The sequence below is a fragment of the Poeciliopsis prolifica genome, unplaced genomic scaffold (assembly GCF_027474105.1).
Source record: "Poeciliopsis prolifica strain line A6 unplaced genomic scaffold, Auburn_PproV2 SCAFFOLD031, whole genome shotgun sequence".
Classification (NCBI taxonomy): Eukaryota; Metazoa; Chordata; class Actinopteri; order Cyprinodontiformes; family Poeciliidae; genus Poeciliopsis; species Poeciliopsis prolifica.
In genome coordinates this window covers 887,761-1,025,570 of record NW_026562406.1, presented here as the reverse complement: position 1 = coordinate 1,025,570, position 137,810 = coordinate 887,761, and the positions used below count along the sequence as shown (strand labels likewise).

At 41.9% G+C, this 137,810-nt stretch overlaps 14 protein-coding genes, 1 long non-coding RNA gene and 1 other non-coding gene across 29 annotated transcripts; 9 read left to right on the top strand and 7 right to left on the bottom strand.

Annotated features, from left to right (window-relative positions):
• Nucleotides 1-17,619: 17,619 nt before the first annotated feature.
• LOC129372995 (cytotoxic granule associated RNA binding protein TIA1-like) lies at nt 17,620-29,081 on the bottom strand. Of its 3 annotated transcripts, none has more exons than XM_055050663.1 (12): nt 28,847-29,081; nt 28,016-28,112; nt 26,774-26,872; nt 26,362-26,416; nt 26,153-26,240; nt 24,369-24,444; nt 23,695-23,803; nt 23,521-23,616; nt 22,505-22,589; nt 22,095-22,233; nt 20,774-20,922; nt 17,620-19,083 (listed from the first exon to the last, which is right to left on the bottom strand). In XM_055050663.1, exons 1-12 carry the CDS (start codon nt 28,870-28,872, stop codon nt 18,945-18,947), a joined length of 1,158 nt encoding a protein of 385 aa, XP_054906638.1. In that variant the 5' UTR covers nt 28,873-29,081; the 3' UTR covers nt 17,620-18,944. The 3 variants fall into 3 exon arrangements, with proteins under 3 accessions (XP_054906638.1, XP_054906637.1, XP_054906639.1); XM_055050662.1 differs by having other exon boundaries at nt 20,774-20,925; nt 28,847-29,079; XM_055050664.1 differs by lacking the exon at nt 28,847-29,081 and having other exon boundaries at nt 20,774-20,925; nt 26,779-26,872.
• A 326-nt stretch (nt 29,082-29,407) lies between these two features.
• Nucleotides 29,408-29,478, bottom strand: trnag-ccc (transfer RNA glycine (anticodon CCC)). The gene has a single exon. It is a non-coding gene; the product is annotated as a tRNA-Gly (tRNA).
• Nucleotides 29,479-30,449: 971 nt separating this feature from the next.
• On the top strand, nt 30,450-36,654 carry rchy1 (ring finger and CHY zinc finger domain containing 1). Its single transcript, XM_055050665.1, has 9 exons — nt 30,450-30,563; nt 32,054-32,173; nt 33,255-33,370; nt 33,676-33,754; nt 33,831-33,875; nt 33,989-34,047; nt 34,209-34,238; nt 34,534-34,654; nt 35,671-36,654. Exons 1-9 carry the CDS (start codon nt 30,513-30,515, stop codon nt 35,968-35,970), a joined length of 921 nt encoding a protein of 306 aa, XP_054906640.1. The 5' UTR covers nt 30,450-30,512; the 3' UTR covers nt 35,971-36,654.
• A 4,173-nt stretch (nt 36,655-40,827) lies between these two features.
• Nucleotides 40,828-46,809, bottom strand: lrp13 (low-density lipoprotein receptor related-protein 13). Its single transcript, XM_055050788.1, has 19 exons — nt 46,730-46,809; nt 46,510-46,656; nt 45,823-46,038; nt 45,519-45,748; nt 45,307-45,436; nt 44,957-45,141; nt 44,690-44,876; nt 44,270-44,482; nt 44,014-44,197; nt 43,734-43,935; nt 43,478-43,642; nt 43,132-43,332; nt 42,263-42,806; nt 42,073-42,189; nt 41,874-41,978; nt 41,573-41,800; nt 41,149-41,503; nt 40,964-41,072; nt 40,828-40,893 (listed from the first exon to the last, which is right to left on the bottom strand). The coding sequence occupies exons 1-19, from the start codon at nt 46,779-46,781 to the stop codon at nt 40,870-40,872; spliced, it is 3,594 nt and encodes a 1,197-aa protein (XP_054906763.1). The 5' UTR covers nt 46,782-46,809; the 3' UTR covers nt 40,828-40,869.
• Nucleotides 46,810-47,854: 1,045 nt separating this feature from the next.
• On the top strand, nt 47,855-59,640 carry LOC129373108 (mothers against decapentaplegic homolog 2). 3 transcript variants are annotated; one of them, XM_055050863.1, is made up of 11 exons: nt 47,855-48,032; nt 49,944-50,367; nt 51,527-51,616; nt 51,707-51,900; nt 52,822-52,956; nt 53,058-53,120; nt 54,262-54,315; nt 55,403-55,615; nt 55,840-55,977; nt 56,251-56,395; nt 57,308-59,640. In XM_055050863.1, the coding sequence occupies exons 2-11, from the start codon at nt 50,132-50,134 to the stop codon at nt 57,429-57,431; spliced, it is 1,392 nt and encodes a 463-aa protein (XP_054906838.1). In that variant the 5' UTR covers nt 47,855-48,032; nt 49,944-50,131; the 3' UTR covers nt 57,432-59,640. The 3 variants fall into 3 exon arrangements, with proteins under 3 accessions (XP_054906838.1, XP_054906836.1, XP_054906837.1); XM_055050861.1 differs by having other exon boundaries at nt 53,058-53,132; XM_055050862.1 differs by lacking the exon at nt 47,855-48,032 and adding an exon at nt 48,084-48,228 and having other exon boundaries at nt 53,058-53,132.
• A 736-nt stretch (nt 59,641-60,376) lies between these two features.
• LOC129373107 (immediate early response 3-interacting protein 1-like) lies at nt 60,377-62,186 on the top strand. Its single transcript, XM_055050860.1, has 3 exons — nt 60,377-60,543; nt 60,703-60,804; nt 61,634-62,186. The coding sequence occupies exons 1-3, from the start codon at nt 60,453-60,455 to the stop codon at nt 61,687-61,689; spliced, it is 249 nt and encodes an 82-aa protein (XP_054906835.1). The 5' UTR covers nt 60,377-60,452; the 3' UTR covers nt 61,690-62,186.
• A 5,594-nt stretch (nt 62,187-67,780) lies between these two features.
• On the top strand, nt 67,781-71,181 carry si:ch211-12e13.1 (uncharacterized). The gene is made up of 5 exons (XM_055050857.1): nt 67,781-67,862; nt 67,958-68,121; nt 69,136-69,372; nt 70,042-70,239; nt 70,323-71,181. Exons 2-5 carry the CDS (start codon nt 68,076-68,078, stop codon nt 70,517-70,519), a joined length of 678 nt encoding a protein of 225 aa, XP_054906832.1. The 5' UTR covers nt 67,781-67,862; nt 67,958-68,075; the 3' UTR covers nt 70,520-71,181.
• si:ch211-12e13.12 (paralemmin-2) lies at nt 70,546-75,017 on the top strand. The gene is made up of 2 exons (XM_055050859.1): nt 70,546-72,565; nt 73,715-75,017. Exon 2 carries the CDS (start codon nt 73,818-73,820, stop codon nt 74,397-74,399), a length of 582 nt encoding a protein of 193 aa, XP_054906834.1. The 5' UTR covers nt 70,546-72,565; nt 73,715-73,817; the 3' UTR covers nt 74,400-75,017.
• A 1,720-nt stretch (nt 75,018-76,737) lies between these two features.
• On the top strand, nt 76,738-92,888 carry susd1 (sushi domain containing 1). 4 transcript variants are annotated; one of them, XM_055050853.1, is made up of 18 exons: nt 76,738-77,007; nt 77,135-77,278; nt 78,152-78,307; nt 78,379-78,531; nt 78,742-78,921; nt 81,231-81,410; nt 82,439-82,618; nt 82,716-82,895; nt 83,655-83,834; nt 84,191-84,370; nt 84,703-84,867; nt 85,022-85,116; nt 85,193-85,379; nt 85,482-85,575; nt 86,115-86,370; nt 86,467-86,506; nt 86,588-86,681; nt 92,546-92,888. In XM_055050853.1, exons 1-18 carry the CDS (start codon nt 76,950-76,952, stop codon nt 92,562-92,564), a joined length of 2,541 nt encoding a protein of 846 aa, XP_054906828.1. In that variant the 5' UTR covers nt 76,738-76,949; the 3' UTR covers nt 92,565-92,888. The 4 variants fall into 4 exon arrangements, with proteins under 4 accessions (XP_054906828.1, XP_054906829.1, XP_054906827.1 ...); XM_055050854.1 differs by having other exon boundaries at nt 84,191-84,274; nt 86,467-86,681; XM_055050852.1 differs by having other exon boundaries at nt 86,467-86,681.
• Nucleotides 78,832-97,772, bottom strand: LOC129373104 (uncharacterized). Its single transcript, XR_008607314.1, has 3 exons — nt 97,166-97,772; nt 83,741-83,891; nt 78,832-78,913 (listed from the first exon to the last, which is right to left on the bottom strand). It is a non-coding gene; the product is annotated as an uncharacterized LOC129373104 (long non-coding RNA).
• On the top strand, nt 93,056-98,807 carry zbtb26 (zinc finger and BTB domain containing 26). The gene is made up of 2 exons (XM_055050856.1): nt 93,056-93,212; nt 94,924-98,807. The coding sequence occupies exon 2, from the start codon at nt 94,955-94,957 to the stop codon at nt 96,284-96,286; it is 1,332 nt and encodes a 443-aa protein (XP_054906831.1). The 5' UTR covers nt 93,056-93,212; nt 94,924-94,954; the 3' UTR covers nt 96,287-98,807.
• Nucleotides 98,808-105,578: 6,771 nt separating this feature from the next.
• p2rx4b (purinergic receptor P2X, ligand-gated ion channel, 4b) lies at nt 105,579-109,550 on the top strand. The gene is made up of 12 exons (XM_055050774.1): nt 105,579-105,721; nt 105,808-105,955; nt 106,036-106,107; nt 106,891-106,963; nt 107,047-107,143; nt 107,231-107,311; nt 107,406-107,547; nt 108,166-108,302; nt 108,396-108,489; nt 108,569-108,634; nt 108,712-108,816; nt 109,372-109,550. The coding sequence occupies exons 1-12, from the start codon at nt 105,579-105,581 to the stop codon at nt 109,402-109,404; spliced, it is 1,191 nt and encodes a 396-aa protein (XP_054906749.1). The 3' UTR covers nt 109,405-109,550.
• A 955-nt stretch (nt 109,551-110,505) lies between these two features.
• Nucleotides 110,506-114,140, top strand: gucd1 (guanylyl cyclase domain containing 1). Its single transcript, XM_055050802.1, has 6 exons — nt 110,506-110,836; nt 110,974-111,058; nt 111,221-111,386; nt 111,467-111,558; nt 112,147-112,388; nt 112,978-114,140. The coding sequence occupies exons 1-6, from the start codon at nt 110,830-110,832 to the stop codon at nt 113,067-113,069; spliced, it is 684 nt and encodes a 227-aa protein (XP_054906777.1). The 5' UTR covers nt 110,506-110,829; the 3' UTR covers nt 113,070-114,140.
• Nucleotides 114,141-114,381: 241 nt separating this feature from the next.
• upb1 (ureidopropionase, beta) lies at nt 114,382-120,019 on the bottom strand. The gene is made up of 10 exons (XM_055050801.1): nt 119,812-120,019; nt 118,248-118,419; nt 118,036-118,123; nt 117,451-117,545; nt 117,214-117,372; nt 116,967-117,136; nt 116,638-116,719; nt 116,519-116,561; nt 115,976-116,130; nt 114,382-114,627 (listed from the first exon to the last, which is right to left on the bottom strand). The coding sequence occupies exons 1-10, from the start codon at nt 119,913-119,915 to the stop codon at nt 114,544-114,546; spliced, it is 1,152 nt and encodes a 383-aa protein (XP_054906776.1). The 5' UTR covers nt 119,916-120,019; the 3' UTR covers nt 114,382-114,543.
• A 115-nt stretch (nt 120,020-120,134) lies between these two features.
• Nucleotides 120,135-122,583, bottom strand: LOC129373075 (uncharacterized protein C22orf15). Of its 4 annotated transcripts, none has more exons than XM_055050805.1 (5): nt 122,469-122,583; nt 122,289-122,387; nt 121,264-121,386; nt 121,099-121,173; nt 120,135-120,996 (listed from the first exon to the last, which is right to left on the bottom strand). In XM_055050805.1, exons 1-5 carry the CDS (start codon nt 122,491-122,493, stop codon nt 120,884-120,886), a joined length of 435 nt encoding a protein of 144 aa, XP_054906780.1. In that variant the 5' UTR covers nt 122,494-122,583; the 3' UTR covers nt 120,135-120,883. The 4 variants fall into 4 exon arrangements, with proteins under 4 accessions (XP_054906780.1, XP_054906781.1, XP_054906778.1 ...); XM_055050806.1 differs by having other exon boundaries at nt 122,301-122,387; XM_055050803.1 differs by having other exon boundaries at nt 122,289-122,583.
• Nucleotides 122,584-124,231: 1,648 nt separating this feature from the next.
• On the bottom strand, nt 124,232-137,456 carry adora2aa (adenosine A2a receptor a). 4 transcript variants are annotated; one of them, XM_055050483.1, is made up of 4 exons: nt 137,281-137,456; nt 133,770-133,898; nt 130,265-130,921; nt 124,232-126,021 (listed from the first exon to the last, which is right to left on the bottom strand). In XM_055050483.1, exons 3-4 carry the CDS (start codon nt 130,594-130,596, stop codon nt 124,989-124,991), a joined length of 1,365 nt encoding a protein of 454 aa, XP_054906458.1. In that variant the 5' UTR covers nt 130,597-130,921; nt 133,770-133,898; nt 137,281-137,456; the 3' UTR covers nt 124,232-124,988. The 4 variants fall into 4 exon arrangements, with proteins under 4 accessions (XP_054906458.1, XP_054906457.1, XP_054906456.1 ...); XM_055050482.1 differs by having other exon boundaries at nt 130,265-130,918; XM_055050481.1 differs by lacking the exon at nt 133,770-133,898.
• Between the last annotated feature and the right edge of the window lie 354 nt (nt 137,457-137,810).

Here is a 137,810-nt window from a genome sequence, read left to right as displayed (position 1 = left end):
TTGACTTGCGATAAATTGCACAATATTCCGAAAGGCTCATTTGCTTAGCACTACATTAGGGGGCCGATGATTGCTACACAAAGCCATGTAAATGAGTTCTGAGAGGGGCCCCATCACTCAACATGTCATGTAGCCGTTCCCATTATTATTTATGACTGGAGCTGGGCCATGTTTCCTCAGAGGCCAGGGGAGACTCATATGTGCGCAGTGACAGCTCTGCTCGGCTTCTGTCTGTCTGCGTGCGTGCACGTGTGTGTGCGTGCGCGTGTGTGTGTGAGGGAGAGACAGAGAGTGATACAGGCCGTATCTATAAACTGAGCAGGAAGGAGCCAGGCTGTCTGTTTTTTATCTGCTTCAGGGTGAAGATTAGAAGATGCTGCTGATTGTAGACTTGGAAAGATGAATGGATGATGGCTAACTTAATCATTTTTTCCACCCCAGTTTGTGCTCTCTTTTGTTTCCTATATGGTTTCTCAACACACAAATACACACACGCACACACATACAGGGGCATCCACACGCACACTCATCAAACCAAGGGCATCCCTGAACAAAAGACTCTTTAGTGCATCAACAATGAAGGAGATTATTTCAGTTCTTTGTGTTTAATCAGCTCTTATCTCTGTCATGTCAGGGCCGGTGTGAAGAAAATCCCAGAACCAGGGGCCCCCGCACTACTTTCTGCCTTTTTCACGGCCGCTCAGTCGTGTCATAACAGTGCTACTTACATTCACTGCTGTCAAACACGTCAGCTCTCCAAACCATAACAAAGATAACAGAGGCCCTGCTTTCAAATCCATCTCTCGGCAAGTGGAAATCCGAGTGTGTGCGTGTTGACATTGCAGCTGAGCTGTTATTTGATCAGAACGGTGATCTAAGTGTCTGTGGTGATTAGCTGTAATCTGCTTTCCAGGGCTGTGATCTCATGATCTGCAGCCAGAGATGACACGGGTACGTGTCTCTGTGTGTTGTTCACGTGCATGTGATAGAGCAAGACACATTATATAAGAATTGAAAACTAGTTAGTAGCTACTGATAAGGAGACGCTCTGCATGTGGAGGGCTGGGAAAAAAAGGAGTAAATTTCCACCCAAAAATATCCAGGAAAAATGTTCCAAAATAAAATTTCTGAGTTTGAACAGTGAGATTTGTGAGAAAAGAAAATCAGAAATGTTATTGAAAAAAATGTTTAAATTGTGTCAGTCTGAAAAGTTCATTATTTGCTATCAGATTTTATTTGCTTATTTATTTTTGGAAGAATCTCTAAGCTTTTCGTTCTTTATAATGTGTTTCGCTCTGACACTTGGACACACTCACAAAGACATATGAAACATATAAGTGCTACAAAACAGCAAAAATATAATAAACTGTAAGAATTCAATGGATTTTCCATAGTAACTTTTCATAAAAAGTTGTCGTAAGCACAGAGCTGTTGGTTGAACCATGCAGCAGGGTTGCATCAAACTCCTGGTTTGAAAAGATGTTTGCCTCCTTCCTGGTTTCCTATTTTTTGTATGTCTTGCTCCATGAAGGCTCTTTTTTTTTTGTTTGTTTGTTTGTTCAACATTGCATTCAGATCACTGACAAGTTTACGTTTGTCATTAGAGAAGCATCACACTGTCCTTGTGGGGATGATGCTGACTAAACAGAAGTCTATATAGTCCTGTATTACACACTCAGTCGTGACACTGGTGTTCTCTCCATGTGGCTGGCAAAGAGCGATTCGATCTGTGGCCTGAAAACAAACCTGCGGTCACAAGGCACTCCTTAAGCTTCGCTTTCACACATTTCCCTTCATTACGAGTTGCCTTTATACAAAGGGTTGATATCATATCATCAACATGTGTGAATGAGTGACTGAGTGAACATAGCATGCAGTATTTTGGGGTCCTATACAGGTACAGGCAATTTTACCATTTATATTCTAAGCAAAGAAAACCGGTGATCTGATTTAGGGGAAGTCTTGCTTTGGAGATGAATGAGTCCTTGACATGAGAGTAAACAAATCTAATGTCTTGTTTTCTCTGGCAGAGCATGACAAACTGTTGAAACGCTCACAGTGTAGAGAAGTCTGATTAAAATCAGCAGATATTGCCTTAAAGGCATTGGAATGTTGAGTCTGTATCTTAGCAACAGTGGAACTGATGACATCACACGCATTATTGTCAACAAGTGGGGGTGGAATGTAAGCGGTTGCCAAAATAACACCGGAGAACACTTTTGGTAGATAATGTGGATGCCGGAAACTTGTTAAGAGTCCAATATCTAGACTGCAGAGACAAAACGTCAAAGTAACAAGTCCTGAGGGACAAGCACTCCTGACCCACCTGTCCCTCCCCGCTCCTCTGTAGATCTGAGGCTGTCTGCTCAGATTGTCAGGAAGTTTGGCAGAGAGACGCTGGCATTGAGGATGTGATCCTGCAGCCATGTTCTGACTTCCTCATAACAGAGCTACTTCAACATGCTGACATCTTGAGTGGGGAAATATAGACATCTGTAATTAATGAAAAATTGTAAACAAAAAATGTGTCACAAAATATTGGATTTCCCCTTTTCACGCTGACCTGTTAGCTATGGACGGACGATATGGACTTCAATGTTTTATGATGATATGTTGTGGTAATATCGTGATAATGAAAAAAGGTAACCGTGAGAACTTTTCATCTCTTATTTATTATGGTTTTGACTACATAATACATCAATTACAGCCTCACAAACACACACACTACACTTGAAACACATCCACACATTTGTAATTAGGGCTCCAACATATTTTAGGAATCGATTATTCTATCAATTATTCTGACGATTAAAGACAATTGGCACATTCTGAAGATTTTTCACTTAACCAAGTATATATATAAGTGTGTGTGTGTGTGTGTGTGTGTGTGTGTGTGTGTGTGTGTGTGTGTGTGTGTGTGTGTGTGTGTGTGTGTGTGTGTGTGTGTGTGTGTGTGTGTGTGTAATACCAGAAATACTGTGAAATGTAAATAAAGAATTCAACTCCTTCTTTACATGAGAAAATAAAGCATTCTAATATTGACCTAGAACCGGGTGAAGCCAATTGTGGAGTTTTGTGTAAAATGTATTGGCAAACATGTTGATTTTTAATGCAAAATATACATATAATTTGTAGATTTGCCTTAATTACTGCTCTGAATGTGTTGTTTTTTTGAGCCATGGTCTTTTTCGAGTCGCTCATTAACTTGATTTCAATGCTTTTTGACGAATATTGCAATAATCTATTCATCAAGATTAATCCGATTAATCACTTTAACCTTATTTGTGATGCACTTTTATAGGACAGCAGCGGCATAAAAATGAGTGTTTTGTGTCACAAAAATCCACACACTAACACGTTTAACCATGTTTTCAAATGTAAGGAGGTGTGTTGTTAGCCTCTCGGAAAAAAATAGTAAAAAAATAAGAATCCCAACATCAAGAACAGTTTTATGGGGTTTTAAACGTCATTTATTAGAATTCATTGTGACAACAATAAATCAAAATCTCATCATGATAAGAAGTTTATTACAATAATGATACTATAAATGCAGAGGCCTAGAGTTAGCTAATCTGAAGTTAAAGGTCACACATCCACTATGTTTGCAGTAGGGATCAGCATCGCCCTGGAGGCAGGAACATGTACGGAAGAGCCGACGTGTGCAGCTGTTCTCTTTCAGCAGTCCCTTCTCCCCGCATCCACATCAGGAGGAAACTCGAGACGAAAATGGCCGCCCACGCCGCCGGCGACTGACGCTTGCTTCTGCGCATTGATGTGGCTCGTGACTGAGCGCCACGTCGACGGCGGCGCCACCGGTGACGCGTGGTCATTACAGTCGAAACGTTACTTAGGTGTGCTGAGTGTCGCCACAGGGACACGCGTTAAGAGCAATTTGCTGACAACAAAAACCATCCATCTTTCAACTTCCACTTTAGTAGCTTGAAAGCTAAGAAAAGTGACATTTTGAGCAGTGCAGTGCTTTAACATGCCACTCCATTTGCCTGACAGATGAGCGGTTTTAAAAAAAGGTCCCAAATGAGTAAGTCTGCACATTTCCTCTGGTGTCTCTCTTGGTTTTCGCTTTTGCTTGCTTACCTTCCTGTTCTTCGATAGCTCTCTCCATCAACTCCTCCCCCTTCCTTTCAACTGGAGCCTTTTTTTGGGATTGGGGGACAGTAAGGGGGGTAACTAACGGATGAGTTATTGACTTAAGCAGGGCCAATTAATCAAGATGTAATGGGGCACCGGGGAGGCCCAGGGAGGCCATGCATCATGAGCCAGAGATGAGCTCTGTCAGCCCGCTCACACAGCCCTCCTCAATCACTCCCACATTTAACGCCAGGCAAAGATGATGACGAGGAGGAGGAGGAGGAGGAAAGGGAAGAGGGGGCAGGAAAGGAGACACACACAGGAGGAAACGGGAGTATGAAGTGACACACGTGGAGCGATGTGTGCCGTGTTGCGGCGGACCACACATATGCTGGAGCTCTGTGCGCGCCACCCAATAGCCTCAGCCCAGTTGTTTATGGCAGCTGTGTGTCCAAGTGTGTGTGATGACGAGGAGGATGGTGTTGTGTCTGGGTCAGATCGGATCAAACACTTGACTGCATTTCACACCCAAACACAGCATGCCAGAGATCCTGCCCCTGTCGAAACACAAACAACACACACACACACACACACACACACACACACACGTACACGCATGCAAAACAGTCATAATATGGAGTCACAGATATGCAGGATGATGGATGACTTTTTTTTCCCCCGTAAGAAATAAATGCATAGTTATTAGTTTACCAAAGTTTCTTCATTTGAATTTTTTTCAACCTACAATTAGACTTTGTAATTGGAATTTATTTCATGTCTAATGCTTAAGACTGTTTATCTGTTGCCATGTCAGATTATTCACACCGCCTGAACTTTTGACGTGTTGCACCAATCCACCATTTTCACTTCTGATGCCGATACATCATTTTTCCCACCTTGCTCAGTGTTCTGGAGTCCAGCATGTCCCCCATGTTCCCTCATCTCCTGAGCTGGGCACACAGCTCACCGCTGCACCTAGTGGTCAGGAAAGTGTAACGCACCGGCGTTGACCAGAGTCCCAGAATCCCAATTTGCAGTTTTGTCCCAGCTGTTCTCCAACACCCTCCATCCTGCCCACAGGCAGCAGCAGTATCGCGACGGAGGGTTCATGTAAAATTCATAGCTGACAATGTCAGAAACATGTTGTTTAGCTCAGCCTGATTGACTTATCTGTCACTCGATGGGAGAGTCTTAAACAAGTATCACTGGCATTTGTCAGTCAGTGGTTTTAGGCCCACCAAGCAGCTCTGTGTCATATTATAATCCTCCCAGTATCAGCACAGTCACACCAGTGTAAAATATCCACTTAACATGCCGTCCATCACATTTATCTTTCTTCAGCAAGTGCTCTTTTTCTTCTCCGTCTGTCAGACTGTCATGACGGAAGCTGAAACGTTCCTTTAGAGTGTTACTTTTTTCTTCAAAGTCAAAGAAACAGAAAGTCAATGGATAGAAAGGTGGAAATTAATCAGTCTTTCTTCAGAAGGTTGACCTCTGTCCTGCCCATTGAGCACTGCACCGTTTCAGCAACCGAAACATAGAAGTCTGCTTTTACTCATCTCACCCAAATGTGACCCAGTTCCACAACATTTCCACTTTTTGATTTCTATTCCAAGCATTAAAAAAAAAAAAAGAAAAAAAAAACGTCCCTGGGCCCTTTTTATGAGAACCGTCAGCCAAGAGCAGAATGCTGATGTGTGCAAGTGCTGTCTCAGGAGCCAAAGCTGAAGATCAGCTCAGCATAAAGAAAACACAGAACAGCCTCATCCTCCCTCTCCCCGAAGAGGAGGAAATCTGGCGTATCAAGACCTCTGCGACGTTTTCCGCCTCTGGAGGGTGGAGGTGTCTTGCCAAGCCAAACCTGAGAGAGAGCGCTGACGCTGACAGAGCGAGCAGCTCAGATAATACATGCTTGTCATGCACTCCACAGTTTTTGACCTCATCCTATTACTGTCTGCTGGCTTGTATCTGCTGGCAGATCAGTTCGCAGAAAATCAGTTCGTAGTTTGAAAGCAAAACGAAAGATCAATTTTGGGATTTAACTTCAGATTCAGAATGACATTTCGTTGACAAATACAACGAATGAGCTTACTGCTCATCTTCCCTGAGGTTACTACCAGAATATTCCCAGCACTCTTCGGCGTGGACACGCACCTCTTCAGAAGTGGTCGACTTAGAACATCGGTGAGATGTTCAAAACGTTAGCGCAGAGATTAGAGAAGCTAATTAAAGAGAAGCTAATTAAAGGGATGTTAAAAGGAAGGGAAAACCACAATAACATAATTCCTCCAGTTTTTTCAAAGGAAACCTGCTGCTGCTCATTCAGACACACCCAACCAACCACTCAGAGTGCAAATCAGTGATTTTGCTAAGCAAAAGTTACTTTGCTGAGCACCATGAGGAGGATGACTATCTCTACTGATGTCAGGTCTTCATGTTGACTGACACTGAACACATAACACTGGAACGGGTCATGCTGCTTTGTGCATGTGTGACAGTCCCTTTTCTTGTCAACAAATATGCATAAGCGTTTTTATTTGTGCGCGTTTTTCATGACTGAAAGCAACGGTAGATAGTGGGCCTTAGAGAGCCGATTGTACCGTCGACTGAATGACACAAAAGAATGGGGGTGTCTGGATATTTGGGAAATGTGGGCTGTTGTTGTTGTTGCGTCTTGGTGAAGACAGAAAAACTTGTTTGGACATGTGGCCCCTTTACTCCCAAAGTCCCAGCTTTGTCTCAACACAAAGACCTGCTGGATCTCTGAGTTTATCTGTCAAAGGAAACTCTCAACAAGATATCGTCTCATCTACAATCTTGGCAGAGAAATTCTCTTCTTCATTCTGTGCTTTCTTTACTTGAAAAATCACTCATACAAGTAATTTTTTCTTTTTTCTTGTTTTTACAACCAACAACTGTTTTGGTGTTATCATTAGCGTTGTTTACAAAAACATTATAATGAGCCATATAACTGGTGGGAGTTTTTTGGGGGGACTTTGAAATCCATTATTATATATTTTTTAGATGATCTAAATCAGCTCCTGCAGATAACTGAACACATTACAGCCACATTAAATAAATAAGAACATGTGTCTCATTTGTCAGACTGAAAATATCAAACATTTAAGTAGGAACTAAAGATACTTTTTATCAAGTCCAAATTTCTATTTTTATAAATAGTGATTTGTATTGGTCTGACATTATATTCTAAATCAAAATGTTATGATTTTATTGACTGCAAGTTAAAAATCTTCATAATTACCATAATAAAACATCCATCTGTATGTAACTTGTCATGAAGTGGGGTGTAGATGGTGAGTAAACACAGAGGAAAATGAAGGCAAAGATGTATTACTGACAAAAATTCTCAACAATCCAGACAGCACAGGTGAGCAGAAGCAACGACTCACACTGGTAGAAACCGGACTCAACTTGAAGACAACAGGCGGAGCAGACAAGGACCTGACAGCAAACAGGAAACAGAGGTGGGCATACATACACAGCAGGTAATCAAGGGAACAAGACAGTGCTAAAACCAACCTCCTGCCTCTGATTGGTTGTTTCTAGAGAGTCCCGGAAGCAGGAAAAGGAGTTAAATAATGCTGCTTTGTCATGGATACACATCATACCAACTGCCCAAAACTAAAAGAAAAAGAGCAAAAAACGTCCAACTGTATGTCATCCAAAACCAGAGGGGACAACTGTCCTAAGATGCAATGCAAAGATAACAAAAATAATCATGAACAAAAGTTTACAGAAAGAATCAATCAGAGCCTCCATGACACTATATAACCATCCCAACCCCAATATGGAGGACAGGAAGGTGAGGAGAAGGATGATGGGGGAGGTTGGTTGGTCAGTGTGGTAGATTCCTCAAACACTCACATCATCATCATTCCAGAGATGAAGGAAAACTGTGATGTCACAACTAGAGCCATGCTTGTGATGTCATCATCACTGTATGTATGTAACAAACTTCTACATTCTGGTCATTGCTTGCTGCACTACTGACAAGTTCAGACGTTTGGAAAACGCTTTCAAAGTTGAACATGGAGATTGTTTGTGGATCAAAACTGATTTTAACAAACATGTTGAACCAAAGGACACATTCGTCCAACGGTGAGATGAGACCCCAGCATGGAGCCTGGAGAGCTGGACAAAATGCAAGGCTGGATTGAGAACAGAACGCCTCCCATTGAGTTACAGAGAGACATCCAGAGACTTGGCTCTCTTTTGGAAAAGGACAGAGCAAGATGGTTTGAGGAGAACCAAAAGCTGCTCAACGTGCAAAGAGGACTGGAGAAAACAAAATCTGAGTTAAAGGACAGAAAAGACTCAAGGAGATGAAGAGAGAACTACTGACAGGAGAAGAGTTTTCTGATTCAGAGTCTCTCAGACGAGCTATAATCACTTCCAGGAAGCACAGAGACATAAAACACAAGATGAAAAGGCTGCTGCAGAAGGAATTTGAGTTCATATTGTTGGTGAGGAAGCATTCAGGACACAAATCCAGGCAGAGAAAGAGAAAAGTGACGCCATCCAACAAGAGCTGGACCAAATCAAGACTCACTACGAGGAGCTTCAATCAAAATATGAAGCTGCAGGTGAGGAGAACCTGCAGGTCGACATGCAAATGTTTTATGAAAAATCAATGAGCAAAAGCTCCTTGAAAACCTGAGAGCTGAGAAGGACGATCTCCAAGAAAAAATGTCCAAGGAGATTGACGGCCTGCAGTAAAATAAAACGCAAAATCTATTTGTACTTTCCAATCTTGTGAAACAAAAAAAAGACATCAAATTAACATCATTAACTTTCACTTGTGTTTTTAACACTAGGTTACATGTGGCTTTAAGGAGCTCTGACTTTGTGTTGTTGTCAGTCAGCACAAATAAGGAACAGCGTCTTCTTCTCTCTTTTCTTCTTGCTATAGTGACTAATTTATTTCCCATAATGCAGCAGGAAAGGGGGGTTCTCGGTTGGTTCTAGCCCCCAGGCTGAGTGGCCCAGCGTTTTACACAAACTAGATCCAAGCAGCATAAGAAGGAAAACTGATAATCAAAGATAAATCGTTTCATTAGTCATTCTGCCTCACACACATATCGGCTCCTCCCTCCAACCTCCCGCTCTCTTTAGTGGTGCTTTATGGGTAATGTCGAGTGACACATTTAAGCAGTAGCTGTCAACTCTGTGTATGTACTGCTGAGTGGCAGGACCACTGAACGCTGGCGACAGACACACACACACACACACGCAAACCCTCCATTACTCTGGCACCCAAAGACTGCAGAGGCCTCGATCCAATTTGCTTCACATCCAGTGACTTTCAGAAGTATTCATACCTTTGAATGTTCTCCAGTTTTTTCCACAGATGTCTGTATTTTCACTGGGATTTATGTGACAGATGAATACCAAAGAGGAAGGAAAAAGACAGGAGGTTTCCAATTTCTTTTTAATAAATGGATGCATTTGTACAAGTTAGGGGGTATGAACCCCCTTTACTCTGATGCACTAATATAATATAATATCCTCCATAATGTGCCTTCGTTGTGACCCAACTTGAGACGTAAACTTAAAAAATTGTTGTTCAACGAGGCTGTCAAAAACTATATATATATATATATATATATATAGATAGATATAGATATATATATATATCTATCTATATATATATATATATATATATATATATATATATATAGATATATATATATATATATATCTATCTATATATATATATATATATATAGATAGATATATATATATAAAAGCATTTCATGTCAGTCGATATTGGTAATTATTGATTAGGTTTTTGTTTTAGATATTTGAAATACTGCCAAACTAGTGACATGACCTTTCTACTTTCACAGGTTTTACTCCACGCTGTAGTTTTTTTAATTATTATAATTTTTAAGCAGTTGAGGCTGGATGGTGAAACCTGAAACCGCTGCTGCGCACGTTACTCAACAAATTGTTGCAAGGCAACCTTAGCAACAAGCTGAAAATGAAGAGAAATTGTGTTTTCTGTATCACAATCAGTCCAGTCAAAAAGTTTTAGAAAGGGCTAACCAAAGTAAAGAACTGAATCTGTGAGGATACAGAACGCTTCATGATCCTTCAAATCCCAAAGAAGGAGATCGAGGTTCGTGTCTCTAACCTCAAAACAAGTGAAAACGATTTTTGCACATGCACCAGTAGGTGACTTGACCTGGGCTGCTTGCTAACATCTGCAGTCGTGCGTGTGTTCGTGTGGCTTCAGCAAAGGCCTCCCGATGCCTCCCCTCCATCTCTTTCTATGAATCGCACTTGGATCTCTCCTCCGCTGTCTGCGGGCCATGAAGCTGTCAGCGGCGCGACCAGCGGGCCAAATGTGTTGAGTAAAAAGGAGGAAAATCTGGAACGCCGAGCTCGGCGCTGTCAGAAAGCTCCTCTTCTTCACCGACATTTGGATTTACACTTCTCATTTTCCTGAGTGACAAAGTACATAAACACATGCTTCAAGTGCAGGGGCTTGGCAGGGCTTTCTGTTCCAACACACACACACACACCCATCCACTCACACTGCCTTCAGTCTGTCTTTTCGGATGAATTTAAGGAAAGGGAGGGGAGATCTGACATCTCCTCTTTGATCCATGGAGCTCTCTTCTACACTCTCTGTGCTGGTGATGAGCGATGAGTCAAGTCAGATGGGGGAATTTATATATATATATATATATATATATATATATATATATATATATATATATATATATATATATATATATTTTTTTTTTTTTTTTTTTTTTTACTGATATTTTTGAGTGCCACAGATATTCTTAATGGGGATAGAAGAGGGGAGTTAGCCGCAGGCTGTCTTTGTCCTATATAAGGCTCCTCCAAGACACCCACTACTAAACCGAGCGAGCGCAGGAAGCGACCCGGCCAGAGGAGCGCCAGCCAGCCGCTGTCCTTCGCTGGCGTCTCGCCTCCTCTGCCTGCTCGTTGGCGGCGCTGACAGCTTGAATGATGAGGTGACACACACCTGTCAGCGCCGAGCCTGTCACGCCCTGACACACACACACACACACACACAGCAGCGAACAGCTCGCACATGTACAAACAAGAGGGAAAAAAATCAAGCGCGAGGAGCCGACACAAACATGGCTACGTTTGACGTGGGCTTCCGAACGCGCGAGCGCTCCTCTGACCAGTATCCCAGCATTCAGAGGGACTGGGACGCCAACAAGCAATGGCGGAAGCAGAATGAATCGTAGTCGAGAACGTGCTGGGGCTGCGTTTTCATTCTCGTTTGAGTCGCTTGTTGATGACGTGGGGCCAAGGACTGAGACGCATCACAGAACGTTCCTTGAGGCGAAAAGAAACAAAACAACACAAAACAAAACATGTTGTAGGAACGGTAAAAAAAAAAAAAAAAGCGTTTCAACAGTAAGTGACGTCAGTCTATCAAGAGGAGGCTTGTGAATATTCAGGGTAGCTTAAGTAAACGACAGGTCACTGTCGTCTTGCCATTACATGTATGTTTTTTGGTGCTACTACGTGTTGCTACAGGAAGGACTGAGCTACAGCCCAGCCCGTACAGTGGCGGTGTGTTATATGTGTTTACACTGCGAGCACAGATTCATCTTTATTTGCTAGTCGGAGTATTCAGACGGAGCTTGCCGCAGTAACGATAAATCAGTCATGACTGTCTTTGCGAGGACCCTGACAGCCACAAAATCACCTCAAAGTCTATTTACGAATGCCAGGAATGCGACTTGCTGCTCAGGCTGTATACTACGCGCATAATAAAGCTGTCAAAGTTATAAACAGGGAAGCAAAGATACGAAAAAGAGAGAGGTAGAAAAGGGTCAGCACATAGAGCTAGTGTAGTATCAGCTGTTTGCTCAATTGTCAGGCCAGTGTTGGCATTTTTTTTGTGTGTGTGGAAGATGATATCCGCAACCAATTTGATGTATTGAATGTTGTTTGGTTAATCTGTGGTTAAAGGGCTAGCTCACTCAAAACCAACACAGCTCTGAGCTTTCTGAATAAAAGACGAGGCAAGCAGGAATTTATTTCTGCACGTAAATATTTCAAACGATCCACAGGAAGACGACCGTACAAGCGCACACTGTTCGGTATCTCCTAGGCCATGTTGCAGGTTCAGATGAGAAGTACGCAGATCAGGCATTGCATTAAGACCACTTAGAGGTGAGGAATCGACATCATGGTTTTGATGAGTTTGCTGTGTTTGGTGAGGTTCAGACATGGGTGGGAAAGTGGACAAAACACGGATTTAAGCAAGTTTTGCAAAGGGTCAGATTGGAATCATAATGTGTAAAGCTGCAGCTGTTGCGATGGTTTAATGTTTACTAAAAGGAACGCAAGAAAACAGCAGTAGTGAACTGGTGATAGGTTAATGGCCAAAGCTGATTGATGAACTGTCGGGCTGAAGCTGAGCCGTCGATTCCACAAACAAGCCTCTGTAGCTAAAACTGTTGGCGGTTGTGATGCTGGTTTTAAGAGAAACTTATCAGGAAACCCAAGCCGTGTTTCCACCAGTGTTTTTTATGTGCATTTTGTAGCTTCATATGCAAGAAGGTTGATGGAAACAGCAAAATTTTACTTTTTCTCAATTGTAAGTGTAAAAACGTTTTCACTCTTTCTTGATGTGTTTTTTGGCTTTTCCCAAAAAGAGTTAACGCGCTAAAGAAGAGATGGAAACACATTTGCCGAGGTAAAGTAGCAAATTTTTCCCAGTTCAGACTTCCAGCATGGAGGGGAGGACAGTCAGCTTGACGTGGCCAGTAAGAGGCAGTCCAGGCTGGGATGGAAGTGGCGGAACGCTTCCCATCCACCGGTGGGTCCTTGCCACACCAGAGGCACAAAACTCTGAAATATTTGGCTGTTTGTCTTTTGGACACAATGAAATATGTGGGTTTATTTGAGTCCATCAAGACCACAGCCTTGAGGTTTTCCAATTGCTGAGTCACCACAGCTCCTGTGTGCTCACCACCCACCCACATTCCCACATTCCTTTCTATATCCACACCCACAATAGTGAGTTGGTCTTCCAATGAAGATAGACCTAACTTGTCTAGAACCGGACCATACTTCAACCAGTAAGTGACATCTTGACAATGAAGACGTGGCTCTAGATCAGGGGTCGCGTTAACGGAATATTTTTCCGTATTTTTTTTTTAAACTACTGAAAAATGAGAAGGCTACTGAAAGAAGATTGTAACTTATTTGGTAAATGACTTCCACTACATGGAAATATAAGTGGGAGACATTCAAAACAACTGCTAACATACCCAGCCTTGGCAGGTTGCCTTCCTGCCAAGGCTTGAAGGCAACACCCAAGATGCTAAAGCTCAAAACACTCCCAAGGAAGAAACATTTGCTTTTCAAGAAAAAAACCCCCCACAAAGACCAACCTAGATCAAAGAGCAGGTCTTTGGGAATAATATTTGTTGGACTGATGAGCCTAAAACCGAATTATCTGGACACCAGAGAAAGGGACATGTTTAGTATAAACCAAATAAGAAATGGAAAGGATTGAGCTGAGTCACAGCCCATATCCTCTATAGATTCACAGAACCCCAAATGTGTAAGAAGCGGAAATTGAGCAGTGGGGCAAACATTTGTAACACAGATGTCAAAGGTCTGAGGACAGTGCCTAGCAGAACACCTGTTATCTTGTCACAGGTGTTTTTGTTATTGCTGCATCTACTAAGTCATTAAAAAAAAACTTTATCAGAGAATCAAATATTGATGTACTTCTTCAAAATCACCATCATAAAATCTGGTTTTTGCTCTTTTCTTTTCTAACCCTGCCTAAAGACTCGTCCCATTAAGGAATAGGTGCCGTTCAATGCGCCTTCAAGATTGTCGGTCCTTAATATTTTGCCACAGTAGTTAGACATACGTGATTACATCACTGACAACGTGGTTTTTGCTAAAAATAAAAGCATCTTTGAGGAAAAGAAACACGACGTCTGAGTTCGACGTGAACAAGTCTTTCCAACACACACTCGTCAGCGTTCTCTGACAGAGGGTGTGGTGTGACAGAATGCCTTAATTATGGATTAATTGTGTCATTAGCAGGTTTCTGCTGTTGGCACCACATTGGGCCTGTCAAGGTTAATTACTGGAACATGTTTATTTGCTGTCAGGCGCTGCAGCAAGCTGTCACTTGCATGGAAACACAGACAAACACGCAGGTTCGCTCAAACAATTCACAGGATACCCGGCGTCCCTCAAGACCCCAATGTTTTCCACTAACTCGTTTTTGTTTTGCTACTTTAACACACCTTCTGCCAGCCACAGCCAGTCGATGACATGCAAAGGAGAAGTAACGCTGGTGGTTCAGGTTATTCTCTGCATGTGGTCATCGTGCCTTTTCAACAGCTGGAACAATTTGATTACATTTTAAAAACTTTAAAGGAAAAATGTAGGTGGACATAGGAGTAGCTTAAAGACACAGACTCCTGTTAGAATGTTTAGTAGAGATGTAACTGTATTCACTTTTGGACTGGAAATATGTGGCATAGCCCTGTCGGTTCGGTACATGTCGCCAACAGAAACAGCTTTCTTTTATGCAGTTCAGTCCAAACGTTGACATGTGCTGAATGGAAAGACGCGTGCACATTTTATCAGGAGGGGAGTTGTGCTGCAGCTCCAGTCTGCGGCACAATTGACTGATGCTTGATGCTGCCGCCTTCCTCTGTTCAGACAATTATAAGCAAGTGTAGACATGATGGGAATGTCCAACCATCATAATAACCATGGATAACCAATAACCATGGATAACCAATAATGCTCTGGAAGGAGATTCATTCTGTGTCCCATAGAGGAATGCGGTTTTACTTTGGTCCAAAATTTGTAAATCAAACCCAGAAATATGTGGAAATATCGAAGCAACATCTAAAGACATCAACCAGAAAGTAAAAGCTTGGGTCACGGATCGATCATACAAATGGACAATAAACCAAAGAGATACAACGTGGCTTGTTAGTACAACATTTTTGAGTTTTGCATTGTAATGTTATTACCTCATCACAAACATTCATGGAGTGTTGCCTTGATTCTTTCATGCATCTTTGAGAAATCCTTTAATTGCCATGGCAACCATTCAGCTGTGCACGTCGTCTGGATGGACCTAGCTTCTTCTTTGAGATTCAGCTCCTCAGACACCAGCCCTCTGCCACAAATCCCCAACTCAGCTCCTTCAGACTAGCCAGCAGCAATTAGCAAACACCTGGTGGAACTGAACGCCAGCTGAGTTTATTATACGAGCTACTTCGCAGGGAAACGCTGGTAAAAACATCGCTAACGGATTAATAGAGGAGCCATGTTGTGATGACTTCCTGAAGGCGGAGTTTCAAAAAGAACAGATTTTAAAGTCAAATGTCTCTTAAGTTATGTTTGATATATAAAGCATTTTTGAAACATCTGAAGGTAACAAAGTCATTTGATTGTGCTATAAAACAGCACACATTATACTGTCCCTTCAAGGACAACAGTGTTTTCTACCACGAGGTCCTGATCTATAGAGCAGATCCATCTGAAAAGGAGTGTTGCAGGAACACCTGCAAAGCCATTTTAAGATTACCCTTTTCTTATTATTTGCAAAATTATTACTGTAGCTTATTTGTTCATTCATATTACAGTGCCTATTAAAAGTGTTCAACTCCTGGGATGTTTTACCCTTTTGTTTTTTTGTAAATCAATAGAGATCAACAAAATTGGACCCCCTTTCAAAAATGCAAATATATAAATATAGAGAGAGAGTGAGAGAGAGAGAGAGAGAGGAGATTTTAGTGGAGCTGTGGGTTAGATCCAAGAAGATGAAAAGAAAAAAAAAAGATAAAAAGCAAGCAAGCTGGGTTCTTTTGATTGATTACAGCTGTAATCTGCTCACTAAGTCATCTCCTGACATTTCTCTCTCTCTCTTTCTTTCTCTCTCCATCCCTAACAGACTCTGCGTCCATTAAAGTCCAGTCAGGAAGACACAAACCATTTATCAGCCTGTCAGCTCTTGCTGCCGGTGTTTTTTCAGACAGTTAAGATTTACTCAAACCGTGGAGAGCTGGCACTGCTCTCTGATAGGCCGCCATACATCTGCTCCACACACAGGGCAGTGTGACCCTCGGAGTAAAAATTTATAAATATATATATATATAAAAACAATGACATGAAATAGTTTTGGGGTTTCTGTTTGGGTGAGCTCACAGCTTCATGTCTCTGCTGCCTAAAGCATACACTGGTGAAACTCCTCTGTTCAACCTGCTCGGAAATGTGGACTGATGGCGCCATCTAGTGGACAAGCATGGAGTCTGCTTTTTTTCTCATCAGGCATACTGTAAAAACAATATATATAATATATTAAAAAAATGAGTTATCCAAATACATACATAGTAAAACAAACCCTTAAGCGTTAGAAGATGAACACAGGTTATATTTGAGAAGAACTCAGTAGATCAAGCATGAAATGCAACATTTGCACAATAACTTTATTTAAATCAAATAAAAATATGGTCGTTTTTAAAGCTGTGTAAAGAGTTTGTTTTTTTAAATATTATGTCTAAATGCTCTAACTGGCAGCACTTAAATTTATTCAAAAAGTACAAACTGTTTTTCATTACTACAATGAACATCCGCACTTTTACAGTCTCTTAAAACTAAGTTGTAATTTACATAAATGAAGTACAGCTCATCTTGGAGTGTTTGTCACTTTTGGTACAACAAACCATTTTAAGATCAGATCTCTTGTTGATTGCATTTTTTTCTTAATCAAACTTTATAACTTTAACCTTTCGTACCTCTCTTGTACTGACCGAATACCAACGGTACTTGAAGGTTTCCACAGGAACACGAAGGCAAACTTTCAGTCTTTCAAGAGTTGAGTTTCATTGTTTTTAAATCCATGATCTGCGAGATCACAGGTGACAAAAACAGAGGAGAAAAAGAAAGCCGTGTCTTTGCCCTGACAAAAAATGTTTTCTAAAATAACCACCAAATAATTTTATGTCAGTCCTACACTCTTTTACTAGTCAAGTGATTTCTGAAAGCAACTGGTATTTTTAGGGGCTAGAAATACAACTATCCAGCACTTGTAATGAATAATTTATTTATTTTTTTACCATTTTACTTTCTCCATCCAACATGGATGAGCTTAAGCCGTTTTGCAAAACAATGGGGTATAAACACTACCCCCAAAAATATTTGGCTATTACTGGAGAAGAAAAAAAAGTTGCTCCACTTTTGGGTTCTATTTGTAAATCACCACTTGCTTTTCACTGCATATTTCTGAATGAGCTCGCGCTCGTCTGTCACAGAACATCCCAGCGAAGTTTGGTTTGGACAAATGACGCGATGTAAAGGTTTCAAACGCTTTTGAGTCTTCTGTTTTGAACTTTGAACGGCGTTGGGTGCCGCTCGTCTGCTCATTCGGTTAAAAAGGTGGAGAAGTGGGGAAAAGAGGTGCAAATTGATTTTTGTTCAGCGAGGATAATCATTCTCTTGGAAAAAAACAAACAAAGCAAACAGTGGTATGTGCATTAGCATTTTAATTGGACAAAGCAAAGAAGAAAAAAAGAAAACATTGATTACAGTAGCAGAGTCAACAGTCAACAACTTTCTGAACAAAAAAAAAAAAAGAAATATATAGATATATATATATAGGGCTTGAAAACGTCTGTAGGCACTGCCTAATTAAAAAGTGTTTCGTCAGCTAAAAGAAACCAGCTCTATAAGGCAACAGTTACGATGTAGGCCTCCCCGATCCTCTGGCAAAATGAGCGAGAGTAAAGGTTGAATCCACTCAGTTTCAATATAAAACACTGGCGTTTCAATAGATATTAAAAATAATAATAATCAGCTTCAAACATAGTATTCACCTTTTAACATTTGAGCTCTGTGAGATTTAAGTATGCACTGCATGGCAATGCCGTCTTATCCCTGCCAGAAAGAACCGTGTCCACTGCACCAGTGTCACGTTTAAATAGCGCCACTCTGCTACGTTCAATGTTGCCGTCGTTAACTGTTGAATTATCAAAACCGAACTGAAAGCAAAGCACCCACAGTTAACAGTAGCAATTTTTTTGTGGTTGTCCTTTTTTCTTTTTTTATATATATACATAGTTTCCAAATAAATCAATAGATGGTTATTTACACATGGGGAGAAGGATTTGAGGCTCAGAAAAAAAGAAGAAAAAAAAAAGGAGGAAAATGAATGCAGAAAGAAAACGCTCCTTGAAAGCGAATGTGTTTGCCGAGTACGAGAGAGGGGGAAAAAAAAATCCCCAACAAAACCTGTGCAATATTTACCTGCCCTTCGGAGAAACAGCAGTGGCAACAATCCCTGCAATTGATTTTTAGCCAATAATAAAAAAAATAAAAAATAAAAAAAATCTCAAATAAGTCAGTTCACAAATTAGAGTGGGTTGATTCCAACGCAAGAAGAAGAAAAAAATTTCATCTTTCAGTGGCCGTCAAAGAAAAGATGTGAAATGGGAGAATTTGTTGAACTCGGAGGGACGGCGAAAACTTTCAAAAGTTTCTTCTGTACATTTTTGTACTCATTTACAGTTAACTTAAAAAGGTAAAGAGTCCTGGCCAGTTTTTCCCCACCACAAGTGGGCGCTCCCCGCCTCACATCACCCCCCTCACTGGCCCAGTTCCCCCCAAATGACAATCCATTTACATTTCACAGATGTCCACCTTTCCCCTGTTAGGTTCCACATCCCATTAAGAGTCTTTAAGTCCTGCTGGAAACCGGGAAGGCTGAGTCTAAACATCCCCCGCACACACACGGGGCGCCGTGCAGCCAATCAAACGGGCATCATCGCTGACAAACCTCCCGCCCTGCCCACCTATCAGTGCGTGGGGTATCCTGTGGCTCCCATACCGGGCTGGTTGGCTAGCATACTCCCATTCAATCCCTGTGTGGGCTCCATTACCCCACCGTTACTGATGGCGCTCATGCCAGTCCACCCAGCACTGGCCGGTAAGTGACTGCAAAAGAAGAGGAACAGAGACAGAGAGAGAGGCAGAGAAAGACAAAATGCCGGCAGGTTAGAAGAGACGAGGCGAAAAAGAGCTAAAAGGACGCTGTGGACAGGAGTTACTGGAATTTAAAACGGGCTGGAGACAGGAAAGAGAAGGTGAGGTGGCTGGATTAATGAAAAAGAAAAAAAGCTTGCAAAAAAAAATTAAATAGAAGTACAGAAAGAGAAGGTTTCATTGGATGTGGACAAGCAGACAAAAAGCTGTAAAATGTAACCCTTATAAGAAATAATTTATGTTTTTGAAACTGTTGATTTGTTGTGACAATATGGTATGAGATAGTCTTTAAAAAAAAAATTTTTTTTATATATATTATCAGTTTTATCAATTTTCTATATATATATATATATAGATAGAGAGAGAGAGAGAGAGAGAGAGAGAGAGATAGATATATATATATAAAAGCTTCTCTACTTTCTCCCAGAATCAACTACGAACATCCAATCAGAAGCAGGAGGCGGGTCTTAGCACTGTCAATCACTTTCCATGTAGCATGAGAGTGGTTAAATTGTTTTCCAACAGCTAAGTTGTTTGTCCACCAATAGCACATTCAGGAGTGGATACATTAGGATGATTAACAGCACCAAGACCCTTGGCTCTGATTGGTTGTTTTTGGTCGAGAGCAGGGCATTTATAGCTCTGGGAGGAGGTGGAGGAGACATTTTCTTTCCACAGATGATCCTTTTCATATTATACTGTCACAACGCTTTGACGGTTTTAATAAATGCATAAACATTTTTACAGAAGTTACAAACTACAGCTTTAAAACGCCAAGCAAAATAATCCATTCCATCGCCGCCATCCTGACAAACATGCCCTCTTATCACACCATGAGGAAGTAAGTCTTCAGCTGGCGCGCCTCACTCAAACAAGATCAGATTAAATCCCTTCCACCGGAAAGTAAAGCCATTATTAAACGTTCAAGAGATTTTCACTTCAAGTTTCAAGTGGAAACAGATTTTCACAGGAACTTAAATATTTCTATTCTCCTTCGAATGGGATCAATTAATACAAGCTTAGACTTTCAGCTTCTCCTTTATTTTTGTCGAGTGCACATGGCACTGCACATAGGACATCTAAAAACACAAAACTCCATGACATTCATATTCAGACCAAGTCAGGGAAAGAAAAAACAAAAACAAAAAACAGCAATGAAATAAAGAAATGAATGGTATGAATGGACATAAACAACAACAGCTTTAAAGGACAGTCCTGACTAACAAGAATTATTTTAAACTCTCGTCAAGTTGCATGATAAATCATTTTTTCATTTCTATTTTTAAGCTGCTTTCTTAGAATTTAGTTGTGGGGACGAAGGGGGGCAAAAATGGAACTGATAAACTTATTGAAAGAGAAAGTGATGATCTGTCCACAGGGAGCAGGGCTACAACACGGACGTGTTCAGGTGGGTTAGATCTCAGTTCAGACGGGGGTCGAGGTTTGTGCTCGTTTCTTAATCTTCTAAAAAAAAAAAAAAAAAAGGTGAGGAAGGGAAGTCAAGAGGGAGCAGGGGAGGTGTCAGGTGACACTGCTCCCTCTTGTGGCCAGGGCTGGTTCTTGCTTGAAGGTGAAGTCCTGTGGTTGCTGAAGTAGGAGAAGGCGGTGAAGAGCAGCCCCCGCTGCCCACCGTGCTACTTACTTAAAGCCCTGCTGGTTCCAGGCCTGGCCGTAGACGCCGTAGGTGGGGACCTGCCACCCGTTGGGGACGTACTGGCTGATCTGGGGCCCGTTGCCATACCACTGGCCCCACTGGTTGTAGGGCTGGGCTGCGGCGAAGCCAATCTTGTTCTGCTTCAGGGGTTAAAAGCAGACAAGGATGTCTTGAGTACAGATTCCTGCAAACATCCACACAGCAGGGTTTCTGCCAACTCAAGTTAAAATCTCTTTAAGGAATTAATGAATGGACATTAAGACACATACCACCACAGAAATATACAAACTTTGTCCAGACACCTGGAAATACATTTGCATTTCTCCTTGATAGATACAGAAACAGTTACATGTAACTTCAATAACCCACAAGAAAAATTGGAAAAACAACCAACAAGCATGTTTTTAATAAAAAACACTGATATATACGAACTACTTCTCAGCTCAAAGCTGGGAAGTAGCTCATATAATATCAGCTGATGTGCAGTTCCACCAGGTGTTTGCTAATTGCTGCAGGCTAGTCTGAAGGAATTGAGTGGGAGAGCTGAATGGTTGCTTATGGCAGATTCAAGAGTTTCCCAAACAAGACAACACTCTGTAGATATGTTTTTGATGAAGGAATATCATAACATGACATTAAGCGGAAAAAAGTCTATTTTACATGACACTTGCCCTTTAAATTTGATACAACCACAGACTTGACTTGAACCTGAGAGAAACTGTGGAGGGAGTTAAAGCCTCTGGTGCTGAAAAACAGCAACAATGAAGCCATGATGGTTTATTTAGTCTTTTTTTTTCTTTTCACTCTGTTTCTCTGAAATGTCCAATGTACACTGAAGAAGGTAACGAGAAACAAGAAACAAAGTCGGACTGCAATTGCTGTGAAGAATCTTCAGAATTAAACGTTTGAACTTTTGATGATAATGCTGATACTGCCACCTCCTGGTGTGATGTGGAAATTACAGTGTCCTGCAAACTGTAGGTGCTGTTTTTTTGCTCGTTTCTTTTTAAACCCTCAGAAAAAAAAAATCAGTTTGTACAAATATAAAAGTGCTGAACTTGTATGCTGATATCAAATCGTGTAACAAGATAAACTGACAGGAAAATATGGAGTGGATAAAACCAGAGCCAGTTTAACACCACAACAGCACGGCTCATACTTGCTAGTCCTGTCTCTGTAAATACTAGCTTGTGTCCGACATCACAATAATACAATAATCGCTGCCTACGCCAAAGAAACAAGGTAGATTTAGACCGTCAGTCCTATAAACCGTCCACTAACAGACGCTGCCCCTCTGCAGCAGCCTTACCTGGGGCATCGACACCTGCTGCATGGAGTTCATCATGTCTGGCGTCTCTTTACCCCAGTAGCACTTTACTATGTGGCCCTCGATTGAAGAACCATTGACGGAGACGATGGCATGGGCCGCTGATTCATGGGAGTTAAACCTAAACACAAAACAGTTGGACAAATGGGCCTTGGAAAAGCTGTTTGGATAAGTGCTTGTTCACTAAGGGTGTAAAAAATGTTTTAAAAAGATCAGAAAGGCTAAATGCTCTCAGTCGGAACAGAGATGCTGCTTTGTATACAACTAAATCGGTCCAAGTTGCAGTAGAGACCTGAAAAACCTGTTCTAGTTCTCATTTGGAAAAGCTGTAATAAAGCATTGACTCTCCAAGCCCGTCTGGCACGACGGTGAAACGGTTTAACGCCACATACCTCACAAATGAATAGCCTTTATCTGGAAAAACTCTGACTTCCATGATCTGTCCGAATGGGGAGAAGGTCTGTCTCATCAGTTGCTCTGGAAACGAAGCAGAAAGGAGCGTTAATGACTCATATCTGGGGGTCAAAGGGTCACGAAATAATCACCAACAGGGGTCTCGATAAACTGTATTCATTGGTTTTAGTTTCAAGATGCTCCCAAAAATGTCAGTGATGTCATTTCCTCTGAAATGTTTAACTTGACATTTTCAAGGTTTATTTTTATATTCTTGTTATATTCAGTATTTTGTCAGGATGAGCTGATTCTATTTTATTTTTTTAATAATGAATTTGATTAAACTAGTTTTTAATCGGGGATTGCAGCTCTAATGAAATGTTTCAACTCATTAATTCAAGATTGTTCAAAGTCTTACTGTAAATGGTGAAAGCTGTGGGAAGGAAAGATCTCCTGTAGCAGTCTGTACTACAACAAATTTGAAAAGGCCTCTAACTAAAGACATTGTTTTTCTAAAAAAGTCTCATAAGAGACTGAAAAAGGCCCCTTATTTAAAATAAAACATAAGAAAGGAAAAACTAAGTATTTTTAAATACCTCTGGACTTTAGGTGTCCACAGAGGTATTTTTCTTACAAATTACCAACAGGAAAATCAAACAAATCTTATTTTAAGAGAAACTGCTGCACCGATTAGCTCTGCATGTTACTAAGAATCAGGATGAAGTCACAGAATTTTGTGTTATTATGATCACAGCTGATGCACCACAAATATACAACTTATTGGCATTTCATAAGAGATAGTGCGTAGCAGAGCTTCATTTTCACCAGTATCAATTTACAAAAACTCAATCTGATGAGTCTTGCTTGTCGAAGCTCTTCAAAAACGTGAACAAGAATGATTAAAACATCGTCTAAAAGCAAAAACTATGGAGATTACATCCACGACTTTACTCCCAGTGTGAATTGCTACTAAAAAGAAAGAACTGCAGTGACATGAACTGTGGCGTTTGCCCACCTGTGAGTCCTGTGCTGACCCCACCGCAATACACGGTGCAGTTACTGGGGCTGGACTGGCTCATGACGTCATCAAAGGACAGGTGCTTGGAGTTATCTGGCGGGGCGAATGTCACACGTTACTGATAATCCGTCGGTTCAGGTGATCCAAAACGGAACGACAAAATGCACTAACTCTCGTAGGTGGCCTTGGGAGCAGGGGGCTTTCTTGTGGCCCAGTTGGTCCGTATCTGTCTGCCCCCTAACCACTGACCCCCCATGTGCTGAATGGCATTCTCTGCATCCTGGAGGAACAACAATCAGGTTATCCACTAGAGTTGCAACCAACACAAATCCAGGGTTCGTGCAAGTTTCAGAAAGTCATATTTAAGAATTTTTAGTACCAGCCTGAATGAAATTTAAGGCCAAAGAAAAGCTATGACTACAGGGGATGATTGGAGGCTCTTATGGGCGATAAATGTTCAATTCTAATCAACATTTAACACTAGAACTGGAAGACATTACCCAAATAAAGTAAACAGAAACAACAAATAAAATGAACTATGAAACTTCTAAACAAAATCGTCCTTCAAAAAAAAAAAAAAAAAAAAAAGGACAATTTTGTCCAAAGCACTTTGAGACCAAAGCACCAGACTCAGAACTTCAACCAAACAGTTTTTGGTAAAAAGAGAGAAAAACTATAAATCATGCAAACGGAAATAGAGCTCGTTTTAATTTATCAATTGATCTACTGCGACAGGCCTAACCCTGCTTACCACAGACTTTTGTACAACAGCTTTGCTCAGCTACATTTTATTAGTTTAACAACGATGCTGACAATCTACAGCGGTAACAGTGGTGATTTCTTACCCATTTATTGAAGAAAGACACAAAGCCGTAGCCTTTAGATTTTCCTGTAGCCATATCTTTCACGACGCGAGCATCCCTGTGGACAAAGAACACAACCGCTTAACAAACCTGGAGCAGGCACTTCACATCACTGTTACACACACATAAACTAAAAAAAATAACAAAAAAGACAAAACTGTATGTGGAACATTACTTCTTTGTTGTAACAACGCTTCTTGGCAATAAAAGCTCATTTTCAGCAAATGGTGCAGCATTAGTGGGTGGAGCAGCAGACTGCGCCGGTTCCAAACCTCCACGGCTCAATCTGCTCCCGACTTTTCTTGAATTTTATTTGCTGGGTTAGATTGAAGTTTGAAGGGGCAGTGTCGTGTGTTTTCCACATAATGCAGAAAATTAGACATCATGGTGTCATAAGTACCCATGCAACATTTTACTTCCCTTAATTTGTTATAAAAATGCTGTACACATCAAATATAACTTAAAAGAAACTGTACTTCCTATTTTAACTTTGTCTCTTTAAGAAGCTTCGCCTTCAGGAAGTCATTACAACATAAGTCCTCTATTAATCCTTTAACAATGTTTGTACCAGCGTTGCACTGAGAAGTGATGCACTCAGTAGATTTCCAGTTCCTCCAGATATTTGCTCATTTTTCCTGGCTAGTCTGAAGGGGCTGATTGGGGAAAGGCTGATCTGGAAGGTCATTCCAGCCTCTTTGGTCCCAAATTATGGAGATAATCTCTGATAAAACTCCCTCTGTGAGTCACTTTGGTCCCTGAGAGCGGAGATAAACGATTGGCACTGCCTACAAAATCTCATTCCTGTGTCTCTCAGCACTGAGATTTCCTCTAATGATGACCGACCTTCTTGTTTTTCCAGTTAGGCAGATGCTAATCTACATCATCACACTGCCTACGTTATGAGACGTTGGTCTTATAATGTAGGTTTTTAATTGGAACAAAGCACATTCTGAATTCCTTTCCCTTACAAGTGTGACACAAGTTAGTGGTGGAATAAACTGGCTTTCCAAAGGTTACAAGGTTTATCACAAACCCAACCAATTTATATGAAATCCCCAAATCTACCAAGAAGAGTGATCAAACATATAAAGATAAGTGCTCAAGGTGCAACCAGCTGACCAACAGTTATTCCAGTATTTGTGAGGGTGGATGTATAAATTTGAGTATAGGCCTGTCGTGATTACGAATCCAAAAAATTATTTTGATAACTGACAATATTGTTGTTTTGAGGCCATTTTTAAGTAATGTAATAATAATGGTACAACAAAAGGTTTGCCCTCTCAAAGATTAATAAACTTTAATTTTGTAAACATTTAACACTGGAACTGGAAGATATTTTCTGTATTTTTAAAAAATACAGAAAACAGAAATAAAAACCACACACAACCAAAACCAGAAATTAAGTAGATTGTAAAGTCTCTAAGCAAAATTTTTTGTTTTAAAAATAAAACATATTAAAAATCTTTTTTTAAATAGACTCCTTCTAGTTCATCTATTTAATTGTAATTTATTGAAACAGGTTTATTTGAATATATCCAAATTATACATACTTCTTAAGCATGCATGTGTAATTCGGTCTCTGCCTGGGTTTAAATAAAAAAATAAAATAAATTCAGAATTGTGTGGGAGGTTTTTTTTTTTTATCTCAAATACAAATAAGTTATTTTATCCTGGAAGGAATAAATGCTGTGCTGCTTTCTGACGTTAGAGGAGTCTGTCCCTCATTTACAGTCCATTTCTATAAAACCCACAATCTCCGTACTTACGATATCCTGCCGAAAGGGGCGAAGGCAGCTTTGACGTCTTCTGTTGTTATTTCTGGACTGAGGTCTCCGACGAAGACATGAAAGTGATCTGGAAGGGCAAAACGGTTGAGAGGTCGGTCCTTCTAACGTCCATACAGATCAAGTTTCTCCGCAGAACATAAATACTAGATAATCTGGTCACAACAAAACAAATGCTTTGTACTACTTACTACTTGTGTCTTTTTTCTGGCTGGATGGTGTTGTGGCCCAGTTAACTTTGACCTCCTGCAGACAGCAGAGAGCACAAGGCGGGGCGTGTTTAAATAAAATAAAATCAAAATAAATGACATTACATTAAAGGTGGACAAAAAACAATTTTATTTGAACACGCCTAGGAACTTTAAGAAGCTCTTTGCAGAATAAAATGTTAACCGTCTACTTAACAACTCGTATTACACCAAATTACATCAAAATCATTTCAGGATGGATCCAACCTGACAGGTTCGGATGCAGCACTCATCATTCAAACAAACAGAGCAGATTCACACGTTCTGCATGACGCATCTAGATTTCATTTCTCTTTTGGAAAGCCCACAGACCCGACTCCCCATCCCCACTCACCCTGTAGATACGATAGCTTACCTTACCCAATATTTTCCTTCCATTCATGGCCGCCAATGAGGCAGCAGCATGCCTGTGATCATAGAACTCCACAAAGCAGTACGGATCATTTCCAGCAGTCTGTCAATAGTAAAATAATACTAATCATAAGTTAACAGTTTAATTATGCGTGAAGCACACCACCAAACAGCTGCCTGGTGTGTCAGTGATGAGTTCATACTAGAGATGCACCAAGAAATCAGTCGCTGACAGAAAACTATCAATTTGACCCTGAATGGTGATCAACCCATCAGAACTTTTTTTTTAATCCTTATTGTTTTTACAAGCAGTAAATGCACCACACCAACGCTGCACTGATAACTCTACTCAGTGTAGAAGTTTTCACTGTGAGAGATTAATTATTTTCAGTGTCAGCAGCTGCGTTTTTTCCGTTAAACTTAAAATTGTAGCATTTGACGTTTGGAAAACGAATTTGCTTCACGGAAACGCGGCAATTCAAGACAAACTCACATTTCTCAATATAAAGTTTTGGTGTTAGAATGAGGTGGGTGGTGTTTTTTTGTTGTTGTTTGGTTGGGTTTTTTTACGTAAACTGTTTAAAGGAAACACTGAAATTGCGAAATTGTGGGTTTTTATATGACTTTAGGAGAATATCAACAAGGTTCAGCAAACATTTGGAATGGCAACCAAGCTGGTGATTTATTTGAATTGGAGGGAGATAGCAGCTGATAAAAGGAAACGGGAACGTGCTGCAACACAGGTGCTCCGTTTTATCAATTTGAAAGAAACAGTCCCGTTTGTCACGAAACAAATAGCATTCGGGATCTTGGCAGTGTTTTGGAAACCTCACGACTGAGCGTCCACCAGCTCTATAGGAAACACACACTGAGAATTAAGCTTACAGTCAGCGAGGCTAACCACGGCTATAAGAAATTAAATGGAGAGCTGTGTGACACCAGCACACATCGGGTGATTGTTGCCTCTGCTCCACATACCGGTAATGACTCATTGCTGAAATCAGTAATAGTTGAAGTTTATGTGTGTGATAGCCTGAACGGTTTTCCTGTATTTTGATACGCAGAGTCAGTTTTGTACTTGTATAAAAGAATGATTTATTTCCTAATAAGCATTGTGTAATTGTTAAGTCTTAACTTAAATCGGCCTCAGGTGCACCTCTAGTATTTGATGTTTTATGGGCATCATGTGAGCAACACTTTGGACAGGAGATCTCAACACACGGGAGGGGGGGGAAAAGTCACTTACATCATTGATCATTTTACAGCTCTTACAAGGTCCTATCTGTTGGAAGACCTGTAGAATGAGGGGCTCGGTGACATCCCTGGACAGATTTCCTACGTACCTACAAGCAAAAACAGAGAGATGGGCGAACTGAGTCCCTGTCAAACAGGAAGTGGCACGCAAACAAAGGCTAGTTCGCCGGGGTAGCCACAGACACGGCAATTTCTGATACATAAAAAAAAGAACAGTAACAAAAAAAAATGGAGCGATATTAAACTGAACATTAGTCGATGTTTCCGCAAGAGACTGGTGAAACGGTCACCCCGGCAGTCGGGGGTGTCCGGTGCGGTCTGTGAGCGCGTTGACGTGGCTCGTCTGCCAGCTAGCTAGGCTAAAGATCTGGCTAACCGGTTCCAACAGGCCTCGGGTTAAGTTGAGGCTCAAACTACACTTTCTAAAATCTCCGTACAGTCCACACACGTCTTATATGCCCTCTCCAGGCACCACGGTGGATGTAAACATTGATATGTTTTAAATAACTAAAATTAAACGATGTCCCATCTCCAGCTAATCGCAGCAGTACCTAGCTAGCGACTCAGTTTCGATTTAAAGTGAGTTGCCGCTCCGTTTATTTACACTTGAAAATGAAATCTTAATTGTGTGCGCCGAAAAACTGTAGTTTGCGACATTTTGTATGGCATGCCTGATGTGAGATAATACACAAAGTAAAAGAAGATATTGCCAGTCGAATGACAAAGGTTTACAGCTTCCTAATTGTAACAACGTGGAAACATTTTGCAGTAACTAGACGAAGCCTGAGCATTCCAGGACATAGACAAGGCCACAGTTACTCACAGGGTTCTGGGTTGTTCGTCGTCCATCGTCGGGGTTCAGTGGTCGAGTCCTCGGAGGGGGCTTTATTCCAATGACATACAACAGGTCTGGACCGAACCCGAGAGACCAGGAGCACCGGGGCTATACCTTCCGTTCGATGAGAAATCCGTCTCCGACTCAGATCTCCCACACGCAGCATACAGCCCCCTCTCGGTTTGAGGCAAACAATAGGAAGTTGAAGATGGCGGAGAAACGGCGTCAGCGGCGTCAGCCCGGCAGCGCGCTGAAATGAAGCTAAAATCAAACGCTCCTTCACTTACACAAAGATGCGCCTTCCCTCCTCATCTGTTCTGCGGGCACTGTAATTTATCACCCTTTTACCACTCACATTAATTGTTTCCCATGATTTACGGTGATTTATTTTTCATATGTACATACAAAAAAGGCGCTTTCAAGTCACGGTTGTTGGATTTGTGTGTCCTATGCATATTTTTCAAAATGAATGGTTTCCTGCAACACAGCAAAACCAGGATTCTAACTAAAACAAAAATTAAAAAAAAAAAAGAAAGAAAGAAAAACACGTGCGCCGCCCGGGAATCGAACCCGGGTCGCAAGAATGGGAATCTTGCATGATACCACTACACCAGCGGCGCCGTCTGCTCCATCTTCGCCACAGAGAGTATCCATCCTCAACATCCGGATCACTGTTCAATTTCATTATATAGTTGATACATTACAACTTTTTTAATTTTAACAAAAATTTTGGAAAAATATTCATCTAGTACAGTTATTAAAATAACCCAATAGCTGTCCGCATTGTTCTTGATTGATCAACTTGTTTTCGTGTGTATAGAGGGCATGTTTGCCAGGATTATTATGGAGAGTCCTGTAATTTTAGGAACTCTATCAATTGTAATTGATAACAGAACATTATTATATGATAACGTATATGAGTTAAGATCATGTCTATCTTTGCAGAAGAAATATAATCAACCTTGCTCCATGATAATACCACTGAAACCAGTGCAGTGTTTGCAGTGTGCATGTATTTCCCCCCACACACAATGCTTTGCATGATAGGCCAAAACATGTGGTTTCATCTAATCTTAGAATATTCTTCCACATGTTTGCTGTAGTACTTTTATGGAAAACCTTCAATGGTTTCTTTCTGAAAGGCTAAATTACAGGGTGCATGGCTGATTGTTATTCTGTCAGATAAAAATATATTTTGTGTAGGTTACATTGTAAACGGGTTATGAACAACTTGGACAAGTAATCTTTCTGAAATTCAAAATTAAGTAGTTGCTTTAGGAGATGGATTGATATCCTGAGTCGATGCATATATCATTATAAACAAACCTCGACTGCGTCCTTTTAGCAGTGAGAAAAGTCCATTCACTGAGATGAAAACATGAAAAAATTTTATGTTAGAAAACAGAAATTTGAAAACAAATGTGCAAATAATTGCACATATGTTTTGCGAAATAATTACTATTTCCCGAAAAGCAATTATTCGTTGTGGTGACTTTTTTTTTTTTCTGTCCAGCAGATGGCGGTAACGCGCCTTCCGGTCAGTTTGTCAGGTGCACCTCGCCCCATGCAGGGTGGGGAAATAAAAGTCAAGAAGAAGAAAGGGGCTTGGGAATAGAAAGCACGCGAAGAAGAGCCAGGCGTTGGAGTTGTAAACATGGCTTCTTCCATCGGCTGTCAGCATTATGTACGCAGTTGCCTCTTGAAAGTGAGTACATTTTAGAGAAAAAATATTTCTGTTACGCGGAGCAAGAGAGAAATCTCTCGAGTGGAAACTTGGTTGTCTAGTTATTTTCTGTTCGGACATCTCAGCGCTCTCCTGTCAGTCATTCCAACGTTGCTGGACTGTAACAGTGTTATTACATAACGTTTTAGTGACGTTATCAGTTATTAAATTGTTTACGATGCCATAAAGTTTCACTGCAAGCAAAGACCTTTAAAGAAGTCATTCATTGTCTCATAAGCATACTGGTGCTAACACAGCTACATTAGCTTAGCAGCCATGTGTGCCTCTCCTGTTTTTTTACCCAGCTTTACCATTGGATTGTATTTATTTTTGGACACTTTGTTTCAAACAGCTAGCTTGCACCCAGATGCATTATACAAGTAAATATGACGTAGTAACTAGAATAGATTAACTGTACAAAATCAGTAAACAAGCTGTCAAAATGTGTGTATCCAACTCAATCAGAGCAGATAAATTGCTTTAAGGAAGTTGTGTTTTCTGAAGATTTGTTAAGTTCATTTCCCTCTTCCTGGGTATATTTCAGACTGTTCTGGAAATTCATATGTTTCAGTCTGTACTTTGATACTTGTAAACATTGTTGGTTGATAAGACCTGCGAGATGCAGTATTACCATCCACGAGGACTCTTTTAAACTGATAACATTTTCATGTTCAATTCTAAAATAAAGAAAATACAAGGAGGCTAAAATGGCCATGCTGTTTCGTTGTGGTAACAAGGTGAGTGGGAGAAATTTAAAGCTGAGACGGATCCAGTCCAAATGAACACATTTATTCTAAATCTATGGAATTTGATCTGAGTACTTTCATTCATTCATCCATTCATTGATCCATCCATCAGTTTTCCCAACCATCCTTACATTATCTGTTTTTAGAAGTTCCATATCGTCATCTGCCTAAAATAATCGCGTAAGTCATTTTTTGCCAAAAGTTGTTTTCTTTTTGCCTTTTTTTTTGTCAGGAAAGATGCGGTGAATTTTTTTTGTTTTTTGCAAAAATCACTTTTACAAAAAAGAAAAATAAAAGACATTATTTTAGGACAGTGATGATGTTAAAGCCCGATATCACAAACTGCTTTTCTACAAAGATAGACTGTAGAAATTTTTATATTTATGCTTAAAATTGGATAATAGAACTGATAACTCTGGAAATTTAAGAGTGGGAAATTTCATAAAATTTGACCTGAATATTGTTGGAATCCTCTCCATAGACTTATTTGAGTCATAAATAACTCTAGCAAAAGCAAGGTTTTTGACTAATGGACAGAAGAAACAACCGAAAAGACCAACATTAATATTTTAGCCACTCAAGACATCCACAATTGAAAATTCTTCTTGTTTTCCATTCAAGACGGTATGTCTTTAACTGAACTTAATCAGAGCTTTTAGCTCGTACGGGCAAATCAGCCGGCAAATCCTTAGTGTAGTAACAGGTTGATGTGTCTCCGTTCCGCAGGCTCCATGCTGTGGGAAACTCTACGTGTGTCGGCTCTGCCACGATGCAGAGGAGAACCACCAGATGGACCGCTTCAAAGTCCGGGAGGTTCTGTGTTCGGAGTGTGAAACCCTGCAGAAGGTAACAGGGATAATTAAAAAAACAAGTTAAAAAGATGAGGCGCAGGCATGGCTGTGGCAAAGTGTTTCAGCTGTGAGGCTAGGAAGGAAGTTGAGAGTTTCTAATAATAATGATGATGAGATGTTTAGTTGCTTTTGATGTTATGTTTTTGACAGCAATTATCTCGACAAAAGCAAAACAGTTCCCTCGAAATAAAAGTAGTCCATATGTACATTGGGCTTGTCAGAGGTTTATTATCACTTATTATCAGTATGAATGCTATTATATTTTTCTTTTAATGATGAATTCAATCTAAGTCGATTCCAGGTTTGGGAAATAGTACAGCCATCATGGAGGATCACAGCAGGGCTAAGAAAGAAAAAACATAATCATGAGAATCAAGTTATACTTTTGCAAAACGAAGTCCTGATGATAAGACAGTGAAGTCGTATGACAATGAGGTTGAAAATACGAGAATAAACTTGTAAAAAAGTAGTAGTAATACAAGAAAAAAAAGCAGTGTGGGGGGGAAAAAGTTGTAACACTATGAGAATAAAGTCAGAACGGTACCAGAGTAAAGTAGTAATGTCAGGAGAATGAATGCATAATTTTTTAAAACTCCTACACAAAAAACAACAAACAAAATAAAATGTGGAAATCTTGTGAAGTTATACTTTGGTATCGGTTTTACAAATGGGACATACTAAATCTTTTAATCAGCAACAAATTGTTATTATCAGTAGCAGGACTTTAAAATGATCGAAACGGGGGTGGGGGGGAACAAAAAACAGACAACTTTACAGAACTTTAAAGCATTTGGCCGAACTGGTAGTGGAACAAAACAAACAAAAAAAAAAAAAACAGGTGGGAAGGATCTTGAAATTGGTTGAGGCCTTTTTTGAATTCCACCCCAGAAGCAACACAGGAGGGCAAAGAGACTGCTCTTTTACTTAAACATGCAGCGGTTTTACTTTAAGTCAGACGTCTTCATACACCGATTTGTTTCCTGTGACTCAAGGAAATAGATTTGTATCACAATTAGCTCAAGTCATAACATAAAAGGGGGGGAAAAAAGGTAATATGTTGGTTTCTGCTCCTCCAGGCTCAGAAGAACTGTCAGCAGTGTCATGTGCAGTTTGGGGAGTATTACTGTGATATCTGTCACCTCTTTGACAAGGACAAGAAGCAGTACCACTGTCAGCCTTGTGGGATATGCAGGTGAGTCTTTGTGGAAACAGGCAGGAACTCTGATGGATTTGGAAACACTCAACAGAAATACAGAATCACTATAATCTTAATGGATTTGTGACAAACAGGACACTTACATTTATTGCGAGATCATAATCCCACCATATTGTGGTATTATTGTAACACTTTAGCTATTTTTCTTTCCACATGATAGGTTACGGAGGTAAAAAGATACAGTAAAATCTGTCAAAAACATTCAACTTAAAGTTGTGATGCAGGCGCTTCAGAAACTCCGGACTTTCAGAGACAAACACTTTGTCTTTTTTCTTTTGCAGGATTGGGCCCAAAGAGAAATACTTTCACTGTCAGAAGTGCAATTTGTGCTTAGCCCAGGACCTGCAAGGAAATCACAAGGTGATTGTTATGAATCTGCAGCTTCGCATTTCCTCCCCTGGTTGCTTTGATTTACGGCTTATCCTCCTCATTTCAGTGTGTCGAGAACGTATCAAGGCAGAACTGCCCAGTGTGTATGGAGGTAATCACACACACTCACCCGTCTAGTTTAATGTATATTTTTGTTTACATTATTTTATTTATTTATTTTTAGATTCACTCTTTGCATCTGAAATATTTTATTTGATTGATCAGGATATTCACACATCCCGGATTGGTGCTCACGTTCTTCCTTGCGGCCATCTTTTACACAAGTAAGCCTGGCTTTTAGCGCGCGTTTCGCCAGCCCTCCTTTTATCAGAGCGAGCAGAGAATGCGTCACTACAATGGAAACATCTGTATTGCTGTTTATGTTCACATTCTGTGATTGCGAATCTGTCATGATCTGTCATTTGGCTTTTGGCTTTTTTCACAGGACCTGCTTTGATGCCATGCTCAGTAAACGGTGAGTGGAATGAATCCTTTTTGTTTTTGGTGACATTAGTTAGATGAAATGAAATGCTCTTAAGTTACTGCTGTCTACATTCAGCTGTTAATTTAATATCATCAGCAGTTTTTTTTATTATTCTGGATAATCAGGGAGCAATTTTTCCCCTTCACTTCTGTCTAAAGTTAAACTGACAAACATTGTTGTCTGTTTTGGCTTCAGTAAAATATCAGACCTGTGAGTGTGTACGTACAGATCTACTGAAGTGTTACAGTGTGCTGAATGCCTGTGTGTGTGTGTGTGTTTGTTTCAGCACGTACCGCTGTCCTCTCTGCATGCATTCCGCCTTGAACATGGACGAACACTGGGAAATGATGGACAAAGAGATCGCTCAGACACCAATGCCCGCTGAGTACAAGGATGCCAGAGTCAAAGTAAGACCTCACTAACTGCATTCAAAGAAGTTTTAGAAAAATGTATCAATCACGACAGAAAATTATATTTGTTGTCCGGTCTGCCATCTCACAAAGAAACACCGTGAAATGGTGCTCTCTAACAAGACTCTTTCAAATTTTCCCCGCGTCCGGATAAGTGTTGGACAAGGTGTCTGCCCACCCTCAAGACATCTTAAATTCATAAATTAAAGCCTTAATTTAATTAAAGTCAAAAATTCATTTTTTGAAAAGTAAGTCGGTCTCTAAATACATTCATCAAAGGACTGGCTAATCTACTTTATTCTCTTGCGAGACTTTTCTGTCAGGCAAAAGTTTGAGACATATTTATTGTGTTCTATTACTCAAGGAGGTTGAAGCTACCGGTAACTAGCTGCTAATATACCCATAGCTAGCCAAGTAGCTATTATGTGTAAGTCCAAATTCATCACCACTTGGCTGTGTGATGTTTGTATGTAAGATGTAGGTCTTAAATTTGTCTTTGAAAGATCTTCAAAAGTCTTAAATCTGAATTGGCATTTAAACTTCCAAGCTTCCATCTCACAGAGCAGCCCTCCGCCGTGAGTCACCCACTCAGCTACTTCAGACTAGCCAGCAGCAATTAGCAAACACCTGGTGGAACTGAGCATCAGCTGATCTCATTATATGAGCTCCTGCTCAGTGAAACGCTGGTAAAAACTTTGTTAAAGGGTGAATAGAGAAACCATGTTGAGATGACTTCCTGAAGGCACAGTTCCAGAAAGAGACAGAGGCCCAATCTCAAGGTGTTAAATTACAAAGTCAAATTTCTCATGTTTGATATATATATGGCATTTTCATAACAAGTGAAGGTAACATAGTTATTTAATTGTTCTATAAAACAACCAGTATGTGCCTCTAAACGACCTAATACTGCCCCTTTAATAGTCATAACATGACAAAATTGGGTCGAATTCTAAGTGTCTCAAAAACAGACAGATATGAAAGTGGTTTAACCCCGGTCCTTTTTTTTCCTCCAGGTTATTTGTAACGACTGCCAGGCCCACTGCACCGTGCCTTTCCATGTGTTGGGGATGAAATGCGCTGAATGTGGCTCCTACAACACAGCGCAGGATGGAGGACTCATGCAGCAGCAGCATCAGGAGCCGCAGCAGCAGCAGCAAGAGGAGCCGCAGCAGCAGCAGCAGCAAGAGGAGCAGCAGCAGCATCCGGAGCCGCAGCAGCAGCAAGAGGAGCAGCAGCAGCAGCAGCAGCATCCGGAGCCGCAGCCCTCAGACCTGCACACAGAGAACGAGCCGGAGCCGCAGATGCCACATTAAAACCCAGGAGTCAGTGACTTTCCCACATTTGACATTTGATCAATGAACTTTATATTAATATAAAAACAAGTGAACCCATTCATTTCCCTCAACAAGAAAGGTGAAGGAGGAGTTGTGGAATCTCTCATTGACACTGACAGACGGTTTGCAGTCACAGACCTGAATGCTTTTAAACTGTAGTAAACTGGGGCTTAACACAGCTGCCTGAAAACAGTTGATTTTGTGCCATATCCCCTGGTTAAAAATTAAAAAAAAACAGACCTGTAATTTGTATAGTGCATGTCATGTGAAATTTTTCAGAAGATCTGGAGTTTTGGAAAATGCCTAATAAAAACAGAAATGGGTATGCAGCACGTTGTTGCTTTATCATAGGGGCTCATTAAAAATATATTTGCTGTTTTCATCTTTTTGTTCTTGCAGGCATTATTAAAAAGCTTGGCTTAAAGCGTCGTTAATTCTGTCTAAAAATGCATTTTTATGAAGATAAAACTCATCTTTGAAAAAAAAAGTAATCTCGACAAGTAGCTTCATTTTGTTATTGTCTTTTAGTGGGTTGTATGAAGTACACATGAGAAGTCATTATCTTACCAGGAAACAGTGATCAGGTCACTGTGTTTACCAAAACACTCAGTCGGTGTGTGACTGTCATAGTGCGATGATCTTGAATAAAATTGTTAGACTTTTTGTTTATTGACACAGAAATGTGCGACAGTACCCAACAGCTTTTATTCACAGGAAAGAAGAACAAAATTACATAGGAGCCGTTTTGCAGCCGGCTGGTCAGCAGTGTGCAGCAACAGGTGAGGGAGATGGGGAAAACATTTGTTACTACAAAACAACATATGGCATTAAATGGTTTTTAAATCCCAAGCAGAAAGTGAAAAATGAATGCAATTCAAACCAGGGCAATGTTGAAACCTGAGTTCTGAAAGCAACTCTGACCAAATGCCTCATGATGTGAATAATTATATGTCTAAAAATATTAAACAAATTGGCCAGGAGTCTCATTTCCACATGTTGAACACCCCCCACAAAAAATACAGTCTAAAGGAATACTTTAGATAGTGACCATCAACCATTCAGCATTTATTTAGTAGTTATTGTGTCTATTCGTAATTGTCTAAGTAAGAAAATATGGGCACAAAGTGTAAAAAACAATTCAGATTTTCTTCCATGTTTTCAGAAATATTTGAGAATTCTTTGGCTTTCCAGTGAGAACTCGTTTTTCAACACAACCCCGCTGAAATCCTTTAAACCCGTGCTGGACTTCAAGGTTATTCGTGTTAATGAATGGGGAATCAGTTCTGGTCTCGATGTGCTAATGGATTGTTCATAAATTCCCACTGGTTAAATCAGACACAACATTCATAAACAAGGATGCGATACCTCATAGGGGTATCATTTATTGTATCATTTATCAGTTATCGCGGTAAGATTCTTGATTTTTCTCCTAAAACTAAAATCGATCAATTTTATTATGCGTCTGATGCCCTGAAGCCCAACAGAGGAGTCTGTTTTTCAAGCGACCTATTTATGTTGGTGGGATTATGTCATTCCTTCAAATGAAATAATAAATATTTCCTAATGTCGCCTTCATTGTTATCGCGGTAATACTGCAAAAAATATCGTGATAACACTTCAAGTGCACGTGGCCTCATTCTTCATATGCTGTCTCCTCTAGGTGGCGCCGGCTCAGCTGTGACGGGCCGGACAGTGAAACAATCCAAACTGGCAGCAGGGGTGTCTGCGGGGATGGTGGAGGGCGTGTCCGTGGAAACCGACAGAGGTGTGGGTGTGAAAGAAGCGCGTGGGTTGGCTCCCCGCTGGAGGCCCTCGTGCGCTTCGGCGCCTTTTGGGTTTGTCGTGATTATCGCCATGCCAGCGTCCGGAGCTGCGCCGAGAGCGCTGTCTGTGTGGAGAGCAGTCTGACCCTGCATAGGGTCTATGTCTGTGGAGGTCTGTGGGTCCTCGGGCGCCGCCGGTGCTCCCGAGTCGGTGGTGGACGGAGAAAGACTGGAGTCCAGCGGCTCCGCCTGCAGGCCTGGGTCTGTTAGCGCCGGTTGTGAGGGTCCGAGCTGGACGTCGGTCTCCTCCGACGACATCGACTCACTGGACTCTGATGATTTTGAGGAATTGTCTTCCACATGTAGGCAAACCTGTAAAAAAAAAAAAAAAAAAAAAAAAAAAAAAAAGGAGGGGGAGGGTTGTGTGTGTGGGGGGTGGGGGGGCCGGAGGTGATGCTGTGAATAATTATATGTCCTTGAGCTTCTAAAAATATTAAACAAATTAATATAAATAATGTATATTTATATTAATTTGTAATGTTATTAATATGATAACATAAGACCATTAAAGCTGCAGTATGTAACTTTTATTTTAAAAAACACACAAAAAAACCCAATATATATAATGTCATATAGTGTCGTAAAAAAAAACCTTGACACTCCTTAACCTTCTGCCAGTGCTCCTGATGCTGCCTAGAAACAACCAATCAGAGGCAGAAGGCGGGTCTTCGTGCTGCCAATCACCCTGCTCCTGTCTTGTGCTCCGTGTTCATAAATGCTGGGCTAGTTAGCATAGCCATCAATGAGACTGAACTGTTTTCCTGTAACTGTAAGTTATTTCTCAACCATTTGCAGATACACAAGATTGATTGACAGCACTAAGACCCTCGGCATGGCTCCGATTGATTGTTTTTGACCAGTAGCAGTGTATTTTTGCAGACTTTTATAGCATATGTAGGAGCTTGATTTATTTTTGATTTTTTTTTTTTTTTTTTTTTTTAGATTACCTGCATCATACTGCACTGCCACGACAAGGTGACGGTTTGAATAAATATGGTGGAGAAAAAACTTTTTGGTTTTTAAATATAAAAGTTACATACTGCACCTTTAAGTAGTAAAAAGAAGTCAGAGAAGTGGAGCTACTCACCGGTTTAGCTGTCACCAACGTCACCATAAGGGCTGCCCAAAATGTGGCCCCTGTAACTTTCATTGTCCCCTCTGCTATATTTGAAGAACAGGTAGAATGTAAGTGGGTGGATGCAGGTCATCAGTTTACAGCTCATCAACTACATTCATCTCATTTTATTTCCAGGCTCTTGACAGATTTGAACCGTTCACATTTCAGGATGAAGAGGTTCCCAACATATAGACTGTTTGTTCACAAGCTTCCAGCTTTTAACAGGTTCAAAATGTTGATGGGTTTTTGGGATGTTCTTGAACATTCTGACTAATTTCCTTTCATTTGGTTTCAACTTGTACACAAAACTGGTTTTGGAATTCTTCAGCCATATTTGTTTACCTGGGAAAAAAGAACTATTTGAGCAAATCATTCAAATCCCTCAAAGTAAAGTCCGACGAGGAATGCATATCTCCTGATACACGTTGCACCGTGTCATACTAAAGGTAATCCTCTTTTCAGGCTTACCTCAGCAGTACCTCCAAGATGATGTGTGCCTCTTCTAAGTCCAGAATGAACGAAATATTTGAGATGGGCCTGTTTTTATACAGCTGTTTACATGTGTGGGGGCTACGCAGGAGCGATCCATCATCTGGGGGGAGAAAAAAAGCCCTTATTGTAGATAAACTCTCAAACTACAAAAGCTGAATCATTTAACACCTACACATGAGCTGAAATTAAAGCATTTAAAATTCTTACTGGAAAATGAGAGAATGAGCGCACCAGAAGTGGCCTCACAGCCAAAGTAAACACGATTTGTGGTTTTTGTGTAAACAATAGGAAGAATTTGGTCCAGACTTTAAATAACATCTAGATTCTGGGCTGAACAATACACTGGGGTGCCATGGAGATGATGTTTGCAACAAAAATACATGCACAGCGTTCAAACAACCTCTCTGTGGAACACACAAAGCTTCCCAAGAAGCAGTTTCATCTGACTAACCATCAGAATCTGCTACCATCATAACTTCAGCTTTCCTCCAGTAGAGTTGGAGGATGTTGTGCTTAAATTTTAAAAGCCGTTAGCTTCTGAGTCTTCAGATGGCGAGTACCTTGTACCCACTACTAGGTACACCTTGAACCACCTTTTATGGCATTCATTTAGGGCAAACGTAGGTCCACACTGACATGCAGTTCCTGCTCAATGTTCATGATTTGGTAGAGTGCTGGCTTTGAAAGCTAGTTGGATATGTTCCAAGCTTTATGACATGGATCTTTTCCTTACTGTAGCCAAGAAGACTGAAACTTTGCCAAAGGGATAAACAATGTTATTTAAGCAGGGTGTGGCATAAGGGGGCCAAAAAAAAAAAAACCTTACCCTGTGAAGTATGCTTATGCAGAATTGTCAGACCAAATTATCTTCCAGTTATCAAATCTGGCTTTGCTTCCTTTTAGCTGACAGCTTTCAGTGTGACTGTCTGCTCCTCAGGTTCAAGGTTTGACAAGAGCAGTTTCAGCTTGTAAAATGTCAGCAAGTACTGCACCCCAGTTCTCTGTGTTTTTGAAGTAAACAGTAGATGTGAAGCTTTGGTTCACTTGAAATTAAAGTGAAATCTTAGGCAGGTTGGTGCTGTGTTTGACTGCAGAGATTCTAGCCCTCGTTCCACATTTCAGAGCTTCTTAGGTCACAGAAGTCACTTGTGGGGTTCTCCACATGTGTTTAAGGACTTTAGAACAGCAACACTTTAGTATGACAATTTACCTTTTCACAAATTGAAATTCATATTTTAAGTAACCAAAGCCCTTGGAAAACCCTCATAATTTACCGAGTTGCCAATTGCACCACATCCTCGTGCACAGCTGAGCAGCAGAGACATTGCCAAATAATTGGGTGTCTATTTTTACATTTTTTTTTTGCACAAAGTGTTTTAAATATCAAAGACACCTCAAGCCAACTGAAAATGCAAACTCTTTATTAAAAAAAAAAATTGTTATGAATTAATCCACAGAAGATCCCGGTTCCTGCAAGAGATAACAGGACATTAGATCAGCTAAAAATAGGCATAAACAGATTCCATGTTCATCATGTCACCTCTTGCTTCTCTGAAGTTGCCTGAGCATTCTGTGCACAAGTTGTGGTTTCCACTTTTTTCTCCAGTTCAGACATGCTGGTTTCCACTGTTGCATCTGGTCTCCTTCCTCTGAATCAAGAGGGATACCATTAAATTGGTGGCACCAAGAATATGTACACTTTAAATTTAGAATAAGTGTAGAAACCTTGAGCCAGCATTCTTTCTGAGGATCACCACTATCACAGTAATGACCACTATGCCACAGAGACCTGCAGCACCATAGATGATGTGGCCCTGAATGCCTTTTGCTGCAGTGTCTTGACAAGATGCCCCACTGTAGCCCTTTGAACATTTGCATGTAGTGACCTCGTCAATTTTCACACAGCGCCCATTCCCACTGCAACGACTCTTGCTGCACTCTGCCGCCTCAAGGTTTGGGTCCCCACCGGTTTTCTGTATGGCATTGCCCAAGTTCATCTTTGGGGATGGAATGTGAGGATTCGGCATAGTCTGATTTGGAGTAGAGACCTTTGTTTCTGACTTTTGCTCGGCATCAGCACCTTAACGAAAACCAGTTTAGTGGAATTTGAAGCCAGCTGTACAGCTTACCCATTTTAAAGGTTACATACAGTTTTTGTCCGAGTGATCGGCGCAGGCAGCTTGCTCGTCGCAGGATTTTTCTTCTGGCAGGCAGGTTTGGTCCAGACATTTTCTACCACCAGCTGAGCAGTTTTGATCAGGGATGCAGTTTGTGCCTTTTGCATTGAAGCCATGATCACATTTGCACATTCGTCCTGTTGGGGTGGTGAGACACAGGTGCTCACAGTTGCCATTGTTTGCTGCACACTGGTTGGAACCTGAAGAGAATAAGATTTGACCTTAGAATTTTAAAGCAGCACCAAATTCCCTTTGAATTTAGTAGTCACTGACCTGACTGAGTAGACTTGCTATAGGCTTTCAAGTCAAGTACTGTTGCATCAACCTCAAACCATAGTTTCTGCTGCTGATCTTCTCTGTACCAGAGTCTTGTCATATCTGAGGGTAATTGACAGGCATGCCAATTAGAAATATACCATTTAAGTTTTAAATGGTCAAGGTAGCACATGCCCTCCAGCAGTGTTCACATTACCACTGACAGTCATCCAGATTGGCATGTCACCAAGAGCTACAGCAGTCAGCCCATCACCAGCCTCTAGTTCCTTGTACCCAGAGCCATCAGTCTTGACGGAACTGATTTTCCCCATTCCTATGAAACATTTGGGTCATTTAAAAAATAAAAATAAAAAAAAAGAAAAAACTTTACTTTGATGTACTTGTACCTGTGTTAGCCCAGTAGATTGTGTCCCCAGTACTGGAAAAGACTAAAGATGTGGGTTGAACTGCATCTTTCCACACAACTTTTCGGTCTCCGCCATCCATGTGAGCACATTCTACTGTGGCCTTGCTGCCAGAATCTTTCAGATTTAGGTTGGTAAAGCAAACTTGTCCACTTCTAGGATGAAGGGCAATGGAACTCACACCAGCAATCCCATCTTTTATTAGCATGGCTGTGTATGCGCCGGTTTTTGATGTAACCTGCAGTCGGGATTGTTTGTTGCTGCTCCAGTATACATTAAGGGTCACCCAGTCAAGGGCCATAGCAGTGATTTGGTCATCTAGCAGTTTGAGAACCTGATCTTGAGCAACCAAGACCAAGTCTCTCAGCTTGAAGGACTTTACTGACGTTGCGTTGGCATTCATCAAGACCAGAGTGTCTTCATGTTCACTGTAGTCCAGGATCTTTGCATCACTCACACCAGGGATTATTGCCTTCTTCTCAGGCCAGCCTTTCAACTCTGTTGCCTTTTGGGCTTGAAAATAGATCTGCAGAAATACATTAGTTATGCAGGTCATTAAAGAATTTTAAAGTTCCATTGGTTCAATAGTCAATTCGTCTTTAGCCAAGATTTCTTTGACACGACGTTCGCCTTTAATGCCAAGGTCTTGAGAGAGCTGCCAACTGAGTTTGCAGGACCAGAACTGATTATTCCCTTGGTCCTATAGAAGACTAAATAGTGCTTGTGTTCCAGCTTACAAGACAACCTAGTCACCATGCTTTTCTGCATTCTCCTTCCCACTTTTAGAGCTAGCCAGAGAATATATAAAGTCTGAATTTAAAGCAACTACCCAACTGACATGTAGAGCAAACCTTTGTGACATTAGGCGGCGACAACAGCAGCAGGAATGTTGATTTGGGAAGACTAGAACAGAGCAGACCATCTCCAGCTAGAGATAGGCCACTGGGACACTTGCACACAGCCTTGCGTCTTGGTGCCAAAACACACATATGGGAACAAGCCATCTTCTTGCATGGGCTCTCAGTGTCCATCTGCATTATTGGATGTACAATCTAAAAAAAAAAACAGGGAAATCAGAAACTGGTTTTCAGCAAGCCAAGGTTTGCACTTGACAGTGGAAGACATTGCAGCAAGATACCACTGTAGAAAGTTAGGATTGTCTTGATCTGGTTCAGTTCTAAATTAGACAAAACTCACCTTAATAGCAAATGGTTGACCAGGTCTCTTCAGGATAACCTGCCTGTTCTTGCCAGAGAGTTTATCAACAGCTTGCACCACTCTCCTCTTTGCATCAGACCAGTAAAGCAAGTCATCGAATACAGCAACAGAAAAGGGATAGGTAGTTTCCTTTAGCTGGAAAATCTGAAAGATGATTAAGTGCTTTAAACTGATGAACTTTGATGGCTTACTTTCAAAGCCAGTTAATCTCGAGAAAACTTTTGGCTTCATTTACCTTCACATTGTCACCGTCTAGCGTGGAAGAACCAATTGCATTCATTCGTTCATCTGTCCAGAAAACCCTGTCTGAAAGGACATCTACTGTAATGCCACCTGGCCAGCCCAAACTGCTGTTCACAATCGCCTTCCTCTCAGACCCATCCATGCCAGCTCGTTCAATCTTAACCACGTTGCCAATTTCTGTCCAAAACATCAGCCTAAGAGAGGGATGAGTATGAATGTCAGCTCAGTAGAGTTTTTAATTTTAATGTGTTTTAAAATTGTTTGTTGCCAACCCTTTTTGTGGTAGTAGGGCCAGAGAGCGAGGCTGGTCCAACTCTTCATCCAGGATGATGCTTTGGTCCAGTGACTTGACAGATGCTTTTGCGAGGCTGACGGCAACAATCTGACTATTTACACCATCAATCCAGTACAGGTTCCTTGCAAGCCAATCGACTGCTACAGAGTCTGCCCGGACACCTTTAACAGGAGAATTTAGATTATGCTTTAAACTGATTCAGATGTTGGTAAACGTTTTTTGCTATCCCCAACCTTTAGTGAGAATTCCTGTAGTCTTCTGGTCCATAGAAGACCACCTGATTGTTTCAGTGTCCACACCAACCCAGAAAACCTTCTGGTCTCGCCAGTCATAGTCTATAGACAAGATTGCCCTTTTGGCAGATGAAGACAAGGCATCTAGGCTTCCAGTGCGCAAACCATACATGTACAACTCTGTCTGGACAGATGCCAACAGGAACGGTTCACCTATGAAGAGATTGCAACAATAGACAAGGTATAAGGTGCAAATTACAATGTGTAAATTTGATGAACATACACAAGGTGTTGAAAGAACATTTGGGACAAACGCCTCTTGTAGCATTTAAGAGTTCAGGATACAGCAACTGTTGCGAAAACAGTTCAAGTGTCACAGTTCACCTTATTCCTCTCCCCCCAAATGTTTGGATGCTTTACCTGCGATTTTGCATCGGTATTCATCTGCCTCCATTATAAAACCGGGATGGCACTCACACTGGTATGACCCAGGTTGATTTATGCACAGATGACTGCACGCACTTTGTGCCTGGTCATCACACTCGTCTACATCGGCACACGTTTGACCATCTTCCAGCATCCTGTACCCTGCTGTGCAGCGACAGCGCTATAAATAGAAGACTTGCATAAAGTCAATCCACTACTGTAAAGTTTTAATGTCTTTTCACATTTTAAGTGGCCTCTCACCGGTCCCTGGGGTGTGCTGTGGCAGCTCTGTGTACAGCGGTCAGTTGTAGCACAGGCCGTCTGACAGCTGCCCCCCTCATCTGAACCATCTGCACAGTTGGTAATGCCATTACAGACGAGGACTGGATCCAGACACTCTTGGCTGCCACACTGGAACTCATGAGGGAGACATGTTCCCATTCCACCTGGGAAGTTTAAGTTTTACAACCAAAAAAAAAAAAAAAGAGAAAAGTGAATTCTAGGAACTAAAAAGCACAGCAATCATTTACAGTCTCTGAACACTCATTCATTATTTCAAGCAAACGAATTATAAACATTTTTCAAGTACAGTTAAATATGCATATACTCACATTCTGTCTCGTCACTACCATCATCACAGTCTTTAATCTTATCACATTTCCAGACTGTAGGAATACACTGGGTGTTTGATTTACAAGACCACTGGAAGGCACCACAGCTGACTGGTACTGCGGGGCAATCCTGCAGTAGAAGAGATACAACGCTAGAATTCTAGTGCAACTCCAAAGAAAAGGACGGAAAAAAAAAGTGCATAAATGAGCACCTTTTCATCCGAGCCATCTTTGCAGTCCTGGTCTCCATCACAGAGCCACTCCTGCACCAAGCACTCCTTGCTGTGAGGACAGCGATGTTTGGTTGTGCAGACCGGTGGCGTGGTGCAGCCGTCCTCATCAGAGCGATCCCAGCAGTCGGGGTGACCGTCACAACGCACGGAGGCCAAAACACACTGGCCACTGAGGCACTTAAACTCTGTAGAGCTGCACTGCACATTGGCTACAGGAGGGCCATAGTATGTTAGAGCACTGCGAAGGAGCAGCGACACAAATTGTGAAGTCAGGCAAGCATACCACAGGTCGCCTCGTCACTGCCGTCGCTACAATCCCGCTCTCCGTCACACAGGAAACTGCTGGGGACGCAGCGGCTGTTTTCGTCACACAGATGAGCGCAACCCTCCATGTGCTTGGCACAGCCAATTTCGTCAGAGTGGTCCTGGCATTGTGGTACGCCATCGCACACTTTACTTCTCTCAATACATTTTCTTCCATGGGCGCATTGGAACTGGTCTGCAGCAGGATTATAAAGTCACTCAGCTAAAAGAGTACCAAAATATGAATGCTATGGTGTAGCAGTCACCACTAGAAGATGCCTTTTTATCCTCCAAACTAACCGACTGAGTCGAGTAAAGTTGTTCAATACAGGTAACGTTAGCTAAATGATTATCTAACACCAATGCAGCACCTTAAGCTTGTTAACAAGTAGCCTGTAGGTTACTGATGTTTATGTGCAAAAACAAACCAAAACCAAAACAAACCAGATGCCCCCGTTAAACTCGCCTGGAGTTTAATTCAAGATGTTTAGGTTGTGAGCTCGGAATACAAGTTAATGTTAATCTGAGCTCAATTTATGGGTTATGCTCTCAAACTTGTGCCCAGCTCTACATGTCAAATTCCGCTGAGCAAGTTTTTTTGCCTTGTGTAAAAAAAAACAAAAGAACTATAAAAGCCTATGTTCCCAGTTAACCCTTTGGGTCATACCAGCACTGCATCCCGATTCACAGTTCTGTTCATCAGAACCGTCCTTGCAGTCCTCCTCTCCATCACACACATGGTTATAAGAGATGCATTCTAAGCCATCCTTGCAAAGACTATACCCCATTCTGCAACGATTAAGACAGCTTCCAGCTGGGGAAGAGAAAAAACACCAAGTCATGAACATATAAAAACACACCAAAACTGTTGGGGGGAGGATGCTTACCTTGTAAAAATAATGCTAAAAAGCTCACACAAAGCCATAACTGACCACCCATTGCCACAGGCAAGTCAAAACGAACCAGATGCCAGCACGTTCTGGGGGAGGCAGGTTATAAAGGCAACAGATTCAGCCAATTGAGCCTGATTGCACACCTAAGTAAGGGAGGAGCTGCTGGAGATGTTAGGAGCAGCTGTATGGAGGGCCACAAAAATGCTACAATTCACAAAAATAAATAGCCAAATATTAAGAATTATGTGTGTGCTAATTTATTTAAACTAGATGTAAATTAATGTGAAGAAACATTTTGTGTTTTTTTAAGTAAAAAATTCATTGTTAAAGTAACATCAAATTATTTTAGTATTTATTTCAAAATTTCAGAGCCCATGTAACCTGAATTAATGAACTGTGATTAATAATTGACATCATAATAAAGTGAGGCCTCTGAACAGGGGCGCCGCCAGGAATCTCAGTTTCCTCTGACAAAATATTTAATTGGGGCCCCCAAGATCCCCAAGGAAGTGCTGTCACAATTTCTTGAGTCTATCTGACCCATCAAAAGTGTCACAATTTGAAAGGCTGCAATTGCCTTGCTTTCTTTGGTCCAATATTGATAACTAGCACAATATTTACTGCTCGTAAATTTTACATGCAACATTCCACATACAGTAGCTACATAAGGAGGTTGCTTAAATTAAATCTATTAGTTTTAGATTACCGAAATGTCTCTCCCCAAAAGCAACAGTCATAGGCAACATGCAAAATATACATGAAGCAATCCAGACTACTCAAAAAATGCTATGTAGTTGCATTTTATTCAAGGTGCAGTATAGAACTTTAATAAATAAAAAAAATTTTCTCCATATTTGTTAAAGCTGTATCTGTGTCGTGACAGTTTGTTATGAGACAAATAATCTGTGAAAACGATCAATCAGAACTTTCTTTCTTTTTTTCTTTCTTCCTTGGTTTCATATCCATTAATCTTGATGTAGAATTAATGCTATTTGGTCAAATTACTGTGACCACTGTTGGGTTTTTTTTCGACTCACTCCCGAAAATCACAGAACGAACACATTCCTGTGTCCAATCAGGAAGGGATTAAGAGTTCTTGCGTCACTGTGACGTTTGTAGTCTGTTCCGGTGTAGCTAACGCGGCTAACGAGCAACTGTAGCGCTGGTAGCAACTTGAGAGGAGCCCACTGTATGATTTGGCTGCTGAATTGTACTCAGAAAATACTTTTATGAGTGTTTTTCTCGGCTTCCGGGCGGCAGCTGCTGTTGAAGCGGAGCCTTGGACCGCAAAGCCGGGGTAACTATTGAAAGGCTTCTCGTTGCTGTTGTAGGCTTGGGAGTGTGTTGTTTTGAAGCTGCGGTTGGTGTTGCTCCGTTAGCCACCGGGAGCCTCAACTCAGTTTGGAAGAGTTCGTCCAAGATGCTAGCGCACCTAGGTGCGGATTTCTCCGGAAAAAGATGCGCTGCTGCGCTGAAATGAAGAACCGCTGCATGTACGTCCCCAAACAGTTCATTTGAAAAACAATAACGATAAAACACTCGGCCTGAATCAGATGGGTTATAACCGCTCGGTGCCGAAGTCGCCCCACTTGACTGTTGCGCACAGGAGGGTTTTCCGCGGATCACAACAAAAGGATTTTTGATAACAAGTCGACTGCTAGCTCCGTGAAGCTAACGTCAGCTCCTTTAGCTCGCATTTGCATCAGGAACTAATCTAGCTTGCGTCTCTAAAATGTATCTGCTTTTCTTTGCCACCTGTTATTTTAACAAGTGTCCTTTGGAGATGTGGGAAGCTAGCGCTAGTCATTGTGGTTGGAGCCCAGCAGGCCCCCCTCCAGGCAGCTAACAGTTGGCCCTCCCAGGGCAACCAGGTTCTTGTCGCTCGGCTAGTCTTGTCGCAAGATACACCACCCGATTTCAGTCATTTGGCAGCATTCTTTCAGCTGCTTGTCGGGCTCGTAAATTAGTTTTGCTCGGAAACGAAAGTCCTGCAGTGATGTTAGCCAGTTAGCTCGGACGCCTGTGACGGGCTCATGGTAGATGGACAGTTCTGATCACCAAATCTCTTGTTGAGCATCAGATTGTAGTGACTCTGTTTCAGTTTTTGGGAATTTTTTTGTTGCTCAGAGACCACAGTGGACACCAGAATGGAGCACTTCGTTTTGTACAATAGGTTGAATTTAGCTCTCATAGTTTATAATTTGAGATGAGCCTCTAATTTCTTTTGATCGTTGAGATCTGACCTAATGACTTTGGTTTGTTTTTATTTAATATGGGTCTGCTGCAGTTTATCGTTAAAACTGTGTCATTATTTCCAGACTAACATGTCTAAATATAGTGATACTCCGATTTTCATCCAAATCCCCCGATTTTACTTGGATTGGAGCTGACTGCTGAAAAGATTTGAGTTGGATTTCCTGTTTGTGAAGTAAATCAGTGCACCTGTTTGAATGGTGTGTTTTGGGTTTGTTAAAGATCAGATGAAGGTTATGAACATGTGCTTTGTAGCTATTAACCCCCCCAAAACATCTTACTGCCTTCAGGAAACATACAGGACACATCTATTGCATGTCCTTAATATTAAAGTTTGGTTGTGACACAGCTCAGTATAAGAGTGGCAACTAACAATTACTCCAGTAATCCTTTGTGGCACAATGAATAATCAACTTGATTATTCCGATGATTAATCAATTTCAAAGTATTTTAAAAAAATGAGCCATTCAACTGGTTTTTCTTTTAACCACTTAACCCTTTCTCTCTTTTTTAAATGCAACATTAGAAATACTTTAAAAGTATTTCTAATGTTGAAATAAACAAATAATTCAATTTTCCTTTTTTTAAAATGATAAAATAAAATTTCATTGCTTTACAGTGCATCTGAACCGGGTGAAGCAAAAACTTGAGGAAATACATGCAAAACAAATGTATATATTTTTTGTACTGTTTTGGCTTAATTACTGCTGGGAATACGTTTTTTTTTTTTTTTTTTTTTTTTGAGTCTATGCTCCAGTTAGCAATTAATTGATTACCAAATTAGTTGGCAATTGTTTCAGTAATCAATTAATTAATTGATTGAGCCTCACTCGGTACTGTTGCATTTCCCCTTAAATTTTTGTCTGATCATATTCACGGTGTTTGAAAACAACGTTTATCTTGCTGATTTTGTGACTTATAATACTTTTGATTTTTTTTTTTTTCCTCCTGCAAGGTGTCCAAATCTTTCGAGTGACTTCTAGTGTTGGTTTCCACCCTGTGACTTACTCATTGACAGAGGGGCCCCTCAGAGCAAGGGCCCGAAGCTGTAGCTCCAAGTTTGCCCTCCCCCCTGTGCGCCCCCACCTCACCGGTAAGAGAGAGCTCACACCAAAACCTCCTCTAGGCTCTCGGCGGGTCGAGATGTCGTCCATCTTGCCGTTCACCCCTCCCGTGGTGAAGAGGCTCCTGACGCTGAAGAAGACGTCGACCGGGTCGGGTTTAGCGGGAGGCGGCGAGCAGAACGGGCAAGAGGAGAAGTGGTGCGAGAAAGCGGTGAAAAGCCTGGTGAAGAAGCTGAAGAAGACGGGTCAGCTGGATGAACTGGAGAAGGCCATCACCTCCCAGAACTGCAACACAAAGTGTGTCACCATCCCGAGGTGAGCTTCCTCCTCGTGTTAATGGTTGGGAACTGTTTTTCCTGTTTCTCTCCCTAACTTGACTTTGTTTCCAAAGACGTATTTGTGTGTCGGGTTCAGCTGATTATTACGGTTTGCCTCCCGCTGTGCCAACAGCTCCTGCAGGGTTTGTTAAAGGTCAGGAGAAGACATTCCTTTATGACCTTGATGACCTAGACCAAAGCTCTGCAGGAACGTTTTTGGGAAAGATTTGTTTCCAGGAATTCCTAGGTGTTTGTGTGTTTTAAGCAATGGCTCATTTGTCAACTTTCCCTTTTGGACACTTTTTGTAAATCTTTTAAGAATTTCTGAATTTAGTTTTTATTATTATTATTATTAAAATTATGATTTTGACAAACTTCCCTCCTCTCATTTCCTCTGTTTTGTGCCTTTGAAAACAGAGGACACCCCACCCCAACAAGTCTGGATTTGTTGGGGTGGGCACTTATCGTATCGTTTCTCATTTATTGGGATAATTTTGTCAGCATGATAAGAGTTTTGGTTTATCGTTGTCACAATAAATTCCAATTGATAATGTTCATAACGTCCCCAAAACTTCCCACATTGATGGGTTTGGTACTTTTACTATTTTCTCCAGAAACATAAATGAATGCCAATAAAGGCTGAGTCTGCATGCTTGCAGTCAACAACAGTCACCTCACTGTTGCCAATTCAGTGGCTTTCTCGCTACATTTACCAACATTTCAGACAGAAAAAATTGCCCTGGGCTAAATCGGCAGGTCAGACTTTTCAAGATGGGTAATCAGCGATTGGTCAGAAAATTGCGGTTTGTGCACCCCCAGTTCTTACTGTCGCTTTTGTTATCATCACAAGTCCTAAAACGTATCACCCCCAACCCCAAAAACTCCATATTATGTTTGATTGTCTCCACATAAGTTCTGAGATATTTATCTGTGGAAAAGGTATTTTTAATCAAAACAAAGCCACAACACAGAGAACGGCTTTTTAACGTCACTGTCTTTATTTTTCCTTAATTCCTTAAAAAGGCTTCTTTTGCTTGAAGTTCATTTCCACAGCTGAATCTGGCGGCTTTATTTCGCCACAGAACTCCAATAAGAGGTCCTCTCCAAAAACTACTAATGTTTCTTTTTCTCTGGTTGTGTTTCTTCTCTGTACACAGCAATTGCTCTGAAATATGGGGACTGAGTACGCCAAATACGATAGAACAGTGGGACACGTCAGGCCTGTACAGCTACCCCGACCAAACCAGGTGAATATCCTTAAATTGCATTTGGTGTTTCACAGTGTTTTTAAGACAAGACGTCAAAAACATCCTTGTTGCTGTCCGCCGTCCAATAAGATCCCTAGATGGCCGCCAGCAAGTCTCGCACAGGAAGGGCCTTCCTCACGTCATCTACTGCCGCCTGTGGCGGTGGCCGGACCTTCACAGCCACCACCAGCTGCGTGCCATCGAGGCCTGCGAGTACGCCTTCCACCTCAAGAAGGACGAGGTGTGCATCAACCCCTACCACTACCAGAGGGTGGAGACCCCAGGTGAGAGCAACGCTTGTCGGCCAAATCGCACCCGTCTGGTAGCAGTGCTGCAGAGAGAGCAGCCCAAGAGGCAGTCGTCAAAGCTTTTAAGACGCTCGACGCAAAGTAAAGCTGGAGCTTTTTGTCTGAACGCAGCGAACAGAAACCGAACGCCGCTTAAATGTGTTAGGAGGCAAATTATTAAACAAGTCACCAGAAGAGAAAGTAAACATTCTAACAAACCCTGTTTGAAACGTTCTTGGTTAAACACCAAGTCACTTTTAATTGAATTATTTAGAGCAGGCCCTGGCCCTGCAGTCCTGGAGGGCCAGTGGCATGCACCTTTAAGATGTGCCTCTGCTGCACCACACTTGAACAGAATAATTAAGTAATTAGCAAGGCTCTGGAGAACCTACCTACACAACTCCGAAATGGTTGGAGGTAATTAAGCCACTTCATTCCAGTGTTTCATAGCACATCTAAAAACTGCAGGACAGTGACCCTGGAAGACTGGAGTTTGTGATTTAGAGAATCAATCGCATGTTGGCCTGACGGACAGTGTGTAGAGACAGGAGCTTCAAAAATGATCGTGGAGATGCTGGCCTTTAGTTTGGACCATTTAGCAAGTAAAGCAAAGAAAGTAGGAGCAGCTGAACAGACACTGCAGAGGACCGACCAGAGGAACAAACAAACAACCGACTGAGACAACTACAATTTGAAACAAAACATCTCACAGTTCGATTTCCTGTTTCGAGTAAAACTCTTCCTGTTAGTCAATAAATTCTTAATGTAATTAGCTGATATTCCCAAGTAAGTCTTGTAATCTTTATGAAGTAATCATTCATTTGTTTCCTATGAAATCTATTAGATCTGGTTTTAAGTCAAAAAACATGTTGCAACACAGTGAGCTCACGTCTTCCTGCGTTTCATCCACCACCGTAGTGCTGCCTCCCGTTCTTGTGCCAAGACACTCAGAAATCCTGTCCGAGCTGCCACCTCTGGACGACTACACTCATTCCATACCCGAAAACACAAACTTCCCTGCAGGAATCGAACCTCCAAACAACTACATACCAGGTAGAACCGTCTGGATTTGACTGCCGCCATCGTTTGACAAAGAGTTTTTGTCTAGAGCTCCGATTCAGCATCGTCTGACTTTCTTCCGTTTTTCTCAATAGAGACGCCTCCACCGGGTTACATCAGTGAGGATGGAGAGGCCAGCGACCAGCAGATGAATCAAAGTATGGACACAGGTACCCTAGTTTAGCACGACCTTCTCCTTTGGTGCTGATTAGATGGACGGTATAGTTTGGAAATTAGGTTCTGGTATTATCAGAATCGCCTGTTTAGAGCTGCACAATCTGAGGAAAAGATGTGAATATTGGTGGGAACTGCAATAAGGACATGAGTTGCTGTAAACAAACAAACGCTGACAATGTGAATTTCCTTAAAGTTAACATGGGCTACATTCACACAGCAGGCAAGTGAAACACAAATCCAACTCCTGTTACCCCAAATGCAACTAAAATAAAAAATTTTCCCCCCAAACTGAACTTTTTTTTATGTTGCTCTCCCTATCCTTTCTCCCAATTGCAACCCAATCCAATTTTCTTCTGTTTTATTAATCCAAATTCAACACAATTCCAACTTTCCCCCCTTTTTTTCCACCAAATGTGACACAAATCCGACCTTTTCACTGTAAAACGTCCCAATCCCACCACTCGTAGCTCTGACTTGGATCCAAGAGTTCTTAGTCAGAGAAAAGAGAAAGAGAGCTGTGCTTTCTTTCTATTAGCTTCCTTCATCTTGTTATGGTCTTGTGACGATCATGTCTGCTCCTATTGCTGCATAACTTTAAAATCGATCCAAATACGGCAGCAAGCATTCCTAGGTGGTCCGTTGCACACTGGTGGCTGTTCTTCTGTGCACGTTTTGAGTCATACTGTACATCTGACTGTAGTCCAGTTTAATTTCTGGCCTGAACAACCACACACACACACACACACACACACAGACACGCACACACACAAAATGAACTCCTGCTCTGTAAACGTTGCCGTAGAGAGCAGACGATGAGTACATCTTCTGGAGTAAATGAAATGATTATCTTATCTCGGTTTTACTGAGAAACTTGATTTTTTTTAATGACTCTTTACCTCCTAACATCTTGTATGTTGCTTTAAACGACAAGTTTCACCAAACATACTACAGATGTAGAGGCCGAATGCTATACACTTAAACACCGAGGGGTTCTTAGTGATATGTTTATTCCAGAGGATATCGCTATCAATATCGATACTGTGATGATGATGATGATAAATGAATACGGCAGTCATAATGACGACCTGCTGTAAAACTGTGTTGGTGCTGTTTTTGCTTCAGGTTCTCCACAAGAACTCTCTCCCAGCACTCTGTCTCCAGTCAACCACAGCATGGGTACGATGTGAACCACCTGCTTTATCACTGTTCAATATCATATCGATTTGTTTAGGTGACAACGCATTTGGCGATATTGTGAACTACTACAATGTGATTTCTATTCGGTTCAAGTCACAAATGTGCGATAAATATGACGTGATATCATCATATTTACATCAATCTGTGTCAATACACACACACAAAAAAAAGCAACTAAAATATGACTCTGCCATTTTCTTTCCAAGCTCTTACAGGCACTGAGATAAAAAAGTTGAAATTCTGAAATTGCATATATTTTATACTTGATGATATACTGTAGGTCAATGTTTACTTTTTATATCCATGTAATTAAGTCATTAGTCATTGAATCAATATGATTATATGATCATATTGTTCATTTATACGATAATTTCATATAGAGCCTTATTATTGAGGGAAATATACGGCAATTTACAAATAAATGCCATTGGGGCTGAAAAGATTAATTGTGATGAATCAGTTTTTGACATAATTGTGAACTAATCTAGTATTTGGTTAATAGGAGAACATAGACTCAAAGAAAAAGGTCATTTGCTCAAAGAGCAGCACATGCAGAGCTGCAATGAAGCCAAAGCTGAACAAAAATGGAAACATTTTGCATTTAAGAGTCAATAAAACGTCTACATCTGTAAACGTGGTCCAGCAAGAAGTCAGATGGTTATAGTTTTAGCTTCACCTGGTTCAAATAACAAAGAATCTTGTTAAGCACCTTTTGTGCTTTACTAATTAGAGTTACTAATAATTTAATAATTTCTTTTTTAGCTGTAGATATGCAGCCTTTGCTACAAATGATCCCGTATTCACTAAGGGAATGCTGTGTTGCATTTTAGGCAATTAAATGTTTTTAATAAAAAAAAAAGAATCATTTGTTTATTTACATTATTTAATTTATTTTTAATATTGTTAAAATAAAAAAAGAAAAAAAATCTGCAGAATGCACCAATATTTCTTGTGTGTTTTTAATCCGATCAACCGTCCGCTCGTGTGACCGGTCTGGTTTGGGATGGCATTTGTGTTACCATGATGACTGTAGCTAACTCCCGATGCGGTGTCTCCCGTCCCGCAGACCTGCAGCCGGTGACCTACTCGGAACCGGCCTTCTGGTGCTCCATAGCGTACTACGAGCTCAACCAGCGCGTGGGCGAGACGTTCCACGCCTCTCAGCCTTCGCTGACGGTGGACGGATTCACGGACCCGTCCAACTCGGAGCGCTTCTGCCTCGGCCTGCTGTCTAACGTCAACAGGAACGCCACTGTGGAGATGACTCGGCGGCACATAGGTACGGCACCGATGAGCGTTTGTTTTAGCAGAATATTTGTTTCATTTCTTTACTTCACAATTATTCTATAGATATCATTGAGATAATTAAGCTTATCTCAATGATATCTAAGTAAGAAAGAAGTTTGGACATTAGTTCTTGGTTTTTGGGGCAAATATTCACAAAGTTTTCCCATTTGTAAGGCATGATTAATTGGATTTTTTTTAACATTTTTTTTTTCACAGGAAGAGGAGTTAGACTTTACTACATTGGAGGAGAGGTATTTGCAGAGTGCTTGAGTGATAGTGCCATCTTTGTCCAGAGTCCAAATTGCAACCAGCGGTACGGCTGGCATCCGGCGACAGTGTGTAAAATTCCTCCAGGTAAGAGGCTGAAAGTGGCAGCATGTAGGAACCTCAGAGACTGTTTAGTCAGATTATACTGAACAGTTCTGATAATGAACCTCCTTTTAACATTTATTTCTAATTTAAGTAAGTTCAGCACTTCTTTATTGTTTTATATTCACAAACTGTCACAAAAGCCTCAAAAAGCTGAACAGTAGTTGTCACGTTTCTTTCAAAATAAGCCTTTTTTTTTTTTTCTTTTGTGCGTCACTCCTAAAATGCCCGCTCCGGTTCACGGCTTTCTTCCTCCAGGTTGTAATCTAAAAATCTTCAACAACCAGGAGTTTGCAGCCCTGCTGGCTCAGTCGGTCAACCAGGGCTTTGAAGCCGTCTATCAGCTCACCAGGATGTGCACCATCAGGATGAGCTTCGTCAAAGGCTGGGGAGCAGAGTACAGGTGAGCACCGACACGACTCGCGTTCACTACTGCTGTGTGCGCTTAAGTTTTCAGTTAATTTGCAAGACATCAGTTTGTCTGCACATCATCAGAAAGTCTTCAATTCATGTATCTTAAATTAAGGCCTTAACATAGCTTAAATTTGTTTGTAAGAAAGCCCGGTGGCCTTAAATTCGTTAATCACAGGTCTTAAAATTTTCTCATGGCAGGACTATTTAATCTTTTGTGTATTATTATTATTTTTTTTTTTTACCCTTTGCTGGACCTTTCTGTCATGCACAGACATATTTATTGTGCTTGGTAACTAGCAGCTATTAAACCTTCGCTAGCCAGTAGGGCTAATACCAGAGTAAGTGCAAATGATTTAAATATATGGCACAAAAAGGTTTATTTAAGTCTACAAGTTTTATGTGAATTTAACCTGGGATGCTAGCTAGAGACTTGGACTATAAATAATCTTTACAAAAGGCTAAACAGAATAAATGTCATGATTGCTTTGGAAGAATCTTTAGCCAATGGTATCCTGCTGCAGGCCGCTGCCACCTCTGGCCTCACCACTCCCAGTACCTTTTCCTTTCCATAAATTATTTACTTTAGGACCCAGAACCTTAAATGTACCTCTGTTCATAACACTGTTCTTTTCCAAAGTGTTTAAATGATGCGTTATTCATTGTCTTTGTCACAGATGCTAACTGAAATCCTGTCCAGTTTATGCAAGATGATGTTTAGTTTTTGCTAGCTGACAAACTACGAGACTTTTTCTAAAAGACTACCTAATGTCCTTAAAATGCTGTTACACACATGTGGGTATGGGAAAGTAATTAGCACACTAAATGTTTAAAGCATTAGCAGATGGAATGTTGGAACAACTCGAGACCAAAACTGCTTTTTTAAAATTTATTTATTTTCCAGGCGACAAACCGTCACAAGCACTCCATGCTGGATCGAGCTGCACCTGAACGGCCCGCTGCAGTGGCTGGACAAAGTTCTCACCCAGATGGGCACCCCGAACGCACGCTGCTCCAGTATGTCCTAAACCGCGAAGGAAACGCCCGAAATAACCCTGATACAAAGATGGCTACACTCCAAACCGGGGGGGGGGGGGAGACAGGAAAAAAAAAGTCATAACAAAATTTGTTTTTGTAACATTCTCCGTAGTATTTGTGGTTCGGCTCCACATCCCTGTTTTAACTTCACACACACACACAGACAGAAGAAGAAGAACAACAACACATAGTTCAATTCACATATACTCACATACAGACATTGTTTTTTTTATGGAAAACTTTAAAAAAATAATAAAAAAAAGAGATTGGCACTTTGTTACCCATCTATGTCATGCACCTTGTTGAATTGCTTTGCCCCAAATCCTTAATATTAGATCTATTTGTGGTACAAATAAAAAAAAATGTATATTGGTTGTTGTCTGGGAAGTAGAGGAAATACCAAAAATATCTGTGAATAGGTTCTCAGTGTTGAAGATTGCTTGAATGCTGAAGTGATATATATATTTTTCGTTGTTCCATCCCACCACATCCATTGTTCTGAACCTAAGTTTACTTTTCTCTGGGAGACTTCTCTGTTGTCAACGGGAGGCGTCTTATTGAAGAAACGATGGCCTTGGTGGCTGTTTTTCTCCTGAAGGAAATACCACAATGTGTTTATGAAATTTGATTCAATTGCCTCTGCCACAATGGCGCCCAATTTATTTCTTTTTTTCTTTCTTTTTTTAAACTAACAGTGTGTCGTTCTAAGACATGTCTTCAAGATAGTCATATAGGAATGTTAGTAAAATAAATATTTCCACAGCTCTAAAGAAACTGCACTATCAGACTGGCTGTAGTTTTTATTGTAGTTGGTATTGTTTTATTTAAATTTTTTATTTTTTTTTGTCGACATTTGGCATCCTTCGTTCTTTTTAGCTGATTTGCATCCGGTCCGATTCGCCTGATTTTCTAGATTCCAGCCAGGTTTTGCAGGGCACGCTGGGCAGGGACCAGAACATATATCAAAAACAGAATTTCTTTTTGGACATTTTTGTGTTTTTTTTTTTTTTTTTTTTTTCTCTTCAACACTGGGACTGCTTGAGCTCTGGAAAACGCCTCGTCAGGAGATCTTTGAAGGCATCAGTAAATTTTGCTTCTTTTTTTTGTATTTGTGTGTGTGTGTATATGTGCACACACATAAATAAAAATAAAAATTGTATTTTCCGTCATTCATTTTTTATTTTCAACACCTCAGTGATTTCTTAAACAAGAGAGAGAGTCGATCATTCCTACATTTTACCCCCAAATTGTAGGTGGCATATTTTTTGTCTCAGTGGTGGGGAAATAGAGAAAGTAATCACTGCCCTTACATATGTAGCTTATATCTAGCCTTTGTATTTGTTTTCCAAAGAAATTTGCTGCGTTTAAAGCTAAACCCCCCACACCCAGATTTGACTGAAAGTTTGAATCCAGTTTCTTAAAATTATAGTTTTTGTAGATGTTTAAAAAAATTTGTTTTGCCCATTTTTTAAATTTTTATATTTTGTGCGTGTGTATAATTATTGTCCAAGCACATTTGACCTTTTTTTTTATGTGCTTTGTCGAGCAAGTTAACTACACTCAATTGGCTTTTAAAATGTTACAGCTAAACTGGATGGGAGTGAATGTGCCTGCACACTGGGACATTACGTGTTGATGTGCGTATTGTGTTTGTTCAGTCTTTAAAGGACAGCTTGTACAACGAGACTTACTACCTTAAACTCATTACTTGGTTGTTGCAAGTTTAAATATGTCCCCAGTCCCACCCGTTGATGTACATGTGTTTACCATATGACACTAGAGATTGTACTTGAAGTGCAACTAGTGAATTATGATTTTTTTTTTTTGGGGGGGGGGGGAGTTGAGGGGAGGAACTGAACCATGTGTTTGGGTCCAGTGTGACATTGTTCTTATCTTTGGCCTACAACATATGAATGTGAAAAAAAAAAAACAAGAAAAATACAATACAAAAACTGACGTGGACCAGATGTGCGTATGCATAAAAGTAGTACATTATGTGTGTATAACAGTAATCTTTTTTTTGCAAACCAGTCAGTACTGTAGACGTCGCAGTTGTTTTACCAAAAGAGGGCGGTATTGATAGAGCAGGTTTTTTTTCTTCTGTTTTTTTCTTTTTGTTTCTTGACCATGAGCTTCTCAGGCGTGTGGCATATTATGCAGACTTCATAAAACACTAATAAAGATTTTTATTCTCATGAACCTGCCTGTTTTTGTTAAAAAAAATAATAAAAAATTGCAATATGCAAAGGGTTTTGTGCATGTTCTAGGGCACATAGTCCCGTTTTATAGCACAATGGAGTATGTTAACTTCAGTTGTGATATCAAATATTACTTCAAAGAAATTCAACTTTGTAATTTAGCTCCTTGAAATTGGGCCTCTGTCTCTTTAAGAAACTCCTGCACCTTCTGAAAATCTGCTTGGGGCTTGCTAATTGTTGCTGGCTAGTCTGAAGGCGCTCAGTGGGGGAGTGGCTATGTGAGGCCGAAGCTCAGAAGCTTGGAAACAGCAACGCGGAGGAGGAGCTGCGCCTTAAAGGCGGAGCTAGGTCCAACCAGGTGTTTTCCACAGCTGAATGGTTACCATGGAGATTAAAGGAGTTCTCAAAAATGCTTGAAAGAATCAAAGCAACACTGCAGGTATGTTTTTTGTTGATGAGGGAATAACATAACGTGATGTAAAGCTTTTAAAAAATGTAAAAGCTTTACAGTGTGGCAGTTGCTACGGCACAGGGAATGAGAGGAGTCGCAGAATGTACAAGACATATGTTAATTTTACACCTTTAATGGTGCACTACATCACACAAAATGAAATATGAGTATTTCTGAGAAGTATTGTAATTACACGGAGCCTTTATTTTAACAGAATATGAACGACGCTCGATTCTGTGTATTATTTAAAAAAAAAAGTGTGGACTTCGACCAGTCGGACAGTTTTCCATCCTCGGCCACCGTACTCCACGTCATATGTAAATAGCTCCAGCTAGCCTGCAGTTAGCTGTCTCAGACTTATAATGGCGTTTACGCTGTACTCTCTAATTCAAGCAGCTATCCTGTGTGTAAACGCTGTCGCTGTGTTACACGAAGAAAGGTTCCTCAGTAAAAGTAAGTAGCTCGGTTGTAAATTCCTCGAGGCATTGGACAGAACTACTGAATGTGGGCGACTTGTTAGCTTATGCTAGCGTCCTAATGAGTATACCAGGATGTAGCGGAATTATTACATGTTGTTTCGGTGTTTGTTTGTTTGTTTTCGCTCTCGGTTAGTCGGCTGGGGAGTGGACCAAAGCGTCGGAGGGTTTGGTGATGAACCAGGCATCAAAGTTCAGCTGATGAACCTGATCCGCTCTGTGAGGACAGTGATGAGAGGTGCCTGTTTCTCCTTCCTTACACTTCACACGGAACATAGCTTCAAAATAAATATTACATAACTTTTGACCAGTTTGTCTATGTTTTTGACCGGGGTCCTGGTCATATATTAAGAAGTTTTCAATAGAAAATATGAAATTGTCAACCACATTACATCTAACCACAAACCTAGAAGTTTTGTGTGTGTGCGCGTGCGCGCATGTATGTGTGTGATGGCGTGTTAGGGTCAGTAGAGATAGAAAAGAACATTTCTTCCAAAAAAAAACGTAAATTTTTTTAGATAATCTGAGAACATTTCTAGAAAAAAACATGTAATTTTCTGAATTTGCAAAATAGAAAATAGTATTACAGTATCTGATGTATTGAATACACTAGAAAGTGTGTTTAATACTTGCGTAGTTATTTCTATTAGACAAGACCAAAAATGCATATTCTAATTTATTTAATATGACTTTACATGGAAAAATACTTCTTTTAATTCAAAAACTGTTGGGTGGGATATTTTTGAATCACCTCATTTATACGTGAAAGATTGAGTAACATGTTGACCTTAATGTATTTTAAGGTTTTGTGTACCATGTAATGTAAAATACCAAACTGATAAGCTCCACTGAAAGCACAATTTATAGCCTCATAGCTACAAAATGTAGGCATGCATTATAAGATCTCAGCATTTATTTTCATTTTTGCTTAAAAAAAACATTTTTGGGAAATATAAAGTTAATATAAAATATTTTGTCATTTACATCAACACAGCCAAAGTTGTGCAAAAAGTGAGTGAAGATAATGTCAATGTGTTAAATGTTTCTTGGTGTGTGTCGTCCTGCAGTGCCGCTTATAGGCGTGAATTCGGTCTGCATTGTGCTGCTGCTTCTGTTCGGATGAAGAACAGTCGACCCAGTCCGGGTGAATCAGCCCACTGCCACAGGTCCGTCTGCTCGGGAACCACTCGGAAGAACCGGCTTCATAACAACCCCATGGCGAAGACCTGAATCTGAATGTTTCTTTCAACAACAAATAAAGTCAGAACTCTGATGACCCTTCCCCCAAAGAGTTGATCAGCTAAATACAAGTTTTACAAATCACCATCAGAGATTTTGACTCTTAAAAGAACTCGCAAGAAATTTGAATCGGTTGTTGAAAATATTGTTTTTGTCCGAATGCTCAGGAATAAAGAGCTTTTCAGATCACTCCGTCTTACAAAGTGTCACTGGAGAAATTCCTGGAGGAATTTGTTATGTACTGTAAAAGTTAAAGGATTCTTCTGGTTTTATTTGTCATTTTTAAAGAATGCTAACTCATTTTGTGCTGTGGAACTTCCTTTTGCTGTAATAACATAACCCATGAAATCCTTAAGTTTTAAATAATTTCCATGCCTGTTAGTTTGATTTCCAATTTATTCCCTTCCTGATGTTTTGAAGTTGTGAATGTTGGGGGTGAATGTTTTTAACGCCTCAACTGCCATTTCAACATATAGGACTGAGTTAAGTTTCTTATTTTGAAGGGTATCCATGAGTTTTAATCTAAAAGACCAATAGAATCACGTTTTCCATTTGTCGTAAGACCAACATTGCCCATCAATACTATGGAACCTACTCTTATTTTGAAGGCCATCTGAAAACTTTATTTTGAATGATAATAATTACTAACCTTATGGGTCCGGGAGTGTGCCTATTGGGAATGTGTGACCTATTCTACTCATAAAGACTTGAGTTTATTATTTTGAGAAGTATGTTTGTTCTACTGTGAACATTTAAACGAACCTTTTAATGGTTGCAGTCCTGACCAGTAAAGAGTCGAGCCTACTCTTTCAGTTGCAGGTTTTAACAATTTAAAACCTTCTCTTGAAATTATCCAACATATACTGGAATAATTTTGAAGAACATTGTTTTGTTCAGAATAAGGGAGTGCTTTGAGTTAATTATTTTTTCAGTCGTTTTTTGTGTGTGTGTAAATAATCGAGCACGTTTGTCTCATGACGCTTGCCGTCGAACTCCACAGCGTCTCGCGCCCTTTGACCTACATCAGAGTTGAAAACAAAGTGACTAGCATGGGAAACGCTCGCAGCTGTGTTGTGGCCTCGCTCTCTATATGCTCGGTGTGTTTAGGCTACATGTACATTCGTCGCTGTCGTAAGCTGCTGCGGCAAAATGCGCTGAATAGCGACAAACTTGGGAGCTTTGTGTATCTTTACCTGAAATATCTGAGCAGAGCTGCGACGCACCTACGTGAAGCTGACACCCCACCTACGTCATAAAATCCAGCAGATAGTCAGATTGGTTAGTGCTCCGTTAGTGCAGGTTTGTGCCGTTAAAATTTTCGTTTGTGCAGCTTTGGTTTCCGAGATATTAAAAATTATTTTTTTAGGTCATCAGAGTTCACCATCCCCCCATATAGCTCCAAAACAAACCAAAGTGGGCTGGTTCGTTGGTGCTCCGTTAGTGCAGGTTTGTGCCGTTAAAATTGTCGTTTGTGCAGCTTTCGTTGTTGAGATATTAAAAGTTATAATTTTGGCCGATTACGTAACCATCCCCCCATATAGCTCCAAAACAAACCAAAGTGGGCTACTTTTTTAGTGCTCGGTTAGTGCAGGTTTGTGCCGTTAAAATTGTCGTTTGTGCAGCTTTCATTGTTGAGATATTAAAAGTTATAATTTTGGCCGATGACGTCACCATCCCCCCATACAGCTCCAAAACAAACCAAAGTGGGCTACTTTTTTAGTGCTCGGTTAGTGCAGGTTTGTGCCGTAAAAATTTTCGTTTGTGCGGCTTTTATTGTTGAGATATTAAAAGTTATAATTTTGGCCGATTACGTAACCATCCCCCCATTACGCACCAAAACAGACCAAAGTGGGCTGGTTTGTTAGTGCTCGGTTAGTGCAGGTTTGTGCCGTTAAAATTTTTGTTTGTGCAGCTTTCGTTGTTGAGATATTACCAGTTATAATTTTGGCTGATGACGTCACCAGCCCCCCATATTGCTCCAAAACAAAGTGCTAGGTTTTGCCGCTGTCCCTTGTGAGATATTACATAATTTTGTTTTAGACAACTGACTACACCTCAATTGATGACTGTGGCCTTCGCTGGACATAACCACAAAGCAAGCAGTGATAAATTTTGTCATTATGTAAGTTAAGTTCTGCAGATTTTCAACTGTTGTACAATGTACCTTCCTTTGTTTTGAACGTCAATAAAAATTTAGAAAAAGAACAAATGTCTCATTTTAAGAAATTTTTTTAGATAGTAATTTTTTTCACCAGTAGCTATAGCTCTCTACACAATAATTGAATCCTGTCAATAGAGGACATGCAGCCATGACCATTATGTAATGTGTATAAGTTGTATGACTGTTCAACTGTGCTTTGGTTTCAGACGTGATCTGAACAATTATATTGACATTGTTGATGTCTGCTGATTATGCATTTAAAAAAGATTTTTTAAAAATCTATAGCTAACATGCTAGTTGCTTGAGCAAATGAATTTTTATGCCTCGTAAAACTGGAAGTGCATGGCAGCTTCATTGGTTCAACAAAGTTCATCCAAGTAATGTACTTAATATTTAGTAAATATATTTTAAATCCCACAAGTTTCATTTAATACAATTTCTGACATAAAATGTATGCATGGGCAGCCATGCCATAGACAGAGTCTGTTTTTGCAGTTCTCTGCAAGTCAAAAGAGGCTATCCTCAAAAACAGTAATATAGCCACTTCAGCTGCCGCTGTCTGGACAGAGCTAAGTCAGCAGTTGGAAAATAAAATGTCTGCAAAAGGCCTACACACTATTGTAAAAATGAACAGACACAACATCTGGGCAAGATTGGAAATAAATGCTCAAGAAAGTGATACTGAAAGCTCTGTGGACACAGAGTTTGACTCTGGCACCACTTCTTCTGGACAACTTTCAGATTTAAGTTCCATTTGAAGAATGGGTTAAATTTATACCTGAAACAGTTGAATACAACAAGTTTTCAACATCTGGCAAAAGGAACTACACAATTTTAAAACCTGGCACTTGGACTCATATCAATGATCTGGTGTGGAAAAAATTCAAACACACATGTACTTTTGTATTCCAAAGAGCAAAGTTTATCCAACTGTCACTAATAAGTACATTGATATCAAAGACTTCTGTAAAGAGTGTCAAGGCCATGTTACAATGACATGCGACAGAGAGCCAACAGACAACAGAATGCTCCAGTGTTCCATCGAAGGTGCTGACATCTCCCTGCACACTGGCCAGCCCAAAAGATGCATGTCAGGAACCCTTTGTGCACAAATTTCAAAGGAGTTGTGTGAGGATAGGATGGAGCCAGCTGTATGGAGGTCAGCAAAGGCATCAGAGTTGATGGATTTCCAGACTGACCTACGAGACTGGGTGTCAAACATTTGTGAGGAGAGCAGGACACACTCTGCATCTAATGGGGATAGGGATAACATCAATTTCCTCCCTGAGATTATGCCACACATTATAAGACTTGCAAGTTACTTACCACTGTGAACAGTAATCATGGTTCCCCTCTTCAAAAGTACCTGCCTCACAGCAAGCTCAGCCAATGTTGAAGCATAATTCAAAAATGTAAAACATGGCCTCTTCAAACATGAGAACTTACCCATTCGAGTTGATCACTTCATTTCTCGGCATTTTTCCTTCATCGAAGGAAATATGCGGATTTACTCTGAAAAAGCAAAACAGGAGGAGGGACAAGTTGCATCAGCAGAAGTTACAGAAGCTAGCCCTGCATTCATAATTACCCGCAATGCTGAAGGTAGCAGAAACATGGATTCTAGTGATGTAATGGAATCGGAAGCCACCAGAAACCTTTCCACCGCAGATGAAAATGCGGTTGAAAACTGGAGAGGACAACTTCTTCCACCCAAAAAGAGGAATAGGACTTCATACCCGAGTTCCTGCACTGAATGGTTCCATGCAGATTCATCATCTGGGGCCAAAAGAGTGAAAATAGGACTATTGAAAAATGGAAACATGCATCAGCCTGTTAAAGTTGGGATATTGTCACTCTCTGTGTTAAACACCTGCTCCTTTGATGCCTTTTGTAAGTGCTTATGCTGTACTTTCTGTGACAGCTCTGCATTTCAAAATGTTGTCATGAATGACAGTGACAACCCACTGTTGCAGCTGGTGAAATCCATAGCTATAGATGGTGTGACCCCGAAGAAATACTTGCATAGGGTAGATCTACTTAGTTCAATGTTTACAAAAACACAGTTGAGGTCTGGCGCCCACCAAATCGATGCACAGTGCAATAGTTCACTGTCAAAACACTGCTCTTCACAATACTGCCACCTAAACAAAGGAATGAACAGGGAAGTACCATTTGTTTTACCAGACATTTCTGTTCCGAAGATTTCTGGCATGGGTTACACAGCAAATTTGTGAGAGAAAAATTTTGGGGAGAAAGTTTGAAGACTAGGCTAAAGGAAAATAGTGTCATGCTACATGGACTCCACTCCGGGTCGCTCCTGGAACATCCTGTCATTCTGATCAGTTTTTTTTTTTTGCAAGTTTTCTATTCAAGACAGGATAAATTAATTTCCAATTGTCAATACACTGTTTGTTGTTGTTTCAATTGTTAAAGTTCATTGTTCAAATCAACACAGTTTCTTATTTGACTGTCAACTTATATTGCATTTTAAAACCAGCCACTTCCATGGTTCACTACTTCTCAATTGCCTCACAATGCAGATATTTGGGTGGGTAAAAAGCAAACCATAACACACATGTATGCAAGTTCATGCATAACAAAAATATAATAAATTACCAGAGATATTTTTCTTCTGCAACTGTATTGATTATGCATGATTTCTTGCAAACAGTACCTTTCTATAATAATTAATAACCTCAATTGCATAAAAACGACACCGAAAACAAAACTTACCACAGACAGGAATTTGCTGGAAGACAACTGGCGAGGAAATGAAACAGGGAGTACAGCATGCAGCAGGTGAAATTAATTGTCCCCTAATTAGGGAATGTACTCAGTGAATATACACTCTGAAACCACCAAATAAAGTAAAATAAGATTTCGTTGGTTTATTTAGAAAAAGTAAGAATAACAATAATAGTGTCATCTCAAATTCTCATTTGCATAATATAATCTTTGGTGACATTGTGGTCCACACAACATTCCAGTTACAAACCTGTACAAACGGAGCACTAAGGAAGTAGCCCACTTTGGTAGGTTTTTGTACCGGAGCTATATGGGGGGATGGTTACGTAATCGGCCAAAATTATAACTTTTAATATCTCAACAATGAAAGCTGCACAAACGAAAATTTAACAGCACAAACCTGCACTAACCGAGCACTAACGAAGTAGCGCACTTTGGTTTGTTTTGGTGCGTAATGGGGGTATGGTTACGTAATCGGCCAAAATTATACTTTTAATATCTCAACAATAAAAGCCGCACAAACGAAAATTTTTACGCACAAACCTGCACTAACCGAGCACTAAAAAAGTAGCCCACTTTGGTTTGTTTTGGAGCTATATGGGGGGATGGTGAACTCTGATGACCTAAAAAATAACTTTTAATATCTCAACAATGAAAGCTGCACAAACGACAATTTTAACGGCACAAACCTGCACTAACCGAGCACTAAAAAAGTAGCCCACTTTGGTTTGTTTTGGAGCTGTATGGGGGGATGGTGACGTAATCGGCCAAAATTATAACTTTTAATATCTCAACAACGAAAGCTGCACAAACGACAATTTTTAACGGCACAAAACCTGCACTAACGAAGCACTAACGAACCAGCCCACTTTGGTTTGTTTTGGAGCTTATATGGGGGGATGGTGAACTCTGATGACCTAAAAAAAATAATTTTTAATATCTCGGAAACCAAAGCTGCACAAACGAAAATTTTAACGGCACAAACCTGCACTAACGGAGCACTAACCAATCAGACTATCTGCTGGATTTTATGACGTAGGTGGGGTGTCAGCTTCACGTAGGTCTGCGACGCGGAGAGCGGGTCACCTGTACGCAGCGCGCGCCGCCGGCGGAGCGCGCGCTGCTGTTGTTTACACGGCGCTCGACTGCAGGTGAGTGAGTGAGTTAGCGGTGTGACAATAAAACACTTCATACACAAGCCGGACTGCCCTCGTTTTGAGCCGGCGTGTCTGTGCTGCTCTGTGAGGCTGGACGGAACTTTGCTGGGGAGCTTCTGCGGAGCGGCGGGATATGGACGGGATTATCCGGACGCTGAATTCAGAGACGTCCCGCTGTGCTTCCCGGAGGTTCTCTGCTCCAGACTGATGCTCATGTTGTTAACAGACCACAACTTCAGACTCAGCCCGGCAGGTACCACAACAAAAACACCAACAAACGCACGTCCCTGCAAAGGTGTTCATGACTTTCGGCGTGGTTAAGCCACATTACAATTAAACATCTGGTTTCTGTTGAGACTTGAGAGGAATAAACTCAAAAGGAGAATGATGCCTGGTTTTCTAATATTTGCTCTATGTAATATTTACAAAGAGTAAATATTTAAATCCTTTTTGTAAGTTTGATGACTTATAATGTCAACCAAAAATTGAGTGTCTCCGAATATTAGATTGTGAAAAAAAATTAAATATTGGAAACTCAATAGAGTTGTACTCGACGAATTAGGGACTTGTGGATGGGAAGAAGAAGAAGTGCATTTCAGCCCAAAAACCCAATTTTCTAGAAAACGCAAAGGGCATTTCTGAGATCCAAAAGCAGAACATTTACTAGAAACAAACTCAGACATTTTGAAGAAGATAAACATGGACATTTCTGAGTTTGAAAAGTTAAAGAATTGCTAGAAAAACACTTAGTTAGTCTCAGAAATGCTCTAGGAAATATGGACATTTATGCGTTTCAAAGGTGAAAACGTTTGACTTTTGAAAGTCGGAAATGTACTCTCACTTTTTTCTTTTCTGTCTTCAGTGACCCTAATATCTCTTTGTACCAATAAGCTGAATAACTCTAAACACCTGTAAAGATTTTCATCTAAATGTTCATACTACCACTTTGTTATTATTCAGATATTTAAATAATAAAAATACAACTAATCAATAATAATTGATATCAACTGAGATGAAACCCTTTTATATTATGATACATTTTCAGTCCCCTTTTTTTAATTAAAATTATATCTTTAGCTTACAATTTAATTAAAATTCTCCATTACTTTGTGTTGGATAATTATGTTAAAATCCAACTGAATCAAATGAATTGTGTGATCGTGTCATAATAAAGGGGGAGTGACTACTTTTGTAAGGAACTGTTAATGCTGAAGTTTTCAGCAGACCCACGTCAGCAGTTTCACCGAAACGGACTTTCTGTCGTCAGGTCTGGTCCGTGTGCGACAGAGCCTGAGAACCCTTCAGCCAATCGATGAGCTGAAGAAGGGTCCCTTCACGCTGCAGGCCGCGGTGGAGGGATACCAGCAGACGGATGCAGGGGTGGAGGTGGACATCTGTTTGTCCGCCACGTCTCGTTCCGGATGTCCGGTGTGGACAAGCGTCCTAACGCTGCTGTCACGGAGCCGGCGCCACGAGCCCAGCAGAGCCCTGCTGAGGAACGAAGGCGAGTGTGAAAACTGCTGTGGTGATTTCTGCTCAGGAACGTTCGTACCTTACATTTAGAAGCAAACAAACAACGCTCAGCCTGGTGGGAAGTGTTGTTATCCCACCAGGCTAACAACGCCAACCAAGCGTAGCCTGGTGGCCCTCCAGGCTTGTCGTACTCTGGGGGGAACTCTGCATTTACTCCGTTACATTTAAAAATGTACTGTAGGAGTATTTTTACTGTGCTCTACTATTTGCTCGTTGAGGCAGAAGCTTGGAAACTGCAGCTCTGAGTACGATCGACGTCCAGCCAGGCCTTCTGCACAGCTGAATGGTTGCCTTGGAGATTAAAGTATTTCTCAAACATGCAGGAAAGAGTCAAGGCAACAAGTATATCTTTGATGAGCGAATAACATTATAACGTGATGTAAAGCTCAAAACAACTCTGTTCTACATAATGAATCGTCTTTAAAGTGCCAACATTTTCTCATAACTTTATAATTTGGTCCTTCTGATATCATTTTTAAATGTTATGATTTGATCAATTGCTCAGTATTTGAGTAACCGTTTTTACTCTTACTTTATTTCTTGAATGGCTACTTTTTATTTTTACTTAAGTAAACATACATTGAAGTGCTGCAATGTTTTTGCACTTTTCCTTTCATACATGTGAATTTTACTCTTTTAGAGGAGGAGCCAGATGATGTGAAGCAGGTGGAGGTCAGAGTTCCCATGACTACCGGCCATCAGTGTGTTTGGCCCTTCACTGACTACTCCCCCCATCGCCTCCTCTCTCTGCCGGCTGTGATCTGCGGCCTGAAGTCTCGAATGGCGCCAGGTTTCTGGATGCTGTCCGTCTGCTTGGCCGAAATAGAAAAGCGCAGAGGTAGGAAGGCGGCCGACTAGCGACCACAGATTTTTTTTCTGCAGCCGGGCGAATGATGCGACACGTCTCTGTTGTGCCTCCAGGTGTCGCAATCATCACAGCTCCCGTCAGCGTCACGGCCCACTTTAAGGAGACTTCGCCAGCGGGAGAAACCGTGACGATCAGGTTCTGGGGCACGAGGAAAAACGAGGGTCGGTCTGCCGATGAAGACCTGAGTTTCCAGGTGCAGCTGCAGGGACAAAGCTCCTCCCACATGGTGGGACTGATTTCTAGAACCTAATTAACAGACAGGAGTGACGGTTCTGCTCAGACACTGTGAAGCGCTTACGTTTTGATTCATTAGGTTTGCTCAGTTTCAGTGTCAACAACACTTGACACTGAAACAACACCATGTTTTTTGGAAGTCCACGTCTCTTTTGACCCACCTTCATTTGCAAAGTTGCTGCTACTTTTTCTCCTAAATCCTTTTGGAACAAGCAAAGTTGGACCAACGTGTTCCATCAGAGGGTTTACAAAGTGAAAATGATATGAAAAGTACACAGCAGGTTGTGGTTTTGTTCTTGTGTTATTACGTCTTTTTTATGGTATTATTCCAACTCTATCGCTGTAATATTCTGAGCTTATTCTCCTATTATTTCAACTTGTTGTACCATGTAAATTTTTTTTCTTAGCCTCGCCCTAATACTCCGTTCATAGGATGGAGAGCGTCTGTCAACAAAAATGTTGACGTACTGATTTTCTGATCAACTTTGACGAGGCCATTCATAAACAGAATCTAATTGAAACCGTTGGCTCTATGTTTAGAGTCATCATCAATAGCTGGCTCATTTTTTGCTTGTTTTAAAATATCTGTTGGAAAAAATCTGTGTTCATTTCATTTATCACCAGAATGATCCTCACTTTGTTGCAGTAATAATAAATGTTTTATCTGGTTTCTCTTCAGCAGGGTCCAGTCAGATTGAGGTTCCGGTTTTCGCCCGACGTTTTGTAGACCTGCTGAACACTTTGTCGGTGCCGTGTCTCCCCACTGACCGCATTGGGTCAAAGAAAACATTACTCCTGCTGTGACTGAACGTTTTTCAATATTTTATCACTCCAGCGTTTCCGTTTGCAGCTTCCATGTGTGTGAGAGTCTGTCTTCTTCATTTATTTATACGCCGCCCTGTAGTGTGCGGCACAGAGAGGAGTGGCTCTTCATGCATCGCTGCACAGCTGAAAGGTCTCACTTTAAAAAATTTGGTTGTTTTGAAAAGCTTTTTGGGGTCAAACAAAATGGGCTTGGAGGGTTTGATTACAGTGGAAATGCAATTTACTAGGTGTTTTCTAATAATCACATTTTTGTTTTATGTTGGGTTTTTTTTTAGGATTTGGATGAATGGATTTTTCTTCTAAGATTATGAAATAATTATGACCTCCTCTGTCTTCTGGTTGAAAATGACTTACAATGCATGTGTGAGGATAGCTTTACAAAGAACTGGACCCTTTGTGAGAATGTAGTTCAATTTTTAAATCGGCCCTAAAATGTGTTAAAATTTTGCGCTGTCAATCACTCTCGTGTAGCCTCGCCCAAATGTTCAGGTTAGCTAGTGTGACCACCGATGACGGCAGATAAACAGTTTCTCTAGATCGGTAAGTTGTTTCTCTACTATTAGCACATTGTTATAATAGTGTTAAATTCACAAACGTAATTGATGGCGCTAAGACCTCCTCTTACCTCTGATTGGTTGTTTCTGACCGGGAGCTGTGTTTTTCTCCATGGAGGAGCTTCATTTTTTTTTTCCCATAGATCAGGAGTGTCAAACTCCAGTCCTCACGGGCCGCTGTCCTGCAGTTTTTAGATGAAATGGCTTAATGACCTCCTCCTTGTTCTCCAGAGCCTTGCTAATCACCTATTATTCTATTCAGGTGTGGTGCAGCAGAGGCACATCTAAAAGTTGCAGGTCACCGGCCCTTGAGGACTGGAGTTTGACACCCCTGCCATAGATCATCTGTCTGATAGCATTCTGTGACAATATGGTGACACGTTCAACAAATATGGAAAAGACAAATATTGGTAAAAGTTATGTATATTGCAGCTTTATGGAGCTGTTAGAATTGTACACACTCGACTAAATAGACTCAGATTTGGTCAATTAAAAATCACTCGTATCTGCAACCAATCCTGTTGGTGATTTTGGTTTAAGGCGTGGTTTGTTCTCCCTGCACACAGAGCAGTTGTAGTTCCTAAGCAGAGGCTGGGAGTGTCTTTGTTTCTGCTCTGATGAGAAGTCATTTCCACCGCCTGTACAGAGGATCAGAGGGAGGCAAACGGCTCAGACGGCTTCAGGTAAAAACACGGTGTCATTATTACCTGCCTGACTGTCCTGCTTTGCTCTGCTCTGTTTTGTTTTGTGCTCGGTGTTTTAGTGTGGAAACACTGTTCCCTTCTTGAAAATCGGCAGCAAAACTAAGCAGCCATTTACAACCTATGTATCTTTTATCTGCTCAGGAGCCGTTCTAACTCGTGTTCTCATGCATTTTGTCATTATTCATTCACAGAGTCCCGATTCTGTCACGCATGTGAGCCAGTCGAATGTAATGTTCATTTTGTCAAGCTGTTGTACAGCGTCAGCGGCATTAAACTTATAAAGCCAGAAACTGGAAACGTCCTTTACCAGGAAGTTGTTCAGTTTTGTGTTTATTTGCCTTTCCAGCCAATCAAATTCATCAACCGGATCTAAAACGTGGCACCATCAGCACATTAGTGGTTCACCACAGATTAGTCAACTAAACCAGACTTCTTCCGTTGCCATCTCAGCATCCAGACATAAATTCTGCACTGATTTTTCTCAGTAAGGAATGGTTTATATATGTTAATGTTACTGGCAAACTCATATCCACCGTGACTTTTTCTGAAGATGGAAATGAAAGAGTGAGAACAAAGCAATCACTTTCCGCCGTTTGTTCGAGCGCAGCAGGCAATTCATCTGTCTGTCTTCAAAGAGCTAATCCTGACGGAACGCAAGTTATTTTCTGCTTCTTTCACGATGCAGGCTTCATTTCTTGATCCAGAGTCCTATCCCAAATGGCAGCGTGTTCTCTCTCTCTCTTTGTCTGGTTTGTAAAATAACTCCCCACTGCTTAAAATTATCTGCTCCAGTTACTGTGGAAAAGAGCCAAAACATGCCCAGAATAATCTGAATAAAATACGGCAAAGATGTAATTTGTAGATGCTAGATTGTCGGCAGCGCTGTTTCACCAGTGTGAACAGCAGCTGTGGTGGTAAGAACCAGCAGTTCTTGGTAAATGATGAAAATAAAGTGAAGTAAAGACCCCTCTACCACCATTTTTCTGTTTTGCTTATTTGTCAGAATTATCAAAACATCCCAAAGACTGTTTCTACTATTTGGATATCACTATAAAGTAATTAATAGGTTTAAACTTATGTGTATTCTCACCTTTGAAATGAATCTCCATCTTTGTATTTTGCATCAAGACCGTCTTGAGGAGGAGGCAGCAGTGCCAGCACTTCCTTCTCTCCGCCACCAGGGAGCAGCAGCGTGGAGGTCTAGCATGACCGCCTCTGAGTGGCTTTTAAAATGCACCCTGGGAACGGCCACGCTGTGGAAGTCAACGCTCACAAACGAAGAGACCAGCTCAGGAGCCGAGATGATACAACACCCGTGGCTCCGTCCGCTCCGGATCTCATTCCTAGAACCGAAAAGGAACAAACGTTCAGCATGAGAGGCGAGACGTACCACAGAAACTCTACGCCGGTCTTGGATTCAAGCAGCCACATCTACTCAGGCCCTGACGACAACTCCACACAGCCACACGAGTCACTGACAGAGTCTTCCACCATCACCTTCGTAGACGACTACACTCTGGAGGAGTCGGTGGAGGACCAGAGTCTACAGGGAGCGGGAACGACGTACCTTAAGGAGTTTGTATTGATAGACGACGATGAAGACGGGGACATGTCGCTGAGGGAGAAGACTGTGACGGACTTCTCCGTCAGGGATGGGAACGCTGCCGACCTGGTGTGCGGGAGGCTCCTGTCCACGTCCACGGGCTCGCTGTCCGAGTCCAAAGACGAGTCTTCGGTCCGTGGCCCCCCACCGCCTGAGGAGGCCGAGGCAGTACACAAAGACGGTCCCTGCTGCTCCTGCATCGTGCTATGACTGGTCAGGAGCTTCTGAAACCCAGTGACACAGCCTTGCAAAAGTATTCATACTTGTTAAATGTTCTGGGACTTTCTTACTTGGGATGCACAGATACGAGAACGACCACATGTTATTCTTTTTGAAGCCTTTTCATGCATGAAAAACTTTTAAGTTCCACTTCCATTTCTACGGCCTGTACGGCCAATCTTCAACCAAGCATTACGGGACCAAATGAATCAGAGTCAGCGTCTGGTTCTGTTACTGAATCAGAACCACTTTTAGGATTTGATCTGCTTATTTATTCTTCTTCCCTCTCAGGAGACGTGTTTTGTGATATGAAGCACATTTGTACTTACTGGTCAAACAGGCTGTGTGAGACACTTCTTAATATTGACTTCCAGAATGTTCTTCGTGTACTTTTTCTTTAAACGGAGACGTTTATTTTGATTTCCCTGCACAGGATTTTAGCTCAGATGATCAATCCTGAAGTAAACAAAACTTCTCTAAAGTTTGTTAGAATTTTTTTATACTAAACCAGATGCATGTTTTTTTTTCAGATCTATTCATGGTGAAGGATTTTATGAGAACTACATAGAAGTTCATAATAAACTGTTGCTAACCTGAAATAAATCAAACTTTTAAGGTCTTTTTTTGTTCATGTGAAGGTAACTGCAACCAAAACGTTTGTTTTCTCTTTTCATCTTACTTTTTTAAGTTGAAAGAAACTTCTAGGAACTTGTAATAAATGATCTGTTTCCCTGGGATAGGACTGTGATTCGACACAGAGGCCCAATTCTTCTAGCAAGTAGCTCCAGACAGGAAGAGGACCTTCTTTTATCATGTCACCATGCATGTGAGCAGGATGGTAAGGAAAATAGTGAAAGAGACAACCCAGTACTCTGGACTGTCCAATCTTGCTAAATATTGAAGAAGTAGAAGGGAGATGGCCTCGGATTGAAATCTTTCTATCGCCCACCCTGCAGCCCAGACTCGTCTCTCCAGGCAGTTTTTCAGCCATTCACAACTTGGGACTAAATCGGCTCACATGACCTCATTGTAGAAGTTCAGCTAAACGGAGGACATTGTGACATTACTGGTCCTATGAGGGTGATAGTCTAGATTTCAGTCTTTAAGCCTTTTACCATCAACCATGTTGAGAACTGAACTTTTGGGTGACGTCCAGTTTCCTTCTCCTTAAGTTGAACTTGTGTTTGAGTTGTTTTTCTTAACGCATCCAGCAAATGTCTGGACAGATGAGGCTAGTGGCAAGATAGCAGTCAGAAAGTTGCGAGTTTGATTCCCCAATTGCCACTTGTCGGTGTGCACTCGGTCGAGGCATCAAAGCCGGTTTGAATCAACACATAGCTACAGAAATGGATGCGTGTGCAGTTGAGTGAACGTGTTGAGCCCTCAGAGTGGTTTGTATGACTGAAAACACTCCTGTGCAAGTTTTCTCTCCGTTATCGTTTCCAAACCTCAACATCAGATTGATACAGATCTAAACTGCTGCACCTTTTCCTGGCTGATGTAACCCAACTGCTCTTTGCTTCGTCTGCCTGAAGCGACACTTCGTGGTGTAACTTCCAGGTCAAAGCAAGTCTCACGTGAAAACCACTGATACTGAATACTGTTAAAGAGTCCTTTAACAGTCTTCAGTTTACATCTTCTGTCTTTATGCTTAGAAGACTAATGTTTGCAGCTTGAAGCGTGCGTTTGGGAGCTGTGCAGATGCCCCCTCCCACCTTCAGAGAGAGATGGGACTATTTTACTGCATTGTGTGACAGCAAAGCCCCAGTTAGGACCCTGCTGGGCGAAGATAGGAGTTTACTAGACTTATCTCCCCTCCCACAGCTACAAAAACCCCACCCCCCCCCACCCCCCCTCGCCCCCCCCCCCACACCCCCCCCCCCCCTCTAACTCTATACATACCCTACAGAGTGGTTCAGAACGGATGCAGCAGCAAAAAACTGACTAGTGGATTATTACTGAAGATGCCCTCGGTATGAACTAATATAGAGTTAATCGCAAAAAGAAAACGCACAAAATCACGAACACGGCCGCCCCGAGTTCGAGTCCCGTCCATTCCCCATTTCTGTCATATTACTGTTAAACATAGGCCACTAGTGCCGACTTTTAAAGATGACTTTTTAAAGGAACTAACATTGATCAAGAAAAAAAAACCCAAACCAAATAGTTCAAAAGTTTCCATATATAAACTGGGTGGGGGAGGGTATCACTGGTTTTAATCAAAATCCAGCAGGTTTGTTGGGCCAAATATAGTCACTATCAGCTGTGGCAGCATGAGTGTGCAGTTCACCGCTATCATCATCAGCAGTGGTGACTGATGAAGCCTCGGCGGCAGCAGCAGCAGCCTGGAGACCACTGGGAAAAGTGGTCGTTTTCCGCGTGACCTCAGCTCACCCACTCTCAGCAGCGGTTATCGAGAGCCCTCAGTGTCACAGCCGTACCAGAGGAGGAAGTGCAAAAATAAAGAAGAAGGAGAAAAAGAGGAGGAGGGGTGGTGATGGGGATGAAGTGAGGACAGGCGACGGGAGACTCTCAGAGGCGATGAATGGAAGAAACAGAAGCATGATGACGGCTGTTTTTCTGCTCCTCATGCTGTCAGGTGAGTAAACTTTCTCTCTCTCAGGTTCGCTGATCACCGTTTGTCTGAAATTGTCACACACATCCCTCCCTGGTGGAGATCATTGAGGTGAATGTGTCCTCCATTGGATGTGTCTGCCGTCTCTCAGCCGTCCCGGCCCGGAGCCAAGCCTTGCTGGACGTGTGCGCGTCCTGCCACCCTAACGCCACGTGCGAGGACAAGTCAGACGGCTCTGGAAAAGTCTGCAACTGCAACTACGGCTTCGTTGGAAATGGGAGAACCCACTGTCAGGGTAAAAAACACACACACAAAAAACAAACAAATATGAAACAATAGACGTCTACTTTTCAAATGTATTTGAAACCAGATTACCTCTACAATTTGAATGTTTCATGTTAGCTCTGTTCAGGAACATGACCTGACTTCAGAAAAGTGACTCCTTGTGCAAACATAAAGCTCTTCCAGTAGAAAACATTTCTTCAGTTTGTTGACAGCTTTGATGCATGATAATATCATCGTAGCGTCTCTTGTTTGAATCCAGAAGCACAAATCATTGCACAATGTTTGAGCCATAAAGCTGCCGTATGAAACGTTCTGTATGTTTTTCACATATTTGTTAGTACTGTCATCATGCTGTTACAATATATGAGACAGATAAATTGTGAAAAAAAAAATCTCCTCCATGAGCTTCGTTGTGCTGAAGGAAGACATCAAAACAGCCAATCAGAACCAGGAGGCGTGTCTTAGCGCTGTCCATCATTCTCATTTACTTGGCGGAAAAACAACTTACTGTTAAAAGTTACATACAACCTTTTATGATTTGGACCAAAGCATAAAACAAAGTTGTCCTTCCGTCCGTCTGTCCATTTTTTTTTTCTGGGATTTTTCATATTTACACAAATAATGCACAACTGAGACGTTGAAGGAAAATAACTCAAAAAATTATTGTATTTAGTTCCATTTATCCTCCAATCTTCTCAAAGCCCACAGGATGATCCTTCCCCCACCATGCTTGATCGCTATGCGTTTAATGGTCCAGTGTTAGTTTTCTCCATGCTTGGCTTTGTTGCTGCTGGGCCAAAAAGTTCAAATTCGATCTCATCTGACTACAGCACCATTTCCCGTGAAAAAAAAAATCCCAGAGGAAACCTTGTCGTTCTTCCAGATAAAGACGAGTGTCAGATAGGAGCCAGTAAGATCTGTGGGCAGCACACCACCTGCCACAACACGTACGGCAGCTACTACTGCACCTGCCTGTCTGGCTACAGCCCATCCAACAACATGGATGTCTTCATCCCAAACGACGGAACCCACTGCCAAGGTGAGGCCACAACGCAGGTCTGAACGAGTCTCTTTCATCGCTTAAAAAAACCTTTGCTTTCGTTCCTGCAGATATTGACGAGTGCAGGACCACAGGGCCATGCGGAGAGGGAGGTCAGTGCAGAAACCTTGAGGGCAGCTTCGACTGCAGCTGCCAGGTTGGATACAGAGTCCACAACGGGGACGAGCCTTTTCGTCCACAGAGAGGCGGAGCTTCCTGCAAAGGTAAACGGGAACTGGACTCACAGGGCCTGGACCATGGTTCATATTCCCTTGAGCTGTTTCATATTTGATCACATTAAAACTGCAAACATCCATAGATTCAATGCGGTAGACCAACACAGAGGAAGCCCTATGTGAAGTTTCTTGCCAAAAATGTTGCTACACCTTGCAAACCAGGAAGTGAACTTGTCCTTGGGCCTGTCCCTCACCCAGTGGTCGACTGTGGTCCGCCTGTCCCGGTGGAAGACTCGGCCCTCCTGTCCGTCACGGTCACCACCTACGGCGGCGTTGCCAGGTTTGTCTGTGAGGAAGGCTTCGTGTGGCGGAGGGGAGACAACAGCTCTGTGTGTGGAGCGGACGGATCGTGGAGCGAGACCGGCCTGGTCTGTGAAGGTAAAACAGCTGCTGCTTTAGTCTGAAACTACACAAATCAATGTCCCCTCCCCATACACACACACACACACACACACACCCACACACACACACACACACACACGAACACACACACACACACACACACACACACACCCACACACACGCACGCACACGCACACACACACACATACACACACCCACCCACACACACACACACACACACATACACACACACACACACACACACATTTAATATTCTACTCAGGTTATCGTGCAGAAATCCGGAGCAACGATTACAAAACAGGGACCAACAATACCACAAAAAGAACAATAGTAACAATAAGAATAATCCGTAAGACCAGATATTTAGAGAAAAACGAAACACGATTTGTGAAGTCATTAAAGTTCACTGATACAGTGAAACTACAGACAGGCTGCAGTCGTCTGCAAAGACAAAAATAACAAGAAAACATTCAACAACTGTGTGAGACTAAAGACAAAATGTCAAAGTTAAGGGGGAGAATCACAGTTTAAAATACGCAAATTCAGAACGACTAGAACAAAAAACTAAAAAGATGTTTGTGTACACTGTAAAAAAAGAACATCTCTAATTTATGGTGAAATTCTCAACCACAGCTGCTGGTATTTTACCATAAATTAGAGACTTTTTGGTTGTTGTTTTTTTTACAGTGCATCAGTAATTGTTGTTGGTGAAATTTAAAGAAATAATGATTGTCCATTGTACTTGAAATGAAATATATACTATATTGATGGGTTGACTGTTAGATACTGGTAATAAATAAAATAATTTTGCAGATGAGGAAGGAGTGGGAATTTTGATAACTTTATGCTGCCACTCATTTCCTTCAATATGTAAAACAAAAGTTTTGACATTACGCTTTATGCCGCATTTTTTATAGATATATGTTTAAAAAAAGAAACAAATAATTGTTTTCATCAAGCAGCATAATTCCTGTTGAATATGATGGTCGCATTTAGTTGATATGGTAGCACTTTTTCAGTAGCGAGAAAATTGCTAATGTTTCTCTCAATCTGTGTCGTTTCATTCTGTGTTGCCCATTAAAGGTTGATGCAGCTTTATGAGGCTGGTACTAAATAGGTGAATATGTGCAATAATACTGTCAATATGGCTTGATATCACAGCCCTCGGAGACTAACAGTTGCTCCTCAGGCTCATCGGTGACTCATATTCATCACATTGCATCAGGCAAGCCAACTGGAACACTGTGTAAAAATGCTCTCTCCTTCTTGCTTGTCAGTTTGCACGTTTTTTTTTGAAACACACAAATTCAAGAGTGTTGTTTTGCAACGTCACCCAAAAGCCGGAGACCTCCCAAACGACATGCAATAAAAATCACAAAAACACTCACACGACGGAAATGAAAGATTGCACAAAACCACTCCTCTGTCCGAGGAAACGGCCGCCGGATCAGGGAGCGCTTTGGCAAGAGTGTGCTCAGGTTGCTCTTCTTACGTTGCAACATTTAACGCCGTATGAAATCTTGACAGTTGAAGAGTCATTTAAAATCGTCTCTTTTCAAAGTCAACGCAACGAGAAGCACGTTGTGTTTTTTTTCTGTGGGTCGCTCAGGTCTGTCAGTCACTTCAGATGCTGCGTCCAGAGAACATTTCATGCTGCTGAATGCGGCACAGATGTTAGAACAAATGACAACCACAACAGAAAATGCCAGGTAAATAATAATAATAACAATAATGACAACTTGATGTAAAATGTAAGTCTATGGAAATATATCTGTGTTTGTATCTGTATTAAAGGATCATAACAGATAGGAGATTTAAACAACAACAAAAAAAATACACAAAAAAAGCAGGATAACCAATAAAGGTGATGCAGAATTGTCTTTACGATTGAAAAGAAAAACATTTGAAAATAAGACAAAGATAGCCTCAAGTTTAACAGAATCATCATTGTGAATAAAACTACATGAAGCTGCACTGACGTTGTCACCACGTTGTAATTCTTGGACAAAAACTGTCAGCCAAGTCATCAGGAACAACCTCAGAAAATGTTCCTTGTCCTTCTTCTATTTCAACGTGTTTTATGTTTGTTTGGGCCGATGAAAACCATCCACATCAGATCGACTCCACTCTGTATGTTTGCACATGTAGAACATGCGTCGCAGCAGTTTGAAAGGTTCATTGATCCTGCTTGTGGATGGAGTGCAGACTCTCTCTCTCTCTCTCTGTTTGTCTCGGCTCCCCTCACTGTCCTGGCCAGGGCTCTTTGTTCTGCTCTGTGTTTATTACTGCCGTGTTAACGCCTCTGGTGAATGTTTTCCCCGTAGAGATCTTGTGTGGGAATCCTCCTTTGATTGAATTCGCAGAGCAGGTGTGGAGCAGCACTTCGTCCCCCGGCAGCTCAGTGCTGTACCTCTGTACTGAGGGCTTCCATAGTAACGGAGGACAAAATGTGTCAATCTGTGGTAAAAACGGACAGTGGACATCTCCGACGTTGTCATGCCAAGGTAACACACAAGACGAGTGAATCGGTTCCCTTTCTAATCTTTTTAACGTTTTGCCTGGAAAATAAAGTTTAGCCAAGGATTTTTTTAGTGACATCGAACATTTGGCTAAAATGAACTTTTGATTATGCTCGGGTTATTCCTGGAATTTTTTTCTTTTTTGGGGGCGGGGCAAACAGTCCGAACATCTAGTTGGTTATTTTTCATTTTGCATTTCAGTTCCATCAAGAATAACTAGTAAAAAAAAAAAGATAAGTTGCTACTGGAGGATTTGTTCAAATCCTGTCAATGACAAAACAGAGCATAGTGTGAACTGACCAATTTATTAATTTAAGAAAACCAGTCATTCTCATTAGCGCGCATGAGAACTATATGTAGACATAACTTTCAGCTCTAAACTGACTTAGAGCTAAATATTTAGTTTGGAGCTAAAAAGTTTGGTTGCTCATTAAATATTTTGCTTCAAACTAAATATTTAGCTGCTAAATATAGCCTCAAGCTAGATATGTAGCTCAACTTAGCTTGGGGCTAAGTATTAAGCTAAACACTTAGCTTAAAGCTAGCTATTTAGCTTCGAACTAAATATTTCGCTTCAAGCTAAACATTTTACTTGCTAACTGAATATTCAGTTTGTAGGTAAACCTTTAGCTTCTAAAATAAACATTTAGCTCTTTAGATATTTATAAATGAAAGAAGAACATTGTGATAATATGGCCTTGAAAGACGATGCTCCCGTTTTTTTTCTACTAAATCTAAACTAAACCAAACTAAATCACCTGATTTGCTGCTGCTAATTTTTGACTAATTTCACAGAGACCTGGCTCAGTGTCACACACACTTCCAACTGTACAAGAGTTTTTTCCTTGAAGCGTCGTAACAACAAATCAGCCTTATTTTTCCCAATATGTCTTCTTAAAATAAAATGCGTTTTTTTTTTGTTTGTTTGTTTGTTTTGTTGGTTTTTTTGGTTCGTTTTGCTCTTATGTTTGTGTTGCCGTCGTGTTATAAACGTGCATCATTTCCTGTCTCAGAGACTCTGTGTGGAGATCCACCTGTGGTGCCCCACACTGTGCAGGTGTGGGACGGCAGCTTCACCTCTGGAAGCACAGCAGCTTATTACTGTAACCCGGGATTTCACCACCACGAGGGTAGCAATGTGTCAGTGTGTGCAGATAACGGTTACTGGACAGAGCCTGGCATTCTCTGCAAAGGTGATGTTCTCAAAAAGGCTCATCTGCTGCTCCACATATGGATTTGCTCTCCTCTCTCTGTCTCTCTCTGCTAAGTAATTCATGTCCGTCTCCGTAGAGGTTGACTGCGGCGAGCCCACATCCATCCCTCACGCTGTGGTGGAGTGGGATAACGTTTCCACTGTGGGCTCTAAGGTTGTTTATAGGTGTGACCGTGGATTTGTCAATGTTGGCAAAGGAAATGTATCGGTTTGTACAGCCAGCGGAGGATGGGACACGCCCTCGCTGTCCTGCCAAGGTGATACCTCTATGTTCATTTATTTGTGGGTGCAGTAAGTTGTTGGTGCACGATTTGAAAACCTTGTTTTTCAGATCTGGGGCTTGTGCAAAACAGCACTACTATTGAAAGTGGCTTGCAAAAAAAAAAGATGTTTGTATTTTGCTGAGATTTTATGCGACAGACCAAGATGGAGTACGGCATTATTTATATAACTGGAGGAAAATGACCACAAATGAAATAAGTGAGCGTAATTAATAGGGGGAAAGTATAGGAAACTGGGATTATATTGTGTGTTTATAAAACTGAAATATACTAAAAGCATAGATGTTCATTTTGTTTTTTGTGACAGCAAAAGTTGGGAGAGCAGCCAGTCAGTCGGTTGTTCAACATTCATTTTTTGAAAGTACCGTCTCCTGTCGAGTGTTCATTTTAATATGCACATAATCACAATACAGTACTTTGATCTGTTTAAATTCTCCACCTAAACATGAACCAAAGTATGAAATAAACTTAAACTACAACTGTGACTAATAGAAGCTAAACTAAAACTAATACAATATTTATCTAGTCAGAAACTTGCAAACACTCTACAAAAGCTAATTAAAACCAACTGAATGAGACAAACAAAATGTCACAATGAAATAAAATTAAACCATAATGATAAAAAAAACAACTATTGTTTTGGTCTGTCACAGAAAATCACAGCTGTGAATAATTTTGTAAACACCAGACGTCCAGTTTGCAGTGCTCTGTTCACCATCTGCTTTCCTGTCGTAGAAATCAGCTGCAGGAATCCTCCTGTAATAGAGCACGCTGACATGCAGTGGCATGGGACGCCACACGCTGGCGCTGTGGTGTATTACCAGTGTGAGGACGGATTCTCCACCCGAGGCCTGAGGAACTACTCAGAGTGTGGAGAGGATGGATTGTGGGAGGATGTTGATCTGTCGTGTGAAGGTGCAACATTTTCTGAGCCGAGAAAGCTGCTGGTTCAGTTCTCCAGCAGTTTGTGTCCTAAAAGACAAAAGCAGGTTCACGTTGTGTAAAGAGTTGTGTAAGGATGTTGATTTTGTAGGACTTAGTGTAATTTATATATAAAGAAAAACAATTCAAGAAACTTCAATATTTTCATCTTAGTTTTACTGTCATTTATTTCGACGCACCTGTACATGAAACTGAATTCCCTGTAACCTAATGCAGCAACAAATGACCTCTTCCTTCATGTTTGTTTAGTTGGACTCTGCAGCTGATTGCATGCCAGTAGTTGTGGCCCTGTTGCATCAGGTCCATGCTCAACTCTTATTTGTGCACAGAAGTAGACTGCGGCCCCCCGAAATGTCTCCCCAACACTAACCTGCTGTGGGACGGCAGCAGCACGCCGGGCAGCGTGGCGCGGTGTGAGTGTGTGGACGGATTTTACCAAGAGAGTGGAAGCGATTTGTCAACATGTTCTCTGTCAGGACTGTGGGGGGAAGTATCTGTGAAATGCAAAGGTAGGGGGGGGAACATCGTTCACGCCTGGCTGTTGCCCCTTTTTGATCTCTTTGCACGTTTCTCAAGCATGCTGTCACTGTCACGCGTCTGACCCCTGACCCCCGCACGCTCTGGGTGTTAGACAAGGGGAGTTTAGAAACTGCATGCGATTCTCTATCCGCCCACGATGGCTTGCAGCGATCACCAGCAACCAGCACAGCGGGACGCCTGGGCGTCTGTCAGCGACATCATTTCCTTTGAGCGCCTGCTGAAAATGAAAGCTTCCTTCCCAACATGCTGTTGAATGAGTCCGTTTCTGAGCCAGTCGCTGCGTTTTCTGTTGTTTCTCCAGCTAAATGCGGCCCTGTTCCCTTCCTGGCCCACTCGGAGGTGGTGTGGCACAACAGGAGTGTTGTGATCCACCGCTGTGCGGCAGGATACCACAGCTGGAGGGGCGTCAACGCGTCCGTGTGTGGCGACTCCGGACTGTGGGTCAGAGCTACCCTCAACTGTATCGGTGAGTTTAAAAGAAGCAGCGCTGGCCTGTTTAATATCATTGCACTCAACACATATATGCCATAGCACAAAATTAATGACAAAACGTTAAAAGTTGAACACTGAGACAAGAGTGGACGTAGACTTCTCATGGCAACTACTAATATGTGATGCAGAGATCAAGCCGCCTATTCATCAGCTGACGCTTTACAATGGAAACTGTCTGAAGTGGAAGGCAGAGAAGTACGAGGAGGACACAGAACTTTACAAGGCAAGATAAGTTTCCTCTTTTTCTTCACCGCATCAACGGTGAGCTCTGACTGAACGCGTGGACGCCATTATTTCAGGTGGTTTATTTGGGATCCAGAGATTACCAGAGGTCGTTTCTAGACAAAGGGCGACGTGTGCTGACCTCCAGAGACGACCGGCTGACGATCTGCCTGCGGCTGCTTCCACTGACAAACTACAGCATTTCTATCACTGCAGCAGCCGCCAGATTCACGGCCAGCGTCTCGGCCAACACCAGTCTAACAGGTGGACTGTTTAAATGTTTAATGCTGATGGTAGAATATTCACTGTAGTCTTCTTCACACTGACCTGTGAACGTAACAATAAATGCACCTCTGTTTGTGACAGTACCTCCAGCACCAGTTGTGCACTACACAGAACTGGAGACTCCAGTTCCAACGCTGAGGCTGAGAAGATCTCCCAACACTCTGGATCCCATCAGGTAACTTAACGCCCTCCGTGCAAAACTGACACTTTTCCCCCATTCGTTTGTGTTTTATTCATTTTAGTCAATGAAAATGTTTTCTCAATTTCAGTTTTCTGAATTTCATTTGTTTTAATTAACTGTAATAACCGTGGAGGTGCCATGCTGAAGTGATTACCATATTTTCACTGTAATAAGCCGCATCTACAAAGTTTTCTTTTGTTTTTCGGTTTTTTATAAATCTGCTGGATTTATTAAGGCTGAACCATGGTTTCATTTCAGTTTAAAAGCTGAATCATATGAACTGATGTTTTCCTTTTTTTTGTTTGTTTGTTTTTGTAATTTTGTTGGCTCTAGTTTCCTGGATTACTTTTTTTAAAGTAAGCTGACAGGAAAGAGGCAAATGTCGCTGAGGTCGGGAGTCGAACCCGCGAAAGCCGCGTCGAGGACTATGGCCACCAGAGCCCTTTCTTCTTGGATTTCCAATTTTGACTTCCACTGAATCACTTCCTGCTAACGATAAAACTTTCCACTTTGTGTTTTTCGTTTTTTGGCAGCTTCTACCAAATCTTCGTGCTTCCTGTCGAGGGGCTTGTGGTATTCGACTGCTCCTCCCCTGCCAGCCTCGACCCTTCCAGCGGATCGGGGTCACCGGTTGAGTACGTGACCGCCCAGCTTGGTGTGCAGAGCCTTGGGGCAGAGGTCAACTTCACGGTGGGGGACGGCGTCCTCTACGGGGGCTTCTGCAACGCGCCGCTGCAGAGCGGCAACACCTACTTCATCATCCTTCGGGTTGTCAGTCGGTGGAAAACGGTGAGTCAAGAGCCGCTCTGCTGCAAAGGAGCAGCCGTAAAGCGATGCTGTGGAAGGTGCAGCAGATTTAACCCCAAGATGTGTTTCCTCTCCAAGATGTCGACAAGTTGCTGCGTCCTTTGGGCTAAAGTAGCAGGTGCCTCCGAATGCACGCAAATCACAGAGATAAGTCGATATCACTCTCTGAAAAGCAATTTTTGTTTTCTTTTCTTCCCAGGAACATCTTACGTCCTGAGGGTGTCGGCGCTGTGCGCTGCTGCCTCTGTAGCAGCGCTTGCCATGGTTTCATTAGGAGCATATGGCTTGTCCTGGTATGAGCTTTTATCAAACTCTGTTTTTCACTGAATTAACTTGGAATAAAATGAGTAGAATTAAAAATAAATTTAAAAAAACAGGCACAAATACACTTAAAGGGTCAGTGTGATGGACCGAGTTAAACAGGAGGAGTCACAGGATGTATTTAGAAAAATAGGGTTTTTATTTTAACCCAAAATCATAAATGACAAAAAATAAACTGAGCTCATAAAAGAGGTCAAAGGAACAAAACTGAACTCAGGCAAAAGTGTAAACAAACTAACTGCACAACAAACATAACTGACCTAACAAAGAAATGACACACAGGGGTTTATATACTGGCTGATCAGACCATGACACAATAGGAGTAACTAAACAAATACAAATAACACAAAACAAATAGTACAGCTAAGTTTGGCTAAACTAAAGATCCAAAAATGAAAATCAAAAACAAACTTTAAATACTAATATTTACTTAAATACAAAACTTAAACTACCATATCCCCCTGCCAGCAGGAACTATTGGTGTAATCCAATTAGCACTTCTTGTTGACATCAGGGTGTGGCCATGGATTTGGCCATCACACACCCCCCCACTTCCTGGTCTTCAGTCTGGCACCGAGAAAGGTTATCAGCAGTGATGTTGTCTTTGCCGGCAATGTAGTGAACCTTAAAGTGAAATGGCTGCAAAGCAAGATACCATCTGGTGATTCTGCCATTAGTGTCTTTCATTTTTTCTAGCCACTGGAGGGCTCTGTGATCAGTTTGAAGGGTGAATCCTCTTCCCAGCAAATAATATTGAATGAGTCAAGGGCCCATTTAATAGCCAAGGCTTCCTTCTCCACAGTTGCATATCGCCTCTCCGTTGGCAGCAGCTTGCGGCTAATGTAGGCAACTGGATGTTGGTCCTCTGGTGGTCCCTGCAGAAGCACTGCCCCAAGACCCCTTTTAGAAGCATCAGTCTGCAACAAAAAGTCTTTTGTAAAATCTGGTGAGTGCAAAACTGGATTCTTACTCAGGGATTGGCTAATGTCCTTAAAAGCTGCAATGGCATCTGCTGTCCACTGAATTTTGGTGGGACTTCTGGAACCCGTCATGTCTGTCAGGGATGCTGCTCTACTTGAGAAATTGGGGATGAATCTGTGGTAAAATGCAGCCATTCCAAGAAAAGACCGTAGCTGTTTTCTGGTTTGTGGGAGCGGACAGGATGCTATTGCATTAATTTTGTCCACTTGAGGTTTAAGAGTGCCACCTCCAATGGTGTACCCAAGTTACTGTATTTCTGTCCTAGCAAGAGCACACTTTGCTGGATTGATGGTAAGGCCTGCGGAACGCAGCCGATCCAGGACCTCCTTCAGATGGTCAACGTGCTCTTCCCAAGTTCCACTGAAAACCACAACATCATCAAGATATGCACAGGTGAATGTTGAGAGCCCACAGAGTACCTGATTCATTAGTCTTTGAAATGTTGCTGGGGCCCCGTGCAGACCGAATGGAAGGACCGTGAACTCGAACAATCCCCAAGGGGTGCGAAATGCAGTCAGCTCCTGGAACTGTTTAGAAAGAGGCACCTGCCAGTAGCCTTTAGATAGATCAATAGTTGTTAAATATCTTGCTTCCCCCAGGTGCTCAATGAGGTCATCAATACGTGGCATTGGGTAACAGTCAAATTTTGATATGGAGTTAAGGTACCTGAAGTCAATGCAAAATCTTATCTTGCCATCCTTTTTTGGAACCAAAACAACTGGGTTGCACCACTCACTTGCTGAAGGTTGAATGATTCCTAGAGACAGCATGAGGTCCAGCTCCTCCTTCAGCTCCACCCGGAAGCGTTCTGGTATTCTGTAACTCAGGCGTTTTATAACAGCTTCCGGTTTTAGAACAATGCTGTGCTCCACCAGAGCGGTGCGACCTGGGCACTCTTGAAATATGTCAGAAGTAATAAGAGGCATTACCTGAGACTGTTGCTCACGGGTGAGATGGCTTAGGTCCAGCCCAGAGGATGTTACTGAAGGCAAATAGTCATTAACCTCTTCCTCCTCGTCCACTCTGCGAATGAGCAATACCTCCGTTTCATTCTCCTTCCGTGGAACCCACTCCTTGAGAAGATTAACATGGAGCACTCGACTCCCTCGCTGGAAACCTGGTGTGGAGACTTGGTAAGTAGTAGGTCCAATTTTCCGCAGTACTTCAAAAGGTCCCTGCCACTTTGCAAGCAGCTTGCTGTCAGAAGTTGGCAACATTACCAAAACCTTCTGACCAGAAACAAAGCTTCTGTAACGAGCTTTTTTATCAAACCAAACCTTTTGGTGTCTCTGAGCAGCTGCCATGTGACTCTGAGCCAACTCACTCATCTGCTGCAGTTTATCCCTCATATGGAGAACAAATGAGATAATGTTAACAGGGTCTTCTTTACTTTGATCTCCCACCCATGCATCTCTCAGCAGGGTCAAAGGGCCTCTCACATCATGGCCATAAAGGAGCTCAAAGGGAGAGAAACCTGTGGAAGCCTGAGGAACCTCCCTGTAGGCAAAAAGGAGGTATGGCAGCCACTGATCCCAATCCGATCCTGTATCATTAACAAACTTACGAAGCATTTGTTTGAGGGTTTGGTTAAACCGCTCCGTCAGACCATCCGTCTGTGGGTGATATGGTGTCGTCCTCATGCTCCTGATGCCCAACAGCTTATAGACCTGTTTCAACAGTGTGGACATAAAGTTAGTGCCTTGATCAGTTAAAATTTCCTGTGGGAATCCAACCCTGGAGAAAAGTTGAATCAGTGAGGAAGCCACATGCCTTGCTTTAACAGTTTTTAATGGAAAAACTTCAGGATATCTGGTTGCATAGTCTGTAATAACCAGCATAAAGCGATTTCCAGATTTACTTTTTTCCACAGGTCCAACTATATCCATCCCAAGACGTAGAAAAGGTGTGCCAATAATGGGAAGAGGTTGAAGTGGTGCTTTGGTCGGGACTCTAATTGAGGTTTTCTGACACTCAGGGCAGCTTCTGCAAAATAAAGCAACATCTGATCTTAAACCAGGCCAGAAAAAGTACCGCTTAATGAGAGCAGTGGTCTTATACTTCCCCAGGTGGCCAGCCCAAGGAATAGAGTGTCCCAAAGTCAGCACTGTCTCACGAGCCTTCTTAGGGACAACTAACTTTAACTGGCCATGTTTATGGTATAAAATGCCATCTTGCAGAAAATACTGCTCTTTATTTATGTCAGACCCTACAGAGGCCTCCCCCTTAGCCTTCAGCAGCAAGGCAGACAAAGTTGGATCATTCTGCTGCATTTGTCTGATGTTTGTGGGTATCGAAAAACCCAGTGGCATATCTGGAGCCACTTCAGCTGAACTCTCACACAGTGCATGTTAAAATTTCTCACGCCTTTTTTGGCTCCGTGGCTTCCGAGACTTCCCAGGTTCTGTCTGCAACTTGGCCTCAAAAAAGGGTAATGCCCTGAGTGTTGCAACATGCTCATCTTGACTTTTAGCTTGTGCCCTGGTTACAGCCACATTACAGCTCTGTACATCCCTCAATAAATCATAAATGACAGGGAGATTCTCCCCAAGAACTACAGGATAGGGCAGGTTATCAGCTACCCCAACCTTCAAGAGGTAGGGAGTCCCCTGCACCTCAACAAACATATCAGCAGTGGGGTACACTTTCTCGTCACCATGTACACAGCAAACTGATATTGTTTCTAAGGGGCATATGCAATTAGTTGGTACATGATTCTTGTGTACTAGAGTCTGTGTGCTGCCAGTATCTATTAAAGCATTCATTTTATGTCCAGCAATCTTCACTTGAATGATTTTATTTGACTGCTTTACTTCAAGTTTAATATCCATCCTCTCTTGAGGCACAAAACACAGTTGAGTTAGCTTACTTTGATTCTTGGGGCACATGGGCTTGGTGTGACCTTCTTGTCCACAGAGGTAACACACTGGTGGTCCTTTCCATATCTTGGAAGGCTGATTTTCTCTTAAAAAAGGCTTACCCACACCCGTTGCTAGCTTTTGATGAGGCTGAGAGGGTTGTGACCGATGTGAGTCTTTGGCAGCTCTCCATGCACTGTTGCTCCATGGCTGACTCCTACTTCTGGCAGCTACAAACACATCAGCCAGAGTAGCAGCTTCTGCAGCAGACTTTGGATTGTGCTCCTTGATCCAAACCTGAAGCTCAGGACACAGCATTCTCAAAAATTGTTCCAGAATAATCAGTTCACCAACTTGTTTCACAGTTTTATCTTTAGGCTGAATCCACTTCTCATAAAGTTCTTTCAGCCTTGAATACAGTTCTTTCGGACTCTCATCTAGAATTTCAAGGCAGCGAAATCTTTGTCTATACGTTTCTGGATTTACATCATATTTTTGTAAGATGGCAACTTTTACCTTCTCATATTCAAGGGAATCATCCACATCCATGTTAACATAGGCACTGCGAGCCTTACCCGTCAGAAGAGGAATGAGGTGAAAAATCCAGTCTGATTTTGGCAAACGATAAGCAGCTGCAATTCTCTCAAAAGTGGTAAGAAAGTGTTTAATATCATCCTCAGCAGTTAATTTTTCCAATTTAGGATGATGAAAATGCACAGACTGACCTATTGAGCTGGAAGCTTAATCTAAATCCTCAGCTTGAGATGTTGCTTGAGTTTGATGATCAGCTTGATTTCCAACAAGCTGTGGGTCATTTGATATAGGCTCCGTGGACAGGGTAGTCCTGGCATGCATTTCCATCTGTAAAAGCCGAAACTGGTGCTGCAGACACTTGAAGCGCTGTTCTTGTTGTGCAGAAACCTCTCTCTGCTTTTTATCCCAAACTTCTTGTTGTCCCATGAACGCCTGAAGACTTCCAGCAATATCATGCAGCGTTGGCTCTCTGGTCTCACCAAGCTCAGTGTCTCCAGCTGCTGCTGAAGCTCCTCCTTCCATTTCCTCCCTGTCTGACTGCTGGGAAGCCTCTTTGGTCTCAACCTTGTTTGCTTTCCTTTGGCGCACACCATTCTGCATGGCTCAAAAATGTATTGGAGGAGTAGTAAAACAAAATATTCCCAAAAAGCAAAAAAAAAAAAATAAATCCTGGCTCCTCAACTCAAAATCCCACTTCTGACACCACATGTGATGGACCGAGTTAAACAGGAGGAGTCACAGGATGTATTTAGAAAAATAGGGTTTTTATTTTAACCCAAAATCATAAATGACAAAAAATAAACTGAGCTCATAAAAGAGGTCAAAGGAACAAAACTGAACTCAGGCAAAAGTGTAAACAAACTAACTGCACAACAAACATAACTGACCTAACAAAGAAATGACACACAGGGGTTTATATACTGGCTGATCAGACCATGACACAATAGGAGTAACTAAACAAATACAAATAACACAAAACAAATAGTACAGCTAAGTTTGGCTAAACTAAAGATCCAAAAATGAAAATCAAAAACAAACTTTAAATACTAATATTTACTTAAATACAAAACTTAAACTACCATATCCCCCTGCCAGCAGGAACTATTGGTGTAATCCAATTAGCACTTCTTGTTGACATCAGGGTGTGGCCATGGATTTGGCCATCACAGTCAGTATTATGTAATATTGACTGTTTTTTGGGGGGATTTTTTAGCTTTATATTATGGTATGTTAATAATTCATGAAAAACACACCTGGAGGTTTGCTTTGATTCATTCGAGGCAACCAGAAGAAGAACAATAATTCAATAAACAATTGAATTATTATTAAACAATAATAATGGAGGCTGACCCTCTTCACTGGTGTCGCAGTATGGATGTAAAAAGTGGAGTCATTTTCTGACTCTAAACGGGAGAAGTTCTTATATCGATTGTAAACGAATGAATTTATTCTCTCTTGTCTTCCAGGTGTGTGAACAGGATGTAGGCATTCTCGGCTCCGCTCTCTACTGCCACAGTGAACAAATGCAATGATTGCAAACTGTATATTCTGCAAATGCTTCACATATCACCATTTACGTCACCCCACATGAATAAACGTATGTTTTCCACCATCTGCTGGATTAAGGCTTGTTATCGACGAAGGAGTGTGATCATTTTCTGTCTGCTGTGTTGCTGCTGGACTCGCTCTTCGTTCTGCCTTTCCATATGTGAAAACTGCTGTTGACAGAAACTTCCCAGTAAAAACACACTGGGATGTTTGTGGGTGTGCCACGAAACAGTGACAAAGTGATTAAAAAACTTAAAGACCTGTTCTTTTTTTTTTTTTTACAGTGTGCTGTGCGCTGCATTGCAGAAAACTGTAGCAACCAAAAACATACAAAGTGTGGATGTTTTATGGAAGTCAATTTTTCCCTAAAAAAAAAAAAAAAAAAAATTAATAGTGTGACTTTTTTTTTTATGGGTATGGGTTTAATCCCCAAAAGGGCTGACTTGGCATTAAAAAGATGATCCACAGGTACTGGGCCTTTAATTGTTTTGCATCCGGAGCAGCTCCCCTCTTGCCCCCCCCAGGCAGCCACAGGCCGGGATCCTGCCGACAACAGCCCCGCTGCATCTGGCGCTAAGTTATCGAGTAAGTAGCGGGGGACGCGGCGCTCAGTCGCCGCCAGAACCTGAATTAAAGACGGGACGAATGCGTCGTCCGCGAAGATTGCGCAGGTTACCTGAGCTGTTAGCTGGGAAGCTACTGAGTAGGCCGTCGCCGCGACGCTTTGTGAGAACCGCAGACACGCAGGGACACTTTGAACGCAGTTACTTGGGAAAATGGGCCGTTTTTGGACCGCTGTGACCGGAAACGTGCTCGGTGCTCGTTTTCCTAAATAGGAGACGTGCACGAGCGGCCCGTTAGCCAGGCTGACGAGCTAATTTTCCACGGACATGGACATTTGCTCACAAATGGACAATTTTACAGAAAGAACGTGTTCCTCTGAGAGCCACGAGCCATTAACAATAAAGTAACTGCGGTTCTAATTAACTCGTGTTTATCGTTCGGTGCAATAAAGCCTTTGGCTGTTGGCTCTGTTCACCGATATTTAATAGTATGTTTATGTCTGTGGCGAGTTCTCATAGTGATGGGAATTGCGGTTGTTCCTTGAGATTCTGACCGTTTGGCTCACTCTTCCAAAAGAACCGGCTCTTTCTCTTGGTTCCCCAGCAGCTCTTCATCATTATGATTGCGGACTAGATAAATCGATAGTTTATCAACAGCGAAAGGCAATTATTTCCAAGCAGTGCTAAACAAGCAACACAATTTAGAAAGCGAGTGAAATCAAGATGTCCAACTGGCTCCACAGTGAAAATTAGAGAATCAGTCTTTTAAAGAGATCCACCCAAAGACTAGGTTTGCAGACTGTGCTGTGACTAGAAAACATGATGCACATAACAGTGATTGCTCCGTTTTGGAAATGTAACAGTGTTCAATGCGCTTTTCTTGATTAAATAAAACTGAATTGAATTAACAGCAGTCCTTTGCAGAAAAATCATCCAATATGCAATGGAGGTCTAAGGTTACCTAACCCTAACACTGTCGAATTGCAAGGTTTTTGTTTGTTTGGATTCAAAAATACGGCTCGACAGAAAACCTTTTTCCAAAAGACGCTCTTGACAACCTAACTGAAAAAACAAGGAGCTAAATGTGAAATGTATCTTAAAGGTTAAGCGACATTTAACTTCAGTTTAATAATATGTAAATGCACATCTAGCCACATTTGTTAGATAACAAATACATGTTTTGCTAAATCAATTTTTAATGTAGTTTAATGTCTTCTAGAAGAACCCAATTTCTCATTTATGGTTCATTGTTTTTGCAGAGTGTAACTGTGTTGGAGGCTGACCCTCTTAACTGGAGTCGCTGTTTGGATGTGAAAATGTCGAGTCATTTCTGACCCTAAACGGGAGAAGTTCTTGTATCGATTGCAAACAAATGAAAAACACTGAGCTGAAATCAACATTTTATGGGTTTTGTGCAGTTGGATATTAAGATGGAAAACAGTCCTCTCAGACTGCAGTGTGGACATTAATGTTCTCCTAAGACAGTGCTTCTCAAATCTAGTCCGTGCTCTGCATGCTTTAGATGAGCCTCTGTTCCAGAACAGCTGATTCAAATGATTGCATGACCATCAAGGACTGCAGAAGCCTGTTCAATATTCAATCCAGGTGTGTGACAGAAGGGAAACGACAGGAACAGAATTGAGAAACACTGTCTAGGATATGATAAGAATAAGAATAATGACCGTTGACAACAGTAGTGTCATTGATTGTCTGTTTGAATTTGTCCTGACCAGGTGTGCTGCTGCGGCTGCCCAGTGGTCCACTATGGCCCAGAACCAGGTGATCCTGCAGTTCCGATTCGCCACGTTCGGGGACTCCATGCTGCAGAAGATGAACCTTCTCCGACACCAGAGGCGCTTCTGCGACGTCGTCGTCCGCATCAACCAGCTGGAGGTCCCCGGCCACAAAGTGGTGTTTGCTGCCGGCTCGTCTTTCCTGAGGGACCAGTTCATCCTGCAGCAGGACTCCAGGGAGGTCCAGATCTCCATGATCCAGGAGGCGGAGGTTGGCCGGCAGCTGCTGCTCTCCTGCTACACCGGCCAGCTGGAGTTTCCTGAGCTGGAGCTCGTGCATTACCTGACGGTGGCCAGCTTCCTCCAAATGGGCCACATCGTGGAGCAGTGCACCCAAGCCCTCAACAAGTTCATCAAACCTCAGGCCTCGCGCCAGCTGGAGGTGGATTTGGACCTGCGGAGGGACAAGGGTGGCGAGGGTCCTTCCTCCCAGGCCCACAGGGAGCAGGAGCGGTCTCAGGTGCGGACTGTACCTGAGGGAGAGGAGGAGGACGAAGAGGAAGACGAGGACGAGACGGTGGTGATGGGCCAGGTTGAGAGAGACAATAACGTCGAGAGCGACGAGGACGACGATGTCATACTCCAGCCGTCTGTGAGCCCCGTCCAGGTGTGGCGGAGGCGGCCGCGGCCCGGTTTGGTGGATAACGACATCACCATCGTGAAAGTGGAGTCTGTGACCGACGTGGCGGAGAACACCATCACCGGCCACTTCTCCGCCAGCCCCCCCGCTGCGCTGCACTCCCCGGAGCCGCAGCACTCGCTCATCAACTCCACCGTGGACAGCCGTGGCAGCGAGATGGCGGCGCCGCCGGGCATGGCCGGTTACCCGCTCAGCCCGCCTCCCTCGTCCCCCCTCGCCGAGAAGCACGTCGGACACCAGCGGAGCTACGACAAGCCTCTGCAGTGGTACCACCAGTGCCCCAAGTGCGCCCGGGTCTTCCGGCAGCTGGAGAATTACGCCAACCACCTCAAGATGCACAAGCTGTTCATGTGCCTGCTGTGCGGGAAGACTTTCACGCAGAAGGGCAACCTGCACCGGCACATGCGCGTCCACGCCGGCATCAAGCCCTTCCAGTGCAAGATCTGCGGCAAGACGTTTACCCAGAAGTGCTCGCTGCTGGATCACCTGAACCTGCACAGCGGGGACAAGCCGCACCGCTGCAACTACTGCGAAATGGTGTTCGCTCACAAGCCAGTGCTGCGCAAGCACCTCAAACAGATCCATGGCAAGAACAGCTTCGACAACGCAAATGAGGGCAGCCTGCACGAGGGCGGCCTGGAGTTTGATTTTGGACGAATGTAAAGTTTTTTTGTTTTTCAAGTAAGGTGATTGGTTTTTCAAAGAGCCTCACTGTGGTCAGCCTGTGCAGTTGACACCAGAAGTTTACATACACCGCAAGGTTTCCCCCAGAGAGCTTGATACGCCTGGTGGTTGGGAGCCATGCCAGTCGTTCATCCAGTGGTTCGTCGTGTTTTTCAGTTAAAACACCAACAATAACGTCTTTTTAAAAAATGCAAAAAATATAAACATACTTAAGTAAATAAGCAATGCTTAGCCTGGTGGGGGCACAGGAAAAGCCTGATGGCCCGCCAGGCTCATAAAACACTGGGGGTGGAAACCCTGCACCGCATAAAAAGACACTTAACAGTTTTTTTTTTCTTACTGCCTGAAGTTAAATCAGACCAAATATCTCTTGTTTCAGGTCAGGTAGAATTGCCTCAATTATTTCTATTTGCTAAACAGCAAAAACTTGGCAAGATTTTTTTTCTAACTTTTTTTCAAACATAGAAGTTTAAATGCAGCTTATCAGAATCAGAGATCCTTTTTTTAAATTTTTAAATTTTTTTAGCTCCATGACCTAAATCAATGGGTTTCCGTCTGCTTACCTCTAACACAGGAGTGTCAAACTCCAGTCCTCGAGGGCCACTTTCCTGCAGTTTTTCGATGTGCCACAGGTACAAAACACAGAAATGAAATGGCTTCATGACCTCCTCCTTATTCTCCAGAGCCTTACTAATGACCTAGTTATTATATTCAGGTGTGGTGCAGCAGAGGCACATCTAAAAGTTGCAGGACACCGGCCCTCGAGGACTGGATGTTGACACCCCTGCTCTAACAGATTATTTGAGTTATTTGGAGACACAAATGTGGATGTATTTTAGGGCCACATCTGAAACCTACTGCTTTCCTGTTTGACAGTAGCCTGGTAAAGTCCTGCTCTTTGTTCTACACTTCACTCCGTAAAGCAGGTCTGGAAAGTCAAAACGACACCAGGAAGAGACCTGAAGGGCTTCCAAAGTCTGGTTCAATTCAGGAACAGTTTCCAGATGTCAGAAGATGCTGCGTTGGTGGTAGATGGCGAATGGCTTGTGCTGCTCTTTATTCCATCCAGAGAACCCCGAAGCGCTGTAGGGGTAATGCGTTATGCTGCTTCTGTTGGGAGGAACTAATCAGAACTCCAGCAAACCTGTGAGATATTTGAGCCAGGAAACCCAAAATATTTACCTCGAAAACAGTCAGAGGCGTAACTTCCTGAAGGACTGGTGTGGACATGTCCCCACCAACTTTGGCGGGAAGGGGACAGTCCCCACCAATATTTCCTGCATCCTTTTTTCTTTAAGCGACGTTGTATTCAAAGTAAATGTTTTTGTGTTTTTTTTTTTTGTGGCTTTTTTTAGTGTTAATTAATTCCTGATGCATTTGAACGTAATCTTCGGAGCTGTTGTGTATTGGTTGCTAGGGCAACGAGTCTGCACGTGCCGCAAAACGTACGTTTTTTCCCCTGGACAAATCGTGTCTTTTGGTTCGTAGAACGTGGCGTCATTCAGAGCAATCATCAAACAGGATGAAATATTTCATAAAGCGTGTAGGTTTATTAGCGGAGAGAATATTTATTTAAAATATCTAAACATCAGCAACTCTGCTTTAAAACACATTTTATCGGATCCACTGATGACTCCATTCACCAACTGCATGCGAGTTTTGGCGCCAGAAAAAAAAAAGGCCTTCCAGTGACTGTGGGTGTTAAACCCTGATATTGACCAAATGTATGCTAACCTCTGACCTCTGAGTTCAAACAAAGTTAAAAAGGAAAAAATCTCCTAAATAAAGTCTTGCTGCATTTTTTTTTTGTATTTAGAAAATAGTAATAATGTTGGTAATTCTAACCAGCCTAAAACAAGATAAGTTTGTCCTGATCTAACTTCCGACAGAGAAAATAAATTATGTTTGTGTCTTTTTTGTTCTGTGTAAGTAAACGTCAGGTGTCAGCTGTGTGCTTTAAAATGGAGAGAACAACCATATCTGCACTTCACCATGGCTTCAGTAATGTGGACTGTTTTGGGGTTGTTTTTTTTTTTTGTTTTTCTGCGTACAATACAGTGCAGACGCCTTTGTGTCATACTTGAAACTTAAACACTGAACCACAAACAAAAATGACTGAAGGTCTTCTGGTAATGAATCCTGGCCTGTGTGTGACAGTCTGTTACCTTAATAAAAAAAATAGAAAGAAAGAAACACTGCAAAATCAAATGTACAGGATCTGTTTGTATATTGTGCTTAACATATGTAGCTGTTTGTTATTATCTCTATGAATATGACAACAGGAAATTCATTAACAGAAGAAACGTGAAGGAGCTTGTTGGTACTGAAATGTTGTACTGCAGGATGTTTCTGTCGTTTGTGGAGCTGGAAAGCGTTTGTATGACATGAGCTGTTTTCTGTAGACGTAATGTCAGAGGTAACATAGGACCAAAATGACATCCTCTCTGTTCTTTGTTCATGAAATAGAACGTTCTCAGAAAAAATAAAAATGTCAACATCGCCTCTTCTTATCAGGTGTTTCTACGTGCAGATGCAAACAGATTCATTGGCACTCCTGGTTAAAAAAAATAAAATATTTTCCAAAACGTATAAAAAAAAAAAGTTCTTATTGCAGTAGCATAATCTCGCAATGAACCCTTTAGAAGATTTTCCATCCATCCATTTTCTAACACCCTTGTCCCCTGGTGGGGTCAGGAGGCGCTGGTGCCGACCTCCAGCCAACGTTCCGGGCGAGAGGCGGGGGTCACCCTGGACAGGTCGCCAGTCTGTGGCAGGGCAACACAGAGACAAACAGGACAAACAGCCATGCACACACACACTCACACATAGGGAGAATTTAGAAAGACCAATTAACCTGACAGTCATGTTTTTGGACTGTGGGAGGAAACCGGAGAACCCGGAGAGAACCAACACACGTACAGGGAGAACATGCAAACTTTAGAAGATTTTCAACCTTTAATTTGTATAAAGCTAGTCAATGGAGGGGGAAAAAAATGTGTCCCAGAAACAGGTAAAATAAAAAAATAAAATAATTATGATGGTACACTCTAGATAGTTCTCTCTGATGTTGCAGGTATTTAACATTGTTGTGGGGAATTAATTACAAAAGTTCTTTACAACCACTGAGTATTTGTAATGAACTGGTAAATCAATCTCATCAGCCTCTACTGCTGCTCCCTTGTAAATATCTCTGGCTTTGTGGTTTAAAGCTGCACTGAAATGTGTTGGATTTGATTCTTACTCATTACAAACTATGTCAGAGATTTTCTCTGCTCTGCATGAACAAAGCCTTCTTCTCAAGTCTCATGACATTTGTGGTTGTAGTAAAGGCAGCAGTGTTAGTTCACTATTTGAGTGTTTAAGATAATGATTAGCATCTCCAGGTCATAAAAATAAACCTAAACAAAGTGTTGCCATGGATACGCATCATACCAACTGCCAAAAACTAAAAAAAAAAGAGCAAAAAACGTCCAACTGTATGTCATCCAAAACCAGAGGGGACAACTGTCCTAAGATGCAATGCAAAGATAACAAAAAAAATCATGAACAAAAGAAAGAATCAATCAGAGCCTCCATGACACTATATAACCATCCCAACCCCAATATGGAGGACAGGAAGGTGAGGAGAGGATGATGGGGAGGTTGGTTGGTCAGTGTGGTAGATTCCTCAAACACTCACATCATCATTCCAGAGATGAAGGAAAACTGTGATGTCACAACTAGAGCCATGCTTGTGATGTCATCATCACTGTATGTATGTAACAAACTTCTACATTCTGGTCATTGCTTGCTGCACTACTGACAAGTTCAGACCTTCACAAAACGCTTTCAAAGTTGAACATGGAGATTGTTTGTGGATCAAAGCTGATTTTAACAAACATTGTTTTGTCCAAACATGTTGAACCAAAGGACACATTCGTCCAACGGTGAGATGAGACCCCAGCATGGAGCCTGGAGAGCTGGACAAAATCTGCAAGGCTGGATTGAACAGAACGCCTCCCATTGAGTTACAGAGAGACATCCAGAGACTTGGCTCTCTTTTGGAAAAGGACAGAGCAAGATGGTTTGAGGAGAACCAAAAGCTGCTCAACGTGCAAAGAGGACTGGAGAAAACAAAAGCTGAGTTACAAGGACAGAAAAGACTCAAGGAGATGAAGAGAGAACTACTGACAGGAGAAGAGTTTTCTGATTCAGAGTCTCTCAGACGAGCTATAATCACTTCCAGGAAGCACAGAGACATAAAACACAAGATGAAAAGGCTGCTGCAGGAGGAATTTGAGCTCATATTGTTGGTAAGGAAGCATTCAGGACACAAATCCAGGCAGAGAAAGAGAAAAGTGACGCCATCCAACCAGAGCTGGACCAAATCAAGACTCACTACGAGGAGCTTCAATCGAAATATGAAGCTGCAGGTCGACATGCAAATGTTTTATGAAGAAAAATCAATGAGCAAAAGCTCCTTGAAAACCTGAGAGCTGAGAAGGACGATCTCCAAGAAAAAATGTCCAAGGAAATTGACGGCCTGCAGGATCATAGTTGGACTATGATCTTATGACAAAACACACGCCAACGTCTGCCACCAGTTTTTCTGAGCTCTCTTTCTTTCAGTCCAAGAGAGTTGATTTGGAGGAGGATTTTTATGATCTTTTCAAAATGTTTAAAAGGGACTTTTTCTTTTGGAATTAGTTTTTGACTTACATGACAAGTTCCTGCGAAGGAAAAGATCCGCTCCAACTTCCACTGTCGCCTCCGTCCCTCTGGCCCAGGCCACATCGTCTCCAGATCCAGATCCTCTCACCTGCAGCCTCTCTGCTGCAGCCTCTCTGCTGCAGCCGGAGGATGATGGGGGAGGCTGGTTGGTCAGTGTGGTAGATTCCTCAAACACTCACATCATCATTCCAGAGTTGAAGAAAAACTGTGATGTCACAACTAGAGCCATGCTTGTGATGTCATCATCACTGTATGTATGTAACAAACTTCTACATTCTGGTCATTGCTTGCTGCACTACTGACAAGTTCAGACCTTCACAAAACGCTTTCAAAGTTGAACATGGAGATTGTTTGTGGATCAAAGTGATTTCAACAAACATTGTTTTGTCCAAACATGTTGAACCAAAGGACACATTCGTCCAACGATGAGATGAGACCCCAGCATGGAGCCTGGAGAGCTGGACAAAATCTGCAAGGCTGGATTGAGAACAGAACGCCTCCCATTGAGTTACAGAGAGACATCCAGAGACTTGGCTCTCTTTTGGAAAAGGACAGAGCAAGATGGTTTGAGGAGAACCAAAAGCTGCTCAACGTGCAAAGAGGACTGGAGAAAACAAAAGCTGAGTTACAAGGACAGAAAAGACTCAAGGAGATGAAGAGATAACTACTGACAGGAGAAGAGTTTTCTGATTCAGAGTCTCTCAGACGAGCTATAATCACTTCCAGGAAACACAGGTGAGGAGAACCTGCAGGTCGACATGCAAATGTTTTATGAAGAACAATCAATGAGCAAAGGCTCCTTGAAAACCTGAGAGCTGAGAAGGACGATCTCCAAGAAAAAATGTCCAAGGAGATTGACGGCCTGCAGGAAACAGAGAAGCGTCTTCAGAGTGAACTGGTGCTGTATAAGATTTGATACCAAGAATTAAACAGGAGTTATGAAGCAGGCATTTATCAGTATGAGGTGAGTTGTGAGAAAGAAGCTAATTTGGAAAGAGCCAAGAATGACCATCATCTTATCAATGGACTTATTGCTGAAAAGAACAATCAGCATCAGAAATTTGCACTAGAGTTCTCTGTCCTGCAGCAGCAATCCACAGAGACCATGAAACATCTCCAAAGTGAACTGGATAAAGTTTTTAACCAGGAACTTAAAATGACATGTGAAGGAGATGTTTCTGCCTTAAGACAGCAAGCAGAAATATTTAATCAGGAGATAGATAAAGAGATGAAAGCTGACATTCAGAAAATGTTGAGGGACTAAAAGATTATCAGAGAACTTGGACCTGAGAAGGACAGTCTCCAAAAGCAAGTCACTGTCCTCCAACATCGGTACTGTAGCTGTGAGGTTAATTATGAAACAGAGCTGGAAAATGTGAAAACAAGACTGAGATGAACCAGGACCTCCAAGAAGAAAAGTGTCCAGGCATCAACAACCAAACTGGGAAAACTACACTATCCCTGTAAAAACCATTTATGAGCCTGAATCCATGGATCTGGAACATCTATTAGAGAATCTTGAATTTCCTGATGCATCTCCAAGGAGCTAAATGACTTCGTAAACCAGATGCTGAGAGATTCAAGTATCCTTGATCCCAAAGCCTGCGATTATGTAGTGGATGAAATGAACGGGGAGCTCAGGTCTGGATATGGACTGTTGTGAAGCTCACTGGCATTGAGCCTCTTTTAAACTTAAGTGTTAAGAATCACTGCATGGATAAAGCGCTTTGCTACTAACACAAGATCATGTCTGAAGGACCAGGAAAAGTTAACTAGAGAAGAACTTAGTGCAACTGAAATGTACTGGTTAAAGTCTTCAAAGTCTTTAAAGTCTGAAATATTGCAGCAAAGGTCAAAGCAGAGGTCAAAGCAGAATGCGAAAGTAGATTCCAAAACCAAAGATTTGAAAGCACTCTTTGATGAAAATGGTACTAGGTGTTGGGGGAGGACAGTAAACCCAGACAGATGTGGGTAGAATGGTGGAGGTCTTTCCAGGGAGTTTTGGTCTCATACCTTCATGCAACGTTTGGACTTCTACTGGTGGCTTGTTGCACAGGCCTGTTCAGTCATTGTTTCCTTTAGAGGTGTTTTAAATGAAAGGTAAATCCTGTACAGATGAACAGTTGTTGATGTTGTCACTTCTGTACATTTATATGTTGTTAAGTACAATTTGTATGATAAGAGACTTATTTACAAGTTAAGCATAATTTACATGATAATTATTACTAATCAAATTTAAAGTGATTGTATATATTAACAAAAGGTGAAGTGAAACATATTTAAGTGCGAGGCGTGACTCTGTCTGTATATATATATATATATAATTTCTCTTTTTCTTTTTATGAACTTATTCTATCATTTTTTTGTACAGCACTTTGGTGCAGCTTAAAACCAGTTTTTAAATGCTATTTAAATAAATTTGACATTGACACACACAATTCGAAAACGTATCTGTTCCCTTGATCATTTTACCACAGCAACAGTCGAAAGTGGAGGCGATTGATTGGTTCACGCCGTGACAAAAAATAAAAATCTCCTGAAAAGGTTTACTCCCAAATCCTCCCAGATGGACTTGCTTCCCTCTCAGAAGGTCGTATTCGGGTTTGCATAATGTATCGTTTATGAGCTCATATGACCACTGTATCTTTTGTGGCAAACTTAATCACCCGGTGCCACATGCACAGAGAGTCGATCTCGGTCAGATGCATCTGATGACCCTCCACCAGTACAGCTCACTTACATGCACCAATAGCTTCACAGGCTCCATCAAACATGTCAAAACAACTTTCGTTTGTTCAGTCAGTGCAGTTGGGGGAATTACAAGAAATGTCAAATCAACACTGCAGAAACTGAAACTGCCAAAAACAATAGGTTTGTTTAAAAAAAAGTTACATGTCATGACTTTATCATTTTTCTTGGCAGCATAGCAGCCGCGGCGTCGTTCTTGTCTCGTTCTAACTTGCTGAACATCGTCACCATTCAGCAGGAATCAGCTATTTCATGAAGATCCAGGAGGTTCAGCGCAAATATGGATGTGATTTTTGCTCTGGGCGTGGGGACATTTCCTTTTCCCTTCGAAAAACAACATAAAAAACACAACACGATTTATTTTGTAATTGACAGGACCCGAATGTTTTTTCTATTTCCATGAGGGAAAAAAATTATGGGGGCCCCCCTGTCAGTCAGGGGCCCTTGGAATTGTCCTAACTCTTTCCCGTTATATGCGCCCCTGCCTGCCCCAAGCGGAGGAGTTTAAGTACCTCAGGATCTTGGAGTTTTTCCCAGTGTATCTGAAGGTGACATGTAAATGTGTGGCGAGACATTGGAACAATGGTGTCATTGTGCATGTTGCACTTTGTCCAAGCCTCTAGAGTGGAGAACTTTTTGCATGACAGACAGACAGCCTCACTCTCCGGTCATGCATTGGTCACAGAGTGACATGGTCGGTGCGTTATACAACGGGCTGTATGCTGGTCCTCAAATGGTGCATGTGTTGTTTTGCATAGGGAGTCTATAGTTAATGGTGGCCATGCTAAGGTCATGGTAAAGACCTCACTTGTTCAATGGGCATTCTGCTAAAGTCGAGAAAACATTTTCGCAATTGCGGTGTTTCCGCTAAATAAGAAATGCAATTAAAATCACACGTGAATAAGTTTGCTCACACGACAAGTCATTAAAAAACATGCCTCCTCCTCCCATTACCTGTCGTCTTGTTTGTCTTTTCCGGCAGCAGTAACATCCACTTGTTGATCACATGGCCTGTGTGTTGCAAAAAAAGTGTTTCGTTTACATTTTCGTAAAAAAACAGCAATTTTGACAGCCACTAGAACCACTTCATCCTCGCGCAAAAACTTTGTGTGAAAAACTTTTTTTCATTTGATTTTTCCCTGCACAATTCTTTTTGCACTATTTTATGATCAATGGAAACGTATCTAGTGATGGTAGGAAGACCAGCCTCCTCCAAGATTCAGGTGTTTGTGTGTCTCTCCTCCCGGATAATCTTGATAACTTTCCAGAGACGCCTCTGATGAAATGTAACAAACGCTTTCATCCAGGACCAGGAATCTTTGACCTTTCCTGGATGTTCTGGTTTTCAAAACCCCCCTTTTTTTTGAGTCATGACAAAAAAAGAGACTCATAAAAAAAATACCTTGCAATATGTTGGCTGACAGTTTGTTTTTTTTAAACTTGTCTTTTGACCTTTTTTACTCTTTCCACACTTCACATTTGAGAGTTTTCTCTTATGGCTTCAATTGTTTCACCGTTTTGCAACGCAAAATCATCGCAACACAATTTCAATATCAAACCAGAATGGAAGTCTGAATTTCCCAATTCACCCAAACACGCAACACAGACATATCTATCAATGCCAAGCAACCTGATAGCACAGAGCCAGACAAGAAAACGTGTCCAGTTCTCACTGTGCAGGGTTTCCTCGAACACACCGCTGTTGGGTGTTATGTGTCTACATCCAGCATGATTTGAATATAAAGATTTGAATAAAGGCAGCAACTGTCCATTTATCGAGATTGCTCAGTTCGTTATTGCACGCGGTGCAGCGATGAGCAAGTCGACAGGCTGCTGCCAGGGCTTTCTACATTATGTGTTTGACTATGAAACGCCAAAAACTCTGATTATTCCCAGCATACGCGTTGGATTTGTCTTCAGGTTCACGCAGTTCTTGGTGCTGCTGTATGTGGTGGGGTAAGTCTGAAAATTCAAAAACAAAAAAACAATAGCCGTACTTTTTATGGTTTTATGAGCTCAACCGTGGCTGCTGGCTGCTGCAGGTATGTGTGTGTGGTGCAGAAAGCGTACCAGGAGACAGACTCTGTCATCAGTACTGTCACAACTAAACTGAAGGGCTTTGCCTTTACCAACATCTCCGACATGCAGCCTCGTTTTTGGGATGTGGTGGACTACAACATCCCCCCGCAGGTATCTGGAACGTTGAGATCTCTGCCTGAAGTTTTGATGCGAAATGACTGTGATTAGAGTCTTGGACCTCTGTCCAACAGGGAGATGATTCATTCTTCGTGCTGACGAACATGGTCATGACCCCCGGGCAAACCCAGTCACGCTGTGCTGAGGTAGGACTCGATGTTCAGAGTGTTTAAGTGTATTAACAACCAGAGCATGTTCTAATTGAGTCATTATCAGTAATGTGATGAAGGATACTGACCCCCCCACCACCCCTCTTTGCACTCCGTGTCCTTTCATCTCAGTGTTTTTCAAACTTTTGCATGATTTCCATGTGATTCATTTCTATTTGAACTGTTTTAGTCATCAGGGCTCAGTATGTCAGGTCATGGAGGTCCCCAGTAGTCTGGTCTGACGATCTGAGTTACCCTGTCAAATTTTCCCACCATCTCAACAATCTGGTGTTTGATGTTAGTCCTGTTGAAAACTGCTTTCAGCACTTGTACGAGTTTACGGACACTTAAGGCAAGAGCGATCGTGCTCGCATATTAGTTCTTTCTCTAAGCGCCTCTTGAGATAACGAGTATATTTTCCCTTTTTAAAGTTAACTGAAAACGGAAGATCAACTTAACTGATAAGGTTTTCTCTCATTATCTCAAGAAAGCAGGAAATTACCTCATTATTTTGAGATAGCCATCGGGAAATTAACTACTCGAGAAAACGGAAAATCAACTCGAGCAAACTGTGGGGTTCAGGTTGCGTTGTGTTATGCTGCAGTGCAAAACTAACTCCGGTTGTTGAATCAGCATCAGCCATTTAAAGTCAAGACCTAGAGATCCGCCTTCTTATCTCCTGTAAAGGAGGCATGCATGGAAAACCGTAATAAAACCTAATAAAGTAAAAAAAAAAAAAACTAAAAACTTTCGCATTGTCCCTGCAAATTTCCTTTCCAGCTTCCAAACCCTTCCACTACCTGTGTGGACGACTGTGACTGTGTGGAGGGTTATAATGATCCTCGAGGGAACGGTACGCCTCAGTCCCAAATATACCTTCATAAACAGGCTTTCCAAAGCATCTCATCATGCATCATAACGATCTTTCTCCCTCAGGTATACGGACAGGACTGTGTGAAAACTATTCCTCCACTGTCAAGACCTGTGAGGTTCTCTCCTGGTGTCCCCTGGAAATAGACACCAACCTACCCAAGTGAGAGCCGACGTGATTCTGCAGGATTTATAGGATGGTTCACAGTTTCCAAGACGAGGCTAACTGTGCCTTTTCCCCGCCTAACAGGCGAGCTCTTCTGGCGGAGGCCGAAAACTTCACTGTGCTGATCAAAAACAGCATCACCTACCCAAAGTTCAACTTTCACAGGTGAGCATCTGAATGTAGAAAGAAAACAGCTCCTGCGGGAAGCGGTATCGTTGAGCATGATTTTAGCAAAAGTGCTTTGTCCTCCCTCCTCCAGAAGAAACATACCGCCTCACATCAACTCCACGTACCTGGAGACGTGCGTGTTCGACCGCAAAACACACCCCGACTGTCCCATCTTCCGCCTGAAGCACATCGTCTCCGAGGCCGGAGAGGACTTCCAGGACATGGCCGTGAAGGTATGAAGAGTAATCAGCACTGGCGGTGGATTCGAAAGTATTCATCCCCTCTGACTGTTTCACATTCTCAAAGGTTGATACGTTTTTAATTCATTTAACACTGGACCTGGAGGCATTTTAAATATTCAAAATAAATAAGCAAAACAACAGAAACAACAAATAAAATTCATTGTGAAATTTCTGTGAGCAAAATTGTCTTTCAAAAAATGCGCCAGTTGAAATCGAAATGACCAGATATTAGACTTTTTGTCATCCAGTTTTTGGTACAAGCAGAGCGAGAGGAAATAGAAAAAAATGACAAATCACCCAACTGGATATTACTGAATATGTTTTAATTTATCATGTTTTTATTTATGTATTGTGCCATTAATTGAGTTATTACTTATTGCCAAAGTGCAAGACACCGTAATTACAACCAGCTTCACCATTATTCAGATATATTTTAAAAGTACCTGGGTAATGATATTTTTTTTAAAATAGTATTTGTACTGCTATTTCGTCACCTTTTTATTGTTTTGCCATTGTTGTCGTGTTTCCAACATGCCGTAAGAAAACATGTCCTTAAAGGGACAACAGTAAAGTGGTAGAAGTGCTGTTGCTGCGTTGCATGTCTTGAAGGGCGGTGTCCTGGGTATCCTTATTGACTGGAGCTGCGACCTGGACTGGTGGGCCAGGAAGTGTCGTCCCAAATACACCTTCCGCAGGCTGGACAACAAAAATCCAGTCAACAATGTGGCCCTGGGGTACAACTTCAGGTGAATCTGGTTTCCATAGACACCTTGCTTTTTTTTTTTCGCCTGAAAAGACCAAAAGTTGGGGAAACAAACTAATAAAACCCATTTCTTTAGGTTTGCAAAGTACTACAGGACGCCAGAGGGGGAGGAAGTGAGAACGTTGATCAAAGCGTACGGGATACGCTTTGACGTCGTCGTGTTTGGAACTGTGAGGCTCAGCAGATTATGAAATTCGAAGGTCTCTAGAGTGACTTCCCGCTGATTTGGATGACTTTGTGTTGCTGCAGGCAGGAAAATTTGGAATTGTACCAACCATAGTGAACCTGGGTGCAGCCTTGTCCTTTCTGAGTTTGGTGAGTGAAGGTGCATGTCGCTGCTCCCAGAAATAGATGACAAGCAGAATGTGAGCGTCTTCATGCGTCCCCGTTAGGTCCCCATGGTCGCAGACTGGTTCATGTTGACCTGCATGAAGAAGAGAGATCTTTACAGCAGACAGAAATCAACGTATCTGGTCGAGGAATCTGAGGCCGAATCGGTGAGAGGCGTCCTCCCGTACTTTGCGTTTCAGCGTGTGCTTCCCGAAACTTTCCAGCCTCTAACCAGGAAAAAACGAGTTGTGTAACCGAACGCTACCTTTAAAAACAAAACAGAACAAAACAAAACATGGATATTTCTGAGTGTCAAAAGTCAAAATTTTTCACTTTAGAAATAGAAATTTCCACAGTTTTTCTACAAAAGTTCCAAGATTATTTTCTAAATTCCAGTTGTTGTTTTTTGGCAAGAAAATTTCTTCTCTTTTTTTCTTCCTGGTACAAAACCAGCTTCCATTATACCATCTTCATATGTTATTGTTTTCCTCTCACTTTTGTTCATATTGTTAGAATTGTAAACATACACATAAAAATACACACAGGGAATAATAATTACACATTAAAATAATAATTTTACCCTCCTCCATGTTTATGGTTAAACATGGAGGAGCTCTGTAATGTTTTCCAACCACTAAATCAATGCATGCATGTGAGTGTCGATACTTAAACCACTTTTAACGTCTGATTTATTTTCTTTCTTGTTTTTTTTCTGAATCCAGGCATCAATGAGCACAACGTATGGAACCCAGTAGCAGCCTGGAGTCAGCATGAGAATTCATTTTCTTTATATAAATTAATTCTTGCTCTAAAAATGTCACTGATAGACTGCTGGAAGCCTTTGCTAAAACTGTTCATGTGTGTAAAGGGAAGGCTGGTGATGTTTTTGTTAGATCTTCCTCTTGACCCTGCGACAATAAAGCAAGTAGAAGTAAATGATGAAATGTTGTCTTCAAAATATGCTTTGAAATCTTTTACATGTTTTAAAATTGTGTTGCAATCAAAAGTCAAATCAGGCTGTGGAATACTGCAAATATATTTCACATGCAGGTATTAATAAATAGAACTCGAATACATTTTCTCTGTCAAGATTCAGCAGTGCACACACATTCCTTTATTTATTTTTTATTCTGACGTATGTACATCTTTGTGTGTTTGAACAGGGCACACAAAAAGGTTTTACAATATATTTTGGTTTTACTGCAGTCAAAGTCTTCTTTTTCTTTTTTTTTTAAATTAAAATTAAGGACTTCACAATCTGCAGAATCATTTATTAATCAGTCACATCGTTTTAATGAGATTCCTCCTGTCATACGTAGTTAAAATTTTAAGGCATGTCTCTTCTGGTCAGGATCAAGAGTTTTCCATTAACTAAAAAAACATTAAAAAGGTAAAACATTTTACCTCAATCTGTCTTGATCACTTCTATGGCAGCGTGACTGACAAGAGGGCAACCTTTCTGGGATTCTACAGTAAACAAATTGGTACAAAAAACTAAATAGGGTAAATAAACAGAAAGCAGACATTACAGAAATTCTGCTGAATTAAAAACAGTCATTGACCTAAAATGTTTATATGTGTTTACAGCTTTATGAGGTAATGCAAAAATATTTCCATTTTCTTAATCAAAACTGTAAAAAAATAAAAAACAAATTTGAAAGATGATGAAAACTTAAATTTGTAAGTAGAAAAGTTACCAAATGTAATTAAATTAGGTTAATTGTCTATTTTCTGTCGGCGTTCGCATTCTTTCCATAAAATCCCAAAATTAAATGTTTACTATTGTTTACTTTTGGGGACGTATTCTACCGCCGCACCGCACGGGGGCGGTATAATACTACCGGACAACACAAGAAGCTTCAGAGTCAGCTAGCAAACAGCTGGGAAGGGAGGCAGGAGAAAGAGGGAGAAGTAACGTCCTTCCTCTCCTTGCTTTGCTTCTGTAGCTGATAATTGAGTGTTTTTTTTTCTGGAAGTTCGTCTAGTAGCTGCCTTCAGTTGGTAAGCAGCGAGCATGTCAGCGGTGCTACGGTGGGAGCTAAGCTAACAGCTGGGCAGCGCAGTTCTCGGAACTCGATAGCATCGATGAGGGAAGCTAACCCCGCCTTCAGAGTAGTAAACAAGGCTCCCCATCTCGTCCTGACTTAGCTGGCCCCCTAACAACGACAGAAGCCAGCAGAATGACAGGTGAGACAAACATACCTGATAGCAACACTCTTTTATCTGAACCAAGTTTCAGTTCTTTGATGGGCTCTTCGGTTTTTATGGTTTTCTGGAGTCTTTTTTGTTTTTTAAGGGTAAACTAACACGACTGCTTTTCTCAGAGGATGCCGTCCTGCTGAATGTACCCGTGATTCGGCAGCTGTACCACTGGGACTGTGGCTTAGCCTGCTCCAGGATGGTTCTGAAGTAAGTTGTTGTTGTTTTGATTGTTTGAAACCAGTCACTGAACACATCAGAGCTCCAACGGAGCTGGAAAAAATGTTTAATGTGAAACTGAAACCGCCTCAGGGCGGCCAGTACTAACAAAGTCAGTGGTGTTTTGGTGAAACCCGGGGTGTTCTCTTCCAGGTACCTGCACCCGGTGAGCGATGAGGAGTTCCAGAGAGCATGCTGGGAGCTGCAGCTGACGGAGAGCGTGTGGACCATTGACCTGGCCTACCTCATGTGTCATCTCGGGGTCAAACACTGCTTTTACACGCAGACTCTTGGTGTAGATAAAGGCTTTAAAAACCAGGTATGCTCCAGACTCTGAGCGCACACTCACATTTCTCTATAGTCTGTGCACGAATGAATGTCTCCCGGTGTGGTTCACAGTCTTTCTATAAGAAACATTTCGATACGGAGGAAAACCGGGTGAACAGACTGTTCTTCAAGGCGGAGAGCAAAGGTGTGGTGGTGAAGAAGTGGTGAGTTTTCTGTTTATTCTCTCTTGAAGACCTTTTAAAGTATGCAGCTTTTATTTTGTTTTTACATATTTGTTTAAACTGTTGCTGTGTTCTTTCTGACCGATAATCTTTGAAACAAATTGAGTTCCTCAGCTTTCTCAGAGAAATTCAGAAAGACCCAATCAGAGGCAGGGTGAGGGTTTTAGCAATAATAACATGCAAGTATTTGCATGTTATTATTACTACATCTTCAGAGAGCCTCCCATGAAAGCTAAGGCTAGTTAGCATAGCCACGCTTGACAAAAATAAAATATGAGGGATTATAGTTCATTTCTTTTGCATTGCAAAATGTAGAAGTTTGCTGTATAAAAATGCCTTGTTTCAGAATAAATAGTGAGTATAAAATATGATCTAAATCATTAAGTTGTTAAATATATCTATATTTATAGAGGAACCTGAAAAAGCGTTTCTGAGTCATCATCATTTATATTTCCAAAGTGGATATTCATCATATTCTGTCGAGTCTAAAGCTTCTCTCTCCATCCCTGGTTCCGCTGCCAGCTTTTACTCAATAATGAAGTTTTGCTTTTCTTTTTTTCTTTTTTCTAGTTCAGTAACCATTCAGGAAATCCAGTCTCATCTGGAGCAGGGTCACGTGGCCATCGTGCTGGTCAACGCTGTTGTCCTGACGTGCGAGTCGTGCTCTTCGCCCGTCAAGTACTGCTGCTTCCTGCCCGTGGGGCAGAAGTGTTTCTGCAGGAAGCCGGAGTACCAGGGCCACTTTGTAGTCGTGTGTGGCTTCAACAGGACCTCCAGCTGCGTCTTCTACAACAACCCTGCGTATAACGACCGTGAGTTTGTTCAACGGGGGACGGCAATTTCACAATTCTGTCGGTTCATGCTTAGTTTTCACCAGACGTTGATGAGACCGATCCAAAGCTGCTGCTTCCTCCTGTGTAGAACAGTTTAACATCTGACTTTTTTATTTTCATTAGGCTGCAGGCAGCATTTAAGAAATGCTCATTGTCAGTTAAGCACCTTTTGCTACCCAGTAATTCAGCTGATAGAAAAAATGAATCGACAGATCAGCTCTAAACTGTAGTGATGAGTCGAGCAGAAAGGAGCTTTCCACATGTTGATGTTTGAAACAGCCTTTGCTACAAATGAGCAAACATTCACTAGAGAAATGTTGCTGCGTTTGAGGCAATAAAATGTTTGTTTTTTTACTTCAAAAATGTATTGATATAATAATCGATTACTAAAATAATCATTAGTTGCAGCCTTCATACTGTTTTCCAACTAACTCCTACAAAGACTTACTGTTTTTAATTTCTGTGTGTGTACCGTGTTGTTAATATGTGTGGGGACCATTTTCCTGACAAATATTAGGTTTTGGAAGCTTGACAAACGTGTGTGTGTGTGTGTGTGTGTGTTGCCCAGGTGTGTGTTGCACCAGTATCAGTAACTTTGAGGAGGCCAGGCGGAGCTATGGAACAGATGAGGACATCCTCTTCGTCTTCAAGCAGAGCTGATGGACAACAATAACACCTTGACTCTTCATCATCAGCCTGACTGCAGCAGCTCCCAGGTCTAGCGGCGCCACCTCTGGTCTGCTGTCAGAACTACAGCCAGCTTTTTTTAAATCTTTTTGTTTCTTCCACTCTTGCTCCAAACCTCAACAGTTCACCCCACTGATGGATGTAAATGTTCACAAGCCAAAACCTCTTCATCTCAGATGGATTATTTTTCTACTCCACTGCATCAGATGAGCAGTGTTACTGTGACATAGTACAGATTTTTCTGTACAAATTTTACTGTTTCAATTTCGACGTCTGCAGCCATTCTCGCTCAGCGGATCAGTCGAGCCGTTAAAACTCCTCGGAGTTTGGAGGAAATATTTGGGGGAAAACGGGGCGTCGAATGTGAATTACCAGAGACTGACATGCACATTATTCAGGGCTTCTCTTTATGACTGAGAGTATTGTGCATTTACTCTACTTGTTGTGTTTATCAATGTGAAGCTGCTCACCTTTAACCCCCTCCAGCCTCGCCTCTACCTGCCTTTAAGAAGACCCCACAGCTCCCTTCTCATCCACAAGCGTCTATGAACAGGGAAAACGGAGCGTGGCGGTGTTTTGATCGTCTCAGGTATTCAATGTTCTGAAGCGTACCAGCACTGGATCAACACGGTGTTCTGTATGCTGGACTCCGCGCGGCACCGAGAGACAAAGGTTTGTCGGGTTCGCTAACTTTACTGGAGAAACGACACGAGTCGAAGCGATTGGTCTCGGGTCGATGCCGATTGGTCGGATGGATTCTATTAACTCTAGGTGATTTTTCTCATTGCCCCTCAGTTTTATTTTGTTTTAAGTTGCGGTAATGTATATACATCTTTGCACTACATTCTTCTTTTGTTTTTTTTTCATACCAGACTCGATTGTGTTATTTAAAAGTGAATCTTTTTCTAGTGCTACAAAATGTCTGCGCCGTCTGGTCCTGCTCTCTGGTGGAAACAAACGGCACGTTTTAAAACCACAATCTTTATTTTTTTTAAAACACAGAACTGCATTTATTATGAGCTGTAATTAAACAATTTCCACACATGCTGCGTTCAGTCTGTCTCTTAAGTGAGTCAATAAAATATCTTAGAGGGGCGGTGTTATGTAAAATTCACTTTTTTGATTATGTCGTCAAAAAAACATGCCGGGAGTGTTGCTCTGATTATTTCGTGCATTTTGAGAAATCCTTTCACCATTTGGGGGGTTCAAGACAGCTGAAACATAATACTGTCCCTTTAAAAAAATGATTTTTACCTACCTAAAGGAGGATAAATTATGAAAATGTTTTTTTTTTTAGTCCAATCAAAGTGGACCCTTTAATTTATTACCATCTTACAGTGAATTTTCCACACACTTGCATATGTGCATTAAATCTTCCAGCAGATCTTTACTGAACTGAACAATCACTTGTTCATAGAGGGCGCTGCTCTTTGTGAGGTTATACGTTCTACTCCTTTATTATTTTGGGTTTGAAGTCAGGTCTTACAGCCTCTCCCAGTTTTTCTGCGTACTCTGCGTACCGCCCAGTCATCTGCAAAATAAGGTGCAGGAAGGAGAATCAGTTGAACTGTAGATGAGAATGCAATCATCATACTAATAACCACTTATTAAAGAGATCAGAAAGAGGTGTCTTAAAATGTATTTTAATTTAAATCAATATAAATAATTTAGATATACTCAAATGATTTCGTAGTTGTTTTTTTACTTTTCTGTGTGGTGTAAGTGACCTTTGATGAAATGTTATGCTGGAAAAAGGCAACCATAAGCCTCAAAGTCTTGATGTGGCTCATCTGCCTGCAGCCTGCACTTTTCATTTTGATGATTATGACAAATTATGACAAAATCCAACACCTGAATGATCAGGAAATCAAAATCTCACCAAAAGATTCTGATTAATAAAATCTTAAACCCATCTTTTAGCTATGTTGGAAGCTGCTGATAGTCAATTACAACCTCAATAAAATTACAAAACATCACTGCTAAAACTCCCTGTTGAATGCTGCAACCAAGCATAGCATTGGAAAGTTGAGTGGATGGATGAAGTGCAAAAGAAATAGGTGCATAACTACAACTTCCAGAAAATTGAGATGCAACATGTACATGAATTGCCTATTGAGGTAAGTTTGTCCAGGACTTTAAAACCACTAATGATTTCTGGAAGGAGGCTGGACTTCTCTTGATTCTGATCAGATTTTGGATCAGATGTGAAACAGGAGAAGTTCATTTCCCTTCAGTTTTAGCTCTTGGGGTCGCCACGTCTGACAGTGCTAACCTCTATCAGATCTTGCTTCCCTCTCCTGAACAGTTTTGTGGCGAGCAGGGGTATGAATTTATCGTATTGTTTATTGTGATAAATTTTGATTTAGAGAAATTCCAATAAATAAATTTTAAAATGTCGTAAACCCGTCATTGTCTGGATTGTGATATATATTTATACACATATCTATTATTTTACCATATTTTTCCTCATTGTACAATAAAGATGTATCATTAAATATCAATAAAATTGAAAACATGATTGTTGCGGTTTGCAGATTTCTGATATAAATCACACGTCTTAATGCGACCAGAGTCCTAAAGAGGCATATTACAAACGGGAATGTTTCTCAGCCATATTTGTGTTTGTGTGGCTTTGACTGCTGTGTCACTTTTATTGTCGTCACAATAGTACCACAGAGTAAATTTAAAACGTTTAAGTCCATATTGAATTGTTTGAGAAACAGAATTGTACGTTTTTGTTGACTCTATGCCATAATCATCAAAAACTAACAGGACAAAATGTCTGAAATACAGCGGCCTGAGTGATCACTTGAATACGACCTGCACTGAATGATTAAACTAAAACTCAATAACTCTCTGAAGGAGGGTGACTGTTTTACCTTAAAGCTCCATTTGTCGCTGACTTGTCTGTTGAGATTCAGATCCAGCTCCACCACCAGCAGTCCGTCTCGGGTCCTAGAGAGACCCGGGGTGCGGCTGCCGTCAGGACCGGCCACATAACTGGACCCATAGAAGTGACCAAAGTCATGGTGAGCTGGAGAAAAAAAAAGAAGTCACAAGCGCTGTTGTTGTTGCTCTCTTATAAACGTTTCTTTTTGTGGGAGGTTTTCTCGCATTTTGTCAGGTTACAAACACAAACTTCACTGTATTTTATTTGTGTCCTTTATATGACAGATCATGCTTTGGGTTGGTTTATCACCTAGATTCAAACTAAATTGCACTGAAGTTGTGGAGTGGAATAAAACAAAATGTGCAAAGATTGAAGGGATATAAAAACTTTGGCCAGACTTGTGATAAAGTTTCAGCTTCTGCTATAAGGCTGAAACCAAACATTCGAGGTCGCTGCTATAACTACTCCATGTTGCTGAAATGTCATGAAAAACACAAAAAACATTATAAATTTGAGAGGAGAAACTGTATACCTTTCTTTCCGTCCCCAGATGTGAATTCACTTTTGAAGTGTTCCTGTTGAAAACATATTTTCCTACATGATTAAATCTGTCCTGCTGAATCAACATGGGCCAGTGTTGCAGAAACTCACTGTCCCGACACGGTTGATGGCACACGTGAAGCAGTGATTGGCTATCGCTGCGTTCCTGGCCTCGATCGGCCACATGGGCTCGCTGTGGAGGACAAACACAGCTTTCCGTACACAAACAGAGGCAACAACAAAGAACAAACTCAGTTTTCAACTGTCATTAAAGCTGCACAAAAACAGTCCTAGCCCTAACAAAATCAAGCTAGTCCACTTCCTGTCTGAGCTGCTGCTGCTACCAACTGTGCAGCTGTTTCCTATCTACAGTGGCTCTAATATACCAAGGTACATCTACCTTTTCTCTCTCTCTCTCTCTCCCTCATCCTGTTTCCTACCTCAGAGCTCCAACGGTGGCTGAGGGGTTGAAGATGATCTCGGCTCCGTTCATGCTGTACATGAACCAGTTGAGTGGGTGGTGGCGCCCGTAGCAGATGTTCACGGCAAGCTTCCCGAACTGCGTCTGGAACACCGTGTGGCCCGTGTCGCCCTCCATGTAATACGTGGACTGAGGGCGAGGAGCGAAACACAGTGTTCTGCTGCGCTCCACAGCTGCAGAGAGCTCACGGGGCGCCTGCTGCTAACCTCATTAAAGTCTCCCACCCTGGGGATGTGGTTCTTCCGACTCTTTCCCAGCACGTTTCCTGAATTGGAGATCACCACCGCGGTGTTCCACAGAGTGCTGTGCAGCTCCTCTCGCTCAAGAATTGGGGAGATGACCACCATGTTGTGCTTTTTGGCGAGCTTGCAGGCAGGATGAGACAGAATAGTGAGGGCTGCGCGTCGTGTTATTTTAGCGCTAGCAACTTTGGGTCATCTCACCTCCTGGCAGAACCGCGTGGTGTTCCCTTCCTCTGCAGACTCTGCAAACTCCGTCCACGGCTCTTTCTCCCGAGTGCAGAAAGCAAACGGCATGGCTGTAAAAACAGAGAGCTGGTTCATGTGCCATGAATAGGTTTACAAACACTTTATGGTCTATTAGTTCCAGTCGATTAACTAACAACGTCCTCTGAGACCTTCTTTTAGTGTTGTGGTCTGGCATCCAGCAGAGGGCGCCGCTGGTCATCCTTTAGCGGAGCCAGTGGATACAGGAATAAAGATGGCGGTGGCCATACCAGAATGAATTCGGTGTGGGATGCAAAATATGTTTTATGCGGTTCTGTTTTGAAAAATACAAACACTTTAGTGTTTGTATTTTTGTATTTTTGCAATCCGGCAGAACTGCGTGGCGGAGCAGCGTCGATATATCAATCAAAAATGATTGGTGTGCTACGAAGGCGGGGATGTGATGATGGAAAAGCAGAGGGGATAATGCAGAAAAATCGCTGGAAAAAACATGATATAGATTAACTCATTGATCAACCGCTTGCATCACTGGCCATGAGTGTATTAGCTGTGTGAACTCACTCCAGGTCTCCTGGAAGCAGATGACGTTAACGCCACACATGGCGGCTACCTCCACGATTTCCCCGATGCGGCTGTGCATGGCGCCGACCTGTGAGCGGCGGGAGAAGATCTCATGTGTGTAATCCAGCACATCCCACACATGACCAGTGAGAAATGGATCTGGTCATGGTTCTGCCTCGGCCGTGTCTGAATCTGGAAAACGTGGTGCTGACCTGGTCCAGGATCGGGGCGTCGGTAGGCAGGACGATGCGGTGCTGAACCAGGCCCACTCGGACTCTTCTGGGCGGCCTCAGCTGCTCCTGCGCGGCGTCAAACTTGTAGCCTTTCAGCTCAAACTGCCGCTCGGCTGCAGCTTCCACAGCGCAGGGTGGGAGAACCAACTTCCTGTGAAAACATTAGATTTCTGCCTCAGCCCAGCAGGAAAGCACGGCGGCGGCGGCGTCATGCTGCACAGAAAAGCTCTTTCAGGAGTTGGAATGGTTGACTAGAACATTAACCCAGGCTAAAGGAATGGAGTGTCTTTGACAAACACGCCACTTGAGCTGAGAGAAAAATGCTCACAGAAATGTGACACGACGTGATGCCAGAAAAAAAAAAAACCTTGAAAAAACGAAGATGGTCAGAAACACTTCCTAATTGTTCCGATGGAGCTTGGTTGGATCTACCAAGAAAACTAGGAAATTATGCTTTCAAAGATAGCCGGCTGACAATAATGGAGGTACACAGAGGGTTCGTAGGTCAAATATGCCAAGAAAATCACAAGTTAAACAAAATGTTGGGAGAATCAGAATAAGATTTGCCTTGTTCTTCATGAATCTGCAGGGACACAGCCATCGACGGTGACTTTTGACATTCAGAGTTGAATTTCAGCCTTGAAAGCAAGAAAATGTTAAGCTGGACCAAATAATATTGTATTATAATATTGACATATTGTATTATTTTTAAAGTAACGTAAAAGGCCTTAAAAACTCTTCATCCAGAGGACGATTTGTCTGACATGATGGAAGATTCACTGCTTTGTTGTTTGAAAATATTTTGTTATTATTAGTAGCATTATTTTTAATTCTAAAATCATTCTAAAATGAAATTAGATGTGTCAAAAAGTCATTTGTGGAAAAAATGCTACAAATAACCAGTGACTTGTAGAGTGCTTGTTTTTCAGGCTTGTTTGACTTACATTTGCATTTGGTAAATAATTGATTTATATGTGCACAAGAAAATTCCAAGGACACTGTACCCTATCCTGACTCAGCAGACATAAAATACCATTTAAAGCAATACAAACAAGAGGTCTCACTTTGACATAAATTGCATTTTGGTGCGTTTTTAGGTTAAATCGTCTGTTTTCTTCAGTCTGTTTATACTTATTAGTGGGTGGAGGAGCCAGAAGTTGTACTTGGCTCAGATTAATGTAATTTCAAGTAATATTACTAAAGTAGAAGTAAAAAAAAATATGGTGGACTAAAAACTACTTTTAAAAAAAGTTATTAAATGTGACTAATTGAATAGGGTTTTTTTAGAGGAAAATCTAAACATTATGCAGCTTCAACAAAAAGGCTGGTTTATTTTTTGCACGTTTTTTTATTTTTATTTTTGATTTTATTTTCTTACGCAAACCAACGAGTTCAAATCATTTCCCTAAAGTGACGGTTCAATGTGTGAACTTGTCCATTCTCCTTTTGTGTGTTGACCGAAGTCCGCCCCGCGGAGTGATACCTCACCAGCAGGTCAAACAGCTCCATTAGCAACATTGAACAGGATAAAGCGAGAACTCACGGCGCTTCTCTCCCGAACAGGAGACGCTTCACTTCCGCCAGCTCGGCCTCCGGAAGGTGGGCCTCCAGACATTTCTCCAGCGACTCGAACTCGCACGCGGACATGTTTGTGCGACTTCCTCGCGCTCGCGCCTCCTCGGCAGAGCCTCGTGCCCCCCGGTCACTGTCTCTGTTTGTTCGAGTTCCGCTCGTTGTGCGGCTTATCTGTGTTTCTTCTGGTCTTTGGACCGGACAGGGGCGTCTCTAGAAAGTTCTGCAAAGGGGGGCGGCAGGATGGAGGGGGGCTGGAGGGCACTGATAACGTCGAGGTGGCTCAGCCACAAAAAGAAAAGAAAAAAAAGCTATATCAGAATATTTGGATGTTTATTTACATTTGTTGTTATGTTGAAACTTAAGGTGTTATTTTTTACTGCTTTAACTTAATAGTCTGAAAATTCAGACTATTTATTTGTTGAAAATAAATAACAAATTACAACATCCCTTCCTGAAACCTTTACTGTGTGCAGTATTCTTTGTTTCTTTTGTATACAGACATATTGAAAATTATTTAAAGCTGCAGTGACAGAAGAAAAAAAAAATTAGACGACCAAAATATGTTCTTCCCAAATGGAGCCCGGTCCAGCTTGCTGTCTGTCCTGCTGGTCAGTCACATCACTCCACATGGATTGCAGTGAGACTCACTGGACCTTAGTCTCTTATTTTCACGAGACGACAACCTGGAGCTGGGCTCCATTTTAACAGCAGCAGAGACAAAAAAGTGAGAGGGAGAGCAGAAACCTGTTATGCACTACAGTGACTGGAGATGTGCTGAGTTTAGACAATCTGATAGTGGCTGCAACAGAGACTGCAACTTGAAAGCAAAGCAGACATCACACTTTGGCTGCTGATATATAACTTCTTTCATTACATAAATCGGTACATCGCATATCAGTTGACAGAGTCGAATGCTAACAGTGGAAACGTTTCTTTAATCTGCTGGTTTTGATTAGTAATATGATGGCGGCTCACTTTTTGATGCGAAAACCAACATTGCAAGAAGGCATTCACTAAACAGTGAAGGAAATGACAAATAGTTAAGATTTCTTATTCCTGGCAGCTGGGGAGATGTTTCTACTCCTCTGTGTCCTCAGTCTTCTGACCTTTCTCTCCGTCTCTTTGTTGGGATTTGATAGTTTCTTCAGCGGTTCTGCAATAAAACAATAAATATTTTTTTTTTAAAAAGCAACAGGCGTCAGAAAATCATTTGGCCAGCAGGGGGACCCAGTGAGCCACCAGTGGTTTTCATCACCTGTAAACTCAGGGTGGCTCTTGGTGTTGTTCAGGAGAGAGACGTATCTGCAACCCCCCGATTCTTCATTTCCTTCTAGGAAAACATAAAAATAAAAAAAAATAATAAATCATAAACAACCCTAGCAGTCAGCTGCTGCCCTTCTGCATCACGAGGCGGCCTCACCGCAGACCCGCAGCAGGACGTAGAGCCGCCTGGCTGCCAGCACGCTGCTGGCCGGGGCCCCGCTGTGCTGCAGCGGCTCCAGGTTCATCACGCGGCCCCCGCTGTCCATCAGCTCCACGCGCTCTACGGAGGACCGTCCAGAAGTGTTTCACGGTACATCCGTTGCTATAGCAGCAGCTGCAGTGATGCTGTAACTCCTCTAAACAGACTGACATGACTGACCAACTGTCTGTTGGGGAGGGGGTCATTTTTCTTTATCTTTGACCCTCTTTGTTTTCTGACAGGAGAGCTTTTCTTTTCTGCCTCCCTGTCAGATTCATTTGTTTTATGACCATTGTTGAACAGAAACAAAAAAGGGAGGGGGGGGGACAAACTGAAATAAAATTTTGAGACTGACCTGAGAATTCTCTTGAAAAAATCTAGAATTTTTTTAGTTCAAAAAGTAAAAAAAAAAAAAAAAGGACTTTTCAAACATAGCATTTTCAAAAGTTGAAAATGTTACGTTTGTAAGGTTTTGACATTACAAACTCAGAAATTTACCATGGTAATTTTATTTTTTTTTAACTTTTCTTTGAACTAAAAAATTTTCTTGTTTTTTCAAGAAAATTTCTGAAATGATACTCAATTTTTTATTTTTTATTTTTTCAGAAAATGTCTGCCATCCATGCTCAGATGAAAGACTCTGTCTGCAGGTCGACAACTGCTCCATGCACTTCCAAAGGTCAGACCCGAATCTCCTTGAAAACTCGTGTCAAAACTCGTGTTCACAGACTTGGAGGAGAAACTGCAGTTAAATAAAATTCAATTGACTCATGGAGCCAAACGCCAATTTTCTACTATGTATAATCTGTCTTTATCATTTAACAGGTGTTTATTTTACACCATCACAACTACAATATGCAAGAAAGTTTTTGGCTGTAACATGAGAAAATAGAAAAAGTACAGAAACTACTGCATTGGATGAAAATGAAAGTTGAAAACAGAAGTTTGTTTGGTGAAACGTTCAATTTGAAGCCATGACTGACCCGTGCAGTTACCTTTGAAGTCCAGACCGCACTTTTCCTTCAGGTGATGAATGAAGTTGACCAGTTTACAGTTTAGGTTTAACATTTCCATCCTGCCGTCTGCCAAGATAAGCTCCTTTGTCAAACCAATAACAGCAGAAATCAACAATGTTGCAATACGAGTACAGGAAATGTTCTGACCTCCAAACAGGACAGTGACAAACATCCTCCAGCTCCAACCAACTCAACCACAGAGTCCAGGACGTTTGGAGAACAGACACCAAGTCCACACGTCTCCTCCCTCTTGTGGTGCGTACTTTTTGTTTCCTACGAACTCAGTGCTAAAGCGAATGAATGTGCCAGCTAACTACACACACACACACACACCCACACCCACACACACACACCCACCACACACACACACACACCACACACACACACACACACACACACACACACACACACACACACACACACACACGCACACACACACACACACACAACACACACACACACGTATGCCTGTGAATTCACCTCTTCTTTTCCTTCACAAAGCTCCAGTCTTGTAAATGAGGAGACAAAGACCCTTGTGTCCATGGAGTCTCTACAAACAGAAAGTTTGGCTCTCTGCGTCTCATTGATGTTTACTGGTCGGCGATGCCGAGACTGAGGGGAAAAAAATGGACTTTATAGTTTCACTGCTCATGCTGGGTAAAGAATCCAATCCATATTTGCAGGTTGTGCAGTCCGTACAGCATTACAAGAGCAGAGCGAGAAATTAGCAACTATGCTGTAATCTGGCTCATTTACAGTCTGTACAGAAGTATTGATTGTTCATCAATGTGCACTGTCCCTAATAAATAAAAAAAACAAACAAAAAACAAGAGTCCTAAACTGCGGCGTGTCTGCTGTAGGTCACTTCTAGTTCTGAGGAACCAAGCCTTTCTCCTGACCTGAGATGATCCTGACACACAGACGCCGTCAGAAGAAGGCCCAGCAGAGACTACGCTTCCTCATCGTATGCTCTGCCATGATTTAGTCAGTTCTGTGTTTGTCCAGTTTGGTTTAGTTCAGCATAAAACATTTCAGGACCAGAATAATTCACTGATATAAAAGGCATTAAACATGATGCAAGTTGACAGTGTCATGTAATTTTCAGCCTCCTTTTTAGCATTTGCATTTGGTAGCAGGCTAAATGGTCAAAGATAATGCAGCACTTTAAATCCTCAGTAGAGAAAGTCTCATAGTTTCAGTAAGTCAGTATAGGAAAAAAGTATCGGTAATATATCGATTATCGGCCAAATGAGTTTTAGTATACCACCATATCGTATATCTTCCAAAAATCCAATATTTTCATTTCTACTCTACATCCCTTGTGTTCAGTTTTTCTAACACAAAGAAAGAAAGCACCATTAACCAGTTTCTTTTGTAGTCCTGTATTCTATTGACAGTGCGGCGTTCTGATGCAAACTGTCAGATGATCCAGCTGAGGAGATTCATCAGGTCAGCAGCAGAGCATGACGTCTCAAAGGACTTGATGAATGACTTATAGAAGAAAAAAGTCCTAAAGATCCCGCAGAAGCTTTCAAAAAGAAGTGGGAACCTGAAGCCACGGGGGAGACGTGATAAAAGCTGGGAAAATAAAGAAGTCCAGAGATAGTTGGAGGCCCTAACTAACCGTTTCCCAGCATAGGCAACGAAGAGCTCTGACTCAGTTCGTTGGGCTTCCAAATCTGATATGAAACATGTTCCAGATAAAAGGCAGGAAAGCCTGGAGCTGCACTGAATAATGCGTGGGATCACTTTGGGGCCACTGCAGCGTTTAGTTACTCTTTTGTCAGAGCATCTATTTAAAGGCAGGACTTTCATGCAAACCTACACAGGAGAACAATATCATAGTGGAACAAACTCATCACAAACTGTTTGTTCAAGTTGCAAGAAACTGAGAGGGTAACACATTTGAAATGCCAATGATAAATTACCTTTTTATTTTACATCTGAGTACATTTTTACAACACGTCAAAGCCTCGTTGAGCGAACACTGACATCGGTTCAAGTTTCAGCAATGCATTATCCCACTTCCTCCCCTTTGGGTTTAAAAAGCAAACATCAGGTGAAGTGATACCAGCCTGGACTGTTGGAAACCCTGAGGTGCAAAATAAAACTGGACGTTTGTGACTCAGTGACAAATGTTGGCATTGATGAAGAGAAACGTACAGAAAAGGCGAAATTGAGGTGTAGCCCATTATTTTCTTACTTCAGAAGTTTTGAAAAGTGATATTTCCCACAGACGGCTCAAGAAAGTGAAACCCTGCATTGGGTCAGGTAGTTCATACGAGACAAAGTGCATTTTCAACAACCTCAACTTATTGGTAAAGTAAATACAAAAGCGCTTGCAGGTCTTGTCTGCTAAAGCGAACGGTTTCTGACTGCAAGAGGACCTTGGGGTTGAAGACGGATGTGTCAGCTGCTTCATCGATTTAAATCATTGTCCTCTGTGTTGGAGGCGAAGAGGCAGTTTGAGCGCTCCAGGCCACAAGCGGTGCTTTATAGACTCTTCCCTCCGGCTTACATAAAAAGAAGTCAGTGTGTTTAATTTATCTCTGTGACATTTATTGCCTGTTATCCGTTATCACCACTCCCATCTCCTGTCCAATCCCCAGAGGATATTTGATCGCTCGGCTCCTGAATTAGTTCCCCCTCATCCTTCCTGCGTATTTGTCAGGACACTCTTTGCGGCTCGCAAAAGCAATTCTTTCTGCTCTGGTTGGCGAAGAGTGGAGAGACCTGGGTCGAGCCGACGTTCCGTTTGCCTTTATCCTCCAGACTTTCTGCTCCCGCGTAGCCATGCTCTCGCTCCTTGAAGCCCAGACGGCGGGGCAACGGGATTTCAGTCTGCCTGAGGGCTTGCAGTGAGGACGTCCCAGCTTGAGGACAATTGGAGATGATGACTGACAGAGGAGGGTGAGAGACCGCCACCAGGCCGCCCCCTACAGGAGAGCGGCTAGCGGGGCGGCTGCTGAAGTTTTCACAGCTGCTGCTCCTGCTGGACTCGGCAAAGAAGTCCAACTTGAGGCCGTCCGCTTTGATTCTGATGGAGTCCGTGATGGTGCTTTGTGTGGAGTTGCGCTCACTGCTGCCGCCGTCCAACACCGGATGCCAGCCCAGGATGTGGCGCCGGATGATCTTTCGGAAGGTCTGCCTGAACTCTCGGATGCGGTAGGCGTAGATGAAGGGGTTGATGACGGAGTTGGCGTGGGAAAGGATGATGGCCACGTACATGATCCAACCGGGTGGGCGCGGGCACTCGGGGCAGAACAGGGTGAAGCAGTTGATGATGTGCAGAGGCAGCCAGCAGACGGCAAACAGCCCAACAATGATGGCCAGAGACTTGGCGGCCTGGACCTCCTTCTGCAGAGTGGAGCGCGACTTTTCTCCGCGAAAGGCCTCCACTTCAATCAGCTTGAGCTGGTGGCGAGCTGCCATGAAGATGCACAGGTAGATGGCCAGCATCAGCAGGAGGGGGATTAGTACACAAGCAAAGAAGTTGAAGTAAACCATGTACTCCATGTTCACTACCGCCTCAAACAGGCACTTCATCTGGCCAGGCTGGCAGGTGTTGTTGTTGTTGGTCTCAGTACTGTTGGACTCTTTGTGCCAGCCCATCATGGGGGTCAGACCGATGATGATTGACAGAGCCCAGCAAAAGGCGATGGTGCCTCGAGCCCGCTGGCTGGTCACCAAGCTGTTGTACCTGCAGAAAGAGAAAGTGCAAACATCAAGCATAAGATCCGACTTACGTCAGGTCCTATGATGTCAAGCAGCAGCGTGACAAGATCACACGGCAGGAGACGTTGCAATGCTAAAAAAAAAAGTAATGACACACCTTTTTAAGATATTTAGCCTTTTAAGCGGTTGAATTGTAACCAAAATGACCGTCTGTCATTTTCATACATCACAATTCATAGACCACATGCAAACGTTTTTTTTTTTTAAATCAATCAAGAAAACAATGATGTTCATGGGGAGAACATCATGTTCTCCCCATGAGAACATCCGAGCATTGTTTCAGAACTGCACACCTCTCGCAATGCATCTTGCTAACCAGGAGCTGGTCACTTCAGTCAGAGAAATGTTCACTGATTTCCAAACTGTGGCTGGAGTGGCGCTTGCAGTTCCACTGTCCTCGTCGGCCTCCAGAATAAAGTCAAAACAGTCATGAGAAGTTTTCTGTCTGCAGCAAAAGTCCAAGGCCTTGTGACGACAGCGTGGAAAGTCTGAAACGTTTGCTTAAATTTGGCTTCCACATCTTTTTGAACAGGGTATGCTCTCTCTCTCTCTCTCTCTCTCTCTCTCTCTCTCTCTCTCTCTCTCTCTCTCTCTCTCTCTCTCTCTCTCTCTCTCTCTCTCTCTCTCTCTCTCTCATGACAGTGATTGCAAACGCAAGATGGATTTCTGTCTTTGAGGTAAGTGGCACAGGTAAGCCTTCTCATAATGCATAAAACTTGGATGGAGAAAAACAGCAAACCCAAATGGTTACAGAGCAGAAAAGGAGGATTCGACAGAGACAGAAGTAGACCTTTGATCCAAATCCCTACTTGAAAATATATGTACTGTCAGATTTCCGACTGCTAAAAGTTGCTGTTTTTTGACTACCTCTGAAGACTCAACATCCAATATGTCTGCAAATCAAACTTAGAGGAGGCTGGAGGTATGAATCACGCTCACTACGAAAACACAAAATCATTTTTCTCCAGTTTCTAGTGCAAATATCTTTACACGCTTTAAACAAGACAAACTGAGATATGAGTAACTTTTCAGCGATACGTGGAGGAGATTGTTTTAAGTCAATATTTCTTGAACATTGGTAACAAAAATACTAGTTCCAGATGTTTGTCAATTATGACAAGTAACTCGTCTTGCTGCAAAGCTGCTTGTAAATTTGTTTTGCTTTATTTCAAGTGTGCAGAGAGGTTTGCACTAAAAACACTTTGCAAGATTTTGTGTTTTTGCAGTGTTAGCATGTCAGACAGTTTCCACAGCATGAGACACGTCACTGCTCAACCTTAACCCGCCAATATATTCCTCAGCCTGCTCGCGCTGCAACACTTAGCAAACCGTAGCGCTTTTTCAGACACCCGTAACTTGAGTGTGAAACGTGTCAGAGTCAAAAACAAAGGCGACGTTTGATTGCATAAGCAAAGAAGTACCAGCCTTTCAAAAGAGACACACATTTTGAGCCAACTGTTAGATGCTAATGCTGCTACAGCTGTTTAAAAGATACATAAAATATAAACCAATTAAGACGGGTTCAATTTGAAATGAATCTCAGAATTGAGGTTCATCAAAGGTTTCTGCTCGTCAGACGTGTGTGCAATATTTTATCTGTTGGTGTTTAAGGACGTTTGCAAATTAGACTAATTCATTTTTCGTGTGACAGCTTGCAGCTCAATCTTAACGCTGCCCCGCCCATACTGCTCATGTCAAAAACCGCCAGTGGCTGGATTCACTGTTAAAGCATCATTGTCCACAGAGCAACAGGCTGTGTGACTCAAATAAAAGTTTCTGAGGAGACGATGTGAACAAACTGCAAAATCATCCAGTCTGACGCTCAGTTAAACACAGACATGGATAATATACAAACAGCTCATTGTTTATAAACTTTTTCCTGATTCATTATTCACTTACTCTCCTGCATAAGCACCTCTTCTCCCGGAAACCAATCGAAGAGACAAAGATAAACTACGTTTTGCGGGATTCCTCAAAGGAAGGAGTCTATTTTGAGTCTGCCCGTTGTGCAGTGTGGGAGAGCAGCTGAGATTGTTTCTGTCACATTCTTGAGATGTTAAAGTGCAAAAGGTTAATGCTGCATAAACAAGTCCCCCTACAACCCCCCCTCCCGTCCCGCCAGGGATGCACAAAATAACACAGAGGAGCCCTCACGTAGAGCATCCTCAGCAGGAGGAAGAGGCCGTGTGAGTCAGTGGGACAGGAAGGCCGAGCGCCTCAATGCGTCGCTGAGGTCAGGCTGATTGTTTCAGGGTGACGTCACAGCATGAGGTAAGGCATGAACTCAGGGAGCTAAAAGGCTGGTAGCGACACCGATGGCGCAGAGGGGAGCGAACCCCGGCAGGCAGGACGCCTGACCGGGTTACAGTGAAGTCTAATCGCTGGGGCAGGATAGAGTGGGGGGTAGTGTCTGTATAAGCAATCATTGCAATATTTAACTGATTGCTCCAGGGGGACGCTGTCCCACGGGAAACTCCAATTTTGGAGACACTTATACGGCCAAAAACCCTCTGGTACAAATGGTTCATCTTTATACACAGGAATTAAATTTATGCTCCAACCGTTCTGCTGTTTGGAGTGAAGAGGAAGCCGAGAATCAAAAGGCTGTCGGGTTGAGATAAAACATGAAGTCTTACCCTCCATCACCACGGTGGGGAAATGAATCTTTCAATAGAAAGAATCTTCTTTGTATGTCTTTGGTTTTTAATTAAAGCTAGATTTTGCAGGAAAAGTAAGAAATCTTTTCAATTGCGTGAATTTTGACCACAGGAACATTTTCCACTAACCTGGAACATTTTGAGCGCCCTGTGTTTGAAATACATTCAACAGGTCAAGGATCAATTCAGTCCAGAAAACATCACCGGGTCGGATGTAGAACTTTATTTCTACGGTTGGTGAAACTGCTTCGAGAGGCTTTACTCATTAAACATCTGTGAATGGATAAAATCAAGTGCGCATTTTCACACTTAAAATAATGTGCTTAACTTTAAACTTACTCAGCAATTTTGAGTATGTGCACAACAAATTATAACAAATAAACTGAGCATATTAATACATGATGCTTGGTACGGAAAACAGCACTAATGTAAATAACTATCCAGAATGTTGTTTACTTTTAGCTTATTGCTCATGAGAACTTCCTTATGATTCTCCAAACTGGGATCTTGCAGGGATTTACAAGCAGTTGGTGCTGATGTACCTCCTTATATTTTAGTGATGTATTAATATTGAGGAAGTCTAGATGCATTATTATTGGTGAGGAAATACCAAAGAGCTCAGCTTCCTGTCCTGGCCGTGTTGCATTAAACGTTCTTCACCTGCACAGCATCGAACTGCAGACAGAAAACTTTGCATCTCTGATCTCACTGCCTGCACTGCTGCTAACGTTGCAATATGTCAACTCAGCGCAGCAAACCGCTAATATGTTGTTGGCCGAAGCATCATGAGTCGTCCCAGACGAAATTTAAGGAAGCTACATTTCTGCTAGAGCAGGAAGCAGCCGCTGGCTGAACTTCTACTTCACACAGTTGTCACATCAGCGTCGTGTAATGTGTTTCAACATTAATCAATTAAGTTCTTCTCTTTTCAAAGTGCAATTATTGTCCATCAAGCAGCTTCAGTGGTAACAGAATCAGAAATGGTTGTTCAGGTGTTTTATTCATGCAGGCTCACATTTCCACTAATTGGATAAAAGTACAGTAAGTATGTCACCTGCAGTTGTAATAAAAATGCTGCATAGATTAAATATGACTTCAAATGAACGCAACTTTATAATCTTTCTGAAACTCTGCCTTCAGGAAGTCATCACAACATGGCTCCTGTATTAAACCTTTCGCAGTGTTTTCACCAGGGTTGCTCTAAGAAGTAGCTCCTATAATGAGCTCAAGATGCACCAGGTGTTTGCTAATTGCTGCTGGCTAGTCTGAAGGAGCTGAGTGGGGGCCTTGTTTTGGAGAGCTGCTATGTGAGATGGTAGCTCAGAAACTGCAGCTCTGAGGAGGAGCTGCGTCTCGAAGGCGGAGCTATGTCCACTCAGGCGTTTTGCTCATTTGAATGGATCAAGGATTTCTCAATCAAGGCACCAGACTCAATGTTTGTTTTTGATCACGGATTAAAATTATAACATGACGCAAAGCCATGACAAAGAAGTTAAACGAACACAACCACGCCAGTGATGAACTGACGGGATTGTCCCCGTGTGCGCTCACCTGAGTGGTATCTTGATGGCGACGTAGCGGTCGATGGCGATGGCGAGCAGGCTGAAGATGGAGTTCTGGGTGAGGACCAGGACGAAGCACGCTATGAACAGGCAGCCGTAGAAGTTGGAGCAGAATCCCGTGCTGATGACGATGGCGAACGGGATGGCCAGGACTCCCACGGCGATGTCGGCCACGGCCAGCGACACCACAAAGAAGTTGGTGATGCTCTGCAGGTTGCTGTTGAGGCACACGGCCCAGCAGACCAGCACGTTCCCCAGGACGGAGAACACGGCGATCAGCAGCTCCAGGACGATGTAGAGGATGCTCTCGCTGGTGAGCATGGTGACACGGGAGCAGAGGTCGCTGATGAGGAGGGAGGGAACCGCTCAACGTCCATAGCTGCAGCCTGCCGGCCTCCTCACCTCCTCTTGCAGGCTTGCAGAAGCATCCAAAAGAAAGAAGAAGAAAAAAAGTCCAGCAAGGGCAAGTTCACATCTGGACAGCTGAAAAACTGATGGTTTATCCAGCTTCACATGAGGCTCTCTCTAATCCACATAAAAAATAAAAAAAAGTTCCTCTTCTGTCTCTGTTTCAACTCCTTCCCATCAGCGTTGCTTTTCCAGGAATCCTGGAAGGGATGAGTGGCACCATGGGAACATCATGCTGCTGGAGATAAAAGATAGACAGAAAGCAGAAAGAGGAAGTGCTGTTACTCTACAGGAAGTCACTTTAAATACCGATAACAAGATCAGAGTACGGGCAAAAACAGACATCAAGTTCCCTGAAATTGAAAGGAACAGTTGTGTGGCATCGAAGCCAGCTGAACATAAGACGTTTACATATAACGATTAACATCGCTTTGGGAAACTTTTCGCAGAACCGGTCTGACAACATGAAGTAGGCCAAAGGGTCTGATAAGGCGACGCAGAAGATTCAAAACCAGATGAAAATCCATCAGTCTGGAAAAGTATTGGGACTCCAGAAACTACAACAAGAACCTTTCACAAAATTCACACAAGTGTTTGGCCTGATAAAAACAACTGAACTACTAACAGGAGCTCATTTGTGACTCGACCAGAACGTCACAAACCCAGAGAAACATCCAAATGATCATCAACACCAACAATCAGACACAGATGGGGTCAAATCCATGGGAGCCAAAAGGATGAATTTAGACATCAGACTTCTTGAAACGTGTGTGTCCCTTTAAATTTGGTGTCAAACTAAGACAGACGGACACCATGCAGAGAGACATGGTGGCAACAGTGTGACGGTCTGGAGCTGCTTTGCTGCTTCAGGACTTGATGCAAAAGCAAACCAGGAACTATGTCTCTGACTAAAACATAATGCAGAAAAAAATCTAAGGTTTCCAGGTAGGACTAGTCAAAGTCTAGGCTTACGCTGCTGCACTACAACTCATCTTAGAAAACACTCCCACATGACTGGATGAAAGCGATTCCACACACATGAAACAAGGGATTTAACGGTGGAGTCGGGTTACTTTTTTACATGTGTTTCTTTTTTTTTATTTTTGCAAATATTACCATTTCGCATAAAAGTTGTCTGATTAATATATCAGGTTTGAATTCAGCAGTAGGTAAAAGAAAAACAAGATTAAACCAGTTTACATCAAAACACGAATCCCTGACATCAGAATATGATTTTCATTAAGCTCAATCCGAAATGAATCTGAATACTCGATATCACAGCCGGTCAATGCATTTATAGACCAACAATGGTGGGAATTATTTTTGATGCATTTAATAGAAAATATTGTCTTTTTTGCATTCTTAACTATGTGAGTGATTCCTTTTGTGCACCTCTAATATTCACAAAGTGTTGATAATAGTACAGTTTCTCGTTGATATTTCATCACTCACTCACATGCTTCAAAACAAGCATGAAAAATGAATCGTCGCACTTGGTTCACATGTATTTAGAATTTTGCAGTGTGTTTTACATCAGCTCAGACGCTTAGCTAACAGTGGTTGATGTAGATGGGGAAGTGATGGAGGTGACAGAGGGGAAGCTGCTTCCTGCTGCGCAGACAAAGGCGCAGTCTGTTGGTCGAAACGTTGCGACGCGCAGCGAAAGGTTGCCGCCCGGGAAAAAATCCCCCAGGATAGATCAAAACATTTGGTTGAATGAAATGATTGTAGAGACAAACGTGTGTGACGCCGCCTTCTCTCAACATATTTTCAGCATCAATTTGTAAACTAAGTTATTATCTCTGGACCTAAAGAGGACAGATCCAGAGTCAGCACACAGCTTCAGAGATTGCAGATGGAAACCAGAGATCAGGCTGAACTCTGACCTCCACCTTCAGAGACACATAAAGACGGTTACAGAGTCTAATGGCTGATGTCCGAACAAGACCTAGAGGAACTAGATCCCTGCGTTTGTCTTTATCTGTGCATTGATTACAGAAATGGCGTCTTCACAGAGACGCAGCATTCTGCACCACAAAATGATGATTTTAACGACGACACTGCAAAATGAGATGTTACCGGCTGTGATGTGTTCCTGAGGTTTATATGTTTTCGTGATGTAATGCACTTCAAATGCTGAAATGTGCCATAAAAATATAAAAAAGATTGATTAGATGTGAGGCGATCGCTTAAGTCATTTTACAGCAAACCATAGTGCTTGTCCATACAGACCAGTGGACGATTTACCACCTTTATGACTAATTTAGATTTTCTGACCTGTTGCAGGTCTAGTCACAAACTAAGACTATCATTTAGTGGAGGGAAAAAAGCTCTAATGCCTTGTTGGATCAAAGAAAGAAAGAAGTCAGACATTTTGAAACCGGTGAAGCGACCACAGCCTGTCGTTCATTACTTGGATTCAGAGATGGAAGGACGCATGAGGAGGAGTTTGGAGCAACAATGAGGAAAAGTCTTGAGGAAACAGCTGAAAGAGGATAAGGTGCTTCTGCATGGTTATTTATGTATTTCCTATAGAAACACCAGAATGTACGCGTCTTCAAATTTCGCAGCAGTCAAGCTGCTGCTTGTCAAGCTTTCACACGCAATACGTTTTCCACTGTGCTCTCCTTAGTGAGACCCATTTGTTCTCGGCTTCAAAAGAAAATCCATAAATCAACAAATATTAGATCTCAGACGCAGTTCGTTGAGTCATGTATCAACTTTTGCTCTCATGAAATGAAGACTTCTGAATCTAGATGTCCCGAGATGGTTCTTAACAACCTGCCCTGAACCCGAGGGGCAGAATGGTGGAGATAATCACAGCTGCTATCATTAAAAACGAAAGGTGTCAATGTCAGTTTACATGTAAGACATAAAAGCAACACGTCATGGAAACGCAGCCACTGACTGTTCCTGGTTACGCTTCGCATGGTGGTTCTGAAAAGAGAGGCAACATTGGAACATCATTTTCCCGTCCTGATCACAACAGTGTATTTGTTTCGATTGTGCCAAAGTTTCATAAGTTTCAAAAATAAATATGAAAATGCAAGTTGGGCTCATTGTGACTTATTAGTGCCAGAACCTACTCAGCTGTTGGATTGGAGTCACTGCAGCAATGTTGTGTGGACAACCAGGACCTGCGATTGTTCCCTGATCGACTGTGTGTGGGAATCAGCACGGTTCTGGTTCTGGGCGTGGAGGATCCGTCAGAACAGCTGAAGAAGAAGAAATGACAGATCCTGAATGACCGAAGCCCCGTTCTGCATCACATAACTACAACCAGGTCATGTGACCTTTGCACAAAAATGTCTAGCTCGCCACGAATAAATTCTGGGTGCAATGAACAATGGAGGCAGATAAGAGCATGCACCATTAATCACACTTCAGATGGCTGTGTGAACAACACCTATTAGCTCAGCAGAGTCTGACAGCTGGTCACAGACATCCAACTTCTGCTAATCAGAGTCTGGGGGGAAAAAATGTCTGATGCCACACTGAGCTCGAAAGTTGTTGGGGCGTGATTTTGTTTAAAGATAAACAGACCTGATATCGCCCCAAATATGTGGAATAAATATGTCACTTAAAGGCTGATTATGAAGTGAGAGAATTATATGTCTCATCCAGGGATTTAATGTCCATGGCAACCATTTAGCTGTGCAAAATGGCTCAGTGGATGTAGCGCTGCCTTTGAGGATGAACCTCCATAATCTTCTTTCTCACAGAGCAGCCCTCTCCTGTCACTACCCACTCAGCTCCTGCAGACTAGCCAGCAGCAATTAGCAAACACCTGGTGGAACTGTCCATCAGCTTAGCTCATTACAGGAGCTGGTTCTCAATGCAGCGCTAGTAAAAACATTGTTAACGGGTTGATAGAGGAACCATGTTACGATGACTTCCTGAAGGCGGCCTTTCTGAAAGAGGAGGAGCTTTTAAAGAGACAGAGGCCTGATTTCAAGGCTTTAAATTACAAAGTGAAATTTCCTTCAAGTCATATTTGATATGCGCAGCATTTTTACAACAACTGAAGTTAACGTAGTTATTTGATTGCATGAGAAAATGGCACTATTTTCCTGGAAAATAGACAGTACTGCCCTGTTAAAAAAAAACAACTTCATGCTCAGGTCTGACCTAACCAGATCTGACCATACATTTCTGACCAATCCGTGCGCTGCGTACAGACAACCTGTGACGGTCACTGAAAAGTCAGTTTTCCAAACAGCAGCCAAGAAACCAGAGAGCCTCCAAATGTTTGTGTGGACGACAACTGCGCCTGTCAGCAAAGACTTCCTGGATGAGTCCCATGGGTAAGACATGTCTCGATGGAGAATCCGTCTCTTACTTTACTTTGTGACATGCAAATATGTTTTCCTACTTCTTAATAATGTGCTCTTGTTGGCTTTGAAGCAAAGAGGCTGTTATCGGTCATGGAGGGTAATTAATAGAGGACGTATTCAGACTCCTGGATATCTGAGAGCCTTCTGTTTCAGACAGTTGCTGTTTTCACAGAGCCGTTTCCCTCAGAGGGAAACGCTCCTTTAGGTTTTCAAAGATAACAGCTGCACTGGAACTCAAAGGTCTTCGCTCTCCCAGTCAGACTTTTCCCTCTGGGTTGGACAACACATCATTCCTGCAAGGCTCGCTATTTTGTAAGTCAGCGCCGTAATTCGTTTGTGTTTTCATTCGTTTGGACTTGCAGACTTGTTGATCTTTGGTCTCTTAAGCGACATCACAATGGACTGCATGGAAGTACGTTTCCAGCCACAGCAGTGTGAAACAAAAAAATAAATAAATAAATCCCAGAGGACGACAACGGGAGTTATGAATGTCTGAAACGGCACTGATGGTCCCATGACAGCCATCCGAGTTTAAACTGACCTAAAATAGAGCTGCAGAGACAGAGCTCACCCACCTGTAAGGCCTGAGTCTGGTACCACAGAGAGACGACTTCACAGCTTCCAGACTCACCGGCTTGATGTCTCTCAACTATGAAGATGAAATGGCCATGTATGAGGTGGAATAACTTCAACTGTGTAGAGAAACGATGTGAGGCTCAAATGTGCAACAGAAAAAATAACTGGATGATAAAAATAGACGTGTTAACATTAAAGGGGAAGTTTTATGTTTCCCAGCCACAAAGAGCTACTTTGCAGCATTATCAAGTAACCATGTTTCCATCAGTTATAATAAAGCCACATACGTCGAATGTGACTTTAAAGAATTTTGATTTCATAATTTAACATCTTGAAATGACTAACCCTTTAGCAACGTTTTCACAGGAGTTTCACTCAGAAGCAGCTCCTACAATGAGCTCAGCTGGTGCTCAGTTCCTCCAGGTGTTTGCTAATTGCTGCTGGCTAGTCTGAAGGAGCTGAGTGAGGGACAAACTGCAGCTCGTTGGAGGACGTTTGTCCTTAAAGGTACCACTCAGTCCATCCGGGCATTTTGCACAGCTGGGTGGTTGCCATGGCGATTCAAGTTGACACTGTCCACATTTTTTTCATTTCAGAGGGTTAATTGCTGTTTATTTCACTGGTCCAGATGAGCAAAGTGAACACGGGTTGAGGGGTTTGTGGTCCCTCCTCCAATGAAAACAAAAGTCAAAAAGGTAATAAATACATCAAATTTCTACCTTACATTTTTTCATTTGAAAAAACTAAATCATAAAATGCATGTCTGTTTATGTTCCTCCTGTTTTAAACGCAGGCCTGGCACACGTGTGTCGGCTGGACGCCATCATAAAGACATTGGAGCAGAGAGCCGGTCAACCTGAATCCACCAACCCGCTCTTCACCGTGATGCAGCGGCTGAACAAACTGCCCTCTGTGCTCTTTTCAAATCTCACATCGTCACTTTCACATGACCCCCGGCGTCGGGGGTCGCTTCGACCCGGGGATCTGGGCGCGTAAGCGACAGAAACGTGTGTGGGCGGGGCACCAAAGCTGGCCTGAGCCCTGGAACCCATTATCTCCTGAATCCGGCCCTGGATCCGGTCACAGGACAAACATAGCAATAAACAAGAGAAATATCTTCATAAAATACCTAATGAGTCTCAGCAATGACAAAGCCTGGTGCAATAAATGGAACCAATGAATGGCACGAGAGAAGGAGACGGTCATAAATGAATTATAAAAGTTTATAAAACTGGAACTAGAAATGCAGGTCGACAAAGGTCAGATAAGAAAAACGACATCTAACCTTTTCTTTTTGTAAATCCAGTCTTTACTTAATTAAATGAAAGACTGGATCAAAGCAGCACATCACGTCATGTGAACTGATGAACTATAAGGTTTGTATGTCCAAACATTTCTAGAGGGGCCCACATGCACACACACGCAGACCCCGGAGCGCAGAGCAGCTGTGGCCCTTCATCTGAACAGATGCTGTTCATCACTGCAAGGACTGAAGCGCCACGAACTGACATTCCTGCGTGTTTTTCACCCCACAGGTGAGGAGAGAGAAAAAAACCAAAACACTGCACACAACTCCCGCAAACTTTCAGAGAGGAAGCATCAGCTGAGCTGCTTCTGCCTCCATATTCACGGAGAGATCATCATAGATAACAGATAATATGACGGGATCACAGTTGCATTGACTTACCGGACAGCAGGGAGAACCTGGGTTCAAAAGAAAATGAAAAATAAACTGAAAGCAGAGACCTGCAGCAGCTGAGTCAGGAAATAGATTAAAAAGCAAGAAGAAGAAGAAGAAAAGCTCCGTGTTTCCTCCTTCCTGTGAACAAGTTGCTCTCAGTGAATGCAGCGACTCCAGAGAGATGAGAACATCTACTCTCTCTCTCTCGCTTTCTCTCTCTCACTAAGATATTTTCTGCAGAATTGTGGCTGTTTCCTCTCAGGGGGCGGATCACTGTAGAAAGCATTGTAAAGATAATGGTAGCCTCCCTCCACCCCTACACACACACACACACACTGAAACTCGCCCAGCTGATACATCCTGTGTCGCTGCTGCTCTCTACATTCAGGTGCATTTCAGTAGATAAATACAAATAAAAGTTGATGTATTTTAGGAATCCAGCATAAAAAGCGAAACTCACATCTTTATATGGATTCACTGCAAATTCAGTTTTTCTTGTTTGAGAATCTCGGTCGTCCAGGAGGGACTCGGCGTGG

Bases quoted from the DNA above. Each gene is read 5' to 3' on its own strand.
- LOC129372995 (XM_055050662.1), bottom strand. From the start codon at position 28,872: ATGGACGACGAACAACCCAGAACCCT. The intron at 28,113-28,846 runs GTGAGTAACTGT...TTTTGCTTGTAG, and splicing joins GACGAACAACCCAGAACCCT to GTACGTAGGAAATCTGTCCA. The intron at 20,926-22,094 runs GTAAGGCTGCTG...TAACCCCTGAAG, and splicing joins AGCAGGTGTCGATGCCCCAG to CAGAACAAGATTGGCTTCGC.
- rchy1 (XM_055050665.1), top strand. From the start codon at position 30,513: ATGGCTTCTTCCATCGGCTGTCAGCATTATGTACGCAGTTGCCTCTTG. The intron at 30,564-32,053 runs GTGAGTACATTT...TCCGTTCCGCAG, and splicing joins TACGCAGTTGCCTCTTGAAA to GCTCCATGCTGTGGGAAACT. The intron at 33,371-33,675 runs GTGAGTCTTTGT...TTTCTTTTGCAG, and splicing joins CAGCCTTGTGGGATATGCAG to GATTGGGCCCAAAGAGAAAT.
- lrp13 (XM_055050788.1), bottom strand. From the start codon at position 46,781: ATGGGTGGTCAGTTATGGCTTTGTGTGAGCTTTTTAGCATTATTTTTA. The intron at 44,877-44,956 runs GTGAGAGGCCAC...TTCTATTTATAG, and splicing joins ACAGCACACCCCAGGGACCG to CGCTGTCGCTGCACAGCAGG. The intron at 43,333-43,477 runs GTGAGTTTTGTC...TTTTTTTTTTAG, and splicing joins GTCAACCATTTGCTATTAAG to ATTGTACATCCAATAATGCA.
- LOC129373108 (XM_055050861.1), top strand. From the start codon at position 50,132: ATGTCGTCCATCTTGCCGTTCACCCCTCCCGTGGTGAAGAGGCTCCTG. The intron at 51,901-52,821 runs GTGAGAGCAACG...CCACCACCGTAG, and splicing joins CCAGAGGGTGGAGACCCCAG to TGCTGCCTCCCGTTCTTGTG. The intron at 56,396-57,307 runs GTGAGCACCGAC...TTTATTTTCCAG, and splicing joins GGCTGGGGAGCAGAGTACAG to GCGACAAACCGTCACAAGCA.
- LOC129373107 (XM_055050860.1), top strand. From the start codon at position 60,453: ATGGCGTTTACGCTGTACTCTCTAATTCAAGCAGCTATCCTGTGTGTA. The intron at 60,544-60,702 runs GTAAGTAGCTCG...GCTCTCGGTTAG, and splicing joins AGAAAGGTTCCTCAGTAAAA to TCGGCTGGGGAGTGGACCAA. The intron at 60,805-61,633 runs GTGCCTGTTTCT...GTCGTCCTGCAG, and splicing joins TGTGAGGACAGTGATGAGAG to TGCCGCTTATAGGCGTGAAT.
- si:ch211-12e13.1 (XM_055050857.1), top strand. From the start codon at position 68,076: ATGCTCATGTTGTTAACAGACCACAACTTCAGACTCAGCCCGGCAG. The intron at 69,373-70,041 runs GCGAGTGTGAAA...TTACTCTTTTAG, and splicing joins AGCCCTGCTGAGGAACGAAG to AGGAGGAGCCAGATGATGTG. The intron at 70,240-70,322 runs GTAGGAAGGCGG...TTGTGCCTCCAG, and splicing joins CGAAATAGAAAAGCGCAGAG to GTGTCGCAATCATCACAGCT.
- si:ch211-12e13.12 (XM_055050859.1), top strand. From the start codon at position 73,818: ATGCACCCTGGGAACGGCCACGCTGTGGAAGTCAACGCTCACAAACGA.
- susd1 (XM_055050852.1), top strand. From the start codon at position 76,950: ATGAATGGAAGAAACAGAAGCATGATGACGGCTGTTTTTCTGCTCCTC. The intron at 77,008-77,134 runs GTGAGTAAACTT...GCCGTCTCTCAG, and splicing joins TCTGCTCCTCATGCTGTCAG to CCGTCCCGGCCCGGAGCCAA. The intron at 83,835-84,190 runs GTGCAACATTTT...ATTTGTGCACAG, and splicing joins TGTTGATCTGTCGTGTGAAG to AAGTAGACTGCGGCCCCCCG.
- zbtb26 (XM_055050856.1), top strand. From the start codon at position 94,955: ATGGCCCAGAACCAGGTGATCCTGCAGTTCCGATTCGCCACGTTCGGG.
- p2rx4b (XM_055050774.1), top strand. From the start codon at position 105,579: ATGAGCAAGTCGACAGGCTGCTGCCAGGGCTTTCTACATTATGTGTTT. The intron at 105,956-106,035 runs GTATCTGGAACG...TCTGTCCAACAG, and splicing joins ACTACAACATCCCCCCGCAG to GGAGATGATTCATTCTTCGT. The intron at 107,548-108,165 runs GTATGAAGAGTA...CATGTCTTGAAG, and splicing joins TCCAGGACATGGCCGTGAAG to GGCGGTGTCCTGGGTATCCT.
- gucd1 (XM_055050802.1), top strand. The intron at 111,387-111,466 runs GTATGCTCCAGA...TGTGGTTCACAG, and splicing joins ATAAAGGCTTTAAAAACCAG to TCTTTCTATAAGAAACATTT. The intron at 112,389-112,977 runs GTGAGTTTGTTC...TGTGTTGCCCAG, and splicing joins CAACCCTGCGTATAACGACC to GTGTGTGTTGCACCAGTATC.
- upb1 (XM_055050801.1), bottom strand. From the start codon at position 119,915: ATGTCCGCGTGCGAGTTCGAGTCGCTGGAGAAATGTCTGGAGGCCCAC. The intron at 118,420-119,811 runs GTGAGTTCTCGC...ATGTTTTCACAG, and splicing joins CTGTTCGGGAGAGAAGCGCC to GAAGTTGGTTCTCCCACCCT. The intron at 117,373-117,450 runs GTGAGATGACCC...CCTGCCTGCAAG, and splicing joins CCACGCGGTTCTGCCAGGAG to CTCGCCAAAAAGCACAACAT.
- LOC129373075 (XM_055050803.1), bottom strand. From the start codon at position 122,493: ATGTTTGTCACTGTCCTGTTTGGAGGTCAGAACATTTCCTGTACTCGT. The intron at 121,387-122,288 runs GTCAGTCATGGC...GGTCCTCCGTAG, and splicing joins CTTCAAAGGTAACTGCACGG to AGCGCGTGGAGCTGATGGAC. The intron at 120,997-121,098 runs GTGATGAAAACC...GTTTTATTGCAG, and splicing joins GAGCCACCCTGAGTTTACAG to AACCGCTGAAGAAACTATCA.
- adora2aa (XM_055050483.1), bottom strand. From the start codon at position 130,596: ATGCTCACCAGCGAGAGCATCCTCTACATCGTCCTGGAGCTGCTGATC. The intron at 126,022-130,264 runs GTGAGCGCACAC...CTCTTTCTGCAG, and splicing joins GCCATCAAGATACCACTCAG to GTACAACAGCTTGGTGACCA.